Source organism: Phacochoerus africanus, chromosome 10 (assembly GCF_016906955.1).
Source record: "Phacochoerus africanus isolate WHEZ1 chromosome 10, ROS_Pafr_v1, whole genome shotgun sequence".
Lineage (NCBI taxonomy): Eukaryota > Metazoa > Chordata > Mammalia > Artiodactyla > Suidae > Phacochoerus > Phacochoerus africanus.
The window spans coordinates 96,688,973-96,811,629 of NC_062553.1; the positions used below are offsets into that span (position 1 = coordinate 96,688,973).

General features: G+C 38.9%; 1 protein-coding gene across 7 annotated transcripts; it reads right to left on the reverse strand.

Moving 5' to 3' along the window:
• Nucleotides 1-16,901: 16,901 nt before the first annotated feature.
• On the reverse strand, nt 16,902-119,545 carry LARP1B (La ribonucleoprotein 1B). Of its 7 annotated transcripts, none has more exons than XM_047798858.1 (19): nt 118,626-119,443; nt 109,119-109,177; nt 108,567-108,626; nt 105,954-106,128; nt 105,500-105,640; nt 96,797-96,940; nt 96,399-96,564; nt 90,971-91,115; nt 82,469-82,643; nt 76,711-76,883; nt 73,560-73,925; nt 58,594-58,714; nt 38,018-38,229; nt 37,466-37,572; nt 25,271-25,431; nt 24,523-24,667; nt 20,765-20,874; nt 19,923-20,050; nt 16,902-18,154 (listed from the first exon to the last, which is right to left on the reverse strand). In XM_047798858.1, exons 1-19 carry the CDS (start codon nt 119,137-119,139, stop codon nt 17,909-17,911), a joined length of 3,348 nt encoding a protein of 1,115 aa, XP_047654814.1. In that variant the 5' UTR covers nt 119,140-119,443; the 3' UTR covers nt 16,902-17,908. The 7 variants fall into 7 exon arrangements, 6 of the variants coding, with proteins under 6 accessions (XP_047654814.1, XP_047654817.1, XP_047654816.1 ...); XM_047798860.1 differs by lacking the exon at nt 118,626-119,443 and adding an exon at nt 119,450-119,545 and having other exon boundaries at nt 17,489-18,154; XM_047798859.1 differs by having other exon boundaries at nt 17,489-18,154; nt 38,018-38,187.
• Nucleotides 119,546-122,657: the final 3,112 nt, after the last annotated feature.

A 122,657-nucleotide genomic window follows, 5' to 3' on the forward strand; every position in this document is an offset into this window, starting at 1 on the left:
ATTCTTTTGTTGCCTGTGCTCTGGGTGTCATACTCAAACCATTGTCAAATCCCTGTATTTTTTTCAAAGAGTTTTATAGCTTCAGCTCATTCACTTAGGTCTTTGACTCATTCCAAGTTAATTTTTGTATACGGTATAAAGGAAATGTCCAATTTCATTCTTTTGCATGTTGGATATCCAGTTTTACCAGTACCATTTCTTGAAAAGATGGTCCTTTCCTCATTGAATGATCTTGGCTCCCCCGTTGAAAATTAACTGAATACATGTGAGGGTTGTTTCTAGGCTCTCTAGCCTTTTCCATTGGTCTGTATGTCCAGGTGCATGCCAATATCACATATTTTGATTTTAACTTTGTAGTACATTTTGAAATTGGAAAGTGTGAGCTTTCCAACTTTATTCTTTGTTTCTTTCTAGGGCTGCATCCGCAGCTTATGGAGGTTCCCAGGGTAGGGGTCTAATTAGAGCTGTAGCCGCTGGGCTACACCAGAGCCACAGCAACGCCAGACCCTTAACCCACTGAGCATGGCCAGGGATCGAACCCACAACTTCATGGTTCCTAGTCAGATTCGTTAACCACTGAACCACAACCGGGAACTCAATTTTATTCTATTTTAAGATTCTTTTCGTAGCCCATCATTTATATGCAGATGGATTTCAATATGTGGTGGAAGTATAGCCAAGCAGGGCTCTGTGAGGCTCCTGAGCACACAAGTCTTTCTGTGTCCTCCATTTCTTGTTTTTAGGGAATAAGCTTCAGCTTCCATGACTTTCCCTAAGTTCCAAAGGGTAGTTGCTAATCAGGGAAGGGAGGGAATGCAGACACCAGAGAGGAGCAGAGAGACAATAGTGCAGGCTTGGGGCAGGGTCCTGGTTCTTCCTCAAGGAATATAACATTATCTTTGAGCCTTTCGGTAGAATTAAAACACCCAACAAATTGGAGAACTACTTGATGAAACATTCTTCATTCCAGGAAGGAGGACCACCAGAACCAGTCTTGGGGACACTAAACACCAGCTTTGAAAGACAACGCAAGTTTGCCTCTATGCTGATCCTTATCAATGGCCCTATTTTTCTACTCCCCATATAAAGCCATCTCCCAGTCTCTTCCACAGTCTTTAAGACATTAGTCTGCCATGGCCCCCTCTGCCTGGCAAATAAAGCTATCTTTTTCTCCTTCACTCAAAAACTGTCTCCACATTTCTATTTGGTAACAGCCGACAGAGGCCTAGTTTTGGCAACAGAAGCATTCAAGAGAAGAAGGGGAAAATTCAAACTCATGCTCTCATAGTTCTTTACCTCTAGCAAGGTCCCAGTCAATGTGTTTTTAGTCAGACGGGCCCACTCTGCACTCTTAGAGGTATAACGCAGTGTTGGGGAGGAAGAAATATTCCTCTCCCTTTCCAGCTTCTCGGAGACCTAGAAGAAGAGAATTCCTTGATCTAAGAGTTAAATTGACATGAGTTGCAGTAACAGGAGAAAATTCAGTAACATGTATACATGGGAGAAATAACATGTATATAATAACATGTATACATGGGAGAAAGTCAGGAAACTCAGTACCTTACCAAAATGGCCAAAGCCCTCACCTTAAACTTCATCTTCAGCTAAGGACAAAAGAAAATGTTTAGGGTGGAGAGTTAAGTAAAGTTAGCAGGAAAAGCAGGGTAAACAAGGTTAAGATTGTTATGCAGATTTAAGTCCTTGCCTTCTCCACAGATAAGAGTTTCTCAAGATTGGTCACTGTCTTCCACTTATAGAGAGGGTGATACCCTTACAAATGGACATTTTCAATTTACAAATGTAAATGTTTCTTACAATAGACAAATCCCACTTGTTTTTTAGAGTCCTCCTCCTGTCCGCTGTTTATCTGAAAATAACTAACCTAAAACAATGAATATGCCAAAGAGATATATTTTAGGATGGCAAATTCTGCTCCCTACAGTAGCTTGTGGTCACATTACAAATAACTGGTCATGATGTTATGGTACTGTATGTATATACATATATATTATATGTATATGGAACCCCATTAGGGTCCTAGAATTGAAGGAGCACTTTGTCTTTTGTCTTTTTAGGGCTGCAACAGCAATATGGAGGTTCCCAGGCTAGGGATAGAATCATAGCTATAGCTGCCAGCCTAGCCACAGCCACAGCAACACCAGATCCAAGCTGCATCTTTGACCCACACCACCGCTCACGGCAATGTTGGATCCTTAACCCACCGAGCGAGGCCAGGGATTGAACCTGCAACCTCATAGTTCCTAGTCGGATTCATTTCCACTGCACCAAGATAGGAACTCCAGAAAGAGTACTTTAAAAGGAGACCAGGGAGTTCCTGTTGTGGCACAGTGGTTAACAAATCTGACTAGGAACCATGAGGTTTCAGGTTCGATCCCTGCCCATGCTCAGTGGGTTAAGGATCCAGCATTGCTGTGAGCTGTGGTGTGGGTCGCAGATGTGGCTTGGATCCCGAGTTGCTGTGGCTGTAGCGTAGGCCGGTGGCTACAGCTCCGACTGGACCCCTAGCCTGGGAACCTCCATCTGCCACGGGAGCAGCTCAAGAAAAGGCAAAAAGACCAAAAAAAAAAAAAAAAAAAGACCAGAATCAGGTTTCTAATTCCAACTCTGCACTTACAACCAATGACCTTAACAAGTATCTCCCCTCTCTAGGGCTCAGTTTACTTTACACCTGCCCTGCTACCTCACAGGGTATACTAGGGCTCAAGTGACATAAATAGTTTATGTGCAGCAGAATGGTAGATGTAGGGGATCATCCCATGTCCTTGGCCTGTCTCTTGTTTGTAGAAATGCTGTAGTCTCCCAGGCCTCCTCTAAGTTCCAAAAGCCTGTTAAAGATCTGGCATTGTCTATAGGTGGCATGGGTTCAGTTCCTGCCCTGGCATACTGGCTTAAGGATCCTGCATTGCCACAGTTGTGGTGCAGATTGCAGTTGCAGCTCAAATTCAACCCCTGGCCTAGGAACTTCCATATATTGCAAGTGTAGCCATTAAAAAAAAAAAAAAAATTACAAAAAAAAAGAATTAATGATTGAACAGATGTGAATATGTAGCAACAAAAGTAGCAATTGGGCCAGGAGAACAGGTAAGAATTTAAATAGTAAATCAGACAAGTGGCAGTCACAGAATCTTTAGTTTCTCTCTGAAGTACTTAGATAACACATTCTTGTTATGGGCTTCAAGTCCTCTTCAAGGAGATTATACACAAAAGCCTCTGCCGTGTCTCACTGTAATGCCCCTTCCCCCACCTTGAGCAAACTGGCCTGCTCACTCCCTACTAGGGAAGGAATGTCTTCCATCTCTCCTCCCACGGCTGTATAACCTGTTCCCCATGCAAATAAGGTATCCTGCCCTGCCCGAAGCCAATCAGAAGATCAAATATGCCCTATACAGAGATCAAACAACACTCAGCCCTTACACAGCACACAGGGGGGATGGGACAGGAAACATTTGTGGGACTGGAGCAGAAATTTGGTCCCCACTCAGGTGTGCAACATGGGAATATAAAAACAATTGTAAAGTGAGGTGGGACCTCTTTTTACTCTCTCTCTGAATATGTACTTTTGCTTTAGTAAATTTGTAAAACACCTGCTATTTCAATGATTTCCTATCACAGGGCAGGTACTGAGGAAACTGCAATTCTATCATTCTGGAGCAAATTCTATCAATCTGATGCTCATTTTGTGAGTGCTTTTACAGATGCTTAAACACCCACTCAAAGGAAGAAGTTAATTACCTGATGACCATGAGCAGGCAGCCCCCAGACCTACTGGAGCCTGAGGCTTGATAATGTTAACCCTGTGACACTGCTCTGTTACCTCACTATCAACTAATCAGAGAGCATGAGCTGGTCATGGAGCTAGAGATGCTAGCCTAGGCCATAGCCACAGCAACACAAGATCTGAGCCACATCTGCAACCTACACCAAAGCTCATGACAATGCCAGATCCTTAACCTACTGAGCTAGGCCAGGGATCGAACCTGAGTCCTCATGGGTGCCAGTCAGATTTGCTTCAGCTGAGCCACGATGGGAACTCCTCACCTGGCCTTTAAAAATGCTTCTCTGAAATCCTTCAGAGAGTTTAGGTTTTTTGAGCATTAGCTGCCCTAGATTCTTTGTCTGGTGTCTTACAATAAATGCTGCACTTTCCTTTACCACAACTGGGTGTAGGAAGATTGGCTTTACTGCGTGTAGGCAAGGGGACCCAAATTTGGTTGCATAACAAACAGAAAACAGAGAACAGAGGAAAGAAAGGTTGGGGGAGGGGCAAAATAGGTGAAGGGGATTAAGAGGTAAAAACTACTAGGTATGAAATAAATTACAAGGATATAATGTACAGCACAAGGAATATAATATTTTGTAATAATTTGTATGGAGCATAATCTATAAAAATATCAAACTACTACATTGTATGCCTGAAACTAATATAATACTGTAAGTCAACTATACTACAATAAAAAAATAAATAAGGGTTTGTCTAGTTTTAATTGACAGTCTTTTTACCCATCATATTCATGTCAACAATGAAGAGGAAGTAGCAGTCTATAATAGACTGTGAAGGAACACAGATTTTGCCACCCCAAAATATACCTTTTTGGAATATTAAAAAACAAAAAAACAGCAGACATGAGAGAAGCGCTGAAAACTGACTAGAAGTTGGCCTTTTGCAAAAAAAAATTTACATTTATGGATTTCCTGTTGTGGCTCAGTGATAATGAACCCAGCTAGGATCCATGAGGACTCTGGTTTGATCCCTGGCCTCACTCAGTGGGTTAAGGATCCAATGATGCTATGAGCTGTGGTGTAGTTTGCAGATGCAGTTCAGATCCTGTGTTACTGTTGCTGTGGCTCTGGCTCTGGCTGGCAGCTGTAGCTCTGATTAGACCCCTAGTGGAACTTCCACATGCTACGGGTGAGGCCCTAAAAAGCAAAAAAAAAAAAAAAAAAAATTCTAAGGAAAATTTCTGTTTGTAAGGGTATCTCTCTCTCTATACATGGAAGATGACCAAATCACTAGAAAATCTTACCTATGGAGAAAGCAAGAACTCAAATCTGCCTAACAGCCTTACCCTTGTTTACTGTGCTTTTCCTGGTAAATTCACTGACTCTCCACCCCCATCTTATTTTGCCTTTGGCTGAAGATGGTATTTAAGGTGAGAGGTTCAGCCATTTTGGCGAGTTACTCAGTTGTCCTGGGCAGCCCTCACGTATACAGGAGGTATACATGTTATTAAACTATTGTCATTTTTCTATCGTTAGTCTGTTTTATATCAATTTATTAGAATAGACAAAGAACCTAGAAGAGAAGAAGGGAAAATTTTTTTTCGGCCCATACAACTGCTTTAGTTCATCTATTTCATACAGGTAAATGTGAGGACCTTTGGGAAAAGTAGAAGCCTGTGGGAGATGAAGCTCACAGGCATCTGGGAAAATTTCTCATTTCATCTCCTGAACCTGAAATATACTATTGCTTATTCATTTATGAGATTGCCTTTGGCTGGTGAAATAGCAAGGGCTAGTCACAACAGGAGGTCTTTTTAAAAAGACGAAACAAGTGAAAACAACAAAAGCCCTCCCCATTAGCTGTTAGTCTCACTTATAAGCAATTGCCTGGACTCTGGCACCAAGTCGTTTCAGGGGCCCTCTTGATAAGATTCACACGCGATCCACGGAAGGTAGGGAGAAATCTCCTCATCTCTGCATGTTAATTAAGGAAGACAGATGGCCCTGTGATTATTCAACCATATGTAGGTCAAGACCAAATGAATTAATAAGCAACTTAATTCTCAGCTGCCTCTAAGAGCTTATGTGGCATCTATGAACAAACAATTGCCATAGTATCCTGGGAAACAAGAGATGGGAGTGGGGAGAAAGATTAAATGTCCATCATTGCACACTAAGTTCCACAGCCTGGGAAGGGACATCTCAGTCCCTCCACCACACATCGTCTTCGGTATTGTATTTGGGATGTTGTAAATCACAAGTTATAAATCTTTATTTGCCACATATAAACTATATGATTGCAGTCCATAGGGTCTTTTTTCTTGAACTTGTTTTTCTTAAATGATCACTTTAGGAGTGAAAAGCACAGGTTCTAGAGCCTAGAGCCATAAAGAGAGATGTAATAAGACAGGCACCGCATGCACAAAGTGGGGGTCAGAGAACAAGTTCTGAAAGGGCTGAGAAGAGCAAGGGGCTCTGAGAGGCAGACCTTGATCTGGACCTGAAAAGGCAAATAGGCGCAATGGAGTGGAGGAAGAAGGAACACCAGGAAAACTGCAAAAGGCAGGAAGCTGTGTGGGGCATATCAGGGATCATGATCAAGCTGGGATAAGACAACACAGTGGAATTAGGAGAGATCAGTCAGTATATCTTTGTACACAGGTGCAAAGACTGTATTTTCAGGGTAAATTCCTAGAAGTGGAATTGCTAGGTCAAATGGTAAACGTGCTTAAAATTTTGAAAGCTACTGCTAAATTTTCAATCATAGAGCTTTTGTACTAATGTATACTCCCACCAACAATGGCTAACAATTATGAAAATATGGTTCTCTTGTGACTTTCTCTGATCCCTTCCTAAATACGGTAACTCTAGTGGTAAATCTGAATTTTAAGTAATGGAAAGGTCAAGTGACCCCAGGTACTGCATTTGTCCTGTTTACCAGGCATGAACTTTGCGATTCCATAGGCTTCCCAGCTTTTCTGTTCCAGTCATGACCACCAGCATTCATCTGCTGTATCAATAGGTATACGCCATAATCAGAGGTATTAGGTAAAGAAATTGCCATACTTAATGTCTTGAATTCTCTGAGAGATTTAAAAGAATTGTAAAAGAAACAAACACAGGTGCCGGTTGACCTAGTTAACTCTGGCATCATTTTGGAGCTACTTAAAATAGAAGTCACACGGAAGACAAGGGAGGAGATTCATAAAGCAGATGCTATTTATGGTACATATAAAATAATTACACCAACTTAAAAACAATCTTTTTTTTTTTTTTTTTCCATTTTGTAAGTTCACAGGCCAGGGATCAGATCTGAGCCATAGTTGTGACCCTAAGCTGCAGCTGTGGCAATGCCAGATCCTTAACCCACTGTGCCGGGCCAGGGATCGAACCTGAGTCCCAGTGCTCCCAAGATGCCACAAATCCTGTTGTGCCACAGCAGGAACTTAAAAGCAATCTTTTGAGTAGCTTTAAATTTTAAGAGCTATTTCAATTGTATGCTGGACTAAAACCAACAATGTAAGTTAAAGCAAATTTATGCATCCTTCTCATTTTTCCTTTACATATAGCCTTGCCATCCCTCCTAGTACCCTTTAAGATAAGATCCCTCCCAGTGCCACTTTGCCATGTAACAGAGCTTCTTTCCTTGGTTCATGCTACATGCTTTAAAAATCCCTTTTCTCGGAGTCCCCATCGGGGTTCAGTGATTAGCAAAACCTGACAAGCATTCATGAAGACATGGGTTCAATCCCTGGCCTTGCTCAGTGGGTTAAGTATCCAGCGCTGCCATGACCTGTGGTGTAGGTTGCAGACGTGGCTCGGATCTGGCGTTGCTGTGGCTCTGGCATAGGCCGGTGGCTACAGCTCCGATTTGACCCCTAGCCTGGGAATCTCCATATGCCGCAGGAGCAGCCCGAGAAATGGCAAAAAGACAAAACAATAAAAATCCCTTTTCTCTTGGAGTTCCCATCGTGGCTCAGTGGTTAACGAATCCGACTAAGAACCATGAGGTTGTGGGTTCGATCCCTGGCCTTGCTCAGTAGGTTAAGGATCCGGCGTTGCTGTGAGCTGTGGTGTAGGTCGCAGATGTGGCTCGGATCCTGTGTTGCTGTGGCTCTGGCGTAGGCTGGCAGCTACAGCTCTGATTCAACCCCTAGCCTGGGAACCTCCATATGCCACAGGAGCGGCCCTAGAAAAGGCAAAAAGACAAAAAAAAAATAATAATCCCATTTCTCCCAAATAAAGATCTTTCCACTCTGTACCTAATTTTTAAATTCACTCTTGGATATAAGGGATTTAATGAATTTCACCTGAGTGACTATTTTTTCCTCTCCTAGAAGTAGTTAAGATTCATTTTTTTTTTTTTTTGGTCTTTTTAGGGCTGAAAATTCGGCATATGGAAGTTCCCAGGCTAGGGGTCAAATTGGAGCTACAGCTGCCAGCCTATGCCGCAGCCACAGCAACGCGGGATCTGAGCTGTGTCTGCGATGCACACCACAGCTCAGGGCAACACCAAATCCTTAACCCACTGAGCAAGGCCAGGGATCGGACCCACGTCCTCATGGATACTAGTCGGATTTGTTTACACTGAGCCACAATGGGAACTCCAAGATTCTTTTATTTTATTGTATGATTGATTTACAATGTTTTATTAGTTTCAGTGATTGGGGTATATATATTCCAAACATATATATATATACATAAAAATCTGAAAAAGAATATATATGTGTGCATATATATGTATATATGTATATGTGTGTGTGTGTGTGTGTGTATATATATTTTCAGATTTTTTTTTTCTTTTTTTTGGCTTTGCGGTGACCTGAGCCACAGCAGTAATAATGTGAAATCCTTAACCACTAGGCTACCAGGAAAATTTTCAGATTCTTTTCCATTATATTTTATACTAAGATACTGAATATAGTTCCCTGTGCTATATATAGTAAGGTTTTTGTTGTTTATCTATGTTATGTAGTGTGTGTATCTATTAATCCTAAGCTTCTAATTTGTCCCTCATGCCCCCTTAAGATTCTTTTTTTTTATCCTTTTCTCTCTCTCTCTTTCTTTTTTGGTGGGGGGACACCCTCAGCATATAGAAGTTCCTGGGCCAGAGATTGAATCCAAGCAGCAGTTCTGACCTTTGCCAAGGCTGAGGCAATGCTGGATACTTAACATATTGCACCACAGTGGGAACTCCTCCCTTAAGATTCTTAATAGCAAGAGTAGGTTAGTGTCATACAGAGAGTAACATACATGTATTTTCATTTAAATATTGGGGAGAATAAGGGAAGATAGGTTAACCTAACTTGTCCAGTGATCCAGCAAAATCTTTGGATGCTGAGCTACTTGACACAAAATTCTGCACTCCCCCATCAATCTTTACATATTTTCCCTTGAAAACCTCCTAGAATAATTTTCATAAACTTATGAATCCCTCCCAAACTTTAAGTTGATGTTTAAAATTTTTCATTTTAATAGTTTTAAAGGTAATAACTTTCAGCATATAATACTGACTTATAAAATTATAAATATCACTCAATGAAACCCGACTATACCATTTAAATCCATTTTTGTAAGTGTATGAACAAGCTCTTCTTTAACATTTAGAAAACTTACACCTCTCTTTTCTCCTTGAACTTGTATTTCCATTCCATTTTCTCCAGATTTTTATCCTAATACATTTTAATGTTTGAAAGTCTTATTGAACATCAGGTATGTATCTACAACAAAAATAAGTATATAATTAATTTTTTAATTTATTTTCTTCTGACCATAAGTTGCCCTAATGATAAAAGTTTTTTTTCCTTCTGGATTATTATTACAAATATTAATACACAATGGTTGATATACACATTTTGGTAATTACTACACATAGGTAGTAAATTTTAAATAATCATTTAAGGTAATACTACTCTAACAGATAAACTCCAAGTTATTGGTGGCTTAATACAATAAAAGACTATTTCTTGATAATATAGAGTCCCAAAAAGGACTATGGTGATTCAGGGATACAAATTCCTCCACCTTGGGGCTTTGCTGTCTTCAACATGTAGCTTCCACATAGTCAAAAAAGGAAAGAATGAGCATGGAGATGGCACACAGGCACATCGAAAAGTGGTGCCCCTTAACCTCTGGTTCTCCCTCCTCTCCCAGTATCCAGAACCAGTTATACTGGCAAGCCTAAAACAGCAGGGGGATAAGCATACAGTCTAGCAGTGTGACCAGAGGAAGCAGAAATGGACTGGATAAATAGCTAAACAATCTTCACCAAAAGTTTTCTTGGAAATGCTTATTTTGAGAAGATCCACAATCCAATTTTTAAAAGAAATCTAATGAAAGAGAAGGTTTTGGAGTTCCTGTTGAGGCACAGCAGAAACGAATCCGACTAGGAACCATGAGGCTGTGGGTTCGATCTCTGGCCTTGCTCAGTGGGTTAAGGATCCGGCATTGCCATGAGCTGTGGTGTAGGTTGCAGATGTGGCTCAGATCTGGCGTTGCTGTAGCTGTGGTGTAGGCCGGCAGCTACGGCTCTGATTAGACCCCTAGCCTGGGAACCTCCATATGCTGTGGGTGAGGCTCTAAAAAGACAAAAAAAAAAAAAAGAGAGAGAGAGAGAAGGTTTTCATTTACTAAAATCGAATGTTGGAGGTAGTTTTTTTTTGGCCACCCCATGGCATATGGAGTTCCCAGGCTAGGGATCAGATCTGAGTTGCCTCTGTGACCTATGCCACAGCTGCAGCAGTGGCAGATCCTTAACCCATTGTGTCTGCCAGGGATCAAACCTGTGTCCCAGTTCTCTAGAGATGTCTGGCAGCTATTTGAAAAGAATATATCTTGGAGCTTCCACTTGGAGCTCAGTGGTTAACGAACCCAACTAGTATCCATGAGGATTCAGGTTCAATTCCTGGCCTTGATCATAGGTTAAGGATCTGGAGTTGCCATAAGCTGTGGTATAGGTCACAGAAGCGGCTCAGATCCTGAGTTGCTCTAGCTGTGTGTAGGCCAGTGGCGGCTGTAGCTCTGATTCTACCCCAGCCTGGGAACCTCCATATTCTGCAGGCATGGCACTAAAAAAGCAATAAAATAAAATATCTTACAACTAGGAATTATAAAAATTTAAACATTTTATCAGATGAAATAAAATGAGAACAGTAATTGTAGTATATATTTTGTATGATTTGATAAAAAAACATGTTCCTACTCTCTCACTAACACACTGAACATCAACCAAAAATACACACAAAGCCTTTCCCTGAACAGGAATATTTATAATACAGAGTAATTCTGCAAATCCTATGAGGTTATGAGAGCTCAATGAATCATTAAAAGTTTCACGTCTGTGTAGCCCATGATGGCTTTCATATCTAGAATAATATTTAGGATGGGTGAGGACAATGGATTTCTTTTATATCATGGAAAAAAGACTATTCCTAATAAGGAACTTGAGCATATTATCAGACAAATCAGTTTTAGAAAAGAGTACTTATGGAAGTTAAGAATTTGGAAATTGATTCCTTTAAAATGTTCCACGCCTATGTAAACTCCTCTGACAGTATATATGTATTTCTGGGCATACCCCCAACTTGAGTGGGTGTAACTACACAGTGCCTTTACAACAAAGGAGTTTCTAAAAGTGTATTTCTGACAAACTTCTGAGACATTTTGATGCCTCCCTTGATTCTTACATTGTATACGCTGGTTCATGCAAAAGAAAGTAGCAATGGGAGTTCCCTTCAGGGCACAGTGGAAACTAATCTGACTAGGAACGATGAGGTTGCAAGTTCAATCCCTGGCCTCGTTCAGTGGGTTAAGGAGGTTAAGGATCCGACATTGCCATGAGCTGTGGTGTAGATCACAGACACGGCTCAGATCTGGCATTGTTGTGGCTGTGGCATAGGCTGGCGGCTACAGCTCCAATTAGACCCCAAGCCTGGAAACCTCCATATGCTGTGGGTGCGCCCCTTAAAAAAAAAAAAAAAAGGATTAAAAAAAAAGAAAGTAGCAATGAATGGCAGTGGCAAAATCACTAGGGTGGCATTGAACCTGGGAGAGGCCATGGGTCATGGAAAGACAGATTCTCACATCCCACTCAGAGATGGCATATTTATGATGAGACAAAAATAATAGATTGTGGTGATGTTGGGAAAACATAAATGAGCACCACTGTGAACTGAATAAACAAGAGGAAAGAACTAAAAGTGAGATATTACCATAGACCATATCCATGACCTGGTGACTGCTTCATGGAATTTATACCCTTGCCAGTTGTTCAGAATCTGTAGCATCTAAACACCCTACTACTTCTCACATGGAGGTAAGAGAGCCACCATAAGGGCAGAAAAGTATAACTTATTAACCTGGGACAATAAAAAAAATATAAGGAATCTAAATTTACTACTAAAAATGTTTTAAGTAGATTAATTTCACACGATGACTTTAAATGATATTATATTCAAAGCCTATTGCAGAAAATATCTTTACATGCCTGAAGATAACTAGTCCACTTCTTAGTCCTAATGACACTGTTTACTGAGTGATTATTTGTAGATACTGTGTTAAATGCTTTACATTTAATTTTTTAATCTTGTTTTGATATGCCCACAGCATGTCTAAGTTCCCAGGCTGGTGATCAAACCCACACTACAGCAGTGACCCAGTGACAATGCTGGATCCTTATCCTGCTGTACCACAAAAGAACTCCCATTTAATCTTTTTAACACAATGGGGTAAGTGAAATTTTGTAGGTGAATAACTGTAACTTAGTGAGGGAAGCCAGGATTCAATTCATGTTTCTGACAAACTGTTTCTAGAGGAGTAATTCTTAAACTTATTTGGGATCATAAATCCTGGTAGGAATTTGATAAAATTATAGATTATCAACCCAAAAGAACCTGTAGTATTTAAAATTCTACATATTGGGAGTTCCCGTCGTGGCGCAGTGGTTAACGAATCCGACTAGGAACCATGAGGTCGCGGGTTCAATCCCTGCCCTCGCTCAGTGGGTTAACGATCCGGCGTTGCCGTGAGCTGTGGTGTAGGTTGCAGATGCAGGCTCGGATCCAGCGTTGCTGTGACTCTGGTGTAGGCTGGTGGCTGCAGCTCCGATTCAACCCCTAGCCTGGGAACCTCCATATGCCGCGGGAGCGGCCCAAGAAATAGCAAATAAATAAATTAATTAATTAAAAAAAATAAAATTCTACATATTAAATTTTGGGGTTTCACACACCTTCCCTCTAAAAACTGTTCTATTGACTCATTAAAAGTCAGTCTCACCTTAGATTATATTCAAAGGAATTCAAGTAGAAACCAGAAAATTTTAACATTAACGTAAACATTAACATTATAGTAATATGATTATGTTCATGTTGTAATGAAAGTCTAATGTACCTTAAAATACCCTGAGAAGGGTATTCAATTTTTAAACTTGTCATAGTATAACCTGGAAGAAACAAAATCAAAACAACAAAAAGCACATCCTGCTTTTTTTCTTTTTTCTTTTTAAGGGCACAGCTGCAGCAAAGGAAAGCTCCAGGCTAGGGGGTGAATCAGAGCTGCAGCTGCTGGCCTTCACGACAGGTTATGGCAACTCCAGATCATTTAACCCACTGACGAAGGCCAGGGATTGAACCTGCATCCTAATGGATATTAGCTGGGTTCATAAAGTGCTGAGCTACAACAGGAACTACAAATATCATCTAGTTTTAAATTCTTTATGTTTCAGGCAGGATTTAACTATACAGCTTAGGTTAGCTAGATATTTATCTTTTTTTTTTTTTGCTTTTTAGGGCCGCATTGGCAGCATATGGAGGTTCCCAGGCTAGGGGTCGAATCAGAGCTACAGCTGCCAGCCTACACCACATTCACAGCAACAAAGGATCCAAGCCGTGTCTGTGACCTACACCACAGCTCACAGCAACGCCAGATCCTCAACCCACTGAGCAAGGCCAGGAATGGAACCCACAACCTCATGGTTCCTAGTCAGATTCATTTCTGCTGTGACACCACAGGAACTTGGGTTAGGTAGATATTTAATCAGATGCATCTTACAATTTTCTTGCCTTGTCTACATCTTGGGAGTTAATCGCAAATAATGCTAATGAAGTACCTCTAACTTCCAAGTGAAACGACAAAAAAGAAATAGCATCTTTATCTTTAACCATATGCAAACCTTAACCCTGTTGCTGCATTTATTTACTAATAACTAAGCAGTTTAGCATTGCCATAACAAGGTAATCAGGAGTTGTTGAGAACATGTGACTTAGGAATGCAAGAGTAATTGATATAATTATACATCACCACAAGATGGAGTTCGAGTTCCAAAACACGCGCACACACACACTCACACAAACACATGTCAAGTCTTACATATCTGACTGATTCCATTCTGCCATCTAGCGGCGATATAATTAGATATTACTCTCTTGGATCAGCCTCCTATATAATAAAAATAGGCAGTTTCATAAAGGTGAAGAAATTAGGTGAAAGCTATGATTAAACACAGAAGGAAGAAATATTATCATTTAATATAGAACGTCAGAGCGAAGTCTCAAACTGGCAAAATGTTTAAATAATAAAATCTATTTAAAAACTAAAATGATATGTATTTTAAAACACAACTTTAATTCTTTTTAATATAAAGAATTCTAAAAATGGCTTTACCTATTCCTTTAAAAGGACAAGTAGTTTATATTTAAATACTTTAATGTTGCCTTTTTATTTAATAATATTGAAAACTGCAAAATCACAAGGAAGAAACCATCTAAGGTCACTAGGAACTTACATAAATTTTGAGTAAGGCTATTTGGATTTATAGTCAATAATGCTTTTCTTTTCACAGAGTAACAATGCTTTTATTTGCTTGAGTTTCACATTTGGAATTTAAGGGGTATAATTTAAAAATTTTTAGGAGTTCCCGTTGTGGTGCAGTGGTTAACGAATCCAACTAGGAACCATGAGGTTGCGGGTTCAATCCCTGGCCTTGCTCAGTGGGTTAAGGATCCAGCATTGCTGTGAGCTGTGGTGTAGGTTACATACGCGGCTCGGATCCCGAGTTGCTGTGGCTGTGGCATAGGCCGGTGGTTACAGCTCCTATTGGACCCCTAGCCTGAGAACCTCCATATGCCGCGGGAGCAGCCCCAGAAAAGCCAAAAAAAAAAAAAAATAAAATTTTTTACCAAAAAACTGCATACCATGTCAAACATACATAAACAAAGTTAGAAAGCAAAGGGTTAATATTCTTGAGGTAAAAAAGCTCTATAAATCAATCAGAAAAAGACAATCACTCCAAAAGGAAAACATAAAGCATATGACCAAGCCATCTACAAGTAATAAGGAATAAAAATTATCACTCATCAGTAACTTGATTAAAATGACATTAAAATAGTATTTTTTGCTTCTCAATCTACCAAAGAGAAAGATTTATAATAACCAGTGTGGGTGATGACATAGAAAAGGAGATGCTATTGGTGAAAGTATAAACTGTGCAACAATTCTAGAATGTGTTAAGTGGGAATACATTTTTTACTTAGAATTTCAACCTCTAGGAATTTATGCTAGGCAATAACTAACACAAAGATTTATCTCAAGGGATATTATTAATTAAGATGTTGTTCGTAACAGCCCAACCTAGCCATATGCTAAAGTTCAACCATAGGCAATATAGTAAAATAAACTTTGGCACATCCATATACTGGAATATTACATAACTTGTAAAAGTCCTGGTGTAGAAATATTAATGACATCAGAAAATGCTCACCTCTAAGTGAAAAAGTGGGTTATAATGCTTTATGTATAGCATGATACCAGTTTTTTGTTTTTCTTTTTTCTTTTTATTTATTTATTTATTTTTTGTCTTTTTGCTATTTCTTGGGCCGCTCCCGCAGCATATGGAGGTTCCCAGGCTAGGGGTCGAATCGGAGCTGTAGCCGCCGGCCTACTCCAGAGCCACAGCAACGCGGGATCCGAGCCACGTCTGCAACCTACACCACAGCTCACAGTAACGCCGGATCCTTAACCCACTGAGCGAGGGCAGGGATTGAACCCGCAACCTCATGGTTCCTAGTCGGATTCGTTAACCACTGCGCCACGACAGGAACTCCCTGTTTTTCTTTTTTAAGAGGCACTTTATTTTCTTCTTTGTGCTTTTCTAAACTACCCAAAGTACATGTATTATTTTTATAATCAAAATAATATGATGAAATTACTCCTAATTAATATAGTTTCATATAGAATATATAATTTTCAAATCAAATTTACAATTGCATATTTAGACCAGTGGAAGTAATCTTAGGTTAACTACAAGTTTCAGATATATGTGTTGAACACAAAAAAAGGATATTGAGAAAGATTTTTAGACCATTTCAAGAGACCACTTAAAGCTAATAAGCATGGTTTGGAAATCTCTCACTGAAAAACCAGAGCTACATATGCACTTAAGAAAACATTTAACAGTGTATTACTCTTAGAGTTCCCATCATAGCTCAGTAGGTTATGAACCCAACTAGTACCTGTGAAGATGTGGGTTTGATCTCTGGCCTCATTCAGGGTTAAGGATCCTGTGTTGTCATGAGCTGTAGTTAGGTCGAAAATGTGGCTTGGATTCCGCATGCTGTGTCTGTGGCATAGCAGCTGCAGTGGCTCCTATTCAACCCCCAGCCTGGAGAACTTTCCATATGCTGCGGGTGTGGCTGTAAAAAGAAAAACAAATTACTATTCTAAATCTATTAGTTGGTTTGAATTCTCTTTCCAAGATCTACGTAGATATTCTGAATATTCAAATTTGACTCTTTCTTAAATTATCAGAATGATCTCCCAAATATTAAATACCATAAAGCTGCAGACTAGCATTTATTCATGGGAAATAACCTAATGAAAATCTCTTATTTACTAAAGAATAATCCATTTATCCAAAGGAGATATGTATTTCAGTGCTGTCATTCCATAAGAACAAGACATCAAAAAGAAAATAATAAATTAATTTAGTGTATTAAATTAGACGCTTCTGCCAAGACAAGAAAATATATAACTAAATAAAAATGCGTATGTTTAAAACAGAAACTTCATTTACAAAATACAAGGGTCTTCTACTAGCAGAATTTGAAAATTACAGCTTTTTAACTATATTCTAAACAAAAATAACTAAAAATCAATTCAAATAATTTAGAATAAGTGCTTTATTTTAAGCCCCACAAAAACTGAAACTATCATTCACATCAGTTGCAACAGCACTAAAAATTAGAAGTTAGTTTGTTTCTTGAAAACCTTACAAGCATTAAACAAAACTAAGAGACACAAAAAGGAAAAACTATGTACTCCTTTTAAATTGAAGATAATCTACTTGTGAGATAATACACCTGAAGATGTATAAACAGCAGATGCATTAAAAATAGTGCAAGATTTAATTAATTTAGGACAGTATTCCAACCGATCCCAACTCAGTTTTCAATTATCTGTGCAGGTTTATATGCTCACAAAAAGTGAATCTCTCCTAATATGTAACCAGCTGATGCCAATTCAGAACACTCCACACCAATACAGCAATACTTATGCAAATCATGAGGTAAGACTTGTGGGGAGTGGGCAGGGAAGCAAACCTAACATCCAAAATTCAATATAACTGCAATATATTTCTACTTCTGTAAAAAAAAAAAAAAAAAAGTTTTCTTTAAACTATACATCTAAAAGAAAAGTAAATGTATCATTTCATATTCTTTTTCTGAATCTAAAAAGTATATACGTAATCTCTTTGTTTTTGTTAAGTTCAAATATGAATTGATAGTGGGGTAAATGGATTTTTTAAGAAAGCTCTATAGAAGAGATGAATACAACATACTATATCTTCTTTAAGAAGTATGAGCTGAAATGTTAGGCATTCCTTATGTTGTTTTTGTTTATATTTAAGGAATGCTGTTCTTATATACAATGGCTTTGAAAAAGAAATACTGAGACCAAAATACATTACTAGAGGATCTCTATAAAAGATTACCAAAACTATGCTTGTTCATGAAATCAGGGAAAACGTTTTTAGAATTTATCTTGCTAGAAAAAAATGCTACCATTTTTCTTCCTTTTTCTTTTTTCTGATTATCACAATTAAACATCAGGAGATTTTCCCAAATAAATACTGATGTAAATGTTGATTTCAAGGGCAAACAATTTTTGTAAGAGTCTATTTCTCAAGCAGTTCACCATTTGTTGAGACTGAGGCAGCACTGTTCCAGTGTGAATTGTCGCTGGACTCTTGTGAAGCATTCCTCCTGGGGGAGTTTATTGGGACCTGGAGCTGACTGGCAGGTGTAGTCTTAGCGGCATTTGGTGGCTTTGCAGAGGAATTAGATGGAAGTCTACGACGATTACTCTCCTCACCAGAAGTAGATGAATGTCTTTTTCTTCCAAATTCCTCACCAATAGGGGGCTGTAAATTATGAAAGACAATAGTGATGATTTTACTATTTTTCCCTCTCTTCAAAATCTAAGCCCAAACTTTTCTAACAGAGAGAAACCACAGTGATGCTTCAGTAGATTTTATTAGCATAACAAAAACTTAACAGAAATTTAAGGTATTAAACTTAAATTTCTTCCATAATGATATCAGCTCATTCTTTTACTCAACACATGTTTTTTAAGCTACTCCTGTGTTTTAGGGCTTGAATTACATAGTAGGACACAGCATAAAGCTGGTTCCTTGCCTCTAGGAAAATGTTTCAGGTAGGCTATTTTTCTTCTTCTTTCTATTTTTCTTTTTCTTTTCTTTTTTTTTTTTTTTTTTTGTTGTTGTTGTTGTAGGGCCGCACTCTCGGCATATGGATGTTCCCAGGCTAGGGGTCAAATATGAGCTTCAGCTGCCGGCCTATGCCACAGCCATAGCAATGCAGGATCCGAGCTGCATCTGTAACCTACACCACAGCTCACGGCAATGCTGGATCCTTAACCCACTGAGCGAGGCCAGGGATTGAACTAGGTCCTCACAGAAACTAGTCAGGTTCATTACCACTGAGCCATAATGGGAATTCCTGTTTTCCTTCTTTATTCAACTTCTGTCATCTCCAAAGCATTTACAACTCTAATCCCACCCTTTTCCAAACTTCCTTTGTATCTAAAAGCAGAAGCCTTAATTCTTTCATTTTGGCCACAACAGTGGCATGTGGAAGTCCTGGGTCAGGGATCAAACCCAGGCCACAGCTGTAACCAGAGCTGCACCAGTGACAATGCCAGATCTTAATCCACTGAGCCACACAGAAACTTCCTGAATTCTTAGCTGCTGTTCAGATAGGGCAAAAGTTGCTATTATAGAGCAAAGACATCTCTGTAACAGATCTGGCAGGACCACTCTAGAACCATAGCTCTTTAATTTCAGAGACACAGGCAATTCTATTAACTACATCCCTGGGCTATCAAACTCATTTACACAAAGCTACAAGACAAATGAATTATAATACTAAGCAGAGGAGAACCTACTTTCCTGTCACCTCTCTCTTTTCTGCTCTATGCATGCAGAAGTTCCTGCGCCAGGGATCAAACCTGCACCACAGCAGTAACCAGAGCCACAACAGTGACAATGCTGGACCCTTAACCCACTGAGCCACCAGGGAACTCCCATCTTTTCTTCTCTTTTTGATTCTTCTTTCCGTATTTCTCTTTTTTCTTCTTTCTTCTTTTCCTTTATCTCCTTATGTTCATCCCCCCCCTTTTTTTTTATTGTTTTCCTTTTCCTCTTGAAATCAAATTGTTTAAAGCCTATTTCCTGTCTCTACATATGCACATAACAGTCTAACCCTAATTTTACTATGCGGGGAGACTTACATCCATATATCAGCACATGTTATAAAAACTATAGGAGAAAAGTACATAAAAAGTGAAAAATTTACAAACTGCTAGTGAGAAACAAATTCAGGTAAAAGTTATTAAATCCATTAAAAGTGTAGCTATAGGTGCATATTAAAATTAAAGTGAACTAACAATTGCACTGTGGTTATATAAGATGTTAACATTTAGGGACTTTGGGTAAACAAAGTATATGGGAACACTACCATTTTAACATCTGTTTCAAAGTTGATTTCAAAACTGGAAAGTTAAATTTTCAAAATAAAAGTTAAAAAAATAAAAATTATAGAATTAAAGTCACTGATAACTCAAATATAAGAGTAATAAAAAAAATACAGGGGAAAGGATTTAAAACTTACATCAACACGGAAGTCTTCCAATTGTTTAAAGCTACAGAGATATTCCTGGAGTTCTGGGTCAACAGACTGTGTCTTAGATTGAGAATATTTTAGATAAGCCCAAAACTTTTCTAATCCATACAGCTGACCTAATAACAAACAAGGATATATATATATACGTTAAATTATACAGAATCTCTTAAAGATGATTCATACTGAACATGATCCTACCAGCATTAAACCATGTCTTCTAATACACACTTTATCTAGATCTTGAGAATAAGACATTGTAATGAGTAATGGCCCCTAATATTTATTGAGCATTTGTCCAGATAACAGGTATTATTTAAATGGTTTATTAGGTATTAAACAAATTTGAACTATACACAACCCTGTAATGTAGGTGCTGTTGTGAACATTACTGATGAGTAAACTGAGGCTAACAAGGTTAAATAACTTGCACATAGCAACAGAGCTACTAAGTAGTAGAAATGGGATTCAGATTTAGGGATCTAGCCCAGAGCCTGCAGCTGTTACCTACTGTGCTATTCCATCTTTCCAAGCATACTTGCTCATGTTACATAGAATTTTCATGTAATGGAACATCAGTGAGTAGTTATGTTTGTCAAAGAAATAATGACAAAATACAAATCCATAAAGGAAATATGTGGGAGTGGTTATTTTCCAACACTTACAGGAAAGGCCTTCTTGCTATACAGTGCTTCATCCATCATCACAAACCCTAATAGTGGCCTGAAAGTCTTAAATAGTATGCCCTTAAAAAAAAAGTCACAAACTCCCTATTTATTGATAAACTCATATTTACAATATCCAAATAGAATAAGGTTATTGTTTTGTTTTACCAGATTTGAAGTCTTTTTTGGTTTCTTCTTGGAAATCCTTAAAAATTTCTGGTCTGAATTTTTTTTCCAATCCATAACTATAAAACCTAAACAGACATTCTAATCCATACCTGTGGGAAAAAAAATTAAAAGTTTATAATAAAATTTTGCTATGACAGTCTAAACATATTTAACATCATTGATACAAGCAACAAATAACCCCAAACAAAAATGTTTTAAATGTAATTTTTGGTAGGCAGATTTTTAGCCGAAGTGGTAATTAGAAATCCATAGCTGGCTTTGTTTTTGTTGACTTAGCCACAGCATCTCATGGAGGTATACTGGGAATCTGCAGAGTAAGAGGCAGCCCTTAGCCAACTAGAGTATGACTTCTTTGGACCAATAGAGGAGGATGTCTCCCTGGTATTTCTGAAGAACTGATCAAAATATTTAGTGACAAATTGGCAATGTTTTAGATTTTTCCCAAACCAAGGTTTGTAATGGTGTGTTGGTATACAGTACTAAATACTCATGAATATAATCTCTAGAGAGATGAAGATCATATTCTTGGACCATAAATCCTGGGTGTGGTTGACCAATTCAACTATAAGAGGAAAAACATAATTAAATGACTCCTAAGAGAGACTTTCTGCTTTTGTAAAGTATATTTAATAAAAGGTATTTTGCCAAAGAATTGTAATCACTAGATAGATCAGAAAACAAATTTGTTTCTTCTTATAATTAGAGAGTCCAAGACAAGTTTTGGACAGTGCATCAGGAAACCTGGGCTCAACTTCAATTAGGTAATGAGTAGAACATATGACATGGACATGGGCAAGTTCAATGGACAGCAGTAAAGGGACCATCTAATCTAGCTCACTCAACTAAAACGTCACAATTAAAAAATTCCTCCTTTAGAATCCTTACGTCATTCTGGGTGCTTTAGTGGAGTATAGAGGCTACAATTTCTTCATTTCTCTGCCTGGCTGTTACTCTTAGGAAGAAGGGTGTGTGTGTGGGGGGCGGGGGTGCGCGCGCACATGCATGTGTCTTCTGTAACCAGTTTATTTACAAGATGGAGAGTGATGGTCTGTCCAGAATAAGTAGGTTTCTTGGAAAAGCGCCAAGAAAAATGCCAGGCTACCAACTACACACTAATCTGAGCCCTTACCTGTATAAATGATGCTATTCCTTAAACTTATATGACTGAAGACTAAGGGGACTGAGGACTAAAGGAACACCAGTGCAGAATGACAAATCTGTCTTGACATTCCTCTTATGAGATCATATTGATACCAGTGGTTCTTAAACTTGACTACATATAAGAATCATCTGGGAGTTCGCATTGTGGCTCAATGGAAATAAATATGACTAGGAACCATGAGGTTGAGGGTTCGATCCCTGGCCTCGCTCAGTGGGTTAAGGATCTGGCATTGCCATGAGCTTTGGTGTAGGTTGCAGATGCAGCTGGGATCTGGCGTTGCTGTGGCTGTGGTGTAGGCTGGCGGCTACAGCTCTGATTAGACCCCCTAGCCTGGGAACCTCCATATGCTGCAGGTGTGGCCCTAAAAAGACAAAAAAAAAAAAAGTAACTCAGAACGACTAAATTGATTTCACAACCCACTAATGGGTAGTAAATCACAGTTTGAGAGAGAACATCTAGATCAGAAATGGCAAATTTTGCCTTTTGTGCCAACTCTGGTAAGCCGGCAATAACTGGTAAAGCTGTGGTAAGAAAAACTACAAATCTGAATTCAAGAACAGTGTTAAACAATGCTGGGGTTGATTAGAGATGTTAATAATGGACAGAAGAGAGGGAAAGAGAAGTACACATTCCATATCATTCCTGATCAAGATTAGGATTTTAAATGGGCTTTATTTTCACACATGTCAGTATAAAGGTAAATTTTTTTTTCAGAAAAATTTGCAGTCTCTTGTATTCCTCCTGAAGATCACAATATCTGATTAACAACAGATTCTTTTTTGAGATTTACAAGAGGAGTCCATTTTTATTATTTATTTAGCCAGGCCTGTGGAATGTGGAAGTTCCCAGGCCAGAGATCAAACCTGCTCCACAGCAGTGACCCAAGTGTCTGCCGTGACAATGCCAGGTCCTTAACCCACTGTACCACAAGAGAACTCCACGAATCCATTTTTAGGACCTGAATAAGGGTAAATTTATAGAAATATTGAGTGGAAAATTATCATTTTCCTTCTTCCATCTCATCGTCCTTCCTCCCTTTTCCCAGGAATGAATAGCTTGCATGAGTCCACTTCAGGTTCCTTCTCACCCTCTTGGTGTGTTCTCAGCTCAGCCCTACAGGCACAAATTTCTCCTGAACATTTCTCAAGAAAGCAAAATGGACAAAAAGAAGAGTTAGCAAAGCAGAGGGAGGAAAAAGAAAAGAATAAGCACAGGTAAGAATATACACAGATGTCTGGAGTCTCGAGAACGCAGTTCATTGGAGAACACATAGTTCAGGACCAATGCTGCTTAGAGGACTACAGGTGACCTGTGAACAGCGCAGTAGTTAGGAATGCCAACACTCCCCCAGCCAAAAATCCAAGTGTAACTTAAAAGTCAGTACACTATATACAAGGTTCATCCACACCCACAGTTTCTCATCCACAGATTTGATCAACCATGGATTACACAGTACTGTATTATTTGTTACTGAAAAAAACTGCATATAAGTGGACTTATGTAGTTCAAACCTATATTGTTCAAGAGTCAACTGTAGTAAGAAAAAATGAGATTGAACAGGTGAGTCAGGATATATCATGAGAGGCCTTACTTTTTCTTGGCTCAAGGAATCTTAACTGCTTTGGCTCTAAGCATGTATCAATTTGGGGATGTATATGCACATCCAAGGGAAATCTGTAATGGTGGGGCAAGAGAGAGAAAAAATCTTTCTTTCAAACTTAAATTGGCCTTTGTACCAGTCCCTAAGATGATTTTGAACAAGCCCACCTCTTGGTATCCACAAACTTGTATAGTTTCCTCCTACATTATACCCAGTCTGATCCTGTGTGAGCATTTAATACGGCAGAAGTGATGTCACTTTCATGTATAAGTTATATAAGACAGTGAAATTTTCATCATGGAAGTTCTCCCCCTTTCTTAGATTGATGGCTCTGGGTCAAGTCATGCTGTGAAATGCTCTAGGGGGAGGCCTATGTATGTCGGTACATCCAACATCCTTGTGAATGAGCCTGTAGAAGATCCTCTAGTCAGTCAAGTTTTCAGTCCCATTCAATACCTTGACTACAATCCTATGAGAGACCTGAGCCAGAACCACCAAGTTCACTCTTGACTGTGAACAAATAAATGTGGAGTTCCCATTGCGGCTCAGCAGAAATGAATCTGACTAGCATCCATGAGGACGCGGGTTTGCTCCCTGGCCTCGCTCAGCGGAGTAAGGATCCAGCATTGCTGTGAGCTGTGGTGTAGGTTGCAGATGCAGCTGGGATCTGGCATAGCTGTGGCTGTGGCGTAGGCCAGGGGCTACAGCTCTGATTTGACCCCCTAGCCTGGGAACCTCCATATGCTGCAGGTGCGGCCCTAAAAAGACAAACAAACAAAAAACCCAAATATATGTTTATTGTTTTAAGCGTCTGAGTCTTGGGGTAATTTGCTACGTAGTAGTAGAAAACTAACACAGCCCTTCTCCTAGTTACGATATGGTATTTTCACAGTTCAAAATCAGGCTACTTCAGTACTAGTTTTTAGTATTTTTAAAAACTCCCTTCAAGTGTATAAATATGAGAAAATATTTGACCTGTAATTTTCTTTTGCATCTTCCCAAGCAAGTTGTCTAAATTCCTCATACATTTTTTTATTGAAATGATCTCTGAGGAAAAAGGACCAGAAACGAAAGAGGGTATTCATTTCTTGGGACTGGCCAATTCCCAAACGTTTTCTCTCTGGAAAAAGTCAAAACAGCAGACATTTTACAAAACATAAAAAATAGCTGAAACTTACTAATGCTCAAAATATATTGGGGCTTCTTCTTAACAAAGAATGAATAATCCATTCTCTAACTCATTGCTCAAATTTAAGCATTTGTCAATAGTAATAAGAATATACTAAACTTTATTTCCTAATATGTCTAAGCTACACATTCATGAATAACAAAGAATATATTTAAACACGGAGTTCCCATTGTGGCTCAGCGGTTAACTAACTTGACTAGGATGCAGGTCTATCCCTAGCCTCGTTCAGTGGGTTAAGGATTGAGCATTGTCATGAGCTGTGGTGTAGATTGCAGACATGGCTCAGATCCTATGTTGCTGTGGCTTTGGTGTAGGCTGGGGGCTACAGCTCTGATTCAACCCCTAGCCTGGGAACCTCCATATACCATGGGTGCAGCCCTAAAAAAGACAAAAAGAATATATATAAACACATTTACTTAAGGTAATTATAACAAAATAAAAGAATATTTTAACCTGATATTAAATGTCACAATTTGAATTCTTTAGAATTACGCTTTATTTTTAAATATAGCTATATAAAGGAAAGCATCTTACCACTAAGGCATCTTCTCCGATACTTGTGGTACACTTGTTGGGTAAAGCCGTTTTCCTTCAAAAGCTCATGAGAAGGGTGCTGGAACTTTGGAAATGAATGAGGAGTACATCCATAACTTCCCACTAGTGGTGCACCTTCCGAAGGTGAAGCATTTGAACTGCTGTTTGAGGGGGAAAATAATTATTCAAACTGATATGTCAAAACCAAATGTTTGAGGAGTTCCTGTTGTGACTCAGCAATAACAAGCCTACCTAGTATCTGCGAAGACATGGATTCAATCCCTGGCTTCGCCCAGTGGTTTAAGGATCCTAAGGATTCAGCACTGCTATGAGCTGTGGTGTAGGTCACAGATATGGCTCAGATACCCACACTGCTGTGGATATGGGGCGAAGGCCAGAGGCCATAGCTCTGATTTGACCCCTGGTCTGGGAAATTCCATATGCCACATGTTCGGCACTAAAAAACAAAACAAAACAAAACAAATCAAAAAACAAAACAAAAAAACAAATGTTTGAACCAGTGTACACTATTTATTTGTTACTGAGAGTTTCAGCAATGGAAAAGGCATTAGTCCCTAAAATTCTCCTCAACTGATGACATACAGATCTACAGATGAGCTGCTATTCATGTTCAACACATGGGTAAATACCAAAGTTGAGGTCTTAAATTCTCAAGCTAAAGTAAAAAGTAAGAGTTTCTGTTGTGGCACAGTGTTAAAGAACTTGACTAGTATTCGGGTTGGATCCCTGGCCTCGCTCAGCGGGTTAAGGATCTGGCGTTGCCATGAACTGTAGTGTAGGTAACAGATGTGGCTTGGATCTCATGTTGCTGTGGCTGTGGCACAGCTGCAGCTCCGATTTGACCCCTAGCCTGGGAACTTCCATATGCTGCAGGTGCAACCCTAAAAAGCAAAATAAATAAATCATAAATAGAGGCACCTGTGGGGAGAGAACCTGTGTCCTGGCACTGCAGAGATGCCCCCAATCCCATTATGTCACAGTGGGAACTCACTGAACTTTTTTTTTTGCATTTTTAGGGCCATACTTGTGGCATATGGAAGTTCCCAGGGTAGGGGTCGAATTGGAGCTGCAGCCACTGGCCTAGCCACAGCCACAACAACTCCAGAGCCAAACCACATCTGTGACCTACACCACAGCTCAGGGCAACACCAGATCCTTAACCCACCACGTGAGGCCAGGGATCGAAACCGTGTCCTCATGGATGCTAGTTGGGTTTGTTTCTGATGAACCACAATGGGAACTCCAAACTTTCTTTTTTTCAATGCCAGTTTCAACTTAAGATGTCCTTGATAAAGAAAAAAAAATTGACTTTACGAATCTCAACACTTGAGTACATGTCTTACTGTGTGTGACCAAATGGGCCAGAAGCTTTAGTTTTACAAAATGAGAACATTCTAGAGATGAGATGTTTCACAACAATGTGAATATACTTAACATAAGTGAACTGTACTCTTAAAAATGGTTAAGATGGTGAATTTTATAATATGTGTTTTCTATAACACTCAGGGGGAAAAGACAATTTTGGAGTGTATCAAATTATGATGGCTGTTGCTATGGACAAAATGTTTGTTGAATTTCTAACCCCCAACATGATGGCATTAGTAGGTAAATAAATCATAACAGTAGAGCTCTGATGAGTGGGATAAGTGCCCTTTTAAGAGGAGACATTAGAGAACTTCCTTTTCTCTCTGCTCTCTGCCATGTAAGGATACGACAAGATGGTTGTCTACAAACTGGGAAACAGGCCGTCACCAGACATGGGATCTGCTGGCACCCTGATCTTAGATCTGTGAGAAATAAATATTTGGTGTTTAAGCTACCCAGCCTATGGCGTATATAGCAATATGAACTAGTATGGCTGTCTTAGGTCAAAGCCCTTGTGTGATAAAAGTGTGAGCTAAACTAGCTGATCTTATCATGTGATATCATTTTAAATTATGGTTATTCAGACTTTGTTTTGTGTCATTTCCTTGAAAATGAACAAAATGAATCTGTAACACTAAGGAAAAATTTAGGCTTTCATCCAAAAATTAGAATTTTGGAAACTTTGTATTTGTCACCATGAGCCTAATAGTTCCCACTCATAATTAAAGACTTATCTAGGAATTACTTGGTGGCTTAGTGGTTAAGGATCCAGCATTGTCACTGCTATAGCTCAGGTCACTGCTGTGGTGCAGTTTCAAACCCTGGCCCAGAAACTTCTGCATGCACAAGCACCCCCCCGACCCCAAGACTTATCTAATGAAATCAGTGGTGGGCTGTTTTTTTTGGGGGGGGGGAGTTTGCGTGTGTAGTAAAATATATATGATACTTATAATTCTTTTTCTTTTTATGGCTACAGATGGCGGCATATGGAAGTTCCCAGACTAGAGGTCAAATTGGAGCTGCAGCTGCTGGCCTATGCTACACCAGATCCTTTAATCCACTAAGCCACAAAAGGAACTCCTGATATTTATAATTTTAACTATTCTTAAATCTCTAACAAAAACTTATTTTATCATCCCCAACAAAAACTCTATCCATTCATGATTAATCCTTTCCCTCTCCCTGCAGCCCCCAATAACCTGTATTCTATTTTGTCTTTGAATTTGATTTTCTAGGTACCTCATATAAGTGAGATCATACTATATCCATGCTTCTGAGTCTGCTTTATATCACCCTAAGCATATTCACAAGGTCCATCCATGCTGAAGCATTAATCAGTATTTCATTCCTTTATATGGTTTAATAATATATCATTGTATATATATACCTATTGTGGTTATCTAATCATCTGTTAAAGGACTCTTGGATTGTTTCCACTTTCTGGCTATTATGAATAATGCTGCTATAAATATAAGCATATAAATATCTGTTAAACTCCCTCTTTTCAATTCTTTTGGATATGTACCTAGGAGTGGGATAGTTGGGTCACATGGTAATTATGTTTTAACATTTTGAGAAAATGCCAAACTGTTTGTTGGCTGTGGCATTTTATATTTCCAAGAGCAATGCACAGGGTTCTAATTTTTCAATATCCGCACACTTTTTTTTTTTTTTAATATACATCTGTATTAGTCAGATCAGCTGCTATAACAAGATACCACAGACTGGTGGGCTTAAATAATACAAATTTGTGTTCTCACAGTTCTGGAGGCTAGAAGTCCAAGATCATAGTGCCAGCAGTGTTGGTTTCTGGGGAGGCCTCTCTTCCTGGCTTACAGAGAACCACCTTCTCAGTGTGTCCTCATGTGGCCTTTCCTCTGTGTATGTGCAGAAAGAAAGAGATCTCTGGTGTCTCTTCCTCTTCTTAAAAGGTCACTAGTCCGATTAGTGACCCAATCCTTATGGCCTCATTTAACTTTAATTATCTCCTTAAAGGCCCTCTCTCAAATACAGACACATGGGGATAGGGATTAGGATCTCAACGTATAATTTTGGCGAGACAGTTCGGTCCAGAACACCATCCTAATGGGTACAAAGAATATATCATTGTGGGTTTTTATTTGCATTTCTCTAATGATTAATGACACTAAACACCTTTTTATAGGCTTATGGGCCATTCATGTATCTTCTCTGGAGAAAGGTCTATTCGCATCCTTTTCCCATTTTTTTTTTTTTTTACAGCCCACACCCACAGCATATAGAGGTTCCCAGGCTAGGGGTCTAATAAAAACTAAACTGCTGGCCTACACCACAGCCACAGAAACACCAGATTCGAGCTGCATCTGCAACCTATACCACAGCTCACAGCAGCGCCAGATCCCTAACCCACTGAGCGAGGCCAAGGATAGAACACTCAACCTCATGGTTCCCAGTCAGATTTGTTTCCACTGTGCCATGACAGAAACTCCCTTTTACACATTTCTGAATTGGGTTTTTTGGTCATTTTTGAGTTGTAGGAGATTTTTATACATTCTGAACATCTGAACCCTTATCAGATGTTCAATTTGCAAATATTTTCTCCTATTCAGTAAGTTGTCTTTTCAATCTGATAGTATTCTTTGATACACAAAAGTTCATAATTATGACAAAGTAAAATTTATCCTTTTTTTTATTGCCTGTGCTTTCGATGTCACATGCAAGATACCATTGTCAAATCTAGGGTCATAAAGATGTTCCTCTGTTTTTTTCTAAGAGTTTTATAGTTTTATCTCTTAAGCTTAGGTCTTTGATCCATTTTGAGTGAATTTTTTTGTATATGGTATGAAGTATGGGTCCCATCCTTTTGCACACTGGATGTCCAGTTTTTCTAGCACCATTCGTTAAAAAGATTATCCTTTCTTTCACTGAATAGTCTCAGCACTCTTGTAGAAAATAAACTGATCATTTATGACAGGGTGTATTTCTAGACTCTCTATTCTAACCCATTGGTCTTTTTGGCTGTCCTTAAGCCAGGACCATACTGTTTTAATTACTGTAGGTTTGTAGTAAACTTTAAAAGTCAGGAAGTGTTAGTCCTCCAATTTCATCCTTCTTTTTAAAGATTGTTTTGGCTTTTTTTTTTTTTTTTTTTTCTCTTTTTAGGGCTGAATCTGAGGCATAAGGAGGTTCTCAGACTAGGGGTTGAATTGGAGCTGTAGCCACTGGCCTACACCACAGCCACAGCAGCATGGGATCCAAGCTGTGTCTGCGACCTACACCACAGCTCATGGCAATGCCAGACCCTTAACCCACTAAGTAAGGCCAGGGATCAAACCTGCGTCCTCATGCATGCTAGTCTGATTCACTTCCACTGAGCCATGATGGGAACTCCTGTTTTGGTTTTTCCAGGGCTCCATGCAATTCCATATGAATTTGAAGATAAGCTTTTCCGTTTTTGTGAAAAAGGCTATTGGAATTTTTGTAGGGATTGTATTGAATTTTTTTTTTTCTTTTTTCTTTTTTTTGTCTTTTTGGCATGTCTTGGGCCGCTCCTATGGCATATGGAGGTTCCCAGGCTAGGGGTCTAATCAGAGCTGTAGCCGCTGGCCTACACTAGAGCCACAGCAATGTGGGATCCAAGCCGCATCTGCAACCTACACCACAGCTCACAGCAATGCCGAATCCTTAACCCACTCAGCAAGGCCAGGGATCGAACCCGCAACCTCATGGTTCCTAGTAGGATTTGTTAACCACTGAGCCACGATGGGAACTCCGGGATTGTGTTGAGTTTTTAATTCTCTTTGGGTCATAATAATGTCTTAACAATGTTATATCTCCCTATCTATGAACATGGAGTGTCTTTCCATTTATTTAGGTCTACTACAGTTCTTTTTAGCAATGTTTTATAGTTTTCAGCATATGTGTTTCACTTCCTTGGTTAGATTTATGGCTAAGTATGTAATTATTTTAGATGCTAATGAAAATGGAATTGCTTTCTTAATTTTTTTTCAAATTGTTCAATGTTTTATAAATATTTAGTTTGCTCTCTTCTTTTTTAAGGTATAATATTAGTTACTGGATGTGTGATTTATCCTTTTTATTTATTTAAAACAATTTTTTTTTCTTTTTTGGTTGCACCTCTGGCATATGGAAGTTCCCAGACCAGGGATTAAAACTTACACCACAGCTACAGCAATGCCAGATCTGTGGCATTCATGTCATGGCTCAGCAGAAACAAACCTGACTAGCATCCATGAGGATGCGGGTTTGATACCTGGCCTCACTCAGTGGGCCAGGGATCCAGCATTGCCATGAGCTGTGGTGTAGGCCACAGATGCAGCTCAGATTTGGCCTTGCTGTGACTGTGGCATAGGCCGTGGCTGCAGTTTCAATTCAACCCCTAGCCTGGGAACCTCCATATGCTACAAGTGAGGCCTTAAAAAGCAAAAAAACCAACCAACCAATCACCAAGCAAACAAACAAAAAAAGGGGAGATGAATAGAGAAGCATATGACAATCCAGTTACCTTGTAGAAAATGAAACATTAAACAAATACGCAAGACTTTAAAACAATGCCACTCCATTCAGGAATTATTTTTGTTTTAAGAAACATAATTACATTTCCTAAAAATATTTGTTAAAATATAATGGTTTTATTTTATTTTATTTTTTCAGTTTCTAGGGCCATAGTGAATGGAAGTTCCCAGGCTAGGGGTCCAATCAGAACTATAGCTGCCGGCCTACACCACAGCCAGCAACATGGGATCTGAGCCACGTCTGCAACCTATACCACAGCTCACAGCAATGCCAAATCTCTGACCCACTGAGTGAGGCCAGGGATCAAACCTGCATCCTTATGGATACTAGTTGGATTTGTTTCCGCTGCACTACAATGGGAACTCCTATTGTTATAGTTACTCTTTTTGTTCTTTTTAGAGCCTTACCTGCAGCACATGGAGGTTCCCAGCCTAGGGGTCTAATTGGAGCTACAGCTTCCGGCCCATACCACAGCCACCGAAAAGCCAGATCCAAGTCGCATCTACAACCTACACCACAGCTCATGGCAACACTGGATCCTTAACCCAGCTGAGCGAGGTCAGGGATAGGACCCTCAACCTCATGGTTCCTAGTCAGATTCGTTTCCCCTGCACCACAAAGGAACTCCCCTATTGTTATTTTAAATAAATAAATTTTGTTTTCAGTTTTACTTCTTAACTTAATTCAATTCATTTTATTTTTTTGCCACACATGTAGAAGTTCCTGGGCCAGGGGTCCAACCTACACCATAGCAGCAATCTGGGCTGCTGCAGTGAAAACACTGGATCCTTACCTACTGTGCCACAAGGAACTCCTAATTTTTTAATTTTTAAATTATATAACTTCCATAGGTTATATAATTTATATATAAATTATATATATATAGGTTCCTCTTTGAGGTCCTAAGTAATTTTTAAAATAAAGGTCTAAGACCAAAAATTTTAGAAACTACTTAACTAAATCATATCACTTTTTCTTTTTTAATTGTCTTTTGTCCTTTTAGGGCTGTGCCCTCAGCATATGGAGGTTCCCAGGCTAGTGGTCTAATCAGAGCTACAGCTGCCAGGCTATGCCAGAGCCATAGCAACGCCAGACCCAAGCCACGTATGCAACCTACACCACAGCTCAAGGCAATGCCAGATCCTTAACCCACTGAACAAGGCCAAGGATTGAACCCAAAACCTCATGGTTCCTATTTGGATTTGTTTCCACTACGCCATGATGGGAACTCCTCATATCACTTTTGATGTTTAAAATTCATTACCTACGGAAGAAGCAATGAATCTGTATCCATACCTGGATCCATCACAGAAGTCTCAATAAGAGTATCTTTCAAAATGAAAAAAAAAAGAAACCTGATACACAAAAGCCAACAGAATTCATTGCCAAGAGACCTGCACAAGAAATGTTTAAGAAATGAAGAATACTGAGAAGAGGTAAAATTGTCACTGTATGCAGATGCCATGATACTATAATAGAAAACCCTAAGGACTCAACCCAAAAACTACTAGAAATGATCAACAAATTCAGCAAAGTAGCAGGATATAAGATTAACATTCAGAAGTCAGTTGCATTTCTGTATACCAGCAATGAAATATTAGAAAAGGAATACAAAAATACGATACCTTTTAAAATTGCACCTCACAAAATCAAATACCTCGGAACACACCTGACCAAGGAAATAAAGAACTTATATGCTGAGAACTACAAAACATTAGTCAAGGAAATTAAAGAGGATTCAAAGAAATGGAAAGATATTCCATGCTCATGGGTTGGAAAAATTAGTATTGTAAAAATGGCCATACTACCCAAAGCAATCTGCACCTTCAATGCAATCCCTATCAAATTACCCATGCCATTTACCCACAAAACTAGAACAAACAATCCAAAAATTTATATGGAATCACAAAAGACCCAGAATTGCCAAAGAAATTCTGAGGAACAAAAACCAAGAAGGAGGCATAACTCTCCCAGACTTCAGGCAATATTACAAAGCCACAGTCATCAAGTCAGTATGGTACTGGTACCAAAACAGACATACAGACCAATGGAACAGAATAGACAACCCAGAAATAAACCCAGACACCTACGGTCCAGTAATCTTTGGCAAAGGAGGCAAGAATATAAAATGGGAAAAATACAGTCTTTTCAGCAAGTGGTGCTAGGAAAACTGGATAGCTGCATGTAAATCAATGAAACTGGAACACACCCTCACACCATGCACAAAAATAAACTCAGAATGGCTTTAAGACTTAGACGTAAGACAAGACACCATCAAACTCCTAGAAGAGAACATAGGCAAAACATTCTCTGACAACAACCTTACAAATGTTTTCTCAGGTCAGTCTCCCAAGGCAACAGAAGTAAACGCAAAAATAAAGCAATGGGACCTAATCAAACTGACAAGCTTTTGCACAGCAAAGGAAACCATGAAAAAAAAAAATAAAACAAAAAGACAACTTTACAGAATGGGAGAAAATAGTTTCAAATGATGCAACTGACAAGGGCTTAATCTCTAAAATATATAACTTATACAACTCAACAGCAAAAAAGTCAACAATCTAATTGAAAAATGGGCAAGAGACCTCAATAGACATTTCTCCAAAGAAGATGTACAGATGGCCAACAAGCATATGAAACAATGCTCAACACCACTGATTATTAGAGAAATGCAAATCAAAACTACCATGAGATACCACCTCACACCAGTCAGAATGGCCATCATTAATAAGTCCACAAACAGCAATGCTGGAGAGGGTGTGGAAAAAAAGGAACCCTCCTGCACTATTGGTGGGAATGAAATTGGTACAACCACTGTGAAAAACACTACGGAGGTACCTTAGAAAACTATATATAGAATTACCATATGACCCAGAAATCCCATTCTTATGCTTATCTCTGGAAAAAAATTCTTTGAAAAAGACCCATGTACTCATATGTTCATTGCAATGCTATTTGCAATAGCCAAGACATGGAAACAACCTAAATGTCCATTGTCAGATCAATGGACTAAGCAAATGTGGTATATATACCCAATGGAATACTACTCAGCCATAAAAAAGAACAAAATTATGCTATTTGCAGCAACATGGATGGAACTAGAGACTCTCATAATAAGTGAAGTCAGTCAGATAAAGACAAATACCATATAATATCACTTACATCTGGAACCTAATAAATGAAGCAAATGAACTTTTTCACAGAAAAGAAACTCATGGACATGGAGAACAGACTTGTGGTTGCCAAGAGGGTGGGGAGTGAGATGGACTGGGAATTTGGGGTTAATAGATGCAAACTATTGTCTTTGGAATGGATAAGCAATGAGATCCTGCTGTATAGCACTGGGAATTATAGTCACTTACGATGGAACATAATAATGTGAGAAAAAGGAATGCATATGTGTATATTTGACTGGGTCACCTTGCTGTACAGTAGAAAATTGACAGAACACTGTAAACCAGCTATAATGGAAAAAAATTCATTAAATTTTAAAAAAAGAAATGAATAACACTGCAAATGGTAAAAATGAGAATATTTTTAAAATTTCTTTTTTCTTGGAGTTCCCATTGTGGTGCAGTGGTTAACAAATCCGACTAGGAACCATGAGGTTGTGGGTTCGATCCCTGCCCTTGCTCAGTGGGTCGAGGATCCCGCAGTGCTGTGGCTCTGGTGTAGGCCAGCGGCAACAGCTGATTCGACCCCAAGCCTGGGAACCTCCATGTGCCCTAGAAAAGGCAAAAAGACCAAAAAAATATATATATATTTTTTCTTATTAATTGCTTTAAAAGGTAATTGTCTAAAGAAAAATAATAACAAAATATGTCACAAAGAATGGGGGAAATGGAACTTTACTGTAGTAAGGCTCTTATACCATACCTATAATTGTATATTATTTAAAGCAGACTGTACTTTAAAATGTATATTATCAACTCTAGAAGATAAGTAAACACAAGAGATATAACAAAGCCAACAGTAGAGATAAAATAGAATCATTGTAAAAACTAAGCTGATCCAAAAGAAAGTAGGAAAAAAGAGCAAAGAACAGATGAGACAAATAGAATATAAGACGGCAGATTTAAATCCAATCAATAATTACATTAATGTCTAAAGGTATGAATGTTCATAGTAGGGGAGATTGTAGTGTGGGAGGCATGGGATGCAGAGAGTATAAAGGAATTCTCCATATCTTCCACTCAATTTAGCTGTGTACCCAAAACTTATCTAAAAGATAAGTTGATTAAAAAAAATTCACCCCTCATTATTATAATTACATACTTGTCTGTCATCCCTGAATTAAACTACAGAATGGAAGGGACTGTATCTTTCTTGTTCCCTGCTATATAATCAGTGCAACATTTTCCACCATCATCTATCTAATGATCTCTAAATATAAAAAAATGAGGAGTTCCCATTGTGGCTCAGTGGTCAACAAATCTGACTAGGAACCATGAGGTTGAGGGTTTGATCCCTGACCTTGTTCAGTGGATTAAGGATCCAGCATTGCCATGAGCTGTGATACAGGTCGCAGACGAGGCTTGGATCCTGCGTTGCTGTGGCTATGGTGTAGGTTGGCGGCTACAGCTCCGGTTAGACCCCTAGCCTGGGAACCTCCATATGCCTAAGGTACAGCCCTAGAAAAACAAAAAAAAACAAAACAAACAAACAAAACTCAAAATAACTTAGAACACAAAATAACTAATTAGTGTACCATAGGAATGCAAGAAGAACATATACACATTTTATCTTTTAAGAGACAATATATCTAATGAGAACAAAATGCAAAAGCACCCAATGACTATCCCTAGAAAGACATACTTGGGAGATTTTCAGATCATAATAAACTCTCTAGCTTTTGAATGAAACTGAATGAAATTGACTAATCCTTCCCTTAGAGTAACCAGTCAAAAACACTTTTTCCTAAAGCTCCTCTTTGAATTACAAAGCCAATCTAAATATTCTGAAAATATCCATATAAACAAAAGATACATTTTTAGGAAACACAAAGCAATTACTAAACCACCTGCGCATCCACTCTATTGAACAAAACCTAATCATCTGATGTTGCACTTAACTGGCATTGTAAAATGTTTGCTCTTTCACCTCCTTTGAGGTAAATAATAGTCTTTTTAAAAAATTAGGAGTTCCCGTTGTGGTGCAGTGGTTAACAAATCCAACTAGGAACCATGAGGTTGCAGGTTCCATCCCTGCCCTTGCTCAGTGGGTTAAGGATCCGGCGTTACTGTGAGCTGTGGTGTAGGTTGCATACGCAGCTCAGATCCCGCGTTGCTGTGGCTCTGGCATAGGCTGGCGGCTACAGCTCTGATTAGACCTCTAGCCTGGGAACCTCCATGTGCCATGGGAGCAGCCCTAGAAAAGGCAAAAAAAAAAAAAAAAAGACAAAAAAAAATTAAAGCTAAAAGAAAAACCACTTACTGCTAATAACCAGTTGATCTAAATTATTTCCCCCAAAGGAAAAATTCCAAAATATTGATGTGTTTTATTTCCATATTGTTTATAGAGTTTGAGTAGATTGTTTAGCATATTAACACAAGAAAAATATTATGCCATGAAAAATTTGGACTCTTTCCAAAGGTAATAATTTTTTTTAAAACAACAGAATTTACTTTATTGATGATCATGGCCTAAGATCCCTTCTGAGTGTTGTCTTGTGTCTGTGGAGATCACATGACATCAAAGTGAGGCAAATGAACTTTGTGATAAACCTTAAGGAGGGGAAGCAGATCCTGTAATTCTAACTTGGCAAATTCCAAAAGGGCTCTTGGAAAAAGCAGTTACCATAGCTCCCATTATAGCTCAGCAGTTTAAGAACCTAACTAGCATCCATGAAGATATGGATTCAATCCCTGGCACTGCTCAGGGATTAAGGATCTGGTGTTGCTGCAAGCTGCAGTGTAGGTTGCAGATGTGGCTCGGATCTGGTGTTGATATGGTTGTGGCATAGGCAGCAGCTGCAGCTCTAATTCAACCCCTAGCCTGGGAACCTCCATGTGTGGCATAAAGGTAATAATTTTAATAAACCTAAATATATTTAGTACAAGAGTGCACATTTGTGGAAACTAAAAGGAAAAGAAATATGTCCTACTAAATTATCCCTTAATGTACTTACTGTAAAACTTTCCGACTTATTTCCCTTTCTTTGGCTTCTTTTTACTATTTTCACTGGTCTATAAATTGCTAACATATTAATTTAAAAATATTCACAAATATCTAATTAGTAATTGTTTTCAAATCACTTAAAATCAAGAACAAAACAATGTTTGACAAATATGGTACCTGACAGAAGATGTTCTTGGCCCGTGATCTCTGGAATCCATTACCCAACCAACATGGCACTCTAGAGGGGGATTTGTACTATGTCTTGTTTTTCTCTTTCTTGGACTCTAAGGAAAAAGAAGTCAAACATTGCAATTACTTTCAGTAGTGTGAACCTCACAAGTAAATTAAAACCCTCTGGATGTAAATCAACTCAAACATTTTCATACTGTGGATGACACATTATGAAATCATATGAAGTCACAAAACTCAAACATCTCACATACAAGTTTAAAAAACTTACCAAACCCTTTGCTAGGCTTTGACACAAGGATTAAAGGAAATACAACTTAAAATGATTCTTCATAACACCTTCTGATGTCTTTAATTACACTACCCATTGTAAAGAAGTTATTCCTTAACCCGAGAAAACACCACTGTGGTAAAAATTTTTAAATGAATTCTTACGGTCTAATATATACATTTTTTACTGTGATAGAAACAAAAAGTCTCATTTCATAATGTTAAAGTACATAAAATGCTGGCTATTTATATTCCTGGTATCTTGTGTACCTTTATATCAATGGGTTTTGGTTCTTTAACCACAGGATAAAATCTTGGTGTTTTGCTTGGATCTTGTAATCTAGGTGTTCGAGGTGTTTTGGGTGTCCTTGCAGGATAAATTCTAGGAGCTTCTGGAACTGCTGTGGGTAATGAATGGGCCATTGTTGCTGAAGATATTTCTGAAACATCAAACAGTTTCTGAGCTAAATCATCAGTCAAATCTGCAAAATAAAAAGCTGTTAAAAGTATTTAGGTGATAGAAAAATATTTTACTTTGAGAACAAGGATAATTCTGAAATCCCCTACTTTCAGAGGATTTTTTCATTACAAATATTTCAAATATATAAGAATTTTTAAAAACATTAGTTTATACATCATCTAGCTTTGCTAAATTTTAATTTCACTTTGTTTCTTTTTTTTTTAAGAAAAATAAGATAAAGCCCACTGCATAACCTTTCTAATCCCATTTTGCTTTTTCTCCTCAGAGATAACCAGGTTCTTAAATTTGGCATTTTTATCTATCACTGTGTATATGTAATAATATTATTTTGCATAATTAACTTTATATAAGTGGCATCACAAGATATCATTTTGCAAGCTTTTTCAGTCAATATTTTGCTTGTGATGATTATTCAGGTTCTATTTGTATAGCTTTGGTTTATTCATTTTCACTGCAGAATATTCTCCTGTTACACAAATATCACAATTTATTCATTTTCCTGAAGATATTTGTATAATCTGGTATAATCAGTAATGCTGCAAAGAACACTGTTGAACATGTCTCTTTTATAGTTGTGAGCATTTCTCTAGAGTTTAAATCTGAAATGGAAATACTGAGTCAAATGGCACGAGAATCTTCTGACTTACTAAATACGGATACCGGAGCTCCCATTGTGGCGCAGCAGAAACGAATCTGACTAGAATCCATGAGATTGTGGGTTCAATCCCTGGCCTCACTCAGTGGGTTAAGGATCTGGCGTTGCCATGAGCTGTGGTGTAGGTCATAGACGCAGCTCAGATCTGTCATTGCTGTGGCTGTAGCGTAGGCTGGCAGCTGTACTCCGATTCGACCCCTAGCCTGGAAAGCTCCATGTGCTGTGGGTGCAGTCCTAAAACGCAAAGCAAAGCAAAACAAAACAGATTGCCAAGCTGCTTTACACAGTGGTTTCACCAATTTATAATTCCACCACCAGCATGTAAATGTCCCAGCAATTTAAGATCCTGGTGAAGGCTGGGTTTAGACTGCTAAATATTTTTCCATTTCATGGCATTTAAATGGTACTTGCATTTTTTTGGTTACTAGTGAAGTTGAGCATGTTTTCACAATATAGTCACTACTAAGATTTCCCTTTGTGAGCTTGCCATTCATATCCTTTTGACAATTTTTCTATTGCATTGCTTTATTAATTAGTCTGTGAAAATCTTACAGTAAGATACTAAGTAAGCAAGCAGATAAATCAAGAAGTAGTGTCAAAATGTAGGCTCTATTTCTACATGATTTTCCTTCAGAATGAACTTCTTTTGATTCATATGATAACGTTTTGTTCATCTGATAAATATTTTTGAGTGCCTAAAATATGCCAAGCACTATTCTAGACACAAGTTTGTAAACTCAAAAGTGAACTTAGCCACTCTATTACCTAGTCTCCCTGTCTTGACATTTTCTCTCTTAATGATTTTCTTTACTGTTACCAGAATGATTATTCTGACAAGCAAATTAGGTCATTTCTTATTCTTCTTAAAAACTTTTCAGTGTTTCCCTGTTGCTTCTAGGATATTATAGGCTCTTTATCATGGCCTATAATACTTTCCTGATTTGGGCTCATCCATTGCCATTCTTCACTTCAGTCTCTGTGCCGCAATTATCAACCTACTTGTTGCTCCTGTTTCCTTGCTTCATATCCTTTCACATGCCTTTTCATCTATCTAAAAGTCCCTTTACTTTAATAAAACTATAATTAAAAAAAGGGGGGAGTTCCCATCATAGCTCAGTGGTTAACAAACCCAATTAGCATCTCTGAGGATATGGGTTCGATCCTTGGCCTTGCTCAGCTGGTTAAGGATCCAGCCTTGCCGTGAGCTGTGGGCTAGGTTGCAGACTCGGCTCAGATCTGGCGGTGCTGTGGCTCTGGCATAGGCCGGCAGCTACAGCTCCAATTAGACCCCTAGCCTGGGAACCTCCATATGTTATGGGTGAGGCCCTAAAAAGAAAAACACACACACACACACACACACACGCACACACAAAAGACTAAAATAAAATAAGGGGAGTTCCCTTCATGGCTCGGTGGTTAACAAACCTGACTAGGAACCATAAGGATGTGGGTTCAATCCCTGGCCTCACTCAGTGGGTTAAGGATCTGGCATTGCCTTGAGCTGTGGTGTAGGTTATAGATGCAGCCCAGCAGCTGCAGCTCCTCAACCCCAGCCTAGAAACTTCATATGCTACAGGTGCCCCGCCCCCCCAAAAAAGCACAAATTACAAATATCAGGAATGAAAAGAGAAATACTAAGACATCTTGTGTTATTGGGCTTTATTTTACTGTAATTTGAGATACATTGTGGTTTCTTTTTTTTATTTAACAAATTGAAGATTACTGGCAACTCCATAGCAAGCAAATCTACTGGCACCATTTTCCACAGTATTTGCTCATTTCATGTCTGTGTTACCTTTTGGTAATTATCACAATATTTCAAACTTCTCCATTATTATTTGTTACAGTGATCTGTGATCAGTGATCTTTGCTGCTATTGTACTTGTTGTGGGACACCATGAACCAAACCATATAAGACAGCAAATAATTGATAAACGTGTATGTTCTGATTGCTCCACCAACCAACTGTTCTCTAATCTCTATCCCTCTCCCTGGGGCTCCCTAATCGCTAAGACACAAAAATACTGAAATTAGGCCAATTAATAACTCTTTAAAGGCCTCTAAGTGTTCAAGTGAAAGGAAGAGTCACATGTCCCTCACTTTTAAATTAAAAGGTGGAAATGATTAAGCTTAGTCAGAAAGGCTTGTTAAAACAGCGATAGGCTAAAGACTAGGCCTCTTACACTCAATAGTTAGCCAACATGTGAATGCAAAGGAAGGAAATTAAAAGTGCTACTCCAATGAACACAGGAAAAATAAGAAAGTGAAACAGTCTTGTTGCTGATATGGAGAAAGTTGTAATAGTCGTTTAGAAGATCAAACCAACCACAACATTCTCTTAAACCAAAGCCTAATCCTAAACAAGGCCCTAACTCTCCTGAATTTTATAATGGCTAAGAGAGGTGAGGAAGTTGCAGAAGAAAAGCCTGAAATTAGCAGAGGTTGGTTCATGAGGTTAAAGAAAAAAGCCATATCTCCTTAACATAAACATACAAAGTGAAGCAGCAAGATATCCAGGTGATCTAGCTAAGATAATGCAGGTGGCATCACCAAACAGCAGATTTTCAATGTAGATGAAACATTCTTCTATTGGAAGAAGACGCCATCTAGAACTTTCACAGCTAGAGAGAGTCAATGTCTGGCGTCAGAGCTTCAAAGGACAGGCTGACCCTCTTGTTAGGGACGCATACAGCTGGTGACTTTAAGTTGAAGCCAGTTCTCATTTACCATTTGGAAAATCCTAGGGGCCTTAAGAATGATGCTAAACCTACTTTACCTGTGGTCTATGAATGGAGTAACAAAGGCTGGATGACAGCACATCTGTTTACAACAGGTTTATAGGAAGTTAAAGCCCACTGTTGAAATCTATTTCTCAGGAAAAAAAAGTCTCCTTTCAAATTATTGTTGCTCACTGACAATGAACCTGGTCACCCAAGAGCTCTGATGGAGATCTATTACAATGTTAAAATTTTCATGCCCACTAACACATTCTGCAGCCCATCAAGGAGTAATTTTGACTTTCAAGGCTTACTTAAGAAATACATTTCATGAGACTACAACTGCCATTGACAGGGATTCCTCTGATGGATCTCGGTAAAGTCAGTTGAAAACCTTCTGGAAAGATTCACTAATCTAGATGCCATTAAGAGCTTTCATGATTCATGGGAAGAGGTTATAATACCACAGTAATACGAGTCTGGAAGAATTGATTCCAACCTTCATGGATGACTTTGAGGGGTTCAAGATGTTAGTAGAGGAAAGAAATGTAGATGTGGTAGGAACGGCAAGAGAATTGGAATCAGAATTATAGCATGAAGATGTAACAAAATTGCTGCAATCTCATGATAACACTTGAATGGATGAGTAGATGCTTTTATGGATGAGCAAAGAAAGTGGTTTCTTAAGATGCAATCTACTCATGGTGAAGATGCTATGAAGATTGTTGAAATAACAAAGGATTTAAAATATTACACAAACTTAATTGATAAAGCAGTGGGTGCATTTTTAAGAGGATTGACTTTTTTTTTTTTTTTTTTTTTTGCTTTTTAGGGCTACACCTGTGGCACATGGAAGTTCTCAGGCTAGGGGCTAAAGTAGAGCTGCAGGCTCCGGCCTGCGCCACAGCCACAGCAACACCAGATCTGAGCCACTTCTGCAACCTACACCACAGCTCACAGCAATGCCAGATCCTGAACCTGCTGAGTGAGGCCAGGGATTGAACCGGCATCCTCATGGATCCTTGATGGGTTCACTACCACTGAGCCATTATGGGAACTCCTTGACTCTAATTTTGAAAGAAGTTCTACTGGGATAAAATGCTATCAAACAGCATTGCTACAGAGAAATGGTTCATGAAAAAGTCAATCAATGAAGCAAACTTCATCATTGTCTTATTTTAAGAAACTGTCACAGCCACCCCAACCTTCAGCAAACACAACCCTGATCACTTAGCAGACATAATACTGAGGCAAGAACTTCTAACAGCAAAAATGCTAAACTTGCTGAAGGCTCAGATGATGGTTAGCATTTTTTAGCAATATATTATTTTTAAATAAAGGTATGTACATTGTTCTTTTAGACATAATACTATTGAATACTTAATAGACTATGGTGTAAGCAACTGTATACAGGCTGGGAAACCAAAAAAAATTCATGTGACTTACTTTATTGTGATATTTATTATGGTTGTGTGGAACCAAATCCACAATACCTGTGAGGTATGCCTGTATCTACAGACCCTACAAACATTTTTTTTTCTTTTTGTCTTTCTGCCATTTCTTGGGCTGCTCCTGTGGCATATGGAAGTTCCCAAGCTAGGGGTCGAATTGGAGCTGTAGCCACCGGCCTACGCCAGAGCACAGCAACGTGGGATCCTTAACCCACTGAGCAAGGGCAGGGATCGAACCCGCAACCTCATGGTTCCTAGCTGGATTTGTTAACCACTGAGCCACGATGGGAACTCCTTTCTTTTTTTTTTTCCCTACAAACATTTTTATATACAAACTACAAAAGCTCATTCAAGAAAACCTAGATTACCTAAATAGTTTTATATCCATTTTTAAAAAATAATTTATAGTTAAAACCATACCTACAATTCCAGACCCAGATGGCTTCACTGGCAAATTCTACCATTCCTACAAGGAATCAATAATAACACTTTTATGTAAACTCTTCCAAAATACAGAAGCAGAGGGAATGCTACCAACTCATTTATGAGGCCAGCATTTTCTGATCCCCAAATCAAAGATAATCCAAGAAAATAAAAATAGAAACCAATATTCCTCATTCCTTCTTTTTTTTTTCTTTTTATGGCCACACCTGTGTCATACAGAAGTTCCAGGCAAGCTACTAAATCTAAGCTGCAGCTGCAACCCAAACCGCAGCTGTGGCAACGCTGGATGCATTAACCCACTGTTGTAGGTTGGGAATCAAAGCCACATCTCCACAGTGACCCCAGCCACTGCCGTCATATTCTTAACCCACTATGCCCCAGTGGAAACTCCTCCTCATTCCTCTTCAAAAAAGAAAAATAGCAAACTGAATCTAATGATGTATAAAAATAGGATAATATGTCACAATCAAATGAGATTTATTCTGGGAATCCTACACTAGTTCAACATTTGAAAGCAAATCAATATAATTTACAACATAAATAAACTAATTAAGACAAACCATATAATTATTTCAGAAGACCCCCAAAAAAAAGACCAAAAAAAAAAAATCAGCGTCCATTCAAGTTAAAAACTCTCAGCACAGCAGTTCCCTTTTGGCACAGTGGGTTAAGGATACAGTGTTATTGCTGCAGCGCTTGGGTCACTGTTTGTGGCACAGGTTTGATACAATACATAGCCCAGGAACTTAAATACGCCAGTGGGGAAAAAAAAAATCTCAGCACACTAGAAATAAAGAACTTCCTTAGCCTAATAAAGGGCATCTATGGAAAACCTACAACAAATGTCATGCTAATGGTGAAAGACTGAATGTTTTCCTCCTAAAATCAGAAACAATGCAATAATGGCTTATCTTAAAACGTCTATTAACATCATGTTAGAGGTCCCAATCAATGTAAAAAGGGAAGAAAATAAGTGAAAGTATAGAAAAGTAAGAAATAGAACTGCATGAATATGTAGATAACATGACTGTATAGAAATATATCAGTGTAGAATACATCAATATTTTAAAAAGCTACTAGAGGCGTTCTCACTGTGGTGCAACTGGATCAGTGGTGTCTTGGGAGTGCTGGGACACGGGTTTGACCCCTGGCCTGGCACAGAGGGTTAAGGATCCGGCATTGCTGTAGCTGTTGCTTAGGTTGCAACTGCAGCTTGGATCAGATCCCTGGCCCAGGAACTCCATATGCCATGGGGTGGCCAAAAAGACAAAGAAAAAAAAAAAAGCTACTACAACTACTACTAGTAAGTTTATCAATGTCACACGTATAAAGTTGTATTAGTCAGGATTCTCCAGAATGAAAGAAACAATAGGATATAAAAGGAGATTTAATGTGAGGAATTGGCTTACAAGATTGTGAAGGATGAGAAGTCCCACGATCTGCCATCTGTAAGCTGGAGACTTAGGAAAGCCAGTGGTGTAATTCAGCCAGAGTCCAAAGGCCTGAGACCTAGGGGAGTTGATGATATAAAGACCAATCCAAGATGAGATTCCTAGCTCAAACAATGAGATAGCAAAAAAGGAGTGAATTCCTCTCTCCTCTAGTTTTTGGTCTACTCAGGCCCTCAGTGGATTGGATGATATCCACCCACAATGGGGATGGCAATCTACTTGATGAAGCCCACCATTTCAGGTACTAATCTCATGCAGAAATAGCCTCAGATATACCCAGAAGTATTGTTTAACCAGATACCTAGGCATCCTCTGATTCAGTTAAGTTGACACATAAAAGTAATGTCACAAAGAATAATACAAAAAAACCAATCCATTTCTGTTAAACAATGGATAGTTAAAACTTTAAAACACCAATTACAGCAGCATCAAAATCATAATATACCTAGGGATATAACTAACAAAATGTATATAAAATACACTAAAACCTGTACAACACTGAAGAACAAAAAAATACTTAGAGAAGTAAACCATATTCATGGATTGGGAGATTCAATACTGTTAAGATGTTGATTCTTCCTAATCTGCAGATTCAAAGCAGCTGCAATAAAAATACCAGCTAGAGTTTTTATAGGTGTTGATAAACTATTTCTATAATTTACATTAAAAGGCAAAGACAGCCAGGACAATTTTGAAAAAAAAAAAGAAATAGAAAAAAGATGGAGGACATATACTGATTTTAAGATTATAGCTATCAAGTTGTGCTGGTAACATAGAGATAAAGACAAGATGAACAGAATATAGATTCCAAAATCTACACACATATAGTTAATTGTTTTTTGTCAAAGATGAAAAGGAAATTCAATGGAGAAAGAAAATCCTTTCCAATAAATGGTGCTGACAAATTAGATATTCACAGTCACAATCACATCATATACCAGCAAGAAAAAAACCCAATTAACTCAAAATTGAATAGAGACCTGAATTACATAAAAGCTAAAAAAGTAAAGCCTCTAATTAAAAAAATCTTACTTATAGCTCCATTATACATATCATATCAGAAGTTAAAACCTACTTCTATAAAATGAGACATCTGGCTACATGGCTACAAGTTTTCACTAAGTGCCAGACTGCTTTTCAGGCTTATTCTCATGAATTCCTCAGGGAATGACATCTATTTTTTGTCTATTAAAGTTCAGGCTGTCATTCCTCCTACTTCTAATTGGGTCTGCTGCACAAAAATGGCAGACCAAGGGATTGAAATCTTAATCATACAAGACCTAGATCTAGGACTTGAACATTTCCAACTCAGTGTCCATTCCCTAAAGTGAGGTAGGACCATACCTTACCTCATTTCAGCAGGAAGTAGCCAGAGCAGTTGTTGCTTTGTTCCATGAAAGATTTGAGGAAGGTTGAAACAGGAATAGGGATTGAAACCGAGTCCCCTAAACCAAGTTCTCTACCCAGTTTATGATTAACTTCTCTATCCAAAATGTTATTCCCTTTCTTTTCCAACACCTGTTCTCCTCAAGATTAAAGAGGATCAAAGAAAAGAGGGAACTGAAATCAAGCAAGAGAACCTACGAGGGCGTCCCTAGGTACAAATTCTTTTTGTGTCCCACATATCTTGTTTGTAGGAAATAGGCTTCATTCAGCCTCCAAGACCATCTCTGAGCTCCAAAGGGCAGATTCAAACAGTTGTTCATCAGGGAGGTGAGGGAATCCAGAAACAAAGGAGGAGCAGTCAAGAAACAATAGTGCAGCAAGGTCCTGTTTCTCCTCAAGGAATATACCTAACAATATATCTTTGAGTTTTTCTACAGGAACTAAGGCCCCAACCCACAGTGAAGATGGTAACTTCAGGCCTACCACAAGAGTCCTGGAACCCTGCCCTATTACCTCATCACCAAACAATCAGAATAAAGTCACACACTGTGTAACCGTTGTCCCAAATTTTGCCTATAAAAACTTATCCACAAAAACCATCAGAGAGTTCAGGCTTTTGAGCACAAGCCACTTACTCTCCTTCCTTAGCCCTTCCATAAAGGAAGGAAGGGAGTTCGAAGGAAAGAAGGAAAGAATGGCGTGAAAGAGCAAGAAAGAGAGAGAAAGGAAATCTTTGGATTCTAGGTTAAGCAAAGATTTCTTACGCACACACCAAAAGCATAATCTATACAATCTTTTAAAATAATAAAAACTGCACATCATTAAAAAATAGGTAGTTCTGAGTTCCCATTGTGTCCCAGCAGGTTATGAAACTGACCAGAACCCATGAGGATGTAGGTTTGATCCTGGCCTTGCTCAGTGGGTTAAGGATGTGGTGCTGCCATGAGCTGCCACATAGATCGCATAATTGGCTTGGATCTCACGTTGCTGTGGCTGTGGCATAGGTGGACAGCTGCAGCTCCAATTTAACACCTAGCCTGGAACTTTCATATGCTGCAAGTGCTGCCCTAAAAAGCAAAAAAAAAAAAAAAAAGTAGTTCTGCTTTTCGAAAAGCACTCTTAAGAAAATGAAAAGATAATCCCCAGATTGGGAGAAGACGTGTAAATTACATATGTAATAAAGACTTTGTTGTTGTTGTTGTTTTCTCTTTTGTCTTTTTGGGGGCACTCCTGCGGCATATCAAGGTTCCCAGGCTAGGGGTCTAATCAGAGCTGTAGCCGCTGGCCTACGCCGCAGCCACAGCAACATGGGATCCGAGCTGCGTCTTTGATCTACACTACAGCTCACGGCAACGCCAGATCCTTAACCCACGACCTCATGGTTCCTAGTTGGATTCATTTCCACTGTGCCATGATGAGAACTCCAATATGTAATAAAGACTTGGATCCAAAGAACTTTCAAATCTCAGTAAGAAAACTCAAAAAAAAAGTCAAATCATTTGATCAATCACTTCACCAAGATAAACTGATGGTAAAAAAGCACATGAGGAGTTCCCATCGTGGCTCAGTGGTTAATGAATCTGACTAGGAGCCATCCGACCCGATTGCGGGTTCAATCCCTGGCCTCCCTCAGTGGGTTAAGGATCCAGCGTTGCCGTGAGCTGTGGTGTAGGTGGCAGACGTGGCTCAGATTCTGTGTTGCTGTGGCCCTGGAGTAGGCCAGCAGCAACAGCTCCAATTAGACCTCTAGACTGGGAACCTCCATATGCCGCAGGGAACGGTCTTAGAAAAGGCAAAAAGACAAAAAAAAAAAAAAAAGCACATGAAGATGCTCAGCATCATTAGTCATGATGAGAAACAACTACATACCTATTAGAATCGCAAATTAAAAAAAAATTTTAAATACTAAGTGCTAAGTTCCTGGTGTGGCTCTGTGGTTAACGAATCTGACCAGGAATGATGAGGTTGCAGTTTCCATCCCTGGCCTTGCTCAGTGGGTTAAGGATATGGCGTTGCCGTGAGCTGTGGTGTAGGTTGCAGACGCGGTTAGGATCCCGAGTTGCTGTGGTCGGATCCCAAGTTGCTGTGGCTCTGGTGTAGGCTGGTGGCTACAGCTCTGATTAGACTCCTAGCCTGGGAATCTCCATAAGTGGAGCCCTAGAAATGGCAAAAAGACCAAAAAACAAAAACAAAAACAAAAACAAAATACCATGTGCTGATGACGTGGAGCAACTGGAAGCCTCATACATTGCTGGTGGAAATTCAAATGACACAGCCACTTTGGAAAACCATTAGAAAGTTTCTTATAAAGTTACACACTTACCACTTGACCCAGAAATCCCACTCTTAAGTATTTACCCAAGTGAAATGAAACTTACAGTCTCATCAAAACATACATGCAAATATTTTAGTATCTTTATTCAAAAGCACCAAAAACTAAAAAACCATATGTTCTTCAACTAATGATAAAGTGCTTATATCCAACTAATGGAATATTACTTACCAATAAAAAGGAACAAACAGCACACAAATATCTAGATGAATCTCAAATGCATTATGCTAAATGAAAGAAGCCAGACTCAAAATGCTACACTCTATATGATTCCGTTTATATGATACTGTGGTAAAGGCAAAATGATAGGATTATAAAATAGAAAATAGGCTATCAAGGGTTAGGCATACAGGTGACTACAAAAAGACATGGGAGACTTTGGGGGGAGTAATGAAACCATGCTGTAATTTGAGTAGGTGGTAACTACATGACTTATGCATACGTCAAATTTCCAAAAGCATATATGCAAAAAGTAAGAAATTTACTAAATATAAACTATGCCTTAATTTTTTTTTTAAGGGCCTCACAGCATATGGAAGTTCCCAGGCTAAAGGTGGAATTGGAGCTGCAGCTGCTGGCCTACACCACAGCCACAGCAACGCCAGATCCAAGCCACATCTGCAACCTACACTGCAGCTCATGGCAATGTCAGATCCTTAACCCCTGAGCAGGACCAGGGATAGAACCCACATCCTCAAGGGTACTAGTTGGGTTCATTACCACTGAGCCACAACAGGAACTCCTATATCTTAATTTTTTTTTAATGGGAAATAAAAAAGATAACACTAGGTCCTTGTAAGTTTGTCAGAATGAAAGGAAATGACTGATTAGGAACCATTATAACTAACTAATGATAAAATGATGGTGGCTTTTGCAGGGAATTAGAGAAGAGAGAAGTGGTTAGGTTCTGGTTATATTTAAAAGGGTAATGGATATAATCTGCCAAGGAATAAGAAATAAAAGGTTGAAAAAGAAAGAGATCAAAGATAACACCAGTATTTTTTTTTTTACCATTACAATTAGGAAGATGGAGTTGATATTCACAGAGATGTGAAGTATGGGAGAAGTCCTTGGATATGGGTGGGAATTTAGACTCTGGATTTTGAACATATGAAGTTTGACATGCATATAGAATATCCAAGTGAAACTGCTGACCACACAGTTGTTATTTATGTGGAATATAAGATGGGGTCTGTACATATAAATTTCACTCATTAGTACAAGGATGCTATTTAAAACCATGAAGCTAGGGAGTTCCTGCTGTGGCTCAGCAGAAAGGAACCTGACTAGCATCCATGAGGATGCAGGTCCAATCCCTGGTCTTGCTCAGTGGATCAAAGACCTGGAATTGCCATGAGCTATGGTGTAGGTGTGGCTTGGATCCTGTGTTGCTGTGGCTGTGGCTGTGGCTGACAGCTCTAGCTCTGACTTGACCTATTGCGCCTCTAGCTTGGGAACTTCCATAAGCTGTGAGTGTGGCCCTAAAAAGCAAAAAAAAAATTAAAATAAAAAACCCCCATGAAACTAAACACTATTACCTTAGGAGTTACTGAGGATCAGAACGAGAAGAAATTTGAAGACTAAATCCTAAAGCATCCAAAGATTGGGGAAATAGGAAAGAACTGAGACTAAGTAAACGAGAACTAAGTAAATAGTTTCTAGTAAGAAGGATGTGTTTCAAGACAGAATGATTGATTCAGCGCTGATGTTAGGGAAGATGAGGATTAATTTGATCCCTTTTAAACTTTGAGATCTCTAGGAGTTCCCACTGTGGTGTAGTAAGTTAGGAATCTGACTGCGGTGGCTGGGGTCACTGGGAAGGCAAGGGTTTAATCCCCAGCCTGGCGCAGTAGGTTAAAGGATCCTGTGTTGTCACAGTTGTAGCTCAGATTCAATCCTTGGCCTGGGAACTTCCATATGCTGCAGGTACAGCCATAAAAAACAAAACCAAAAACCTACGGATCTCTAGCGGCATTATCAAAAGCTGATTTGGGGTGTGAATAGCAGAAGCCTGTTTGGATCAGGTATAGGGGAGAAATAGGAAGATATTAAAGATAATGAAAACAAACACCATTTACTGCCTGAAATTCAATTTTGTAATAGCAATACTGGCTCTTTTTGTTAATATCACTGTTTTATAGCATTTTCTATCCTTTCATCTTTCAATCTTTCTGTACACTTGACATAAAAACAACAAAGAGGTAAATATTCTTTAAACTCAATCTATAACTGGCTTTCTAACTGAAAGTTAATACATTTCTTTTGTTCTTCTTTTTCTTTTTTTAACCCTTGGCACATGGAAGTTCCCTGGCCAGGGACTGAATCCAAGCCGCATCTGTGATCTATGCTGTAGTTGTGGCAACACAGGATCCTTTAATCCACCTCACTGGGCCAAGGATCAAACCTGTTCCTCCACAGTGATGTGAGCTGCAGCAGTCAGATTTGTGACTCACTGCTCCACAGTAGGAACTCCTATTCAACATTTTTTTAATCACAGCAATATACTGGATTGATTTCTATCTTCTTAATTTTTGTTCATTTTTTTTTTAATTGGAGATTACAGCAAAGGTTAATAATTGTACAGATTTTAAAACAAAGTTGATTTAGTAATGAAAATGAGAACAAGAAATTAAGTATGGGGAAAAAAATCAAGCTTCCCAAAAACACTGTATTTTCTGAGAGGGTGTGGAGAAAAGGGAACCCTCCTACACTGTTGGTGGGACTGTAAATTGGGTACAACCACTATGGAAAACAGACTTGGAGTTGCCAAGGGGGAGGCGAATGGAATGAGATGGACTTGGAATCTGGGTTCAATAGATGTAAACTATTGCCTTTGGAATGGATAGGCAATGGGATCCTGCTGTATAGCATGGGGAACCTTATCTGGTCACTTATGATGGCATATGATGGAGGATAATGTGAGAAAAAGAATGTATATATGTATGTGTGGCTGGGTCACTTTGCTGTACAGTAGAAAATTGAAAGAACACTGTAAACCAACTATAATGGAGAAAATTAAAATCATTAAAAATTTCTTAATAATAAACTAGTGATTATATTTTAAAAAATTAAAAAATCTTTTGATCAATATCTAAGATTTTACTTGAAGAGCTTAATCATTTATAATCCGGGAAAGCAAAATTTTGAAGAAACATATAGTTGGTACACACTAGCCAATCAACTAGACCAATACATAAATTCCAGATGTAGGCAAACCCATTTGCAGACTTCCCCAATGGGATTCCTCTCTTTTCTCAGGAATAAACCATAATGTTAATGTTTGTATTAATTCCTTTTGTTCTTTATGGTTTCTCCATGCTATTAATGTACCCATTAATTTTGTATTTTACATGATGTTTTTAAAATGAATGAACCCCTAATTTTATACATCCTCTACTTTTAAGATTAACCCATTTTGTCACAGGAAGCTTTAGTCCATTTTCCACTACTACATATTTTTTCCTTTATATAACTATACTAGATCTTATATTCTGCTATAAATGGGTAGTTTTACTTTTCATTTGGTTTTGTTTGATTTTTTTGTTTGTTTTTGTTTGCTTTTTTAGGGCCATACCTGTGGCATATGGAAGATCCCAGGATAGGGGTCAAATCAGAGCTGCAGCTGGCAGCCTACACCACAGCCACAGCAATACCAGATCCAAGCCACATCTGTGACTTACACTACAGCTCAAAAGCAATGCTGAATATTTGATCCACTGAGCAAGGCCAGAGATTGAACCCACGTCCTCATGGATACTAGTTGGGTTCATTACCACTGACCCATAAAGGGAATTTCTTCATTTGTTTTTTTCATGTTATAAACCATAAATGTTACTATAAATGTTCTTTTTTGGTAAACATTTACAAAAGTATCTCTTAAAGTGAAACTTTTTTTTTTTTTGTCTTTTTAGGGCAGCACTCATGGCATACGGAGGTTCCCAGGGCTAGGGGTCTAATTGGAGATATTGCTGCCAGCCTACATCACAGCCACAGCAATTTGGGATCTGAGCCGTATCTGCGACCTACACCGCAGCTCACGCCAACACCAAATCCTTAACCCACTAGGCGAGGCCAGGAATTGAACCCTCGTCCTCATGGATACTAGTCGGGTTCGTTAACCACTGAGCCACGACGAGAACTCCTGAAGTTAAACTGTTGAATTATAATATGGTATGTCACTGTGGTTTTAACTTGCAAATCTCATCAAAGTAAAGTGTACAGTATCTTTTCCTATTTACCAGCCACATAAGTCTTCCTCTACGTGAAGCTCTAGCTTCTTTTGCTACTACTTTTTCTACTGATGTTAATTTTTCATAGTGATTCTTCAAAATTGAACTATAGTTCATTTACAGTCTTATGTTTGTTCTAGGCATACAACACAGCGATACAATATTTTTACAGATTATACTCCATTTAAAGTTATTACAAAACTAATAGCTATATTCCCAAGTACTGCACAATGTATCTTTGCTGCTTAGTATACATACATAGTAGTTTATATCTCTTACACATAGTAGTTTGTATCTCTTAATCCCATACACCTATCCTCCTGCCCCTTCCTTCTAATTCTTTGTTATTTTTATGCATTGTAAAATTCATCTCTTTGGGATTTAACAACTTGGGAAAGTGCCCATGATATAAGCAAAATGAGTAAGAAGAAGAGTGGGAGATATGGCGTAATTCAACTGTGAATATGGGAGAATATTTACTTCTTGGAAGATGCTGATAGTTGCCAGATCATTGTCTTTAAGAAGGCTCCATTTTCAAATGAATAGTGTGTATTTTCATAGCTGCAAACCTTATTGTCTATGTTTCTTTCCTTTTCAAAATGGAGTACTATCTTTTTTCCCTTTGCACAGAGCAACACATCTGCCCAGTTAACAATAAAAATCACTGAGATTATTAGGGGACCGGGGTATAATTTGTAGTTTATTCTAAGATTTTGCATATTTCATTAATAGTTCTCATAGGGTATAGTCCAAGGTGCCAAACTAAATAAAGATGTTAACTTGAAATCTTCATTTATTTAAAATGTGGCCACCTCATGGAGTTCCCGTTGTGGTGCGATGGCTAACGAATCCAACTAGGAACCATGAGGTTGCAGGTTCGATCCCTGGCCTTGCTCGGTGGGTTAAGCATCCAGCGTTGCTGTGAGATGTGGTGTAGGTCGAAGATGCGGCTCGGATCCAGCGTTGCCGTGGCTCTGGTGTAGGCCAGCGGCTACAGCTCTGATTAGACCCCTAGCCTGGGACCCTCCATATGCCATGGGATCGGCCCTAGAAAAGGCAAAAAGACCAAAAAAAAAAAAAAAAAGTGGCCATTTCTTTCATCATGATAAAAACACACACACACACACTAACTCTGAGTTCAATAATAACTTTAAATCACTTTGACTCACTGGATTTTAAAAGTTTGTATGACATAATTTGTTAAAAAGTTAAAAGCGAATTCTAGGGGAGTTCCCACTGTGGCTCAGTGGAAACAAATCTGACTAGGAACCATGAGGTTGTGGGTTCAATCCCTGGCCTCACTCAGTAGGTTAAGGATCCAGCATTGCCGTGAGCTGTGGTGTAGGTTTTAGACATGGCTTGGATCTGATGTTGCTGTGGCTGTGGCAGAGGCTGCTGGCTACAGCTCTGATTCAACCTCTAGCCTGGGAACCTCCATATGCCACAGCTGCAGCCTTAAAAAAGAAAAAAAAAAGTGAATCCTAGGGAATTTTAATTGATTAATTAAATTTAATACATGTATTGGAACTTTAATTTTACGGTGTAGTGAGGAGCTTGAATTATCAATTTTAATGTATTCAAATTAAACACAAATATCGTATAGACTGAACATATTTAGACTTTTAAAAAAAATTTAAAGTATAAGGTTTTTTAAAAGCTTAAAGTTTTAAAAACTTAAAGTAACCTTCTTTTAGTATTCATAGTAACATTACTGTTATTCTAAAATATTTTATCATATGATAAACACATAATCCTGTTACTGTAGTTAGGAACATTTTCCTGTAAGTAAAAAGGTGGTACAAATATAAAATCTAAGAAATCAAAATTAAAACCTTAATCCTAAATTTGAACAGAAACTATCAACACAATTTCATAACATAAAAAACAGACATTTTTCCAAAAAGGACATGCAAATGGCCAACAGGTCCATGAAAAGATGTTCAACATCTTTTCCATAAAAAAAATTCCAAGCTCCCTCAACTAAAAAGGCCTGGAAACAATGAACATCTTAGTAGCAACTAGACTACTGACAAAGCTTAACATCAGGCCAGTTGGCAAATGAGACAGTTAAGAGTCCAATTCCATCATCACAGAACAAAGCTACGAAACTGCAGATTTGGAGCTAAAAGTCTAAACTGACAACTGCCACAAGTATCAATAAGACAATAGAGAAAAATCCATCAAAGGTATTTATGAGGATTGCACATCCTCTTTGGAAAAATGTCTGTTCAGTTTTTCTGCCCACTTTTTAAACAAATGTTTGGGTTTTTTGATGTTGAGTTGTATAAGCTGTTTAGATGTGTTGGATATTAATCCCTTAAGGGTCATATCATTTGCAAATAATTTCTCCCATTCAGTAGGATGGTTGTCATTTCTTTCTGTCAATGGTTTTCTTTGTCATGCAAAATCTTTTAAGTTTAATTAAGTCCCATTTGTTTATTTATTTATTTTTCTTTTATTATTTTGGCCACACTCAGAGCATGTGGAAGTTCCCAGGCCAGGGATCAAACCTCTGCCACATCAGCGACCCAAGCCGCTGCAGTGACAATGTTAGATCCTTAACCCACTGCACCACAAGAAAAGTCCTCATTTGTTTACTTTTGCTTTTGTTTCCCTTGCTTTATGAGATGGATCCAAAAAAATATTGCCATCCTGGTTCAGTGGTAATGAACCTGACTAGTATCCATGAGGACATGGATTGGATCCCTGGCCTTACTCAGTGGGTTAAGGATCTGGTGTTGCCATGAGCTGTGGTGTAGGTTGCAGATATGGCTCAGATCCTGTGTTGCTGCAGCTGCGGTAAAGGCCAGCAGCTGCAGCTTCAATTTGACCCCTAGGCTGGTAACTTCCATATTGCTGCAATTTATGTCAAAGAGTGGTCTGCCTGTGTTTTCCTCTAAGAGTTTCACAGTTTCTGGTCTTACATTTAGGTTTCTAATCCATTTTGAGTTTAATTTTTCTGTATGCAGTTAGAGAATACCCTAATTTCATTCTTTTATATTTAGCTGTCCAGTTTTCTCAGTACTACTCACTGAAGAAACTATCTCTACTGTATATTCTTATCTCTTTTGTTATAGATTAATTAATCCTAAGTATGTGGGTTTATCTCTGCACTCTCTATTCTGTTTCATTGATTTGTTACGGGTTTTGCGCCAGTACCATTGTTTTGAATACCGTAGCTTTGTGGTACAGTCTGAAGTCAGAGCGTGTGACTCTTCCAACTTTGTTTTTCCTTTGAGAAGGAAACATCTTGAGAGATGTTTTTGCTATTCAGGGTCTTTTGTGTTTCCATACAAGTTTTACAATTTTTTTCTAGTTCTGTGAAAAATGCCATTGGTGTTTGGAAAGGAATTGCACCAAATCTGTCAACTGCCTTGGGTAATATGATCATTTTAACAATATTAAGTCTTCCAATCCAAGAATACAGTGTATCTTTCCATCTGTTTATGTTGTCTTTAAATTTCTTTCATCAGTATCTTATAGTTTTCCAAGTAAAGTTATTTTACCTCCTTAGATAGGTTTATATTCCTAGGTATTTTATTCTTTTTGATGTAATGGTAAGTGGGATTATTTCCTTAACTTCTCTTTCTGATAGTTCATTGTTAGTGTACAGAAATGCAAATGACTTCTGTATGTTAATCTTGTATCCTGAAAATTTACCAAATTTATTGATGAGTTCTAGTAGTTTTAATCAGTGATAATTTTAAAATAAAACAAACAAAAAAACACCCTCAATGGTTAGTTACCAAAGAAAGATGTAGAGAACCAGCTCATTCATTACTCTGAAAACTAATAAAGGGAATGAATTAAAAATTTATTATTTTTCCTGTAAGAACTCTTTATGGAAGTAATCTACTAAATTAAGAAGGAATGATGAAAAAAGAATTAGCACTATTTTGCAGCCCCTTGAGAAGAAAAAAAGTTCTAAGCATTGATTACCAATGACTAACACTGCAAAAAGAGAGGCAATTGAGTATCATGTGCCTCCTGGTATTCAACACTACATATGCCATATCTTACAAAAATGTTAGCCTCGATCTGATCAAATCTCTGTATCAAAATCACAGTCAAAGAAAATTTAGAACAAGAAAATGGTTGGATGAAACCATGAGGATATACAATCAGCAAAATCCAGAGTAAGAGAAATTCTATAGGACAAATAATCCGGTTTCTATAACAATAAAGTGCAAGGAAAAAATACAGTATGAACCTATAGGCTAAAAGAGACATATCAACCTATTACAGTGTTTGTAATTTACACAGATCCTGATTTTATTTATTTTTTTGGCTAACCTGTGGCATATGAAGTTCTCAGGCCAGGGATCTAATTCAAGCCATAGTTGTGATCTATGCCACAGCTGCAGCAGCACCAGCTTCTTAAGCACTGAACCAGGCTGGGGAATGAATATGCGCCACCACAAAGACAACGCTGGATACTTAACCCACTCCACCACAGTGGGAACTCTGGATCCTGATATTTTTAAGTGATGAATGAAGAAATTTAAATACCAACTAAATATTTTATATTAAGGGAATTACTGTTCATTTTAAATGTAATAACAGTATTGTGTTATTTATGTGTTAAAATAAATAGTCCTTATCTTTTAAAGTACATTCAGGAATATTTAGGAATAAAACCAGTGAATATGGTTAGGAGTTTGCCTCAAAGTAATCCAGTGGGAGGTCAAGAAAATGAGTGGAGTTGATTGAAATAAAATTAGTTATGAGCTGATTAAGTAGCTAATGAGTACATAGGGTTTCATTGTGCAGTTTGCTCTATTTTTGCATATGTCTTAAGTTTTCCTAATTAAAAGGTTTTCTTTTTCTCCTTTCTTTTTCTTTTTTTTAAGGCCACAGCTGAAGCACATGGGAGTTCCTGGGCCAGGGATTGAATCTGTGGCAGGGCTGTGAGTCACTGCCATTGCAGTCGAATTCTTAACCCGCTGTGCCATGGCAGGAACCACTAAAAGTTTTTCTTTCACCTGCTTTCAGGAAAGACTATATTAAAGTCAGTTACACTTGCCTGAAAATATCAGATTCGATGTTTGAATCTCCCAGATGTTAATATATTTTCACACAAAGCTAAGGCCTTAATGCAAAGAATGATGCTAGTAGTAGATTTAAGGAATCAGCAAGTCAGTGAAAACTCTTCCTTACTTCAAGAAGAGAAGCATTACCAGCAATCTCAAAATCAAATTAAATACATAAAGAATCAACAAATTCTGCCTACTTTTAAGTACGCACTTGCGTTTGAGCATGACATAGTGTTACAACAGACTTCCAGATCACCTCTGTGATTGATTATCTGCCTATTCACCAAGAGTGAGGGGGGGGGGATTCAAACTTTGTCCATTTACTACATGGTTGTCTTACCAAATTTACAACCTGTATTTCTTTTTTTTGGTCACCCCCGTGGCATATGGAAATTCCTGGGCCAGGAATGGAACCCACGCCAAAGCAGTGATCCAGGCCTCTGCCATATCTTTAACCCATTTGCACCACAGGAGAACTCCTACAATCTACACTTTTAAGTCTCTAAAAGTTCACCAAAGTATAAATAAAAGTTGAGTTTTAAAATTCTAGTTTTTTTTAATCACATATCTAAATGTTTTCTACAAATGAAAAAGAAGTAAACTTTAAAGACAATTTATAACTGCTTTAATAATATTCAGGCACTTAAACAAAAGCAGATTTACATACCTTGCCTCGACCGTGAAGGTGCTACAGGAACTTCTTGGTGCTCAAAAGGAAGTTCAGGTGTTAGGTTTTCAAATTGCTCTTTACTAATGAGATTTAGCTTCTTAAAGTTCTCAACTTCTTGCTGAAGTAGAATGGAGGAATCTAATTACTAAACTGGCTAACAGAGTAACCAAAAGACAATAATTGATGCCAATCTCAAAAAAATGAGTTTTAAAAACAGACTAACTGCAAAAGAATAAAAAAGATATTCTAATAAAGAATCTAGCATTATACTTAATAATATTCTGATTCTAAAAGAGGCATCAAGATGCCTAAAATATTATGAGTATTTTTAAATTAAAATACATTATAAAAACACACATTCTTTTTAAAAATTATTTTATGGCCTCACCTGCACATATGAAAGTTCCTGGGCCAGGGATTGAATCCAAGCTACAGCTATGACCTATGCCACAGCAGCAATGCCAGATCTTTTAACCATCTGCGCCAGGCTGGGTATCAAACCTGCACCTCCGCAGCAACCCCAAGCCCCTGCAGTCATATTCTTAACCCACTGCACCACAGCAGGAACTCCAAGAGAATACATTCTTATCATTGATTATTTGTTGAGCATCTATACACAAGACCACTGGGATATTATATAGGTTACAAAGTAATCTAATACATGCACCCTTTCCTTAAGTTACAAGTTAGATGGAAAGAAACAAATGTACACTTAAAAATATTATTAGAAAAAAAATATTAGATGGTATACGAAAAGTGCTAAATTGAGATAAGGGAGTCATCACAGAAGAGATGGGGCAAAAGCAGGTCCTTAGAATGAGAATTTAGAGAAAGGTAAAAGCAGCATCCTAAACTAGGTAAAGTGAGCAAAGATTAAAAATGCTAGAAGCAAAAACATGTGTACACACAGGTTTCTACACAAGCAACCTGGACAGAGAGTACAATGACTGAAGAACTGATTGTAATGGTTTCTCTCTTTTGTTTAGCAGATTCAAACTAAAGATTTCTAGTTAGAGAGAAGTATCATGGGAGGTAGTAGACTGGACAATTCCTGAGGCTCACAAGCCCAGAAGCCAGCCAAAAACGTGAGTGACAAAATGCAGAGGCTCAGCAGCATATTTCGTAGATGGAAGTACTATCTGTCTGTCTCTGTTAATAAAACCTTCCAACACTGCAGGTTTACAATACCACCACAAGCAGGCCATGCAACAAGAAGACAAACAGCTGTATAGTAAAATCTAAGACAAGTTCAACCTAACCTTGATTTTAGCTTAAGAACAACCTGATAGCTCCAAGAAGTCAAAAAGTCAAATTTGGCTTGCCTCTTCTTATTCCACACAACTCCATTCGTGCTAGGCTATTCTTAGTATTGTCATGAAATATGTCAAACAGGAAAATGTATTAAACATACATGTGCAACTTCTTTAGAAAACACTCAGAGTTCACTGGTGGCCTAGAGTTTAAGGATCTGATATTGTCATTGCTGTGGCTTGAGCCACTGCTATGGCACAGGTTTGACCCCTGGCCCAGGAAATTCTGCAAGCCTCAAGTGTGGCCAAAAAAAAAAAAAGCCTTTTGTGTCTACTTAAGAAATCTTTCCCTACTCTGAAAACATTAAGACTTTTTACTGCTATCCCTTAACAGCTTTATGCTTTTGCCCTTCACTGGAATACATCTGAATGACACTATAAGGCAGAAGTCTATAATTTCACTGCTTTCCCTACATAAATTTTCCTGCACTATGTTTTGTTTTGTTTTTTTGCTTTTTAGGGCTATACCTGCGGCATACGGCGGTTCCCAGACTAGGAGTCGGATCGAAGCCACATCTGCTGGCTACAGCCATAGCCGCAGCAATGTGGGCTCTGAGCCATGTCTGCAACCTATACCACAGCTCACGGCAATGCTGGATCCTTAACCCATTGCAAGGCTAGGAATCGAACCCATATCCTCATGGATACCAGAAGAGTTCATTAACCACTGAGCCATGAAGGGATGTCCACTAGTCGGGTTCTTGACCCACTAAGCCACAATAGGAACTCCTCTAATAAGTAATCTTAGGATAGGGAGCTTACTCTGAAATATGCAGAAAACTTTAACCACAGGCAGAAAAGATGTAAAGCAGGGCTCCACCAGCTGCTGCTGATTTAAAGACTGATAATGCAACATGACCAAGAACACAGGTGGTCTAAAAGGAGTTGAGAGGCTCCGGCCAGACAAAATGGAAAATGAGGGACCTCAACACTACACATAGACACAAAGAACTGACTTCTGCAAACAATCTTAATGAACTTGGAAGCAATTTCTCATATAAAACCTACAGATCAGAGCCGAAGAAGGAACACCTGGATTTGTCTTACAGTCTCACACTTAGACTTCTGATCTACAAAAAAAAATAATAAAAATTTTTTTCGTCTTTTAAAGGCTGCACCAGCGGCATACGGAGGTTCCCAGGCTAGGGGCAGAATCAGAGCTGTAGCTGCTGGCCTATGCCACACCAGATCCAAGCTGCATCTGCAACCTATACCACCGCTCACGGCAATGCAGGATCCTTAACCCACTGAGCAAAGCCAGAGATTGAACCTGAGTGAATACTAGTCAGATTTGTTTCTGCTGAACCACGACAGGAACTCCTGATCTACAAAATTAAATAATAAATTCATGTTGTTTTATAGTTGCCAAATTTGTGGTCATCTGTTATGGCAGTCATAGAAAATACAAAGACTCTTCATGGTTCTTTTATACTATAAAAAATGAATCTTAAAAGTCTCATTCATATTTTCATGAGTTTTTCATTCATGTTTTCTTAAGATATTAGAATCAAGGTTATTCTCATAGAATGAGTTAAGGATTCCCTCATTTTTCCTTAGTCATTCAGCAAATATTTGAGCACTTACTATTGGCCTTATTCACTGGTAATTTGTGCACAGCTAGAATTACTCCAATTTTAGAAGTTGCTAATAAACCTAAGGTAAATCTTGGAGTTTGAAAAAAAATTTTTTTAAATGGTCCACAGCAATTTACTTTCTTTTCCAGTAAGTTTTGGGGAATTACATATTTTCCTAGTAATTTTTCCTCATCTAAATTTTCAAATTATTGCTCTCAATACCTTTTTAAAGTTCTCCATAATCAGTAATCACATTACTGCATTACCCAATTTTCGCTGCTGCTAAAATACGTACATTTTCCTCTATTTTGTCTTCCTAAGTATAATCTTAGTCTTTTCAAATAATTAAACGTTGGTAAGATTTATCCTGTGTTAGATCTAATTATTTTTACTTTATATACTTTATGGGAGTTTATTTTGCTAATTATTCTAACTCCTTGAGAAGTTTCTAACTTCTAGCTTTGTGAAAGCTATAGCAGATTCTATTGTTCACAGCCTAGAATGCCTAAATGAAAGTGTTTTTGTATATCCTCCCACTATAATTACCATTCATCCCTTTGGAGCATATACATCCCTGGCCCATGTGATTTGCTTTAGCCAACTGAATGTGAGAAAATATACATAAGAAACATCTAAGCAGTGATTTTGAACACAGTTATATAGTTTCACTCATTCTCTTGTTCAAACCATCTGTTATATGATGAAGGAGCAAGTGCTATATAGGGGCTGCTGTTTCAGCATGAAAACCAATTAAAGAGAAACAAACACACACAGAGTTGCAGCAGCCAATCCACAGTTACTGTCAAGCAATGTGAGAAATTTTCACTTTAAGCCTTTGACACTGGGGGGAAATTTTTATAAAGCAAAAATAATAAGCGGTGATAGGTTTATAAGTTTCAAGCATTTTACTAACACTTGTATTTAAGCCTCTCTCTCCAGGTGTGTCTCTTAAAATTCAGCTATCATTTCACTTGGCTTTTCTAATTTCCACTATGATTTCTTCTTTAAATGCTGCATTATTTAAAATATATCTTTGTGGAGTTCCTGTCGTGACTCAGGGGAAACAAATCTGACTAGCATCCATGAGGTTGCGGGTTCGATCCCTGGCCTTGCTCTGTGGGTTGAGGATCCGGCGTTGCCGTGAGCTGTGGTGTAGGTTGCAGATGTGGCTTGGATCTGGCGTTGCTGTGGCTGTGTAGACCAGCAGTTGTAGCTCCGATTGGACCTCCTAGCCTAGGAACCTCCATATTCTGCGGGTGCAGCCCTAAAAGAAATAAATACATAAATAAAATACATCTTTGTTCCAACACAGGGTTTTATTATTATTAAACACAAAATTAATTCCACTAATAATGTGGGTTTTTGGTTTTGCTTGCTTTTTAGGGCTGCACCTGCAGCATGTGGAATTCTCACACTAGGGCTCCATATCAGAGCTATAGCTGCCGGCCTATGCCACAGCCAGAGCAACGCAGAATCCGAGTTGCATCTGCAACCTACTCCATAGCTCACAGCAAATGCTGGATCCTTAACCCACTGAGCAGGGCCAGGGGCTGAACCCACATCCTCATGGATACTAGTTGGATTCATTTCTGCTGAGCCACAACGGGAACTCCAATAATGTGTTTTATATAATATCAATGCTTAAAAAATTTGCTTTATAAAACCACTGTAGGCTAAAATACTATAGATTTCTTCAAATAGAACATGTAGTCTGCAGTTGCTAGGTACAGAGTTGTTTCTCAAATTATTCTCATTTTTTAAATTATTTGATTATTCCTTATTTACTTAGGGGGTTAAATTACTGGATTTGTTCTATCAACTTTTGCTTCACTTATTTGAAGATTTTGTATTAAATACATCAAATTTTAAGTTATACTTTTCTGATGAATTTTTTTTAATCAGTACAAAAGGATACTCTTTAGTACAAGCAGTGCTTTTTGTCTTCAAGTCTACTTTGCAAGTCTCTTTTGTCTGATATTAATTTATGTACAATGCCTTTTTGTTTACTTTTTCATAAGTGGCTAGGTTTGCTTTTATAATTTTTATTTTTAATTGGGGTTTAAAAAAGCAAATACAAAATTCTCTATCTTAACCATCTTTAAGCATACAGTTCTGTAGTGTTAAGTTTATTTACACTGTTGTGCAACAGAGGCCAATTTTTTTTTTTTTTTTTTGCTTTTTAGGGTCAAACCCTAATTGAAGCTACAGCTGCCAGACACACCACAGCTCACAGCAATACCTGATCCCTGACCAACTGAGCAAGGCCAGGGATCAAACCGACATCCTCACGGATATTAGTCGAATTGTTTCCACTGTGCCACAAGCAGAACTCCCAGACCATTTTTTTTTTTTTTTGGTCTTTTTAAGGGAGCACCCACAGCATATGGAGGTTCCCAGGCTAGGGGGTCAAATCAGAGCTGTAGCCCCTGGCCTACACCACAGCCACAGCAATGCCAGATAAGAACTGCATCTGTGACATACACCACAGCTCACGGCAATGCCAGATCCCCAACCCACTGAGTGAGGCCAGGGATCAAACCTGGGTCTTCGAGGTTACTAGTCAAATTCGTTTCCACTAAGCCACGACAAGAACCCCAACTTTTTTTTATTAGCAAAACTGAAACTCTATCCCATTAAACAACTTCCCCCATAACCACCACCGTTTCTAAGAATTTTACTACTTTTAGTACTTTATAAGTGGAACCATACAGTGTGTCTTTGTGACTTGCTTATTTCATTTAGCATGTCCTGAAAGACCATCAATGATGTAGTTCTTGACAGATTTCCTTCCTTTTAAAGGTTGAATAATATTCCATTGTATGTATATATCATCATTTTGTTTGAATGGATATTTTTCTGATAATGGACATTTGGGTTGTTTTCACTTTTAGTATCTCTTTAGTTTTTTTAACTGCCATACTGTTTCCCATAGGAGCTATACTGTTTTACATTCCCACTAACAATGCAAGATTTCAATTTCTTTACATCCTCTATAACAACTGTTATTTTCTGGGTTTTGCTTCTTAGTTTGTAAGTAGCCACAGGTGATAAATCATTTGATTTTGATTGGCGTTTCTCTAATGAGTAATGACGTTGAGCATACTTTCATGTGCTTATTGATCATCTGTATATCATCTTTGGAAATTGTCTATTTGAATCCCTTGTCCATTTTCTAAACTGAACTATTTTGTTGTTTAGTTGTTGAATTCCTTTATATGTTCGAGAATATTAAGGCTCTATCAGTTTATGATAAGCAAAAGCAAATACTTTGTCCTATTTTGTGGCTTGCCTCTTCATCCTGTTTTCTGTCCATTAACACACATAAGATTTTGGTTTTCATGACTTCTGACTTGTCCATTTTTATCTTTTTGCATGTGCATTTTTGGTGTCATCTCCAAGAAATCACTGTCAAAACAAACTGTCATGAAGCTTCACTACTACATTTTTTTCTAAGAGTTTTGGGTTTTATTTATTCATTTTGCTTTTTAGGGCCACAGGGAGGCATATGGAAGTTCTCAGGCTAGGGGTAGAATTGGAACAGAAGCTGCCGGCATACGCCACAGCCATGTGGGATCCAAGCCTCATCTGAGACCTATACCACAGCTCATGGCAACGCTGGATCCTTAACCTACTGAGTGAGGCCGGAGATTGAACCCGCATCTTCATGGATCCTCCTAGTCGGAATTGTTAACCGCTGAGCCATGAAGGAAATTCTGAGTTTGGGGTTTTAGATTGAAATCTTTAATCTTTAAACTTTATGCACTTGGTGTTAAAAGTAAGGGTCCATCTTGATTCTTTTGCATGTGGATACCCAGTTTTCCCAACATCATTGTTGAAGAGGTTGTCCTTTCCCCATCAGTGACCTTAGCATTCATGTTCAAATAAAAGGGTTTATTTCTGGGTTCTATATCCATTTGTCTATGTCTACCTTTTTTTTTTTTTTTTTTTTCCTTCTTTTGTGGCTGCCCCATGGCATTTGGAGTTCTCAAGCCAGGGATCTGATCCAAGCCACAATTACAACATAATCCCAAGCTATAGCAACACCAGATCTTTAACCCACTTTGCCTGGCCAGGGATCAAACTGAATGCCAGCACTCGCAAGACATTGCGGATCCTGTTGTGCCTTAGCAGGAACTCCTGTCTATGTCTACCTTTATGCCAACAACACACTTTTATTATATAGTTCTGCAAATATTTTGAAATCGGAGGTGTGAGATTTCCAACTTCCTCTTTTTAAAAGATTTTTTTTTGGTTCTGGGAGTTCCCGTCGTGGCGCAGTGGTTAATGAATCCGACTAGGAACCATGAGGTTGTGAGTTCCATCCCTGGCCTTGCTCAGTGCGTTAAGGATCCGGCGTTGCCCTGAGCTGTGGTGTAGATTGCAGACGCGTGGCTCGGATCCTGCATTGCTGTGGCTCTGGCATAGGCCAGCGGCTATAGATCCGATTAGACCCCTAGCCTGGGAACCTCCATATGCCGTGAGAGTGGCCCAAGAAATGGCAAAAAAGACAAAAAAAAGAAAGATGTTTTTTGGTTCTGAAGGATCCCATGAGATTCCATACAAATTTCAGTATCAGTTTTCCTATTTCTGCAAAAAATGCTTTTGGAACTTTGATAGAAATTATAGTGAATCTATAGATCACTTTGGGTAGTTCTAACTTCCAGTCCCATGTACACAGGATGTCTTTCCTTTTACATGTTTAAAAGTCATTTTATTAAGATATAATTCACATATGGTACAATATACTCCAGTGTACAAATGTTTGTAGTATACAGTTTTCCAACCATCATCACAATCAATATTACAACATTTTTATTATTCCAAAAAGAAGCACAGTATGTACCAGCAATCACTATTTTCTCTACCCATTCCAAACCCAACTTCTAGGCAACCACTAACCTAATTTTTCTCTATTCTGGACATTCAGATAAATAGAATCATATAATATGTGGTACTTTGAGATTGGCTTCTTTTACTTAGCATGCTGTTTTCATGTTGTAGCATGTATCAAATTATTTTTTTCTATTGTCAAATAATACCCCATTGTATGGCTAATCACTTTTATTTATCCATTCATCAGCTGATGAGCATTTGAGTTCTTTCCACTTTCATAATGCAGCATTAAACATTTGTGTATAAATTTTTGTGTGGACACATATTGTCATTTCTTTTATGTATATACCTAGGAGTAGAATTCTGGATCATATGATAACTCATATCATGTTTAACATTTTGAGAACTGCCAAACTGCTTCCCAAAACAGTTGAATCCTTTTACAATCTTATCAATAGTCCACGAGGATTCACATTTCTCCCTATCAATCATCACTGGCTACTGTGAGTTTATCTTTTTTATTGTAGTCATTCCAGTATATATGGGTAATATCTCATAGTGATCGTAGTTTTTCATTTCCCTGATGGCTAATGATGTCAACAAAGTTCCCATGGCCTTATCAGCCATTTGTATATCTTCTTTGAGAAAAATGTCTATTCAGGTTCTCTGCTCATTTTATAACTGGTTATTGGCTCTTTTTGAGTTGTAAGAGTTTTATATATATAATTAACACAACTATTAAATATGATCTCCAAGTATTTTCTCCTAATATGCTTTTTTTTTAAGTTTCTGTTTGATTGTTTTTTTTTTAGGGCCGCACCTGCGGCATATGTAAAGTCCCAGGTTAGGGATTGAATCAGGGCTACAGCTGCCAGTCTCGACCTACACCACAGCTCACAGCAACGCCAGTTCCCTGACCCACTGAGCGATTTTCAGATTGGATCATTTCACTTAGTAATATGAATTTAAGATTCTTCCTTGTCTTTTCATGGTTTGCTAGCTCCTTTCTTTTCAGCACTGAATAACATTCCATTGTCTGGATATACCACAGTGTATTTATCCATTCATCCACTGATAAGACAACATCGTGGTTGCTTCCAAGTTTTAGTAATTATGAATAAAGCTGCTTTAAACAATCATGTGCAGGTTTCCATGTGGACATAAGTTTTCAGCTCCTGTGGACAAGTGCCAAGGAGGGCAATTGCTAGGTTATGTGGTAAGAGTACGTTTAGTTTTGTAAGAAACTTCCAAACTGTCTCCCAACATGGTTGTACCATTTCGCATTCCCATCACCAATGAATGAGCTTCCATCACTTCACATCCTCGTCAGTATGTAGTGTTGTCAGTATTTTGGAGGCACACAGTCCTATGTGTTTGCAGTTTTTCTCATTATATTTCATTCTCTTACTTTTGCAAGGCTTACAATTTTAGGTTGATAGTTACTTTCCCTACTATCATTCCAGTTGCATTCAAATGTTACTGATCCATACTGTCCAGCTATTGGTTAGCTGTCCAGTTACTCTTCCTCCTTTGAAAGCATCTGCCTTTGTTCCCTGGCTGCTTTACTCTGGTACCCCTCTGCAATTTAGAAAAGGTCCTTGCTACTCCCTAATAAAATAATGACTCTGCCCCATTTTTTCTCCTTTCCTTCTGGAACTCTGAATAAATATCTATATTAGATAGAATAAAGATCTATCTTATTTATAAATAAATATCTATCTTAGGAAAAAGGTGAATGTTTTCTCAACAAAGCTATAGTCTACCTGCTTTTTACTTTTCTCAAAAATAAAGATTTTATAATAAAATTCACTAGATGTTAACACATACAAGTTGATTTGAAATATACCAAATAACAGCAAAGACTGTCTAGAATTTCATTCTATATCTTCTTTCATATATTCTCTTTATCTCCCTATGCTGATTTCTGAATAGTTTCTTATAAACTGTTCTCCAATTCAATTATTCTTTAATTGTATCAAATCTGCTGTTAATCTCTTCAATTAGTTGAGTTTTAATTTCAGCCTTTACTGTTTTTACTTCCAGAAGTTCTAGAAAGGTTCTTTAAAATTTCCTTTTCTCTGTGGATATTTTTCTTTAAACACAGTAAGCATAATTACTCCATATTATGTTTAATAGTCCTACTTATAAATTTTTTCAGGGAATGGATTTACTATCTCTTACTTTGGTCATTCTTACATGTGGCACTTTATTTCCTTGTTTGATTATTCACTTTGTGAACTGCTCACTGTGCTTATAAAATAATTCAAGTAAATTCTTGGAGGTCTAGGAAAAAGATGAATGTTTTCTCGACAAAGCTAGGTTTGTTTCTACTAATTTCTTGGAAATTAACAGACCACAACCACTTTAAATTTATAACTGTTGGTACTCTTTTTCTTTTTCCTTTTTTTTGTCTTTTTTTGTCTTTTCTAGGGCCACTCCAGCAGCATGTGGAGGTTCCCAGGCTAGATGGGTCAAATCGGAGCTATAGCCACCAGCCTACGCCAGAGCCACAGCAACGCGGGATCTGAGTTGTGTTTTCGGCCTACACCACAGCTCAGGGCAGTGCCGGATCCTTAACCCACTGAGCAAGGCCAGGGATCGAACCCACAACTTCATGGTTCCTAGTCGGATTCGTTAACCACTAAGCCATGACGGGAACTCCTGTCTTATCTTTCTAAGGCCTCACCTGCATCATACGAAGGTTTCCAGGCTAGGGGTCAAATCAGAGCTGCAGCTTCCAACCTATACCACAGCCTCAGCAACGCTGGATCCAAGCCTAATCTGTGACCTACACCACAGCTCTGAGAGAGGCCAGGGATTGAACTTGCTTCTTCATGGATGCATGTCAAATTCATTAACTGCTGAGTCACGACGGGAACTCCAACTAGTGGTACTCTAGTCACCCAGATAGTGTGAATTTGGGTTGCATGATTATAACTTCTAAGCTGTTTTTTTTTTTCTTATGCTGCTGAGCACAACTACGGAAATATGCTTTGTAGTCCCCTAGAGGACTAGGTGAAGAGCAGTTAAGTTCACTTTCCCTAAGGATATATTTATTGCTTCACTTACCAATTCAATAGGAAAAGGATTTCTATTGGAATCCTTGACTTTGGCTGGGCCATAGGTTTGTGTCTTTTACCCCTATATTTTAAGTGGCTTTTGCAAAGCTGAACTTCTCAAACTCCCCAAATTCCAAAATGGGTCTCTAGGGCAAAACTGGTTTCAATACTCTACTTCTCTACGGTTTTATTCTGATAACTTGCAGATCTTCAAGGATTTTAAGCTATATTTTCTCACCTATTAACAGGCCATTTTAGTTGTCTTCAGCAATAAGGACATGTCAGAAACAGAAGGCCTACACCTATTCTTTGGTACATTTGAACACTGCTTCTGGATTCAACTAAACTTCCTTTGCAAAAGTCAGAAATGATCACCAAACTATCCTACTTACTTGACATTCTTTTCATTTATACCTAAACTCAACTTGTCCAGCTTCTGACACATCTGATTATTCTCTACTCTTGAAGTCAGTACTTGGCTTCCACAATACCAGTTTCCTGCTATTTCTTTGGGCCGCTTCCACGGCATATGGAGGTTCCCAGGCTAGGGGTCAAATCGGAGCTGTAGCCCCCGGCCTACGCCAGAGCCACAGCAACGCAGGATCCGAGCCGAGTCTGCAACCTACACCACAGCTCACGGCAACGCTGGATCGTTAACCCACTGAGCAAGGGCAGGGACCGAACCCGCAACCTCATGGTTCCTAGTCGGATTCGTCAACCACTGCGCCACGACGGGAACTCCACAACTCCTAAATAATTATTCCTCAGGGTTCAGATTTCAGTCTTCCAATCTCTACACTTCCTCTGCCACCAATTTGTCTTAAATTAGAAGACATCCATTTCCTGGACTACTTTAATAGCTTCCCAACTGGATTTCGCCCACCACTCTTATCCCCATCTAATCCATTCTCTGCCATAATAACAAGAGTGACTAAAAATAAAAATTATTGACACAACACTGTAAATAAACTATACTTTTTAAAAAAAGAGGCATAAAAATTAGAATTCAATTCTATAACAATAAAGCATAGTAATCTACAAGAGTAAAACTAAATATAAAATCACATCCTGTTGTCCATATAAAATTCTTCAAGGTACTGCATTTCAACTTTAGGTAAATTCTGAACTATTTAACATGGCTCACATGTTACCTCATCAGACTCCTGCCTATATACCTGTAACTGTTCTCTCATAAAATATTATAAACAAAGTGACTTCTTCAGTTCCTCAAATATACCAAATACTTTCCCACCTCAGTCAGATCCTTGACACCTGCTATTCCTTTTTCCTATGATATGGTTTATCTGTTACTTGCATAGTTCATTCTCACCATAATTCCTATCTCACATATAACTCTTACTTTCTCACAGGCATTCCCTTATAGCCTAAACCAATAATATCTTGTTCTTTTCTTTTAGAACATTTATCATAATTTGTGATCAAATATTTACTGTGATTTAATGTCTGTCCTCCCAATTATTTGTAAGAACCAGGCATGTAGATACTACTGTTATCTTCCCATTCCATACTGAGGTCCTAGCACAGTGTCACATTTATAGTAGGAGTTTTTTGTTTGTTTCCTTTTTAGGGCTGCATCCGGAGCATATGGAAGTTCCCAGGCTAGGGGTCCAATAGAAACTACAGCTGCCAGGCTATGCCACAGCCATAGGATCCAAGCCGGGTCTGTGACCTGCACCACAGCTCATGGCAACACTGGATCCTAACCCACTGAGCAATGCCAGGGATAAAACCCACATCCTCATGTATACTGGTTGGGTTCGTTGCCACTGAGCCATAAAGGGAATCCTAGAGTACAAGTTTAATAAATATATTAAGGAGTTCCCGTGGTGGCGCAGTGCAAAGGAATGCGACTAGGAACCATGAGGCTTCGGGTTTAGTCACTGGCCTCGCTCAGTGGGTTAAGGAACCTGGCATTGCTGTGAGCTGTGGTGTAGGTCACAGACGCAGCTTGGATCTGGCGTTGCTGTGGCTCTGGTGTAGGCCGGCGGCTACAGCTCCAATTGGATCCCTAGCCCAGGAACCTCTATGTGCCTCAGGTATGGCCCTAAAAAAAAAAAAAGATCAAAAAATATATATATATACTAAATGACTGATTTCTCTCCACTCTAAACAGACCCATTGAAAAAGTACAGTACTAACCAGAAATATCTGTTAGGCACAGAATTAGAGACAAGGGGAGTAAGTTAGATAACAGGAGTATATATAAGTATCAGGCTATAAAATAAGACATACTTACAAACAGACCTATAATGCTTAAGAGCCATATAGTCAAAATTACTTTCCCCTGACTAATGTTTAATGGTTAAGGCAACAGATGAGTTAATTAAATTATTGTTGTCTACACATTAAAGCAAATAACCACCTACAGATAGCATGTTTCTCAAGGTGACTTGAAAGTTTGTTATTTGAAACTCTGAGAACATTTTCCCACAGAACCAGTATTATACACAAAGATTGGATTCCTTTGGTTACTTCATAATGCTTAACCGGTAATTCATTTATCCATTTTAACAAATATGAACTAAGCACAAAGCAGTATAATTTGAGCATTACTTCATGCCAGGAACTGTTCCAGCACTGAAGACACAGCAGTGTACAAAATAAGACAAAAATCCCTATCCTCACAGATCTTAAATCCCTGTGATCTAAACAGAAAAGAAGTAAGTGCAATATACAGAATGGTGGATGGTGAAGAACAAAGCAGGGTAGAGGGATAGGGAATGGAGAGACTAAAATTTTAGCCTGTTATTAGTTTAATTTCTTTTTCTCTTTATGTCTGCACCTGTAGCATATGTAAGTTCCTAGGCTAGGGTTTGAATCTGAGCTGCAGTTGCTGGCCTACATCACAGCCACAGGAACACCTAATCTTGGCTGCATCTACAACCTATGCTGCAGCTTGTGGCAATGTTGGAGCCTTAACCCACTGAGTGAAGCCAGGGATAGAACCTGAATTCTTGCGGAGACATCAGGTTCTTAACCTGCTGAGCAACAGGGGAAATTCCTAATTTACTTTCTATCTCTTCTGTTCCCAAAAGGATTTACGTTAGATGTTACTTATAGAATCTAAGTATCAAAAATAAAGTAACAGTCCTTACACGAGGAAGTCTTTCAACCAAGAAACTTTATAAAAACACTTCCTTTCCCATAGCAGTAGGATATAGAGAACTGCTCAGGTTCTAAATCACTGACAAGCTGCAATATCCTGAGGCAGGGTCTCCAAAAAGGTGCTGAGAAGAAGGTAAAAGCAATGATGAAATTCCAGGAAGAAAAATCAAGTCAAGAAGGAAAGCACACTTCTTGAAGATATGAAGCCCCATGGACAGCCAGTCCCCTCTGTCCAACCATGAGTTGGCTGGCTTTTCTTTCTAGAACTATAACTATTTGTGACCAAGATCTCTTTCCTATTTGGCATATTATAATTATACAACTTTTCCCTCAGTATTCTATCCTCAAAACAAATATTTAATGGGGGGAGGTTCCTCATCAATTTAATGGTAGAAAAATATCCCTTTTAATCCCTCCCTGTATCATTAAAAGTCATAAAGCCACCAGGCTGCTCTGGTACTCTCATATTTTACCTTAATAACTTGGATAGGTAACAGGATGTGGGGTGAAATGCAAGATGATAAAAAAGGGAACAAGGTTTCAAACACCACTCCCAGCAACAAAGTAATGACCGAGAGAGACAATCAGCCAGTTTAATCTTCTATACTTGTCAACACCAGTTCTACTACCACAGAGCATGCACCAAAGACTAAGGTGAGACGGGCAGAAGGGCAACAAAAGCAACTCCTCTCTGAAGCCCTGCTCACATAGCTGGGGTGATTATAGCCAGGTAAGGAAAGAGCACACAAACTAAGCCTGTCCTTAATTTTAGCTTTTATTCCTTCTTATGAGAAAAGGCCTTCTTAATATTTTCACCTGAAAAAAGGGTTTTAGTGAGTAATAATATTTTTTTGTAATTAAAGTACTTATTTCACTATCATTTTAATAAATAATTTTTAGGTTTTGATTATCAGGTGTATTTCTAGGAATTTTTCAAATTAAATATAATTTATTTATATTCAGAATATCATAAAATAAAGCCTTAAGTTTAGGAAAACATAAGCAGCAACATGCAATCAAAACAGAATATCAACAGAAAGATGCTAGCCAGAAACAATTACCTTTACGGCTGTGTGTTTGTTTTCATCTTCTTCCATCCATAGATCCTGCTCATAATAATATAAACCATCATTGATAACTTTAGCGAGTTCAGATGTAATTTTTGCCCAAGATATGTGGTTGTCTGTTTGATCTCCTCCAGGATGTTTTCTCAAGTAAGGTGGTGTCTGAGTTATAATCAAAATCTTATTTAAGTCCTGGTCATCAATTTCATAATCTGAATCATTATCAGACCAGTTAGTAAATGTGTTTCCTCGCTCTTCTATTTGTTGCATCTCTTCATCAAATAAAAAATCAAGTTCTTCTTGTTCTTGTTCATCTGGAAGATTTAACTGATTTGATGTCTCTTCAGGTAGAGGTGGTGATTCCTGAAAGAAGAAATTGGTTTGGGAGTTCCCGTCATGGCATAGCGGAAATGAATCCAACTAGGAACCATGAGATTGAGGGTTCCATCCCTGGCCTTGCTCAGTGGGTTAAGGATCCAGTGTTGCCGTGAGCTGTGGTGTAGGTTGCAGATGCGGCTCGTATCTGGCATTGCTGTGGCTGTGGTGTAGGCCAACAGCTGTAGCTGCAATTAGACCCCTAGAGCCTGGGAACCTCCATGTGCCGTGGATGCAGCCCTAGAAAAGACAAAAAAAAAAAAAAAGAAAGAAAGAAATTGGTTTTATATAAAAAAAATTATCACTTTAAAAATAAATGCCATGTAACAATGTTAATATAAATAATATCAAGATTGTATACTCAATAACTGGTTTAGCAGTCAAACTGCAAAAGGAAATCATGCTGGTATTATTCCTACTGCGTGACATAAAAAGACAAAATTTTTAAATCCTAGGTCCTCCAAAATTTAATCAAGTCTAGATTTCCAAACCTCTCAAAAAATTTTTCTCAATGTTGCCACCTTTCCGTGCCATCCTTTGACCTATCCTTATCTTTCAGCAAATGCTAACTCTCCTATGCCTAGAATAATACAATTTCTCTTCCACAGAATTCCTATTCATGTAGATCTACAGTCAGTCAGTCAATAATTACCTGGGTCCTTATTGTGAACTGAGCACTGTTCCAGGCAGAGGTTTATAGCAATAAATAAAACAATAATTCTGCCCTGATGGAGCTAACATTCTAACAAATAGAAGACTGTCAATGATGGCTTTTTTTACTTAAAAAAGAGGATGTCTTAACACACTGTGAATATATTTAAAAACAAAAACTAGAGTACATGAAAAAAGTCTGAGAACAAACACCAAAACTGTTAACAATGGTAAACCATGGACAGAATCTTTTACTTTTTTTTTTTTTTTTTTAGGGCTGCACCTGTGGCATATGGAAGTTCCCAAGGTAGGGGGCAAATCAGGGCTACAGCTACCAGCCTATACCATAGCCACAGTAAGGGAGGATCACAACCTTGACCTATACCGCAGCTCATGGCAACTCTGGATCCTTACCACTAAGCAAGGCCAGGGAATGAACCCACAACCTTACAGATACTAGTCAGGTTCATTACCATTGAACTCTACAATGCTGAGGAAAAAAAATGTAGATCTTGAAATAAATGAAATACGGTACAAATTTTCATCAATGAGCCCAGGACATAATCCTCCCTAGTTATCCAGGTTTGTCATGACAAATATAAAAATTAATCAGGATTTTTAATCTTATTTTGAGAAAGCTGCTTTGAGCTTTTAAAATGTCCCAGTGTCTCTTGTAACATTTAAGTATGCTGTGTTCAACCGCTATTGCTAATTAAAAAGTTATCTTTGATCAAGGTTTCATACTCAGGACTACTGACATGTTCGGCTTGATAATTCTTTGGTGTGTGTGTATGTGTGTGGTGGGGGTAAGGAAGTTGTCCTATGCACTGTAGGATGTTAAAGAGCATCCTTGGGTATCAGTGTATCAGTCACAAGATGCAGCAGCCCTCCGTTTTTTATCTGTTTTTTTCTTTTAGAGTCAAACCTGCCCATGGAGGATCCCAGCCTAGGGGCCCACGCCACAGCCAGAGCAACTCAGCATCAGAGCCACATCTGCCAACTACACCACAGCTCATGACAATGCCAGATCCTTAACGAACTGAACAAGGCCAGGGATCAAACCTGCATTCTCATGGATGCTAGCCAGATTCGTTTCTGTTGAGCCACCACAGGAACTCCCAGCACCTTGTCAGTTTTAACAACCAAAAATATCTCCAGACACTGATTGCCAAATAAACTCTGCTGAGGCAAAATACACCCTACATTTCCCCAATAGAGAGCCACTCTTAAATCCTTCATGCTTTCTTCATGATTTAATCTTAGGAATAAAGAGCTCTATTCATAGCAATCTTTAATACCAGAGCCTTCTTCATTCTTCCCACAGGTAGTCTCTATTTTTAGTAACCTTTTCCTTTTAGAGCTTACTTTGAATATTTGAATTATTTGAGTGGCACTGTTTCCAAGTTTACTGTTAGTAAACTTTTTGAGATAACTGTACATTCACAATTTTAAGAAACAGAGATCTCATGTACTTTTTACCCAATTTCCCCAATGTTAACATATGATAAAACTATAAAATATCACAAAAAAGATAAACATTGATGTTAGCTATCAATCTTACTAGGATTCCCCATTTTACTTGCATCCATTCTTCTTTATGGTTTAGATCAGAGAAATTTTTATCACATTTGAAGTTCAAGTATCCAACCACCAGCCAAAAATATAGCAGTTCTATGACAAGAAACTCTGTGGTCCCCTACCCACACTCACCTCGCTCCCTTGTGTGCCTAGGAAATCAATTCTCTTTTCCTTCCCTACTGTACAATCAAAACACTTTTAAACCAAGAACGTAAATTATAAAATCAAAATTTAGAAAAAAATTGTCAGCTTTAAGAAACCAAATTATTCAAATTTACACTTAACCTCAAGTAAAAAAAGGTTAAATCAAAAGTCTTATATTCAGAAATGAAAGATAGTTTTTTTTAAATTGATACAACTTATTTTCAATACTTAGTAACCCATGTGCTTTTATTGAAAGGCAATGATGGCTCCATTTTTTTTTTTTTTTACCATTTTTAAAAACTCTTCTAAATTTTATATATGTACCTGATACTGCGAGTTTTAACAACTTATCCTCAGTGTGACAACAACTTATCACACTTTTTGAGTTTTAACAACTTACATTCCGTTTCACTGGGGATGGACAATGTCTTCTCTTCACTTCTATCCAAGGTTTTGAGTCCAAGTCAGGTAAACTGGTAGACAAACCTCTAGACATTGCTTGAAGATTTCTTGTTTCAGCATTTTTCTTTGGGCTCAGGGAACTTCCAATTCTTGGAGAATTTGGGGCAGACTCTAAAATTTTAAGTTAGTTCTATAGTTAAAATAATGGTTTTACTTATAAAACAATTTTTCTTCTTTACTTGGGTTTTTTTTCTTCACAAAAACATGATACATCAATGTGAATTGTAACCTTTCCAATGATTTTCAAACCCAAAGGGCTTGAACTCAATAATAACAGGAATATTATCAACCCTTATGCAGATGCATTCACTCAAATCTCTCAAGAATATCAAACCAGTCACTATGACAACACATCTATCTGAGAGTCAATTCTTTGTGAAATCTTAGATTCATGTATTGCAATGAAATTAGGGAATCTCAAATGCTAAGCAAATACAATGAATACCTTATTCAAGGTAAAATCAATTACTATTCTGCTAGGATATATACACTACTAAGGCAGCCAAAAGTACTCCTACTTTTCTCATCTCCTTGCCTAACAAAGTTTACCTAAATACAGTGTGCTCCTTAACCCACAGTGAACACTGTAAAGAGAAGAATTCACATCATTAAAGTTACTGCCCTGGCAGTAATATTTGAAACATTCTACAACTCCTCTGGAATTAAAAATGCCTTTCCCCACAGTTTTGTTTATTTATTTATTTTTTGTCTTTTTGCCATTTCTTGGGCCGCTCCCACAGTTTTAATCAAAGTAATATGTTCTTACAAAGTACAGATTAATTCCTTTATGATTTTTTTTTCAAAAGTCAAAGAATATTTAGGAGTTCCCATCATGGCACAGAGAAAACGAATCCAATCAGAAACCATGAGGTTGCGGGTTCAATCCCTGGCCTCACTCAGTGGCTTAAGGATCCAGCATTGCCATGAGCTGTGATGTAGGTCACAGATGCAGCTCAGATCTGGCATTGCTGTGGCTGTGGTGTAGACCAACATCTGTAGCTCCAATTAGACCCCTAGCCCGGAAACCTCCATATGCCATGGGTGCGGCCCTAAAAACAAAAACAAACAAAAGGTCAAAGAGTATCTGCTATAAGGCAATATGGACTTTGGCCACAAAAGATTTAGAAACAATTTATAACCTAAAATTCTAAATATTATTTATTCTTCAAAGCCAAAATTCCCTGAATATATTACAAAGTTGAATATTACAGAGAAAGCTGAAATGAACACCAACAAACCTTTTAATTTACTAAATGAAAATGCAAGGGCACATTCCCAGAGTCTAAGTTTGAGAAGAATATCCCAAGATTTTACTTTTATCTACTACATTCTAGAATGAGATGGGTTTATTATCTTCTCCAAGGACACAGACAGCTAGAGCCAGGATTCAACTACCAGATTACTATATTGCTTTAAAAAGAAGTAAACTGTTTCATAAGAGAAAAAGTCTAAAACTATACTGTTCAATACAATAGTCACTAGACATGTGGACCTACTATGCACTCAAAATGGGGCTAGTCCTGAAATGTTCTCAGGATAAGTGTAAAATACACAGCAGACTTCAAAGACATTACAAAAATAGCATTGATCCATATTTTTATATTAGTTATAATATCTGGATATATTAGAATTAGTTTCATTTGTTTTTCAGATTTTAAGGCTATTAAAAGTATTAGGATTGCATGTGTAGCAAACATTTCTACTAGACATGGCTATCTTACAACTTAATGGTTTGTGTCATCAATTGATACATAAAAAGAAGTACAAATGAAAAGGTTTGGGCTGCCAATATTAATACAAAATTTATAGGAATGGAAAAAACATTAACTCCAGAAAACTCTATTCCTAATACTATAAATCATCTATGTTCATGCAGTGAATAAAGCTCTAAAAGTAGACTAAGAACCACCACCCTAGTGACTGGGAGAATTAACTACATTAGTACGCATAGTTCATGTACACACTACAACTGTTTCTGGCACAAGGTAGAGGAATCAGTCTCTATTATTTTTAACACCGAAACTGAGTCTTTATAAACACCTACTTAAGTTTATCAATCATCTCTAAATGCTCTTTAACCTTGAATAATGTTTCTACCATGAAGTCGTGGGTTTCACAACATTCGTGGCATTTGTGCTTATAAACAAAATGACATTAAAATACCAAAGAATTTGGACAAGAAAATTTAAAACAATCTTGGTTTCTGAAGGGTGTTCATCTTGGAGTTCTCGTAGTGGCTCAGAAGAAACAAATCTGCCTACTATCCCTGAGGATGCAGGTTCCATCCCCAGTCTCCCTTAGTTGGTTAAGATCTGGTGTTGCTGGGGTTATGGCATAGACCGGCAGCTATAGTTCCAATTTGACCTCTAGCCTGGGAACCTCCATATGCTATGGGTGCAGTCCTAAAAAGAACAAAAAATAAAAATAAATAAAAGGGTGTTGACCTTATAATTAAGCCATACATATGTTCCGTGTGGTTTTCTCTGTCTTTTCTCTTGTCATGAAAAGATTTTAAATGATATATGTGTATATTTTAACAGTAATGGTAAAGCCCTAATCTTCCAAAACCAAATGAGTTTGAATATGTATGATTAAACTTACAGAAATTAGACACATACTTTGACACTAATTTGTGAGAACCTAGAAAAAAAGGTGTTTTTAAACAAAATTGTTATAAAAACAAAAAAACCACCAAAAAAATTTTCTTTGCTGTATTTATTAATGGAAAATTGTCAACATGATTCTCCAGAGATAAATATTTCAGAATATCTAGTATGACATTTTATCCACCTTCAGGCACAGCTCTGGGTAACTATATACATTACCTTAAAAAGATGATATAGTTCATATGTGGCACATTCAAGAATACTTCTGGATGCCAACTTTTCAAAAGAAATCCCACAGCTTATTCAATAACCACTAGGGACCCTCCTATTTTTTTAAAGCCAAAAACAAAAAAATTAAGATTGTCAGGTAACTGACCTTTCAATTTTGGTAAATGAAATTCTTTTACCTAAGAGTTGATAGCATAATACTCTAGTATCCATGAGGAAACGGGTTCAATCCTTGACCTCACTCGGTAGGTTAAGGATCAGGCATTACTGTGAGCTGTGGTGTAGGTCGCAGACCCAGCTCAGACCTGGCATTGCTGTGGCTGTGGCATAGGCTGGCAGCTACAGCTCCGACCTGACGCCTAGAGCCTGGGAACTTCCATATGCCGTGGTGTGGCCCTAAAAAGACAAAAAAAAAAAAAAAAAAAAAGAAAGAAATTTACCTTTCCCATAATCAACCATTTCTGGTGCATTAAGTTCTTCTGCACAGTGCAAAGGCCATGCCATGTTGGACAATTCAACCTCCTTAGAGGGAAAAAAAATGGAAATTTTAATTCTTTCCATAAAAAGGACCAAAAATGTTGAAAGTACACATTAGAGGTCATGTTTTTAAAATTTAAAGTCTGGAGTTCCCGTCATGGCTCAGTGGTTAACAAATGTGACTAGGAACCATGAGGTTGTGGGTTGATACCTGATTTTGCTCAGTGGGTTAGGGAACCGGCGTTGCAGTGAGCTGTAGTGTAGGTTGCAGACACCGCTTGGATCTGGCATTGCTGTGGCCGTGGTGTAAGCCAGCAGCTATAGCTTCAATTGGACCCCTAGCGTGGGAACCTCCATATGTCACAGGTGCAGCCCTAAAAAGAAAAAAAAAAAAAAAAAGTCTTCTCTTTTGACATAAAAAGAATATAGATAAAACCTCACTACTTTTCTCTACCCATAGATTCAGATTATAACAGTCTACATTGACTACCCTTATTTCCATTTCAAAATCTTGGTGACATACTACTCTCTATTGAATTTAAGAAACTAAGGCTTTCTTATCAGAGAGCAATTATTAATATCAGAAATGGGGAACATATTAATTTACATATTTATTCCTATGATACAATGTGAACCAGTATAACTCTAAGTACACTCCATCTTTCCTCATGGCTTTATTATTCATCTAGTATCTGATGTATAACCTAAAGACAATAAAAACTGATATTTAAATATATGTTGACTTGTTTTAGGCAATATGTATGTGCATGTAAATGAGTGTATATTAAAAAACACACAAAAATATACAAACGTGATTTTATTCTTGTAATTTTATTAATAATACATAAATGGTTAATGGACAGGCATCATCAACTTGACTGACCTAATATTAGCTACCCTGTGGAAAAAGTATTTTCTATTTTACCAAACTCACCTAATGCCTATTCATAAGAAGGCTTAAAATGTCATCTTGGACCCCAAGTTTATACAATAAATTAAGCTAACTTATACAATCAGACATTCTTTAAAAACCCTAAAAAATGTCACTTATAAGTTCTTCAACTTTACAACACTTGCCCAAGTTGCTTGCTAGGCTAGGTTTAGAGGCACAGAGGGCTGACAATCAAAGAAACACTAAATAAAGATATCTGTAAGACTGTCTACCAGTGCTTTATTGATGGCAAGTCTCTATAATGGTGTATCAAAAATACATTTGGAAGAGTGAAAAAAAAAATACTCTCATCCATTTCCTCAGTTTTTTATCCCGTAGTGTCCACATTAATAAATTTTATAGTCCATGTGAAATATTATGACAACATGTGAGTTATGCAATGTATACTATACTGAAGAGCAAATCAAATAGCAAAGGACCTAACAATCTGGGATATTTCACTCAAGCCTCTCTATCTGTGCTTTATTGATCTAGACACAAGTACATAAGTTTGGAAGGAAAAGACAGAATCTTTCAATATTTCCAGAATGATAATTAACTTTCCCACCATGAATAAAAGTAGCACATGCAGCCCAGGCTAATAACATACAAATGGGCAGCTGCTATAAAAACAACAGTAGTCCTCTGGTCTGTCACCATCATCACAAAGGTGTTTATCTCCACTGTAGTGTTGGCCCAACCTCCTCCACAAGGAGTTGGTAGTAGACATTCTTGCATAGAAGTCTGGTCGTTTTCATTCCTGCAGCACGATTTTGTTCCAATGTTTATAATGATATTTCAGTGAATCACCTATTCCTCTGTATATTCCGATCAAATGACATCCAAGAGCATCAGCAGATCATCACCCTGACTGAAAAAAGTTTAAGCACACATATTTTTTTTCCCAAGAGGGAATGTCTTAAAAATGATCCAGGAAAAAATTCTTAACATTAAAGCAACTTTTGGAAATTCTAAATATCACCAATTCTTTAATGTATAATTAAAATAATTTCATAAGAGATCCCAATTCTGCTATAGAATATAGGTCATCTTGTCTTTTCAAGACAAAGTTGAAGCACTTTGGAAAAAAAATTAAAGGAAAACTATCCCCATCCTACAGTATAAGACTTTTAGACTCTTCCAATCTTCGAGGGGAAATTAACACAATATATTTATAATAATCTGGTAAAATTAAAAAGATAGGTAGAAACTCCACATGTGACAAAGCACACAAAAAATTTAAGAGTAAACAGCAGAGCTCCACTCATAATTCTTAAATCTGTATTTAATTAATAACATTCTGTGGAAGCAACACGAATACAATTTAAAGCATCAAAAGTCACTGAGTTATCTTTAATTTTCCCATTAAGTCTAAATAAAACTTTAAAAAAGACAGGTAAATAGCACTAAAGAGCTCACTGTTAGACTGTTTGCTCTATAAGGAAAGCTGTTACCTGTATGTGAACAAAAGGCTTGGCCTGGTACGAACTCTGGGCAATCAATCAGTTGAGAAAAGTCTGTCTGCGGCACGCTACGTGGAGGAGGACCCGGAATTGGCCATTTTTCTGGTTCTATTTTTTTTCTCATTTTCTCATCCACGATTTCCACTTCTGTGCTATCTTTCAGGGCCTATAGATAGGAATTTTGAGCTATTAAATAAGTTTCATTCAAAAAATGTTTTTAATTGTACATCCTATACTATGGTTAAATTTTAACGTTTCTAAAAATATCCATGAACTACTTAGAACAAATTTTAAATCATTTGCCTCTAAAGTAACAAATATCCTTACTTAACATGTAGCATGTGATCTGGTTTTCACAATTAGAATAGTCAACTAAGGATTATTGCATCAACTAGAAGCAAACAATTTTTACTACAATTTCTTTTTTTTTTTTTAAGGATACACCTGCAGCATACAGATGTTCCCAGGTTAGGGTTGAAATCAGAGCTGCAACTGCTGGCCTATACCACCGCCACAGCAATGCGGGATCCTTAACCCACTGAGTGAAGCCAGGGATCAAAACCACATCCTCATAGGTACTAGTCGGGTTTGTAACTCGCTAAGCCACAAAGGGAACTCCCACTTCTACTAGAATTTTTATTGTCAAGTTTTCCCTATCATATTTCCTTTTGTCTTCCTTATCACCAAATAAAATTTAGGATTATATTCAATTATTGTAATAAATGACACCATTATTGAATAAACAAACACACATTCCTCATAACACCCTGTAAGTGTAAGGTAGGTTTCATAGGTGAGGAAACTGAGGCTCAAAGAAATTAAGTAACTTGATAAACATCATAGACTTAGTATGAGGTTATGATACCAGGACTCAAACCATTTATTATCTGTCCATCACTAAACTCTTAGCCACTGGGGATATGGTGTCTCTGAAAAATAAATGTTCTATAATTTAAGGATAAACTAAAACTAAATTTCTTCAAAAAAGAAAAAAAAAACAACTAGAGCCTTAGTGATCTGAATTTTAATAAAATTCAAGGGTATTCACATTTAGAAATTAGGAAAAATACAAATATAACAACTCAACATGGACTTCCTGTCGTGGCAGAGCGGAAAGAATCCAACTAGGAACTATGAGGTTGCGGGTTCCATCCCTGGCCTCGGTCAGTGAGTTAAGGATCTGACATTGCCATGAGCTGTGGTGTGTGTCACAGACGTGGCTTGGATCCTGCATTGCCATGAGCTGTGGTGTAGGTTGCAGACGAGGCTTGGATCCCAAGTAGCTGTGGCCCTGGTGTAGGCCGGCAACTATAGCTCCAATTAGACCCCTAGCCTGGGAACCTCCATATGCCACAGAAGCAGCCCTAGAAATGGCAAAAAAGACAAAAAAAAGAGAAGTTTTTAGAGTAATGAACTGTTTGGAGGAGACTTACACAATTTTCAAAACTCAAAACTGAACACCTAAGACTCCTAAATTTTGCAATATGTTATTTATACCTGAATTTTTAAAAAGGAAAAAAAGATAAATAATCCTTGGAGTTCCCATTGTGGCTCAGCAGTAACAAACCCAACTAGTATCCGTGAGGATGCAGGTCCAATCCCTCACCTTGCTCAGTGGGTTAAGGATCCGGAGCTTCCGTGGGCTGTGGTTTAGGTCACAGATGTGGCTCAGATCCTGCGTTGCTATTGCTGTGGTGTAGGTTAGCAGCTACAGCTCCGATTTGACCCCTAGCCTAGGAACTTCCACATGCCATGCGTGCTGCCCCAAAAAGACAAAAAGAAAAGAAAAATAATCCTTAAAACCATAGGTTTAAAATATTCAAAATAATGTTTTGTAAAAAAGCCTACCAATAGTGTTGGCTAGGATGTGAGGCCAATCAAACTCTCAATGGTGGTAGTTTTAAGCAGTTAAATACTTTGGAAAAATGTTTAACAGCATATATAAGAACTAAGCTTATATCATATAAATATAATTTATGAAAAATACTTATATTCATACAATGGATTACTACTCCAAAAGAGAAAATAAACAATTGCCACACACCAGCAACATGGATTAAGCTTTATAGAAAAGGAGTTCCCGTCGTGGCGCAGTGGTTAACGAATCCAACTAGGAACCATGAGGTCTCGGGTTCGGTCCCTGCCCTTGCTCAGTGGGTTAACGATCCGGCATTGCCGTGAGCTGTGGTGTAGGTTGCAGACGCGGCTTGGATTCTGCGTTGCTGTGGCTCTGGCGTAGGCCGGTGGCTGCAGCTCCGATTCGACCCCTAGCCTGGGAACCTCCATATGCCGCAGGAGCGGCCCTAGAAAAGACAAAAAAAAAAAAAAAAAAGCTTTATAGAAAAGAATTCAAATAAACTGTTTGATAATAAAACAGGTGAGGGAGCTCTCTGAGGAGAGCAGTGGTTCTGACTATGACAGGATACAAGGGAGCTCCCTGGGATGCTGAAAAGCCTATCTTAATCTACGTGGCAGTAACAGAGGAATATACATAGGGGGAAAGTCATCTATAATCTTAAAATGTATTGTCATCTATAATCTTAAAATGTATCAGAAATTATAGTTATGTCTCAATTTAAAGAAAAATTTTCAAGAAAAAAATTAAAAGTTCTTTATATACATCTATCAAACGATCTTACAATACATTCTGTTTTTATAAAAGGAAGGGGCATAATAGTATATGTAGCAAAAGACAAACTATCTCAGGAGGAATATACAAAAAACAAGTAACACCAGCTGCCACAGCAAGGAAGATTTAACTAGTTCATTGTTGGTGAAGGATGAGAAGGAAATTTTTCACCATATCCCCTTTGAATTTTTTTTTTTTTGTCTTTTGTCTTTTTAGGGCCACACCCATGGTATACCGAGGTTCCTAGGCTAGGGGTCTAATCAGAACTGTAGCTGCTAGCCTACGCCAGAGCCACACCAACACGGGATATCTGAGCCCTATCTGTGACCTACACCATAGCTCACGGCAACACCAGATCCTTAACCCACTGATCAAGGCCAGGGATCGAACCCACAACCTCATGGTTACTGGTCAGGTTCATTAACCACTGAGCCACGATGGGAACTCCTACCCTGTCAATTTTAAATCACCAGAAATTAATTTGTTAAAAAAAATAAATAAGTTGAAGAAAATAGAGAGACCAGACAAGGGAAAAGCAGTCATTTAGGCCTTAAAAGACTCATGCAAAAACTTAAAGACAGTGAGTTCCCACTATGGGCCAATGGGATCGGCAGTGTCTCTGTAGCACCAGGACACAGGTTCAATCCCCCGACTGGCACAGTGGGTTAAAGGATCTGGCATTGTCACAGGCACAGTGTAGGCTGCAATTGCACCTCAAATCTGAACCCTGGCTTGGAAACACCATATGCCTCAGGGAGGCCAAGAAATAAACAAAAACAAAAACTTAAAAAGATGTAACATACACAAATTAAGGAAAACTAGACAAAACAGAGTTAGACATATTTTTACTAAAACCAAATCTTCAACTCCTAAACAATGAACTACAGTATACAGTCAATATTTCTGGGTGACCAAGGTTTTTTCTATTATTTTTGGCCCCTTTCTTAATGATACCTATTATGAATTACCACCAATGCTGAAATATATATCCCTAGTTCCTGGTCCTATGATGAGTACTAGGACAAAAACCAGCATGTGAAAGACCTAGATAAGAAGAGAGCAGCACTTGGAGTTCTGTTGTGGTGCAAGAGGTTAAGGCTCTGGTCTTGTCACTACAGCAGCTTGGTTTGCTGCTGTGGCTCAGGTTTGATCCCTGGCCTAGGAACTTCCACATGCTATGGGGTGTAGCCAAAAAAAAAAAAAAAAGAGAGAGAGAGAGAGAGAGAGAATGAGAAGAGAGCAGTGCACATTCTGTGGACCTACAAGGTCAGCCAATTTGGGAAACAAAGTTTCAGACGAGAGTAGTGGGCAAAGTTCTAAGGACTTCACAGTTATATTAATTTCTCTTCTAAGTCCATATAGTCTATGACAGCCTTAGAATTATTTGTTCAATTATAAAAACTAGAAAATTAATGCATGAGGAGATTAAATAATTTGGAATACAGATACAGAACTGATTGGTTGCAGAGCCAGGGTCAACTGAATCTAACAACAGACAACACAAATAGTTCTCAGTTGTGGAGCAAGCATCAAGAATGCAGTAAGGTGGGAGTTCCAAGGCGGTGCATTGGGTTAAGGATCTGGCATTGTCACTGCTGTAATGTGGGTTTGATCCCTGGTCCAGGAACTTCCACACAACATGGGTACGGTCAAAAAAATTAAATTAGAATTAAATGTAAATATAATGCAGCAATTCTCATCATGGAGCAGCAGATACCAATCTAACTAGTAACCATGAGCACAGAGGTTCAATCCCTGGCCTTGCTCAGTGGGTTAAGGATCCGGCATTGCCGGATGAGCTGTGGTGTAGGTCACAGATATGGTTTGGATCTGGCATTGCTGTGGCTGTGGCGTAGGCTAGGCACTAAAGCTCTGATTCGACCCTTAGCCTGGGAACTTCCATATGTTGCTGGTGCGGCCTTAAGACGACAAAAAAAAAAGAATGCAAAAGCTGGATTTATCATGTGATCCAGCAATTCCACTCACTTCTAGGTTTATACCCAAAGGAAATGAAAAAAATTTTTCAGAGATCCATGCACTCTTGTGTATATTACAGCATTATTTCACAGGAGCCCAGATAGAGAGACAACTATCCATTAATAAATGAATGAATAAGAAAGATGTGGTATACCTACACAACAGAATATTATTCAGCCATGAGAAAGGAGGATACCCTGTCATTCCTGGTATCTTGAACACATTACATGAGATAAATACAATGGGGAAAATACTATATGATATCACTTACATGTGGAATCTAAAGTCAGACTTGTAAAAAAAAAACAAGTAAAATGGTGGTTATCAGGGGATGGGGAGGGGCTAAGATTGATGTTGTTTAACAGTACAATCTTATAATCAGTAGCAAATAAGCCTTAGAGACCTAAATCACAGTACAATACTATGGACAAATACAGTGTACTATCACTATGTTAAGTGATAAAGCTACATTAGCAATCATATTACAATATACACATATATCAAAGAAAAAAAAAGAATGCAGAAAGGTGAAAAATGAATGGGAGAAGAGAAAACAGATTCAGTAAGCTTGGCTGTGTAGATGCACTCAAAAGTATATTTTGGGAGTTCCTGTTATGGATTGGTGGTAACAAGCCTAGTATCCATGAGGAGGCAGATTCAATCCCTGGCCTTGCTCAGTGGGTTAAGTATCCGGCATTGCCGTGACCTGGTGTAGGTCGAAGATGTGTTTGGATCCTTTGCTGCTATGGCTGCGGCACAGGCTGGCAGCTACAGCTCTGATTTGACCCCTGTGTATTTTGCTTCTTTTGAGAGTTTTTTTCAAGAAAAGAAAGACTTGACCATATCCAAATACATATAGGAAAAAGCTAGTAGAAATGGAGTGAAGATCAAAGGAGTGATCAATAGAAGGATATTCTTTGTTTGTTTTTTTGTCTTTTTGTCTTTTCCAGGGCCACACCCACAGTATATGGAGGTTCCCAGGCCGTGTCTACGAGCCGCGTCTACGACCTACACCACAGCTCACAGCAACACCAGATCCTTAACCCACTGAGTAAGGCCAGGGATCAAATCCGCAACCTCATGGTTCCTAGTTGGATTCATTAACCACTGAGCCACGACAGGAACTCCCCAAAGGATGTTCTTGAAAAATAACAGTAAGAGCAACAGCAAATTCTTACTTAGAGCTTAATGTGAAGGCCAGATACTACCATTACACATTTCATACTGCTGACAATAGTATGATACGTATTGTTGTTACAATTTCTACTTTAAGAAGTCTCAGGACACTTCCTGAAGTCACAAAGCTAGGAGGATATGTATGTAGGTTCTCGAGTCCATGCTCTAAATCGCTATCTTTATACTGCAAAGTGTAATGAAGCCCTTACCTTCTAAGAGAAAAGACATCTTTCCACTGTAATAAATGGCAAGTAAATAATGAATGTTAAGTGAATGCAGGCCTATGCTGTTCTATATAACCACGCTTATGTATTTCTGCATTTCACTGAAACTAGTATTATTTCTTACTATAAATCAGCCACTATGTATTAATAATGCTAACCAAAATAGTAATGCGAAAGTTGCTCTTTCTACTATGAACACAATCATAGCATCTGCTCTAGGATAAACTTTGCAAGAAAAAAATGAGTTTTCTTAAAATTACCATATACAGAAACTTTACTTAAATAGTGTCTATGTGGAGTTCCCAGTGCAGCACAGCAGGTGAATATCTAGAGTTGCCTCTGTGGTGGTGTGGGTTCAGTCCCTGGCCTGGGAACTTCCATGTGCCATGAGTGTGGAGGCGGGTCAAAGTGTATATAAATAAATATAATAATGGCATTGTTTGAAGTAATTTTTTTCATAAAACAAAAAATGGCTATATTTTTTTAAAAAAGCACTAGTTTATAGTGTTTTGAAAATCCAGACTTCCCTACAACACGTTTTTATTTTTTTATTTTTTGGTCTTTTGTCTTTTTAGGGCCACATCTGTGGCATATGGAGGTTCCCAGGCTAGGGGTCTAATCAGAGCTGTAGCTGCCAGCCTTCACCAGAGCCACAGTAATGCTAGATCTGAGCCCTGTCTGCAACCTACACCACAGCTCACGGCAATGCTGGATCCTTAACCCACCGAGCAAGGCCAGGGATGGAACTCACAACCTCACGGTTCCTAGTTGGATTCGTTAACCACTGAGCCACGAAGGGAACTCCTACAGCTGGTTTTTAAAACATTTGCTAAAGTAGTCAAAGATACGAGTTCCCATTGTGGCTCAGAGGTCAGCGAACCTAACATCCATGAGGACATGGGTTTGATCCCCGGCTTTGCTCAGTGGGTTAAGGACCCAGCGATGCCATATGAGCTGTGGTATAGGTCGCAAATGGGGCTCGGATCGTGCATTGCTATGGCTCTGGTATAGGCCAGCAGCTACAGCTCATATTAGACCCCGAGCCTGGGAACCTCCATATGCTGTGGGCACAGTCCTAAAGAAAGACAAAAGATTTAAAAATTTAAAAATAGTCAAAGATAACTCAAAGGCGGAAAAAAAAAACAACCTTGTAAACTATACTTAAAGGACTTGTATCCAGAATAAGGAAATCTTACAATTCAATAACTTAAAAAACAAACAGTCCAATAAAAATAGGCAATGATTTGAACAGATATTTCAACAAATAAGGTACACTGATGGCAAATAAACACATAAAAAGATGCTCAAAGTCACTGGGAAAACATAAAGTAAAACCACAATAACAAACTTACTCATTATTCAAAAAATTGATAATACCCAGTGCTGATGAGGCCATGCAGCAAATGGAAATGCTCATACAAAATGGTGGCATGCAAAATGGTTAAACCCACTTTGGACAATAGGTTGGCAATTTCTTATAGTTGCACATATACTTACCACACATTCCAGCAACCACAATCCTCAATATTTACCCAACAAAACTGAACACTTTGTATATACACGCAAAGACCTATGCTTTACTCCTAATCTCTAAAAACTGGAAATAATCTAAATGTCTATCAACAAATGACTGAACAAATTGTAGTAGCTAATACTAGTCAACAGGAAGAACAAACTACTGATACATGCAACGACATGAATGTCTCTCAAAAATACCATGCTAAGAAATGAGAAACAAAAGATTATAAACTGTCTATTTATTTCCATGATATTCTGGAACATGTTTTACAACTAGAACAAGAAAATCAGATCTGTGATTCCCAGGTGCCCACATATGGATAAAGGGATTGGCTACACAGAGGGCACAGGGTATAACCCTATCAAAATTTAGAGAACTATATAGCAAAAAGAATAAATCTGATTGTATGCATGTAGGGAACAGCAAACAGAATATTGAAAGCATTTCTGAAAAAGAATAGACAAGGAATTTAACAAAAGCATCAAGAACACAACCTGAGTTCTTATGTGGTGCAAGAGGGTAAGGATCCAACATTGTCACTGCTGGGAAGCTCAAGTCCCTACTGTAGCATGAAGACTATTTTAAATTAGCCCGTCTGTAATATAGGAAATATTCTCAGGTTTTTAATAATGGGAATATATGCTATTTTATAGCAACCTAAAGAATAAAGGACCAAGAACACCCAAGAAAGTTCAAGTTTGTATTGCAGTTCAAGCCATCTAAGAAGCACCAGGTTAAAAACAGGCAGAAACATCATTAGTAATTCTTTGAGGGGTTTCCAAGATTAGACATAAATATTTGGGTTTACAAAACGGGGAAAAAAAAACCACTTTGAGATGCAGTTGAGCATTAGGCAACAACAAACTGTTTTTGCTTTTTCCTTAAAATTGTTTAATAGACTATTTTTTAGAGCAGTGTTAGGTTCAGCAGTTTTATAAGTACAGGCTATTCTGTAGATGAATAATTACCTCTAAAATGAGATTAAGGTTTGTAGTGAGAGCTTGAACACGGTGAAAACCAGCAATCAGGGAAATAGGTAAGAAACCTTGCTTATCCATCTTTCTCCTCAGAAAGAAGTCCCGTTCCAAGTTTTCTATACTGAAATAATATTCACTGAAAAGAGAATAAGTAAACATAAATTTTATCAATTTATTCAACAGGAAATTAAAACATCCACTACTCATATCAATTGCTATAAAACTTTTATTAATAACATTTATATTTAATACAACATAGATAGGGTAGATACAATAACAGCCACTGATTATCTCCTCAAAACTAACCTCTACGTAGATTAGCTTGACCTAAATATAAACAATTAACATCATAAGCATTATACTTTATTTTTTTGCTTCTTGGGGCCACACCCGTGGCATATGGAGGTTCCCAGGCTAGGAGTCTAATCGGAGCTGTAGCTGCCAGCCTACACCAGAGCCACGGCAACGCTGGATCCGAGCCGCGTCTTCGACCTACACCACAGCTCACGGCAACGCCAGATCCTTAACCCACTGAGCAAGGCCAGGGATCAAACCCACAACCTCATGGTCCCTAGTTGGATTCGTTTCCACTGTGCCACGATGGGAACTCCATAAGCATTATACTTTAAAATAGTCCAATAATTGACTTTCTTTTGCACATCCAAGGCATGTGGAAGTTCTCAGGTAAGGGATCCAATCCCAGCCACAGCTGTAAACTACATTGCACACAGCTGCAGAAACAGCAGATCCTTAAGCCACTGCGGTGGGCCAGGGATTGAACCTGTGCTCCAGCATCGACCCTAGTCGCTGCAGAGACAACACTGGATCCTTAGCCTGCTGCGCACAGCAGGAACTCCAATAACTGACTTTTTAATGAGTTAACTAAGTGAAAAAATTCATATGAAAGCTACTCTAACTTGCTTCTTTTAAACACTAAATAACAAAGCTCAGCACAAGTCAACAGAGTGCCTTCCCACTTTTTCTAATCACTGAGAATAATGGTTTACTGGAAGTATTCTTTGTTAGGTTTACAGAGTAAACTGGTTTGTCTTGTTTTCTAAATTGTCAGGGTACTGAAATTGTTTAATACTTCTGAACCCTAGCAATCAGTATAATGTTTAGTAAAAACTGAGTGAATACATGGGCATAGGTGCACACAACTTTATATTTGAATGATTCAAGATCTCCCCCTTTGATATAAAAGGCATTAAGAATAAACAATATAGCTAAACAAAGAATATCTACAACACCATGAGGCATATAAATGAATGAAAAAACAAACAAGTAACTTACACACCTAATCTTCTCTAGGAAAGTACAGAGAGAAATGTAAATGGACAAACTGTATCATCAATGCCAAGTTCCAAGATATAAAAAAAATATGAAGGATACATCTAATAATGGCACTTGATAAACCTCTGTTTAAATTACAGCCTGCATATAAAAAGTGAGAACAGGAGTTCCCGTCGTGGCTCAATGGTTAACGAATCCAACTGGGAACTATGAGGTTGTGGGTTCGATCCCTGGCCTTGCTCAGTGGGTTAACGATCCGGTGTTGCCCTGAGCTGTGGTGTAGGTCACAGATGCAGCTCGGATCCCGTGTTGCTGTGGCTCTGGCGTAGACCAGCAGCTACAGCTCCGATTTGACCCCTACCCTGGGAACCTCCATATGCCACTGGAGAGGCCCAAGAAATGGCAAAAAGACCCCCCAAAAAAAAGTGAGAACAGGGAAGGGGAGGGTGTGGGGTGGATGGGGAGCCTGGGGTTAATAGATCCAAACTATGGCCTTTGGAATGGATTAGCAATGAGATCCTGCTTTGTAGCACTGTGAACTATGTCTAGTCACTTGTGATGGAGCATGATAACGTGAGAAAATAGAATGCATACATGTACGTGTAACTGGGTCACCATGCTTTACAGTAGAAAAAAAATTTTACTGGGGAGTAACAATTAAAAAATAAATAAACTTTATCTGACCCTAAAAAAAAAAAAAGTGAGAATAGGATTCTAGACAGACAGGACAGTAAAGTAGAAAATGATAATAGAAAAGAAATACATGACATCAGATGATATGGAAAACAGTTTAGAAACCCTATACTATTTCCAAATCACAGAAAATATTTTCAGAGATGAGTGTCAAATTAGGAGAAAGCACACCAGCTTATATATTTGGATGAAAGGCTGGGTAACTAAAGATATCCTTGAATTATTTAGGTCAAATTCTGACTTTGAAAAAATAATCACCTATATATAAAAACTAGCTTTGAGGTACTTTTCACTGAGTGGGAAAAAAAGTCTTATTGCATAAATGTAAATACCCAAGTTGTTTATTTAGACTGTAATATTTATCCAACTATCAAAGTGCAAACCTCCCTCATATCTGTGAAATACTATTAATGACTTGTTAACACTAGTGAATCATTTGCTCTTCTTAAACACTGAAGAAAATTTCTTGAAGAAATGAACATTCTGATTTTTGTTACACCTCAAAATTCCTTCTCACAGTGCCTGGAATGTGGTAGGCACATAATACACATCTTCTGGTTTTTGTTACATTTCAAAAGCCCTTTGGAGTTCCCGTTGTGGCGCAGTGGTTAATGAATCTGACTAAGAACCATGAGGCTTCGGTTCGATCCCTGGCCCGGCTCAGTGGGTTAAGGATCCGGCGTTGCCCTGAGCTGTGGTGTAGGTTGCAGACGTGGCTCAGATCCTGCATTGCTGTGGCTGTGGCATAGGCCAGTGGCCACGGCTCTGATTAGACCCCTAGCCTGGGAACCTCCATATGCAACGGGAAGCGGCCCTAGAAAAGGAAAAAAAAAAAAAAAAAAAAGCCCCTTTATGCTGCCTAAAATGGAGTAGGCACATAATACATATACTTAAATTCAAAATATTCAGGCATTAAGACATCTGATTTAGTCACAAGTTAAAACTGTTCTTGGACAAAATATTTCTCTGAATCATTAATAAGATGCCTTTTCAATCTAGTATTCTGTGAAAAACACAGAATCTAAATAAATCCATTAATCATTCTATGACCTATAGTACTTATTTTTAAAAACTTCTAGCAGTTCCTAGTGGCCTAGTAGGCTAAGGATACCGTGCCATCACTGCTGTGGCTTGGATCACTGCTATGGTATGGGTTCAATCCCTGGCCCAGGAACTTCTGCATGCCACAGGAACGGCCAAAAACAAACAAAAAAATTCTAGTGGGCTGCAAACATATTCATGTCTAAATCTGAATGTCAAAGGACAGGCCTAGCTAGAAATAATTAAGATCTTCAATTTTTTTAATAACATCACATGAAAATATGGAATTATCAATACACATTTTCAGTTAAAATGATGTTAAAAACTCAACCATCCATAATAAAGTTAAGCCTCTTTTTCCAAAATATGTAGCCTAATATTCCACAAGGGCAAGGAAGTTTTTCCAGTAACTTTTCACCAAGAAAAGTCTAAACCCTAACGAATAAGCCTATCTATGTATGAGAAACCTTGAAGACACAAAGTCAAAAGCATGACTCTTCATGGAGTTACCACTGTGGCACAGTAGGTTAAGAATATGAGTGCAGCGGCTCAGGTTGCTGCAAAGGCACAGGTTCAATCCCCGGCCTGGCACGGTGAGTTAACAATACAGCACTGCTACAGCTGCAGCAGCATGGGTCACAGCTGTGGCTCGGATTCAATCCCTGGCCCAGGAATTTGCATATGCTTTGGATGTGGCCATAAGAGAGAGAAAAAAACACATGACTCCTCATATCCATATGTTCACTAAACAGAGAATGATAACAGTAAAGAGCCATTCTCTTCTATATTTACGAAAAATGCTACTGCTAAACAATAACAAAAAAAAAGGAGTCATGTCCAATGCCATGTCTGACATTTTGTTCAGTGTCCTAGGGGACATTACCATGTCCTACCTTAGAAGCTCTGGATTCTACACTGCATGATCAGAAATTTTGTCAACACTGAAGTGGCTGTGCTCCTCCCTCACTTGTATGAGCACATTGGAGGCCGATTATCCTGACATGGAGTTTCATGTCCACTGTCAGGTCTCAGAAGGGACCTGGCAGCAGGAGTTACAAAAAAGACAGGAATAGTGGTTTGAAGTTGATAGCCACATGCCAGGTACTTTCTGCCCATAAAAAGGCCCATTTCTTCAGTGTTTGCGTCAACTGTAACAAAAGAAGCAAAAATAAAATAAACAAGTTGCTTTGTACCGTAAGCCAATCAAATCCACCATGAAGGTATCCCAGGAGGATGCCTGGCTGATGCTGAAGAAGAAATTATTTTCTAGTAACAGACTAGGGTCCACTTTCATTTTAAAATAAAGATGGATGTTTTTAAAAGCTTATGCCCTTTCAAAAATATCTTTCTTCCTTCCCCTTGTACAGATAAAAAGTTCAAATTTCAACAAACTACTATGCAAATCACTTGGGAATGTTTTTCTCATCACTATATAAACACACTACATAAATATGCAAAACAATCCCACACAATACTAATATGTAGAGGGGTTTTTCCCTTAAAGATAACAGAACAAACTAGTGTTCTCCTAAACTTCAACTTCAATATTCAGAAAGCAACTATTACAAGAACTAGAGTAAAAAGTCCAAACTAATAAAGATTACTTAGTCACCTTTTAATATGTCACAAAGAAAGAAAACAAAAAACAAACTTAGAATCTGTGGCATATGGAAGTTCCTGGGCCAGGAGTCAAATAGGAACTGCAGCTGCGACCTACACCATAGCCATGGCAACACCGGATCCAAGTCGCATTCACAGTCTATGAAGAAGCTGAGACAACACCAGATCCTTAACCTTGAGCCACAGGGGAACTCCAGAAGATACCACCTTTTTTCGCCATTTATGTTCATTTGAAAATTTTAATATAAACATATAAAATGTTAGATAAATATAAACATTTTCAAATGAGGTAAATTTAACTTTTTCAGTTTCAAAGATATATTACATATGTGTATACATATGTGTGTATAGCACTTTTATATTCTTATAGATGTATTTTTGGCTATGCCCACAGCATATGGACATTCCCAGGTTAGGGATCAAAGCCACACTACAGTAGTGACAATGCCAGATTCTTAACCCACTAGGCCACCAAGGAACTCCCATATTCTTATATTTAGTTATTCTCATTATGCCATGACATTTTAACTAATATCCTTTAAGAAAACCAATACCTCAGCAGAGAAAGCAGGAGTCTTACACATAACATGAACCAAATAGAAACTTTTAAAAATACATACTTGACCAACATTTGCCTGAAAAAAATATCCTATTAAAATCCTCCAATTTTACTAATCAACAGCTTAGAAAATATGTTATATTCACTATCAATGATGTAAAAGTTTGATATTACAACAGATTTCCCTATCCTGTTTATGTATGACTGACTTACATTTGACGCTTGATATACTCTTTAAGCAATGCTTCTTCCACAGGATACACCTGAATGCCCGTACCATCATCATAGTAATACATCATACTGGTATTAAGTTCTGTTTGAAATGGTTGATCAGTCCTTTCACCATGTTCTCGATAACCATATGCATAATCAAAGTTCACTTGGTGCAGTAAAGAAAAAGAAAAATAATCACAGACTGAAAAAAAAGAAACAGTTGCTATAAAGAAAAATCCAAAGTGAAGTATTTCAAGGGGTAACAAATATAAAACCACCTTATTATTGGACAAATAAAATCAGTTAAAACATCATACGGGACAGTGAGAAAAACAGAGGACTTGCACACTTTTTTCAAAGTTCATCTAATTTAACAAAACAAAAAAATCATGTCCTACATCGAGGATTTCCTCTGCCTCGTCCTCTTCCCCGTCCTCGGCCTCTTCCTCGGCCTCTAAAGGAACCTCGGATATTACCACCCTCACTTCTCACACTGGAAACTTCATCTTGATCATCTCTTTTTTCTCTTTCACGCCTCCAACCTTTTCAAAATAAAAATATTTTTATACATTCCAATCTGGAACTATGAAAGCATGATTATCTTTATGAAAACGTGGTAACTACCCCTCCCCGCTTTGTAACTAGTTGCTAGTGACCAGGTATTCTTCAGAAAGATACAAACGTGAAGAGATTCCAAGGGATTTTTGTCAAAATGTCTCTAGCATAAAAGACATTTTATGTATTGACATGTAAAGAAGATATTCTAATAAGTAACATACTGAAAAGATAAAGATCTTTTGCTAAATCTTTACTGCTGACAATTCAAGAAGTCCTAAGACAACTAAGTTTTGTACTATATACAACTCCTATAGAAATTTATTTTCATAATAGGATTTTTTTTAAGGAAAGGACACTTCTATTAAGTAAAAAGTGCTTCTTTTAAATAAAAAAGAAAATAAAAACAAACTGGGAGAAGATATCTGTGGCACTACATAGCAATTACATCCAGAATAAAGAACTAGAACTCATACAAATAGCTCTTATGCATGTGCTCAGATGCACGAACATGTGCACACATGCACATACACATACTTAATGGGTTAGAAGATTAACAGAGCAGGAGTTCCCGTTGTGGCTCAGAGAGTTGAGGACCTGGCACTGTCTCTGTGAGGATGTAGGTTTGATCTCTGGCCTCGCTCAGTGGGTTGAGGGACTGGTATTGCCATGGCTATGGTGTAGGCCACAGCTGCAGCTCCAACTAGACCCATGGTCCAGGAGCTTCCATGTGTCACAGATACAGCCGTAAAGAGGAAAAAACAAACAAACAAAGGCTAGGAGGGCAAACAAGAAAATACAAATGTATAATTAAAAAACATTGCTCTGAAAAAAATTTTAACATAATAGCAAATGTTTACCAAGATAGAGAAGACAGAACTTTATGTAATACTAGCAGGAGTAAAAAAAAAAAAGACACATTCACTTTGGAAAATAATTTGAAACAAATTTAAAAGTATGTATACCCTACAGACCAGGGTTTTTGTTTTTGTTTTTGTTTTGTCTTTTGTTGTTGTTGTTATTGTTGTTGTTGCTATTTCTTGGGCCGCTCCCTCGGCATATGGAGGTTCCCAGGCCAGGGGTGGAATCGGAGCTGTAGCCACCAGCCTACGCCAGAGCCACAGCAACGCGGGATCCGAACCGCGTCTGCAACCTACACCACAGCTCACGGCAACACCAGATCGTTAACCCACTGAGCAAGGCCAGGGACCGAACCCGCACCCTCATGGTTCCTAGTCGGATTCGTTAACCACTGCGCCACGACGGGAACTCCAGACCAGGGTTTTTAAACCATTGTATTATTACCATTTTGAGCCAGATAACTCTTTAGTGTGTGGGGGATATCCTGGTATTATAGGATGTTTAACATTATCCACCATCTCTACTCACTAGGTACAAACAGCATTAATCACCTCCATCCCATCCCCAGTTATAAAAACCAGTATTATCTCCAGACAGTGCCAAATGTCCTCTCGGGAAGGAAAAAAGCACCCCCATAAGAACCATTGCCTTGGAGTTCCCATCGTGGTGCAATGGAAACGAATCTGACTAGGAACCATAAGGTTTCGGGTTCGATCCCTGGTCTCGCTCGGTGGGTTAAGGATCCGGCATTGCCGTGAGCTGTGTTATAGGTCACAGACGTGGCTTGGATCCCATGTTGCTGTGGCTGTGGTGTAGGCCAGCAGCTGTAGCTCTGATTAGACCCCCTAGCCTGGGAACTTCCATATGCCACAGGTGAGGCACTAAAACGCAAAAAAAAAAAAAAAAAAAAAAACCAAAACAAGCCAACAAAAAAAACCAAAAAAACAACTATTGCCTTTGAAATTCCCACAACGGTGCAGTGGGTTAAGAATCCAACTGCAGGAGTTCCTATTGTGGCTCAGCGGGTTAAGAACCTGACTAGATCCATGAGGACACAGGTTCGATCCCTGGCCTTGCTTAGTGGACTAAGGATTTAGTGTTGCCAAAAGCCATGGCAAAGGCCAGTAGCTTCAGCTCCAACTCAACCCCAGCCCAGGAACTTCCATATCCCACAGGTGTGGCCCTAGAAAAGAAAAAAAAAAAAAAAAAAAAAAGACTACTGCTGCAGTGGCTCATGTTGCTATGGAGGTACAGGTTCAATCCTCGGCCCAGAGCAGCTGGTTAAATGATCCAGCATTTCTGTAGCTGCAGTGTCAGCTGTGGCTCAGATTCAATCTCTGGCCCTTGCTCAGAAACTGCTATATGCTACAGTTGCAGGAAAAAAAAAAAAAGGCCAGGATCGAACCTGTGCAGCTGCAAAAGACAATGTTAGATCCTTAATCTTTAATCCCCTACACCACAGAAGGAACAACCCATGCATTTCTTTTATTTTTATTTTTTTGGCCTTTTCTAGGGCTGTACCTGCGACACACAGAAGTTCCCAGGCTAGGGGTCGAATCGGAGCTATAGCCGCCAGCCGCCGGCCTATGCCACAGCCACAGCAATACCAGATCTGAGCCCGCATCTGAAACCTACACCACAGCTCACAGCAACGCTGGATCCTTAACCCACTGAGCAAGGCCAGGGATCGAACCTGCAACCTCATGGCCCCTAGTTGGATTTGTTTCTGCTGCACCGCAACAGAACTCCTGCATTTCTTTCTTTCTTTTTTTTTTTTTTTGTCTTTTTTCTATTTCTTTGGGCCGCTCCCGCGGCATATGGAGGTTCCCAGGCTAGGGGTCGAGTCGGAGCTGTAGCCACTGGCCTACGCCAGAGCCACAGCAATACAGGATCCGAGCCGAGTCTGCAACCTACACCACAGCTCATGGCAACGCCAGATCCTTAACCCACTGAGCAAGGGCAGGGACCGAACCCACAACCTCATGGTTCCTAGTCGGGTTCGTTAACCACTGCGCCACGACTGGAACTCCCTGCATTTCTTAATACAGTCTTTTTTCAGCATTTTTACCTCAACCCACAGTAAGCCTTATTATATGTTACACTCTATAGACATGCAAAAACTTTAAATTTAAATACAACTGTCATTAAAAAAATGAAGCATTCTATCAATTTGAGAACCTGATCATGACCCAGTAGACCAATTTCTTAACACATTCCCAATCTTTAGTTCTAAAGAAATCAGAGAACTTATTGCACATGTCTACTAGGAAACATGCATAAAAATGTTCATGGCAGCACTTTACTATTAAAAAAAAACTGGAAGCAATCCAAATGTTGACAAACAGAATGGAATTTATCAAATAGTGAAATATCCCTTAGTAGCATGGAAAAAAAAAGAACTAAGCACAGCATTACAACCAATATACATGAATCTAAGAAAATTAGGCCAAGTGAAATGCGTAGTATGAAAGAATATGAGGCAGGGAGGATAAATTAGGAGGTTGAGATGAACATAAACACACTACTACATATAAAACCAATAACCAAGAAGGACCTACTATATAGCACAGGGAACTTATACTCAATATTCTATAATAACATACAATGAAAAATAATCTGAAAAAGTATATATATTCTTATATACATGTATAACTAAAGATAAATATATGTATACATTCAATTATCCACATATATATGGATATCCACCTGTATATGGATATCCACCTGAAATTAACACAACGTAATAAATCAACTATACTTCAATTTAGGAGTTTCTGCTGTGGTGCAATGGGTTGAGAGCCCAACTGCAAGGAGTTCCTGCTAGTGGCTCAACGGGTTTAGGGATTTGGCTACTATCCATGAGGATGGGGGTTCGATCCTTGGCCTCCCTCAATGGGTTAAGGATCCAGTCCTGCTGCAAGCTGTAGAGTAGGTTGCATCTGCGGCTCAGATCTGGCATTGCTGTGGCTGTGGTGCAGGCCAGCAGCTGCAGCTCCAATTTGATTCCTGGCCTAGGAATTTCCATATGTTGCCAGTGTAGCCCTAAGAAGGAAAAAAGAAAAAAGAAAGAAAGAAAGAAATTGCAGAAGGCATAAAGGAAAGTTTCAAAGGTAATGGTAACATATACTTCCAAACTAGGAGCTAAGTTACCAATGTTCACTATACTGTTGTTCTTTACTACCTTATATATTTTCTAATATACCCAATATTAAATAAGAAAAAAATTAATTATGAATATATATGACTTTAAATGGAACATTAAATGATATATGAGAAATAATACAAAAGGTAAAAAACATGAACTTTCTGTAGGCAAGTTTTATAAATTTTTTTTGTCTTTTTAAGGTCGCACCCATGGTAGAAGGAGGTTCCCAGGCTAGGGGTTGAATCGGAGCTATAGCTGCCAGCCTATGCCGGTAACAGCAACACTGGATCTGAGCCACATCTGTGACCTACGCCACAGCTCACAGGAACATCTGATCCTTAACCCAATGAGTAAGGCCAAGGATTGAACCTGTATGATCATGGATGCTAGGTCGGGTTCATTAACTGCTGAGCCACGATGGGAACTCCAAGTTTTACCATTTTAAAGTCACATTTTGTGGACAATTGAGTAAATATAATTGCTGACCAGATTTTAGATGATATTAGATAATTAGTGTTGATTTTCTTATGTGCTGCATTTTGTGCTACATATGGGACATCAGTGCTGAAGTGTCATGATATCTGCAAGTTACTTCCAAATGATTCAACACGTAGATGAATTAAACACAGCAAATCTACTAAATCTAAGTGCTGATTATGTAGGTACTTACTCTATAATGCTCTCACATGACAAAATGCCTTAAAAATATCAGCTTTAAAATTTCAGCAGAAAACTATAAAAATCAAATGCTTAGCCAATTGCTTCTGCATATCATCCTGTCCTCTTTTTTCTGAAACCTAAACAAACTCTGCTGAAATAACGTATCTGGGAATTATTACTTGGGGGGCGGGGGCTGCTCCCATGACATGCAGAAGCTCCAGGGCCAGGGATTGAACCCACACCACACCAGTGACCTTAGCCACAGTGGTGACAATGCTATATCCTTAAGCCACTAAGCTACCAGGGAACTCCCTTGGAATGATTTGTAATGAAAGTAATACCATTAAATCAAAGACTGATGGGACACTTTATGATGGATAGATAATGCTAACAACACCTGAACTCAACCTTAACAAACTGAGAGTGGACATTTTATTCCTACTGCTATGACACGTACCAACACACCATGAACTACTGCTACTAAAACAAAAACAAACTTGATTTTAATCAAACCTTTGGCTCTTATTACCAGTTATATTTAAAAGACAAAGGAACTTGTTAAGGAGTATCATAATAAAGCAATAAACCATGTCCAAATTATGGGAAATTCCTTAAGACATATGACCTAACAAATAGCAAAGGAAAGAAACACTGGTGGTGGAGTTCCCGTCGTGGCGCAGTGGTTAACGAACCCGACTAGGAACCATGAGGTTGCGGGTTCGATCCCTGCCCTTGTTCAGTGGGTTAACAATCCGGTGTTGCCGTGAGCTGTGGTTTAGGTTGCAGATGCGGCTAGGATCCCGAGTTGCTGTGGCTCTGGCGTAGGCTGGTGGCTACAGCTCCGTTTGACCCCTAGCCTGGGAACCTCCATATGCCGCGAGAGCGGCCCAAGAAAATGGCAAAAAGACAAAAAAAAGAAAAAGAAAAAGAAAGAAAGAAAAGAAACACTGGTGGTGAGAATGTAAAATGGTACAACCTATTTGGAACAATTTGGCAATTCCTTATAAAGTTAAATATATATTTACCGTACTACCTACAGCAATCACTCCTAGATGTTTGCTCCAGACATATGCCCACACAAAGGCTTGTACACAAGCATTCACGGCAGCATTACTCATAACAGCCAAAAACTAGATGCAACCAAATATCCATGAACAGATGAATGGATAAAGGGGTGTATCCATTCAACAGAAACTATTTTGGAACTTCCCTGGTGTCCTACGGCACAACTATGTGGCATCATCACTGCTTCGGCTCTGATTTGATCCCTGGCTCCGGATTTCCACATACCGTGGGTGAGGCCAAGCAATTTAAAAAAAAAAAAAAAAGGAAGGAAGGAGGGAGGGAGGGAGGGAAGAAAGAAAGGAAAGAAGGGAGAGAGAGAGGGAGAAACTACTCTGCAATAAAGAGGAAGAAACTACTAATACATAGAATAATACTGGAGTTCCCACTGTGGCTCAGTGGAAATGAACCCGACTAGTATCCATGAGGATGCGGGTTTGATCTCTGGCCTCATTCACTGGGTTAAGGATCCAGCATTGCCAGGAACTGTGGTGTAGGTTGCAGATGCGGCTTGGATCCTGCATTGCTATGGCTGTGGTGTAAGCTAGCAGCTGTAGCTCCAATTTGACCCCTAGCTGGGAACTCTCATATGCTGCACTGGTAGCCCTAAAAAATTTTTTAAAAATTAAAAATAGGAGTACCCGTTGTGCAACAGTGGGTTAAGAACCCATCTAATATCCATGAAGATGGGATTTTGATCCTTGGCCCTGCTCAGTGAGTTAAGGATCTGGTGTTGCTGCAAGCAGTGATGTAGGTCACAGACACGGCTCAGAGTTGCTGTGGCTGTGCCGTGTAGGCCAGCAGCTACAGCTCCAATTCAACCCTTAGCCTGGGAACTTCCATATGCCACAGGTGCAGCCCTAGGAGAAAAAAAAAAAAAAAAAGAATTGTAGTTCCCATGGTGGCTCAGTAGTAACGAATCTGACTAGTATCCATGAGGACACAGGTTCAATCCCTGGCCTTGCTCAGTGGGTTAAGGAAACCAAGTTACTGTGAGCTGTGGTGTAGGTCGCAGATCTGGCACTGCTGTGGCTTTGGCGTAAGCTGGCAGCTACAGTTCTGATTCGACCCTTAGCCTGGGAACTTCCATATGCCACAAGTGTGGTCCTAAAAAGCAAAAAATTAAAATTAAAAATTTTAAAAAAGAATAAAACTGATGAATGTGAAAATGATTATGTTGTGCAAATGAACACCAGAGTATATAACGTATATTGTATAATTCAATTTACATGAAATTCTCAAAAGATAAATCTAAACTGACAGAAAGTAGATGCATGGTTGGAGACTTGACAGTTCCTTTGAGTGTACTTTAATACATGTAATTATTAGTTCAGTAAAGCTGACTTACAAAAAAAGTGCAATCCTGTCGCACTGTGGCACATCAGTATTAGTTCAGTAAAGCTGACTTACAAAAAAAGTGCAATCCTGTCGCACTGTGGCACATCAGTATTAGTTCAGTAAAGCTGACTTACAAAAAAAAGTGCAATCCTGTCACACTGTGGCACATCAGGATTGGCAGTGTCGTGCGAGTGCTGGGATGCAGGTTCAATCCCCAGCCCAGCACAGTGTGTTAAGGATCCAGCGTTGCCACAGCTGAGGCTTAGGTTACAACTGCACCTCAGATCTGATTCCTGCCTGGGCTGGAGCTCGATATGTCTCGGGGCAACCAGAAAAGGGAAAAGGGGGTGGGGGGAGGGCAAAGGATCCAGAAATCACTAGAAGAGGCTCCCATTAGACAATTCTGGGACAATTTGAGCATCAAGTTAAAACAACTGTAATAACAACTTCAATCACTGAAAACATAAATGGCCTTTAGTCCACACTGATTAATAAGAGGAAGTTATTCTCCACAGTGGAATGTCAACTAATACATATAGAAAGAATGATGCAATAAGACAAATTACCATTTGTAACAATCATGGTAAAAACTGAATCAGGCAAGAACAAGAACAATCAGTGGGGAGTTCCCACTGTGGTGCAATAGAAACGAATCTGACTAGGAACCATGAGGTTTCGGGTTCGACCCCTGGCCTCGCTCAGTGGGTTAAGGATCTGGTGTTGCCATAAGCTGTAGTGTAGGCTGGCAGCCATAGCTCCAACTGGTCCCCTAGCCTAGGAACCTCCATATGCTGTGGGTATAGCCCTAAAAATATCAAAAAAAAAAAAAAATCAATGGAAACTAAAACTCATTGAAAAGTTTGATGAGAAAAATGGGTATTCCCACAGCCTCAAAGTCTCTCTACACAGCTTACATATTAATTAAAAAGGGAAAAGATTAACTTTACAATGAAGAAACCTGGAGTGCCTCATGTTGACCAAAGTACTCAAAGTTAGTACACCAATAATAAGATAAACCAATATCATGTATACTTTCAAATAATGCACTGCAAAGAAAACTACTTAACTTTTGTAGTACCCCTGCAAAAATTCATAACCCAATCCAATCAAGAGGAAACATCAGAAAACCCAAAGTGTAGTTACCACATAATAGTTCTACAGTCCTCAGAAAAAAATCAATGTTATACAGATAAAAGCAGATGTGTACCAGATGAATGGAAACTAAAAAGACAATTAAGGGCATGTGTGATCCCAAATTAGATCCAAGAAGAGAAGAAAAAACACTGTAAAGGGCATTATTGAGAAATTTTGCCTGAGGACAGGCATAGTGTAGTTCTTATACTATATACTCTGAAGGTATTGGAGGTTAAAGGAGCACAATGTCTGTAATTTACTCTCAAACACTTTATACTATATCTGGTTATTAAAATAATAAGCATTAAGATTAAATTAGTCCCTTTTCTCTTAGTATGTTACTTACTTCGTGTATCAGTTCTCCTACTGTTATGCGATGATTTATTTGTTTCAGGTTGACATCTTGAGCTATTGCGGGACCCTGGTCTTTCTTGACTGTCTGGTCTTATATCATCTAAGTGGAGTGGTACCCACTTGTGCTTATTAGCTTGAAGAAAACAAAATAAAATCATTTAATGACAAAAAAAATAGTGATCACACGAATTTCCAAGGATATATCTATATTTCTATAGGTGGAATTTCAATCCATTTTTACTTTATTTAGACTATAAGACAAAAGACTAAAGCCTAAGATTTCAGAAATGTTACAAAAGCAAATCAGATACCACTGTAGACGGTATCCTGAAGAAATCCAAACTACTCATTGGTGACTACCAGGAGTCAACTGATTCAATACAATTTTCATTACTACAACTCCCTTCAAAAATTTAAAATCAAAATGAAGATGCAGATACACTAACCTCTCTTTCGTTGATTACTTGATTGAGCCTCATCCTCACTGACATTTTCACCAGGACCATCTAATTTTGTTTCTCTGCTTTCTTTGCTTTCACTGTTACTTCTCTTTTCAACCTTGTCTTCTTTTTCTTTTCTATTTTGTGGCTTCTTATTTCCTTGGCTGATGATACTCTGACACTGAAAAAAAGGTTTTTCTAAATGAGGTTAATTTTCACAAACATATCCAAAAATTTGTGGTAACATCTCACCTAAATATTACAAAATGACAACTTTAATAAAAAATTAAAAACTACTTTTCAAAAGACACTGTTAAGAGGAAAGACAAGCCAAAGACTAGGAGAAAATATTTGCTAAGTTATTTGATAAAAGAACTTGTTCCCAGAATATATAATGAACTCTCAAAATGCAATAATAAGAAAACAATTTTAAAACAGGCTAGAATTGGGAGTTTCCGTCTTGGCTCAGTGGTTAACAAATCCAACTAGGAACCATGAGGTTGCGGGTTTGATCCCTGACCTTCCTCAGTGGGTTAAGGATCCAGGGTTGCCGTGAGCTGTGGTGTAGGTCCCAGACTCGGCTCGGATCCTGCGTTGCTGTGGCTCTGGCGTAGGCCAGCAGCTACAGCTCCGATTAGACCCCTAGCCTGGGAACCTCCATGTGCTGTGGGAGCGGCCCTAGAAAAGGTGAAAAGATAATCAATTAATCAATCAATCAAATCAATCAATCAATCAATCAAAACAGGCTAGAATTGAACAGATGCTTCATCAAAAAGGTATACTAAGGATTTCCCGCTGTGGTGCAGCAGGTTAAGGATCCAGTGTTGTCTCTGTGGGTTTGATCCCCAGTCCAGCATGGTGGGTTAAGGTTCCCATGTTGCTGCAGCTGTGGTATAGGTCTCAGCTGCAGCTTGTATTTGATCCCTGGCCAGGAAGTTCGATTTTCCACAGATGTGACCAAGGGGAAAAATGTCCTTGACGTGATTAGTCAGAAAAATGTTAATTAAAACTACAATGATATATCACCATACAGCTATGAGACTGACTAAAATTAAAAGACTGACCACATTAGTGAGAACATGGAACAACTAGAATTCTCATACACTGCTGGTGGAATAAAAAGTTTGATAGTTTAAAAAGCTAAACAAGAATTCCCATTATGGCTCAGCAAAAAACAGTATCCATGAGGACTCGGGATCAATCCGTGGTACGCTCAATGGGTTAAGGATCCAGCATTGCTGAGAGCTATAGTGTAGGTCACAGACGAGGCTTAGATTCCATGTTGCTGTAGTCCAGCAACTGCAAAGGTCTGATTTGACCAGTAGCCCTGGGAATTCCCATTCCAGGAAGTTCTAAAAACGTTGGTGCAAAACTTAAAAAAAAAAAAAAATGCTGAACAAATAGCTACCATAAAATCCAACCATTCTACTTGCAAGAAAAATAAGAGCATACATCCATACAATATTTTGTACATCAATGTTTATATTGCAGGTTTATTCCTAAGAGCCAAAACCTGAAACCTGAAATCAACAAAATGTCCATCAAAAGGTGAATGGTCAATTATATCCATATAATGGAGTACTATTACTTCGCAATAGTATTAGTAGTAATAGTATTAGTTCATTTCAAGAAGAAATGAACTACTAATACATATACATAACATAAATAAATCTCAAAATAATTCAGCTGAATGAAAGCTGGGAAAAAATAAAAAGGGTGTATACTGTACGACTCCACCTATATAAAATTGTAGAAAATGCAAATTAACTAAGTGACAGAAAGCCTATGAGAAGTTTTCTGGGATGACCAGGGGTGGGGGTGGGGCAGGGGTTACAGGGTGAATTACAAAGAAGTATGAGGAAATTTCTGAGGTACTAGGTTAAACACATTATCTTCTTAGCATTCACTATGTCACAGGTCAAAACACATCAAACTGTACACTCTATGTGCAGTTTGTCATTAATACACCAATGAAGCTGTTTTAGATATATAATTTACAACTACACATTGATAATATTGCAAAAATTACAAACAGCAAACTGTGCAGTGTCAAATGAAAACCATATTTTTTTGCTTTTTAGGGCCACACCCTCGGCATATGGAGGTTGCCAAGCTAGGGTCTAATCGGAGCTGTAGCTGCCGGCCTACACCACAGCCACAGCCACGCCAGATCCTTAATCCACTGAGTGAGGCCAGGGATCAAACCCGCAACCTCATGATTCCTAGTTGGATTTGCTTCCGCTGCACCACAACAGGAACTCCTAAAAAGTCTTGATAGGGTATCTCAAAACCTTTTTTTTTTTTTGCAGCATCCTCAGCATATGCAAGTTCTCAGGTCAGGGATCAAATCTGAGCCATAGCTTCGACCTGCACCCCAGCTGCACTTATGTGCATTATATTAAAAATTAGTGTTTGTAGGCATTACCGGAAGTTATGGTATCCCACCCCTTCCAAATGTTAGGTCCTGAGAACGAAATCAAATGAAGGCAATGTGAAATGAAATCAGAGTATCTGAAAAATAGGCATTTTATTAATGCAATTCTCTAAATTTGAAGTAAAATAAATTCTGCATGTTAAAATGAGAATATTTTCCCTTTATTAAAAAGTCTTAATACTCACTTCAGTGTTCACTAATTCACTTGGTGTTGGCCAGTTCGCCATATCACTGAAATCACTAGCCTAAGAAGTAATAAAAAAGTGTTATATCTGCAAATTAGAACTTTTAAATAGCAAAAATATTTTATAAAAGTGAAAGCAACTTTTTTGAACACCAATTTTTATTTTAATTACTCAATGAATTTTATTACATTTATAGGTTTTTTGAATACCAATTTTATTTTTTAATTAAAGTGAAAGCAATTTTTAAAATCATCACCTATATTCAATTACATGCAGGCATTTGCCAAATTAATCCAAAACCTTCAAACAACAGGACACTGCAAGAAGAGTGCTTCGGTCTTATGATCCAATTTCGGGTATAATTAATGATACTGACTAAATTGAGAGTGTATAAGAAAGGCATTTGGGAATTCAGATAAAAGCTACAATTCTGTAGCATATTATTCATTTTCAACTACCATCAATGATAAAACTAGAAAAATACCCAATAATATAAGAAGAGTTCCTTTCAAAATCATCATAGATAAAAACTGTTTTCCTATAAAGACATACCTTGTTGGATTTCTTTGTCTTGAGTTTTCCTGCTTTTATAATTTTAGGGGAACTGAGCTCTAAAACAAACAAAAAAAACCAAAAAACATAGGTTTGTGTTTACAACCACATCATTCAAAATATTTAACAAATGGAGTTCCTGTTGTGACTCAGTGGTTAACAAATCCAACTAGGAACCATGAGGTTGTGGGTTCGATCCCTGACCTTACGCAGTGGGTTGAGGATCCGGCATTGCTGAGAGCTATAGTATAGGTCGCAGACGCGGCTTGGATCCTGCATTGCTGTGGCTCTGGCGTAGGCCGGCAGCTACAGCTCCAATTCAACCCCTAGCCTGGGAACTTCCATATGCTACAGGAGCGGCCCAAGAAATAGCAAAAAGACAAAAAAAAAAAAAAAATTAACAAAATAACTATTAAGCTAATTTTGTTAACTCATCATTCTCAACAAACTCCAAAGTTCTGAGATTCAAACTCCCAAAAAGAAATCAACTATATTTCAAACACAGATTCAAAGTGGTCTTCAGTGTTCAAATTAAGTAGAAAAAAATGTTTTAAAAAGTGGAAAAAAATTTAAAAAAATTTTTTTAGGGCCACACCTGCAACATATGGAGGTTCCCAGGCTAGGGGTCGAATCCGAAGCTACAACTGCCAGCCTAAGCCACAGCTACACCAGCTCTGAGCTTCATGTGCAACCTACACCGCACAAAGCTCAATGCAATGCTGGATCCTTAACCCATTAAGCAGGGCCAGGGACTGAACCAGCAACCTCATGAATACTCTTTGAGTTTGTTACTGCTGGGCCACAACAGGGACTCTGGGAAGCAGAAAATATTAACAGTTTACTTACACTGAACTGAAACTGATAGACCAATCCTTTCCCTAAGTGAATATAAAATGGAAAAATACACATTATAGTAAAGTTAATGAGTAGGTTCCATCGTGGCTCCACGGTTAATGAACCTAACTAGTATCCATGAGGATGTAGGTTTGATCCCAGCCTCAATCAATTGTCAATTGGTGAAGGATGCAGCGTTGCTGGGGTTGTGGCATAGGCCATGGCTATAGCTCCTTTGACCCCTATCCTGGGAACTTCCATATGCTACACGTTCAGCCCTTTAAAAAAACCAATAGAATAAGGAGTTCCCGCTGTGGCATGGTGGGTTAAGAATCCAACTGTGGTGGCACAGATTTGATCTCTAGCCCGTTGCAGTGGGTTAAACAATCTGACATTGCCACAGCTGCAGCCCAGGTCACACTTGTGGCAAGGATTCAATCCCAAGCCTGGGAGCCTCCATGTGTCATGGATATGGCCATTTAAAAAAAAAAAAAAAAATGAGGAGTTCCCAGGTCATGGCACAGCGTAAATGAATCCAACTAGAAACCAGGAGGTTGTGGGTTGGATCTCTGGCCTTGCTCAGTGGGTTAAGGATCTGGCACTGCCATGAGCTATGGTGTAGGTCGCATACATGGCTCGGATCCTGTATTGATGTGGCTGTGGTGTAGGCTGGCAGCTACAGCTCCAATTTGACCCCTAGCCTGGGAACCTCCATATGCCATGGATGCAGCCCCAAAAAGACAGAAAAGAAAATTATACTATAGTACAGGACATTTGAAAGACTATCCCCTCAACAAAGTAGAAAACATGTCCCAAAACACTGGTAAGTCAAATACATTTAGTGCCTGATAATTAAAAACGAAGCTTTATACAAACTACTTGATTTAATGGAAAGTACTTAGGGATAGGCCAAGCAAATGGTATTTTCATTACAAATCAATTAGACATTAATAATCACAAAATTAAGGTCATAAATTTAAAAATTATTCTGACCACATAAAAATAAACTTTTTAACTCCAATATTAAATAATAGGTTATTTACAAACTGGAGAAAAATATTTAAACATGACAGATTTAAATCATTCTGTTGATATAAAAATCAATATAGTCCCACACCCTACCCAGATATTGATTATAACCTCTAGCTAAAAGTGAATAAGAAGTTGGGAAGGTGGAGTTCCCATTATGACTCAGCAGGTTAAGAATCCAGTTAGGTCATGAGGATGTGGGTTCGATCCCTGACCCTGCTCAGTGGGTTAAGGATCTGGAGTTGCCATGAGCTGTGGTGTAGGTCACAGACACAGCTCAGTTCTCATGTTGCTTCAGCTTGGACCAGCAGCTACAGCCCCGACTGCACCTCTAAAAAAAATTAAAAGTTGGGTGTAGAATCTTGATCTTTACTTCTTTATATATTTAAAAATCAAAGGAAGAGTTTTCGTTGTTGTTGTTGTTTGTCTTTTGTCTTTGCAGGGCCGCACCCGCGGCATATGGAGGTTCCCAGGCTAGGAGTCTAATCTGAGCTGTAGTGGCTGTCCTACCAGAGCCACAGCCAGATCTGAGCTTCATCTGCAACCTACACCACAGCTCATGGCAAAGCCAGATCCTCGACCCACTGAGCAAGGCCAGAGATCAAACCTGCAACCTCATCGTTCCTTGTCGGATTCGTTAACCACTGAGCCATGATGAGAACTCCAGGTTTTTTTTTATCCCAGTCAATTCGTTTGAACTTGGAGTTACTGTCATGGCTTAGCAGAAATGACTCTGACTAGTATCCCTGAGGATTCAAGTTTGATCCCTGGCTTCCAATCAGTGGGTTAAGAACAAACACGACATTGCCTTGAGCTGTGGTACAGGACACAAACTCTGCTTGGATCTGCCATTGCTGTGGCTGTAGTGTAAGCCAGCAGCCACAGCTCGGATTCAACCCCTGCCTGGGAACCTCCATTTGCTGTGGGTTCGGCCCTAAAAAGACCAAAATCTTGTGGACTCAAAAGTTTTGGATTTTTATTTAAATTTTAATCTCTCAACTTTAACTCCTCAGGAAATATAATGGGGGGGAAAGTTCATAATTAGCTCTGCGGCTTCTATGACAGTTTATTGATGGAGTATTTTTAAGTACACATTGCAACACAAATATGTATAGTTTATCAATACCATAATTTATTCTCATCACAAGCTATTTAACCAACTATGTGGGCCATTGTAGTTGGATACTCTGGGATACGAAAGAGTGATTTCTCAACACTGGTTACCAAATGGCTCTTAGAGTTAAGTTCCTTTTTTAAATGGAAGACTTTCCTGGAACATTCCTGTTCTCAGGTCCTCCCACAAAAAAAGTAAGTTTCCTGATTAATGAGTTTAGAAATATAATTTAACTTGCAAAGCCAGCACCCTTTACCCCTTTTCTTTGGGAACCAGTTGTCAACAAAATACAAGCATTCTGGTCTGCTCTTTCATGCTGTCAGAAAGCAGACTCCCCAACAGAGGTGAAAGGGGGACATGCAGTTGTGCAATGCCAACTGTGAACACATTTGTCTAATTCCAAGTTCAACATAAGGAAGTTCTTTGTGCTGCTCTTAGACCACCTCTTCAACCCACTATTTTTCAGTTAAAAGACTGACACTGAATTTAAAAAAAAAACAAAAAAAAAACCCCACAATAAATAATTTTAAGTAAAAGATAAATAGATGATTCAAAAAAAGAAATACCAGTGGCCAAACATGTAATGGCACTCATCTGCACTAAGAAATGTAAACAAAACATTTTCCACCTATCATACTTACAAAAAGAGAATATCAAGTTGGCCAGCCTATAAATGACATTTCTACCATGCTGTTAGAATGAGGGTGAAATAGCAGAAATCTTTGAAGGGTAATCTGTCATTTAAATTGTATACACTTTTTTGGGAGTTCCCATTGTAGCTGAAGTGGCCACAAACCCAAATAGCATACATGAGGATGTGGGTTTGATTCCTGGCCTTGCTCAGTGTGTTAAGGATCTGTTGTCACAAGCTGCAATATAGGCGGCAGATGCAGCCAGGATGCCACTTTGCTGTGACTGTGGTATAGCTGCCACTACAGCTCTGATTAGACCCCTAGCCCGGGAATATTCATATGCCACAAGTGCAGCTGTAAAAAAAAAAGTAAAAAAAAAAAACAAAAAACCCTACTTACTAGCTATACTCTGAAAATGGGAATATCAATTTGTACATAGTCACTTTGCAACTTGTCAACAAATATACTGTGACCTAACAATTCCACTTATCAGAGAGAAGATCAGACATGTATATGAGGCATGCGTACACGTTCGAAACAATCAAGATGTTAATAAATAAAAGCTAAATTAATAATATGTTATATTTATGGACTTTTTAAGTTCCCAGCAATCTTTTAAAGTTCAGATTTGAAAAGATCTTCTTCAACACAAAGGAAAAATTTTTATTTTTTATTTTATTTATTTACTTATTTTTTGTCTTTTTAGGGTGGAACTCACAGCATATGGAGGTTCCCAGGCTAAGGTTGAATTGGAGCTATAGCCACTGGCCTACACCAGAGCCACAGCAACGTGGGATCCAGAATAGCATCTGCAACCTACACCACAGCTCATGGCAACAGCGGATCCTTAACCCATGGAGCGAGGCCAGGGATCGAACCCTCCTCCTCATGGATACTAGTCAGGTTCATTAACCACTGAGCCATGACAGGAACTCCACAAAGGAAAAAATTTTTACAGCTAATTATGCAAATGGTAGTTAACTAAACTTACAATGATCACTTTGCAATACGTATATATAAATATCAAATTATCATGTTGTACACCTGAAATTAATGTTAATTATACCTTAGTTTAAAAAATTAGAAACCAAAAGAAAAAGAAAAATAACAGGATCAACCAACACTTTTAACAATGTTCTTGGAGTTCCCGTTGCAGATCAGTGGTTAACAACTCCGACTGGGAACCAAGAGGTTGCAGGTTCAATCCCTGGCCTTGCTCAGTGGGTTAAGGATCCGGCGTTGCCATGAGCTGTGGTGTAGGTTGCAGACGTGGCTTGGATCTGGCGTTGCTGTGGCTCTGGCGTAAGCCGGCAGCTGTAGCTCTGACTAGACGCCTAGCCTGGGAACCTCCATATGCCAGGGTGTGGCCCTAGAAGAGGAAAAGACAAAAAAAAAAAGAATGTTCTTAGGTTTTTTTAATCAAAGAGCCACAGTGGGAACTGACTAGAATCCATGAGGACTCCGGTTTGATCTTCCGGCCCTGGATCAGTGGGTTAAGGACCTGGATTGCCATGACCTGCATTGTAGATCACAGAAGTGGCTCAGATTCTGAGTTGCTGTGGCTGTAGGGTAGATCCACTAGCTTGAGAACTTCCATATGCCACAAGTACTACCCTAAAAAGACAAAACAAAACACAAACAGCACCCAGCATTGTTACTGCAGCTGGGCTCTGGTCCCTCCTTTGGTATGGGTTCTATCCCTGGAACAGAAACATCCATACGCTGTGAACCCGACCAAAAAAACAAAAACAAATGTTCTAAACATATATACAAAACACTACATTTCGAAGTAATTGCATAGAAAGGACTGAAAGGATGGATAATCAGTAAACTGGCAAAATAACTGTTTTTTTGAAGGGAACATCAAAAATTCTGTTTTTACAAGAACATATCTATGTATCATTAAAATAACAATTAAAATGTTATTAGAGTAATAGTAACCTTATTTGAGGTTTCTGGGAAACATATTTGAAGAAGGCTGATGGGCTCAAGAAAACTAAGGATGAAAAGATGAAAAAAATCACTATTTTTATACATGTTTTTCTGAGTAAAACAATTCAAATTTAACAGGAAAACTGGAAAAAAAGAATTAAAATTAGAAAGTTAATTTTTCATATGCAAAATGTAACCATGGCTACAGGTTAAGTGATTAATAAATCCATGTTGTGGTTTTAATAAAAGTTTCCAAAATAAATAAAATTACTTTTTTTTGGAGTTCCCGTCATGGTGCAGTGGAAACGAATCTGACTAGGAGTCATGAGGTTTCGGGTTTGATTCCTGGCCTCCCTCCCTCCCTCAGTGGGTTAAGGATCCAGCATTGCCGTGAGCTGTGGTGTAGATCACAGACGTGGCTGGATCTGGCATTGCTGTGGCTCTGGTGTAGGCCAGCAGCAATAGCTACGATTCAACCCCTATCCTGAGAGCCTCCATATGCTGAAGGTCTGGCCCTAAAAAGAACCAAAAAAAAAAAAAACCCAAAAAAAACCCCACAAAACACAAAAAACACTATTTTTTTTTTTTTTTTTTTAGGGCCACACAAACAACATATGTAAGTTCCCAGGCTAGGGGCCAAATCAGAGCTACAGCTGATGGCCTTCACAGGCAGAGCAACTAGGGAGTCACATCTGTGACCCACACCACAGCTCAAGGCAACGCTGGATCCCTCCCACTGCGCGAGGCTAGGGATCAAACCCGCATCCTCATGGATTCTAGTCGGGTTTGTTAACCACTGAGCCACTAAGGGAACTCCAGAAAAAACTATTATAAACAAAGATTCAGGGACAATTCTTTCCAGTCTCCTGACTGGAATTTAAGATTGCAGTGGCACTATTCAAGGCTTCTCCTGTGGGCCAAGCTTTGGCTGAAATAAAGGGCCTTATGTGGATTACCAGAAACAGCAATATACAAGCCAGAACCAGTCCAGCAGTGGAACAAAGTGTGTCACAAGGACTGAAGAAGTAAAAAATGCCTCACGTGCAGTTCAGTCAAAACTACAGGTTCTAAGAGAAAATTCACTAATTACCAGTACTGAAATACTCCCCTATATTTCCCATGTTTCTATCTTTGATAACAAACTTTCTTGCACAATTTTGTGGATCAAATCCCTGTACCTCATTAAATGAGTAACAGTAAGTCCAGGTTTGGCTAGGATAGACACAGTTCATCTGCTATTACAATGTAATTAATACCCTTCTCTCTCCCTCTCAAGAACATGATTTATAGGATAAATCACATAGGCCTCCTACTAATAAGATTATTGTATTAACTTAACACTCCTCTAGTTTGCACCTACTCTAGACCCTAAAGATCTTCTGCTCCTGGTATTCTTGAAGTTGCAAATGTGCTTAGGAAAATAGGAAGCCAGCAGACCCAGGTACAGGCACTGACATTAAGAAAGAAAAGACAGGAGTTCCCGTCAAGGTGCAGTGGAAACGAATCCGACTAGGAACCATGAAGTTAAGGGTTCGATTCCTGGCCTTGCTCAGTGGGTTAAGGATCTGGAGTTGCCGTGAGCTGTGGTGTAGGCCAGCAGCAACAGCTCTGATTAGACCCCTAGCTTGGCAACCTCCATATGCCGTGGGTGTGGCCCTAAAAAGACAAAAAAAAAAAGAAAGAAAGAAAAAGCATTCACTTCATTCATTTGCAAAGCCCAGTAACCTTACCAAAAGTCAACTAGCTAGTTAGTAACAATATCTGGACTAGAACCCAAGTTGTACATTTCTGCACTATAATCTCTTGAGTTACCTAAATTATTCAATTACAAATGGAAGTTGTGGTACAAGTATAGTCATTATTGACAAGAGACTATAAAGTTACTACAGTAACTCCTAGCCTAAAGAACAGTACTCCTGATGGCACAGAAAAGATTCCAAGAACAGAAATTGTTGCCTACAGAGCAACAACAAAATCCAAATTCCCATGAACCTCACTATACATCAGTCGTCACCTGTTTTTTGTTTGTTTGTTTGTTAGGGGAGCACCCATGGCATATGCAAGTTCCCAGGCTAGGAAAGGGTCAAAATGAAGCTGTAGGTGCCAACCTATACCATGGCTCACAACAACGCCAGATCCTTAACCCACTGAGAGACTAGGGATCAAACCTCATGGATGCTAGTCAGATTTGTTACCGCTGAGCCACAAAGGGAACTCTAAGCATCACCTGGTTCTTAATTTCCAATAAAGATTAAGATCCCCAATGAAGGCACCTGTAGGTTAATTATATTAAAATGTTAAAACATTTTCACAAGGTCATTTCCAATTAAAATGTTTTAGTGTCATCTTAAAAGTTTTCAAACCTGTCAAATTCACTTTACAATCAATAGAGTTGGGTTCTTTTTTGGGGGGAGGGTTGGGTTGATAGATCACTGAATACAATGTATAATGTAAGTCTAGAAGTAGGGAAGTGAGACAGCCCTTAAGACTCACTAACTGATTTTCCTCCTCTTTGCTAAATAGAGATTTTGTTTTTAAGATTTTTGTTCCCTTCAGACATTAGTAGTAGCAAACAGATCTTTGGAGCTGGGAGAGAATGATGGCAATATTAAATTCAGAACAAGTTTTTAGTAGCTCTTTCTGCAAGGTTCAAAATCAAAAATGTTAAGTATTACTGTGCTAATCAATTAACACTTATCTCACTCTACTGAAGTTCCTTGGAAAAAATGTTACTATACCTGCAATGTGTGTGTCTTTAAAAATCACCTTAAGGAGTTCCCATCATGGTTCAATGGTAACAAACGGAACTGTAACCATGAGGATGGGGGTTCAATCCCTGGCCTTGCTCAGTGGGTTGAGGATCTGGTGTTGTGGTGAGCTGAGTGTAGGCTGCAGACACAGCTTGGATCTGGCATTGCTGTGGCGTAGGCCAGCAGGTGCATCTCTGATTTGACCCCTAGCCTGGGAACTTCCATATGCCTCAGGTGCGGCCCTAAAGAAAAACACCAAAAATAAATAAGTAAAAAATTAAAAAACACATTACATTTAGCCATATCCTTTATCTCATTTGATTCTCAACCTGGTAAACATGCTCAAATTTTCCCTGTTTCACTGTTAACCTTTAAGTGAAGTTATGTTAAGTAAACAGTTTTCTACATGAAAAGTTCAATTTACTACAACTTAACTAGAAAGCAAAACTAGGAGATACTGCTTTTTGTCCTCATTTTATTTAGTATTTCAACTTAAAAAAAGAAAAAAAAAACACCCAAAAACCTGTAGTTGCCATAATCAAAATAAAACACCAAGGGTCACAGTGCATCACTGGTCGGCATTCAAGTACAGTGGCATAATCTTATCTCCTCTAAAAGGAAAAAGAGCTAATTGGATGTTAGAAGACTACCTAATGTGAATGCACTATCCTATTTCAATTATTTGCCACCAAAATCATCAACCCAAAGCTTTTTAGTAGCAACTACGGTACAGTTTCTAATACTCCTTAGCACTGTTTAAAAAACAACAAAAACAAAATACTGCGATTTTCAGCTTATCAATTCTTTCACCAGAAAAAAACCGCAGTTGCGCTTCCACTTTACAAATAAACACCTTTGCTCTACCCTTTTTTTAAAAGTCCACAGAAACTTTTCTAGGGGACAAACAGCAACGTCTCCCCTAAGTCAACTTTCCCATGTCACTAACACGTGGGGGCAAGGCAGAACTGGGGCCATGCCAGCCGAGTGGCTCAGCTCTTTCACCCTCGCCGTGCCCCCACCAGTCAAGGAGAACCCGAGGTCCCACCTCTTCCTGCAGCTCCCTTCCCAGATGTCCATTTATGTAAATAGGCAGAGTGAATGACACCTTGGAACGATACACCTCCGACTGACAGGGAAAGGAGGGCTGCCCCTCCCCCAGCCACGAGAGTCTCCCCTCACACACCCTCCCGGAGACCACCGCAGAGGAACCACAGACCTGCCTCCAGGGTTTCCAGTGGGGGAAGCGGCGGCAGCCCCGTCCCGGCGGGGGACAGGTGCTGGGGAGGCTTTTTGGTCCAGGGGTTCTCCTTCGGCGGCGGCGGCGGTAGCGGCGGTGGCGGCAGCTTTTCCTCGGAGCCAGCCGCCACCTCCTCCTCCCGGGCTTCCTTGGCCGGTGGGTCCCGGGACAGCGGTGGCGGCGGCTCCCCACCGAAGGGGCCCCCTGGCCCTCGCGCCTTGTGCGCCAGGTGCAGCGCCAGAGGCTTCACGGGCACAGCCGCCTGGGGCACGCTGCGTCCCAGCACTGGCGCCGGCGACGGCTCTCCTCGCGCCCCCGCGCTGGTGGCGGCCGGGGCCCGCTCCTCCCTCGCCGCCTCTTTGCCCTCCCGTTCGAGCGCAGGCAGCTGCTCCGCCTGTCGGCTCGCCGCGGCAGACAGCGACTCCCTCTCAGCAGCTGCCGCGGGCGGCTCCTCCCGACGGTGAGCGGCGGGCACCGGGGCGCGAGCAGACATCGTTCCCTTGCCCCAGCCGCCCCAGCCCGGGGGGGCCTGGGCCCAGGGAACCCGGCTGCCCGTCTCTCCGGCGGGACACCGACTGGCTCCGGCCTGGGGCAGAGAACCCGAGAGCCCGGCTACAGCCGCCGCCGCCGCCGCCGCCGCCACGGCCGCCCGCGTCGGCAGAGGCGGTGCAGCGCCCGGCGTGCCGCCCCTCCCCGCGTCGAACGGGGCGCTAACCGCCCGCTGGTTCAGCCCGCCTCAGCGGCGCAAGCCCGAAGCTGCCAACACGCGCCGGGCGCCGCAGCCGGGAGCCGCGAGCCCTCACCTGGCGCGGAGAGCAGCGGAAGCACCGCAAGCCGAGGACGAAGGACCTCTAGCGGAGTCAAGGAGGTGCGCGCGCTCCCAGAGCCGGTAACTGCTCGCGGGGGCGGAGGCGGGGGGGCGTAGAGGGGGAGGTCCGAAAGGACGGAGAGGGGGCGGGGCCTACCGAAGGAGCGTGACGTGACTGACTACTCACCCGCTCCTGCCCTCGCCAGGCCGCCGCCGGCGGTAGTTGACTGAAGCGCCCGGCTGGGTGCCGCCCTGCTTGAGGGCGGGCCCCACCCCAGCGGCCCGCCGAGGGGGAAGGAGGGCGAACAGGGCGATTCCCCAGCTCCCCGGCTATCTCGGCCCCCTCTGCGGGAGCAGGGGCGGGACGTGCACAGGGCCTCTGTGACACGCGGCTGGCTCGCGCCAGACTTCGACGGGCTGCGAGCGAGGGGCGGGGCGGGCTGCGCACGTGGCTCCCGGCTGGGCGGTGGATTTACTCCTAGCCCTTAAGTGGAGTTGACTCCAGGCGAGGGGGATAATCTTGGCTTGGGCAGCTCCGGAATGGACAGGGGTCACCCACAGGGCAACTTTGCCCCTTGCGTCTGTTGCCTCGCCCCATGAAAAAGTTTCCTACTGGCTCTTCGGGGCACTGTGGTCACCTGTAACTTGAGCCACGTCCAAAATAAAAACTGTGTGATCTGTAGGCATCTTTATGAGACCTTTGCCCAGGAGCTGAATTTAGTGCACTTTCCCGCCCCTATTCCCGCCCACGAGTAAAACAAATTGTTAATGCTTTGTCATCGGTTTTTAAATTTTGTTTTTTGTCTATGCTCTTTAAAATTTTTTTTAAATCAAAACTATAATGTTGATTTACAATGTTCCGTCAATTATTGCTGTATAGCAAAGTGACCCAGTTATATATACATTCTTTTTTTCACAATATCCTCCATCATGTTCTGGCAGGATCTCATTGCTTGTCCACTCCAAATGCAGTAGTTTGCATCTACTAACCCCAAACTCCCAGTCCATCCCACTCCCTCCCCTTGCCCTTGGCTACTGCAAGTCTGTTCTCCATGCCCATGAGTTTGTTTCTTTTCTGTAGATAGGTTCATTTGTGCCATACATTACATTCCAGATATATGTGATAGCATATGGTATTTGTCTTTTTTCTTTCTGGTTTCACTTAATATGAGTCTCTAGTTCCATCCATGTTGCTGCAAATCACACTATTTTGTTCTTTTTTATGGCTGAGTAGTATTCCATTGTGTATATACACCACATCTTCTTAATCCAATCATCTGTCCATGGACATTTAGGTTGTTTCCATATCTTTGATATTGTGAATAGTGCTTCAGTGAACATAAGGGTGCATGTGTCCTTTTCAAGGAAAGGTTTGTCTGTATAAATGCCCAAGAGTGGGATTGCTGGGTTATGTGGTAGTTCTATATTTAGTTTTCTGAGGTACCTCCATACTGTTTTCCATAGTTGTACCAATTTACATTCTCACCAGTAATGTAAGAGGGTTCCCCTTTCTCCATACCCTCTCCAGCGTTTGTTATTTGTGGACTTATTAATGATGGCCATTCTGACTGGTGTGATATGGTACCTAATTGCAGCTCTGATTTACATTTCTCTGATAATTAGTGATGTTGAGCATTTTTTCATTTGCCTGTTGGCCATCCAAATGTCTTCGTTGGAGCTTTTTAACTTTTTGTTGTTGTTTTGCTTTTTAGGGCCGCGCCTGTGGCATGTGGAGGTTCCCAGGCTAGGGGTCAAATGGGAACTGTAGCTGCTGGCCTAGGCCACAGCCACAGCAACACAGGATCCGAGCCGTGTCTGTGACCTACACCACAGCTCCCGGCAACACCAGATCCTTTACCCACTGAGTAAGGCCAGGAGTGGAACCTGTGTCCTCATGGATGCTAGTCAGATTCATTAACCCCTGAGCCATGACAGGAACTCCTTTAACAATTTTTTAATTGAAGTATAAGTTGTCTTAAAATGTTTCAGGTATATAGCAAAGTGATTGTTTTATATATATATATATATATATATATATATATATATATATATTATATATATATTCTCTTTCAGATTCTTTTCCATTAGAGATTATTAAACGTATTGAATGTAGTTCCCTGTGCTGTATATTACAGGTCCTTGTTGTTTATCTATATATATATATGTACATATACATATATTTTAATTTGTAGAGAACAGCTGTTTACAAATTAACCGTGCTCTTGGAATGAGTATATCTTAAAAAGAGAACAAACCCGACTAGGAACTATGAGGATGAGGGTTCAATCCCTGGCCTCACTCAGTGGATTAAAAGTCCAGCATTGCCGTGAGCTGTGGTGTAGATCACAGATGTGCTTTGGATCCCACGTTGCTGTGGCTGTGGCGTAGAATGCAGCCCTAAAAATAAATAAATAAACAAAAGCAGTAAGTGCTTCTTACTTGGCACTGAAATTAAATGTGATGCTGGTTTCACATGAGTGTATTTGAGTTAATGTTTCTGTTTCCATGCAAGGGCGCTGAAAATGGGTTCAGCTAGGTGAAAAAATTTTTCCCTAAAGGACCTTTCTTTCTCTATACCACCCAAAATACGTGTACTTGATATTTGTATGGACTTGGCCATGGGTCCCTCCTGGCTTCCTTTAGGGCCACCAAACTAGGCTGAATATGTATATGGGACTCCCCTCTCATAAGTCTCCTTTCAATCACATTAAAACTCAAGATAAATGTTTTTTTAATTTGCTCAAAAGTTTGAGTAGGCATAAGTTCCTTATTTTGCTAGATTAATAAACTATTCACAGATTACAACAGCTATTAAACAGTGAGGCCTTTTTTTGTTTTATATATCACTAATTTACAATTGACATGATGTTAAGCAACTTCCTGTTTCCAAACAATAAGGGGTTGTACGTCCACTAGTTCTAAAGGTATTCCCAGAGAGGTGCCATCCTTACTAGCTCTGTTATTGGTGAGGCTTTGTATTTTTAACTACCACCTAACTGCTTTTCCTGTTATAATCAACCTTTTGGAGTCTTGCCAGGTAATGCTTGATTCTCCTTTACAAAAGCCTGTCAGGAATTCCCATCGTGGTGCAGTAGAAATGAATTCAAACAGGAACCATGAGGTTGCAGGTTCCATCTCTGGCCTCACTCAGTGGGTTAAGGATCTGGCATTGCTGTGAGCTGTGATGTAGGCTGAAGACATGG

Excerpts from the sequence above, each read along its gene's own strand:
- LARP1B (XM_047798858.1), bottom strand. The coding sequence starts at position 119,139 with ATGTCTGCTCGCGCCCCGGTGCCCGCCGCTCACCGTCGGGAGGAGCCG. Across the intron at positions 106,129-108,566 it reads GTGAATTAGTGAACACTGAA|TGTCAGAGTATCATCAGCCA; the intron begins GTGAGTATTAAG and ends CCTTTTTTTCAG. Across the intron at positions 58,715-73,559 it reads ACAAACACACAGCCGTAAAG|CAAGAAGTTGAGAACTTTAA; the intron begins GTAATTGTTTCT and ends ATTCTACTTCAG.